This window comes from Idiotropiscis lumnitzeri, chromosome 5 (assembly GCF_059441095.1).
Source record: "Idiotropiscis lumnitzeri isolate Australia: NSW breed Sydney's pygmy pipehorse chromosome 5, RoL_Ilum_1.0, whole genome shotgun sequence".
NCBI classification, from domain to species: Eukaryota; Metazoa; Chordata; class Actinopteri; order Syngnathiformes; family Syngnathidae; genus Idiotropiscis; species Idiotropiscis lumnitzeri.
The window spans coordinates 3,455,036-3,563,998 of record NC_142395.1 but is presented as its reverse complement, the minus strand read 5'-3'; the positions used below and the strand labels follow the sequence as shown (position 1 = coordinate 3,563,998).

The following is a 108,963-nucleotide window of genomic DNA, read 5'->3' as shown; positions in this document are numbered from 1 at the left end:
GTAATCAATTCAAAGTCTGTGGAGACTTAGCGCTGGTGGGAGCACAAACAGTAAAGAAAAAAAAAGATTTACAGGAAGCAAGAAGGTGCCAGGTGGAAAATTTTCCATTATTAAGCAAGAGATTCCGGAGAGCGGCCTTTAAAAGTGACATCAGAAAACCACATTCAGGAGAGGTTCAACAGAGTGCTTTTTTTTTTGTGGGGGGGGGGTTGTAGTTGAAGATGATTTGGAAGCCCATTTATATATTCAGACAGGCAGATGTGCGAAGTAGCTGTCCCTCAGGTCAAGTTTCAGGTGAGCCTCAATCTGTTGTTCACTTAAAATTAGATTTTTACTTTTTCCATGTTCTTTTAATTTCTTTGTGCATTTCACAATTTATAACTTGTATCAAAGCTGGAAAAGCTCAATCAAACCCATCCGAGTTGGCCCCGTAATCAGTATATGGGACTATATGTATATGCACCATTATGTCATAAACATTGCCAGCAACCGAGCATTTGCATGGCTAAACTTGATTTTAAATAAAAACAGGTCTGCAAAAATAGATATTGTCATAAGACTGACAACATTACAAACGTTAGATACAGCGCATTGCATTGTTGCACTGAACTAGCCTTTTTTCATTTAGTGATACATTTTTTATTTATCAGTAGTGCAGGGGTCTCAAACTCCGGTCCTCGAGGGTTGCTTTCCTGCTTGTTTCCTCCTGCCACAAGACTGATTGAAATGATCGGGATCACTAATGGACCCCTGTGGAACTTGCTGATGGCAGATGTGACATATTATAATATAGCAAAAGGGTCAGGTGTTTCCTGTTTTTTGTTGACACTGAACTCGGGATGGAGCGTATGCGCAGAGAAACGACCCATGCACGTGGTTCCCAGCAGTTGTAACTGAAAGTGACTTCAAAATAAAGCTCAATATTAATTACAGTACTGTGCAATGTCTCGTATTATCAGAAATAACACAGTATCTATTTAGCTATATAATATAATACAATGCAACTTTATTTATACAGAACATTTCACAACAGCTGGAGCAGTAACAAAGCACTTTACAAAGAGTATAACATAAAATATCATAATTTAACAATATAGAGAGTGAAAGCAATAAATCAAAACAAATTAATTACACTAACGCACACATACTTAAAACCAGAAAACATCGTAACAGTGACTGTCTCATGGTACGTCAAAAGCCAAAGAATAAAAGAGCGGCTTCAAATGAGTTTTAAAAGTGGACAGAGAGGGGGCTTGACGAAAATTCAATGGGAGGTCATTCCATAGGGAAGGACCGGCAACAGAAAAGGCCCCCTGAGGCTGCGCTTAGTCCTCGACACTTCCACTAGCATTTGGCAGACCTGAGTCAGCAGGCAAGTGCGTAGGGGTGGAGGAGCTCAGAGAGGTACCCTGGGGCAAGGCCATTTAAAGATTTTAAAACAAATAGAAGTATCTTAAAATGAAATCTAAAATGAACTGGGAGCTAGTAAAGAGAAGCCAGAATTGGGGTTGTGTTCCCTCTTTTGAGCTCCGGTTAGGAGGTGAGCAGCACCATTTTACACCAACTGGCGTCAATTGAGGGAAGACTGGCTGAACCAAAATAAAGTACATTACAATCATGTAGCCAAAATGTAATAAACTATGACATGGATTACTGTTTCTAAGAGCAGCTGAGAAAGAAATGGCTTCTTTTTTGCCAGCTGCCTAAGATGAAAGAAGATGGATCTAATATCAATAGCTCTGATTGGCCAATCCAATTTAAAATCACTGTCCAATTTAAAAGTTAGAGACTGTTGACTTCAGATCAAACGCCGGGGGCCCAGGTCAACAGGGTGGGATCTAGAAGGGCCATTGGGGCCGAACACCATAACTTCAGTTTTCTTTTCATTGAAATTTAAGAATTTCAGTGACATCCAAGCTTTTATTTCCTTCAGACAAGTCAAATATGACAGAGGGACAGAGCGGGAGCCCACACAAAGCCGACACAAAAAGTCCTGACAGTATTTTCGCAGTGACATTTGTGTGAGTATAAAGAAATCTTCAAGGTCTCCTTATAATCCCGCAAATGTGCGGGTGAAAGCGTCCATATTGTACTGAGTGACCAAAGCATTGCTGCGTGGCACGTCTGCGACACGTCTGCAACACATATTGCGTACACATCAGAAATTGTTGCTGCGCATAGGATGCAACGTGCATGGTCTCTCATGATTGTTCCATTTAGTCTCATGCTGCGATGACAGACTCAGCTTTACCTTGCTAAATTCGACACACAGAGCCTCTTTAAGTATGATAGCATGATACGGTCATTTCAAGTGTTATTTTGGGGGTTTACTGATGTTTTAAAATGTTGCCACTGTCAAATGAAAGCTATTCGGTATTCCTATTGTATAGTTAGCGTATGTACAATTAGATGGGTGCTATTATGTTTGATGAAATACTTAACACTAACCAGTTGAGACACAGTTATCTTTTATTGCCATTTCACAATGTTGCAATAATGCATTAATAATACAAGAAGACCACAGGAGCAAGAAAATAATATCACAATCCTATTGGCTTACACCATGAATGTGTTAATAATATTACAATGAACATGTTTCAAAATATCACACATTGGAACAAATCAGGTCATTAGACTCAAGGGAATTTAAATCCAAGGTTTGTTTAAACCTCTTTTTGGATAATTTTCCTTGCCTTGTATCAGACTTGAGATATCGCTCCTTGTTGTGGATGACCTGAATGTACTGATCTGTACCGCTGTTCTGCTGATCACTGCTTGAGGCCAGGGAAGCGGAGTCAGATTCAGTAAGAGCATTCTCCAAATTTGGTCCCGTCTTTGATTTGAATTGCCTGCTCCTATTTGGGGACTGACCATGTCTTCCTGGAGAATTCATGTGGTGCCTGGTTCGGATCAGTAGAGGTTCTGCTCCCCTTATACTGTCCTGTGACCGGGAGTGGGACTTTAAACCTCTCCATCTGATATCTCCTTCCTCCTCCTCATCCTCTTCCTGGGATATATACCGTCCTCTACCTACCCGGCTTTCTTTAGCTACAGAAATGTGGCTCTCTACTCTGTCACCAATGTAGAAGTGTGCTGGCTGGTGGAGGTCAGATAGAGAACAGGGTCGATGAGCCTTCTCTAACAATACTCTTCGGCGTTTCCCCTCTTTCTCCTCATCTTCATTTAAATTTTGTTGGGATAGGTGTGATCTACGAGGGTGTGGTTGGTGGTGTGGGGTGCGAGAAGTATAGCGCTTGATGTTGCATGGGTAAAGTTCTAGGATTTCTGCAGGCTCCTCCTCCATTAAGTAATGGCGTGGTATACGTGTGGCCGAGCGAAGCAGCTTCTTCCTGGGTTCATGTTCATTGACAACCACGTAGCGAGTGGCATGACCATGACGATCCCCATAGCTCTGGGCAGTAATGATCCCCGCCGGTTCAACAGGATGAATCGCACGTAAGGTCTTCCTGTATAGCGGGTCAGATTGGATGTTGTCAGGATATCTGGGTTGGTGATTGCACGCCTTATGGTAGTAAGACTTAGAGCGACAGGAACCACTCGGGCCTCCAAGGAATGGTGTGTGCCTGATATGAGAAAGGACAACAGATCAGAATCAGACTATATAATCAGTTTCCGCAGAAATCAGACGGGCCTCCAAGGAATGGTGTGTGCCTGATATGAGAAAGGACAACAGATCAGAATCAGACTATATAATCAGTTTCCGCAGAAATCAGAAAATCAGGTAACTACGATATATATATATATATATATATATATATATATATATATATATATATATATATATATATATATATACATATATATATATATATATATATATATATTTGTTTTAGGGCCGTCAAAATTAAAGCGTTAACTCAGGTGATTAATCCCCAAAAATTTAACTCAGTTAAATATTTTAACTAAGTTAACTCAGTTTGATTCACTTAAAAAATAATTTGCATACTTTGCAAATATTGTGACGTTTTAGCTGTCTTTAGCACGTCTCAGAACAAAAAACTGTGTTTAAGTGACCACTGGGCCTTGCAAACCAACACTGCTGGAGTGTGGCACTTTGTGGGCAGTTTTGAGAAATGTTTCGAAAATAAATGTCTGTAAAGATGTCTCCATTTAGATCGTATTCAAGAATCCAAGAAAGCTATTAGAACAGTCTTTGAATTAAATATTCTTCATATTTGGTGATTTTGCATCAATTCCAAGATATTATTCAAGTAAATATCTGTTATAAGCTTCGCAAAAAATAGTAGTTGAAAAATGTGATTAATCACAATTAATCATGGGATTTTTTGTGATTAATTAGTTAAAAAAAATGTATCACTTGACAGCACTAATATATATATATATATATATATATATATATATATATATATATACAGTAAGTATTCCCACCCACCTACAGACCTCTGTCAAACGTAAATTCCCTCACCTGGAAAAAAAAGTATGCATTAAATTTTCTGCAACTATATTTCAATGACAATCGATTCCTTACAACCGAAATTCCGATATCCAGAACCCAGAAGCCATAGAGAAGCCCGCAGTAGCGCAAACTCAAGCAGTTCCCGCTCAATACAACGGAAAAACTTAGACAGCTCCCCCGTGATCGGATCCAAAACGGCGACATGTGTGACAAGGGTCATTTGACCCTTTGGCATGAGTTTAACTGAAATTGAGAAAGATTTAAAATTCATTCATTTACATTTATGTCTGTAGATTATGGCATCCAAATGAAGAACTGGACTGCTAATTGGAGAGAAGGCTAGCTCAATAGCGCAATCTATGGGCATAGAGAGTGAGTGAGTAGAAGAAAAAGCTCTTAAAAAAAAAGCAGTATTTTGTTTACATGCACGTTCATGCAGGAGTTGCGAGCATTGTGAGAAGCATGTGTGTGATTTTAAGTGTATTTTGATTCAAAGACTCTTCTAATAGCTTTCTTTTATCCTTCAATATGATCTAAACAGAGTAAACTTTACAGGCATTTTCCTTAGAAACAATTCTGAAAATTTTTACATTTAGTTCTGCCAACAAGCACCACACTCCAGCAGTGTTGATTTACAAGTCCCAGTGGTAACTTGAGCACAGTGTTTTGTTCTGCGATGATGTGCTTAAGATGTACAGCTATGGTACAGTGTTTGAATTTGGCTTTGCAAGATATGAAATTTATTTTTAAAAGTAAGTAAAACTGAGTTAACTGTGTTTACATTTTAACTGTGTTAAAAATGTTTCAAATTAGTCTTGTGGGCCCTTGCAATTGGAAGGCAAATTCAGGGTGTACCTCACCTGCTGCCCAATGACAGCTGGGATAGGCTTCAGAACACCTGGATAAGTGGTTCGGATTATGGATGGATGGATTGATGGTTATTAATATTCAGTGAACCCAAGCCATCATAGGGGATGAATTACAGAACCGCCCACTACAGGTGAAACGTTTTTATTTACGCAAACGGCAAGTAGATACCTTCCACCCCCCAAAAATAAAATCTGTGATGTAGCGGGGTCTCTGAGAACCGCAATATTTCGACAGTGCTGCACTTTTCAATACAGTCGAAATGTGTTCAAATTCACTCTCTTGACAAATCACAACAGTTATATTGGGTGGCTTTTTGTCAAAATATCTATTACTGAGACACCTGTTTGGTACATGCTCCAGCCTATGTTTGGGTATTGCGGCAGGACTTCTGGAGGATCCAGCCACAGCCCTGTTCAGTTCACCCCGAGATGCAGACTGAGTAATTGTGCGAATGCTGTTACTACGCCGCCCAGGTGCGTGGAGGTTTGTGATGGTGCCGTTCCGTTGTGGGGAGGGAGTTTGGATGGAGGGATCCTGGCTTGTGATGTCACTCTCCAGTTCTTCCGGCTTTTGGTTCTCCACTTCCTCCCCTGGAGCCTGATGTCTTGCTGAGAAATGGTTAAATATTACAGTGTCAGTGAGAATGAGCGCTCCAAAAATTCACAAATGCGCATTCAATACAGCAAATTCCTAAAAGCAATTAACACACCTGCAGCCATTTGGACAACTTTCTTTTTATCGTCAGTGCGCTCCTAAAAGGATTAGAAAGATAACATTATCTTTTTTCTCTTAACATTTCCTCAACCTCTTTCAAATACACAGTAGTATGTTAGTACCCATTATTCACTCCATGGCTTTAAACACAGATGGGCCAAGTTGATTTCATCCAGTTGGCCAAAGGAATATGGAGGCACATAGGCAGCAGGGCTGTGAGAGCTCCCCCGAAAGTATTAAAAAAATTGTGATTTATTAATACTGTAACTGACTGGGTAATTGAATGTGAGGTATTCGTCTTTTTGGAATGTGTCACATGCATCAAATTCAAAATGAGAGAATAATTGCCAACCCCCCCAAAGACTACCAAAAAAAACAAAAAAACAATTAACGTTCTGTTTGAACACTAAGTATCTTGTCGTGCACCCGAGCCGGAGTCACCTGCTTTTGAGCATCTGCCAATATCAAGTTCCAGATACATGGCCATTGGAGCAGTGATTTAAACCAAGTAAAACATTGAAATCATTTTTGGGGGGGCACATACATGTTTCACATGGTGTAGCTACTAACTTAGTTGTGTTAAACGCAGCGCTATCCTTTTCAACCATGCGAAATGCTCAATTTGCACACATTGCACAAGTTGCCATTAAACTTGTCTCCACTTTCCACATTAAAATACAGTAATCCCTCGTTTTTCGCAGTTAATGGCAACCTGAAACTAACTTTGGCTTAGCACAATAACATAAACAAGACCTTTGGATAAAAATCGACATGGGATTCAAGTTAAGGTAAGCTCTTTTAAGACAAACTTTAACAAACACTTCAACATTTAATTTGCCGATGCTTCATCCTCCTTGTCGAGCTGAGCGCGCCCCGCTCACAGCTTCTGAACATCCGCTTTTCTGGCTTGACTCTGACTGACCCAAAGGCAGATTGGAATAACGTTATGATTTAGCCAAACAGAACTTTGTTTAAAAGTGTCGTTTGTTTATAAAAGTGGATAAAATTGTCGAGCTAGAACAAGAGAAGATGCCAGGTCATCGCAGCCAATCAGCTCACGCGATGAAGCCACTTGTGCTCTCATTTATCAATTTCACACTGGGAACCAATCACGCACCTGCAAAGTACCGGTGGGTATGTACAAAGCCTCAGAGTCAACTCTTCTCTTTGAAACAACATGTCTTTCCGCAATATAACTCCCGATATCACTGTATTTTTTTCTTTGATGAATATTTTGGAAAACCCCACAAAGCACTGAAGCCGCAAAAGATGAAAGTGAAAGTGAAGTGGCGAGGGAACACAGTATTTCCATACTGCCGACATTATCATTGTTTCATAATGCTAGCTTCACCTTAATATCCCGCGATAACTACTCGAATGTTCCTTCACTGGCTGTTTATTTCCGCCGTTTTTTTTCTTTTGCCAATATCTGTATAGCCCTGGATTTATTTATTGATTTGCAGCCCTTGCATATGAGAAATAAGATATAATAAAAAAAATCATACATATATGTAAATACATATTTTTTTTAATAAAAAACGATCTATCCCTTTACAACCACCCACCCCCATCTGTCAATCAGTTTGTTAGACACTCACAGTCTGGAGCTGCATCATCAGCTGGTTGTTGGTGAATTTTAGAGATCTGGCAATGGCCTGTAGATAGTATATCAGCATGCTAAAACACAAACAGACGATGGAAGTCAGTGCACTAGTTGTATGTGTGTGCGTGCGTGTGTGTAGGCGTGTACGTGGGCGTGTGTGCGTGTGTGTGCGTGTGCGTGTATGGGCTTACAATAGAAGCAGTAGTGCTGGTAACACTACAACAGGGCTGGTGACATAACTCATCACTTTACTGAACCAGAGGGGAAAGTCACTGGCCACTGTTTCAGATATGATGTCATAGATTTTCTCTTGACCGCTGCAACATAGAGTTTTATTCTTGGATTATCACAGTGGGAAACAATATAGAGTGTTATCAGTTTTAAATTCCTTCTATAACGTGACACACAAGGCATATACTGTAGTTTTGAAATTAATTTCAGTGACTTAAATTTGGTGAAAATAGGACCAAATACTTTGTCAATTGTGACAAACACTGGTGGCAATAGCCATGTACAGTGTCTATTTACTGTATCCCCAAAGTACCGGTCAACTATGGGCAAGTGGTTTCGGACACTGCCGGCCACAGTCAGCATCCCAGTTGGCTCTGGTGCCTATGTTTTGTCACTGCATCGATGGGCCTAATGCAGTGGCACAATATTGTGAATTAAATTAACGACCATGAAGATGGTTCTTCTAACCTAAATGGTCCACAGTGCTGTGATGGTCGGTATCTTACAATGGCAAATATGGTGGGCAGCATACACAGAAAGAGCATAAAAAGCAGCATCGCCAAGTAGAAATTATTTGATCTACAAGAAACAGAGACAGACAGATTAATTATCATTGGATTTTGGGCACCAAGTTAATGTAACAACAACTCTTAAGTAGTCAACTACAAAGAGCTCTCGTAGTCCCTGCTACATTGGGGTACTGGCACATGAGGATTGTAATTTTTGAAAGATGAGGTAATTCTGATTAAAAACTAGTTTGATAAGATGTGGCCTTTATAAAAGGTTAAAATTAAGCAGAAATTGAAATGAAATTGAAAATGGGCAACTACCTGTTGAGTTTAGAGTAGGTCTGAGGTGTTAAAGATTCCTCCAACTTTTTGTAGCTCTTGTTTAAATATAAACCATACTTGTTTGTTAAAACTTTCTAGGGGGCATTAGTGAGCCAGATAGGAAAAATGCACAATTAACTAATGAAATATTGATTTTGCCAGTCGATGTGTAAGTAATAGGGATGTAAAGATTTATCGAAATTTGATTTAATATCGTTATAATCTGATCAAAATATGCATCGATATAAAATAATAAAAGAATCGATTCGCAACGCCGTTGTCTCATGTCTGTGCTGGAAACAAACTGCACACCTACGCTGCTTAATACGATTTTAACTTCCCTTTCAGAGCAACACAGCAGTGATAAACGAGCATTTATAAAGGAAAAATGGTTCGGCTGACGCCCGATTTAATTTACAATGACATAATTTCTGACATAGCCAGCTGTCATAAGCACGCTAAGGCAACCGTGCGCTTCTGATGGAACGTCGCACGTGATGTCCTGTTGTGGTACGCTAACATAATGTAGCGTCTCCTGTGGATTGTGGCGGCATTAGCCAGCGAACACACATGTATTAAAAACCAAAACATAATTTTTGCGTGATTGACATTGAAACAACAAGAGCACAAGTGGTAACTTGCGAACACGCACCACATGTTGCGTTTATGGGGACAGAAATTTCACGACCCAAAGTACAACATGACGCATTTGCCACAAGCCATTGATAGCAACACCAGACAATAAAACATAACATACCGGTACATACAAGTCGTTAGACAATAGTAATTCACAGTGCTAAAAAAATATTGGAAAAAAATGGGTTAACAATTGTGTTTTGCTGAGCTTTGCTACTTCCGAGTTTTATGATATACATCTATGCTCTAGATTTCGCTCTCACTCTCCCTCTCTCTCGTGTTTTATGGCACATACCACATTTTGAATGTGCAGATGATACCATGCGAACTAGATAAGCAAAACAAAACGTTTTGTATTCAGGTTAAATAATAACAAAATAAAAAATCAATTCAAGTGATGATTTTAGTTTTCTTTGGCACGGTGTATTTCCTCAATTTTATTCATATGATTTCAGTCCCTTCTACATTAAAAAATGGATTGGAGCTCAAGAAACATGAAATATGTTTACAAGTATTTCTTTTACGATATATAGGTAGTTTCACAATAACTCGGCATAGTGTATAGTTTTTGGTTCTATTCAAAATTCTCTTAACATTTAAACGTTTGCGCTACTCATCAATATGTATTTTGTTTGTGGATCGCTGCAGCATCATCATACAGAGACAAGCGTGGCAGCAATTTAAAAAAATAAATAATCGAATCAAATCGAAATTGGGAACTGAACATCGAAAATCTAATCGAATCGGGGCTTGAGTAAATCGTTAAATCCCTAGTAAGTAAATGTTCATGTTTTCACAAATGTTTAGACAATCCAAATATTTTTTCTTGGCAAACAGTGTGTTGCCAAGGCAACAATTGTCACGATCCGTCTGTTTGTGTTTCAGCCGAGTGGGCGTTCCCTCCGCGCTCGTCCCCGCCGCACATCACCTGGCAGGGAGAGACGCGCCCACGAGCCGCGCAGCTGAACCACATCGCGCTCTTGATTACTGACTATTTAAGACACCGTCGCGGACATACCCGCGTCGGATTATTATCCTGCGATGCTCACGCTCATGCTCCTTGCTCTAGCTTTTGCCCCCTCTTGTTCCGTGTATAGTTTACTGCGTTTACGTTTGTTTTTGCCACAGCTACTTCTCGGCTCGCCTTTCGTTCTCGTTTTTGCTGTTTGGATTTCCCTTATCCTTTGGTGGTAAGCCATTCTCGTTTTTTCGTATTCCTTGCTGTGCAAGCGCTTTAAGTTTACTCGTCGTTTTTCTTTCCTGGTGTGATTGTGTCCACCAGCGTTTTTCGTTCTCGTCCCTGCGACGGCTGTAATTATAGATACCTGGTTGCATTTATACTTCCTATTTATTCATATCTTTATATTGATGTGGATTGATTGTTTAGCTGACGGTCCCAATAAAAACCTTGTTAAAGCAACTTTCCGTTGTCAGCGATATAAGAGTCCACCCTCCGCTTTTCGGCCTCGTACGTGTGTGCGTGTGTGGTTATGTTTAATAGGGCTGTACGATGTGCGGTTTGAGCATCGCGATTGCGATGTGCGCATGCGCGATTGTCACATGGTCTTTTTTTTTTTTTCTTGGAGCACGCAAAATTTGTTTTGCTTCATAGAAACAGCAAGCTACTGTATGCGCGACACAGCCTGTCTCGATTACCCCTTCCCTCCTGACAGTCACTGGCCACTCCCCCACCCCCTCCATTCTCACAGCCACTACTGTGTGCGCTCTGAAAAAACTAACAGGGCGACATGGAAGAGATGACGACGGCAGTAGATTTAGTCCCCAAAAGAAAGCCAACATCCGAAATATGGAATTATTTCCGCCATAAAAAGTAATATACAACACACAAAAAAATACTCTGCCGACAGTGCCCCGCCGTTGTTGCTGCAAGACGAGGTAATCCAACAAACCCGTCCGACCATTTGAATCGCTATTACGAGCTGATAAGAAGTCCAAACAGCATCGACAAATCACGAATGCAATCATTCGAAAGCGAAAGCAACGCAACGTCGTCACGAAAGAGAGGTTTAAAAAAAATTATCCGCACGCTCGACAAAAGGTATAAAATGCTGTGGCGCATATGCATATATATATGTATATATATATATATATATATATATATATATATATAAACGGCCATAAAATTATGAATTATCTAATCAAATGATTGATGTTTTCATCAATTTGGGTAAATCTACTCGTATCTATCAATAAAAAAGGGGCGGCACGGTGGCCTCACAGTGAGAGACAGCATCAGGCGTGGGTTCGGTCCCGGCTCCGGCCATCCTGTGTGGAGTTTGCATGTTCTCCCCGTGCTTGCGTGGGTTTCCTCCGGGTACTCCGGTTTCCTCCCACATTCCAAAAACATGCATGGCAGGCCGATTGAACACTCTAAATTGCCCCTAGGTATGAGTGTGAGCGCGGATGGTTGTTCGTCTCTGTGTGCCCTGCAATTGGCTGGCAACCAGTTCAGGGTGTCCCTCACCTACTGCCTGAAGATAGCTGGGATAGGCTCCAGCGCCCCCCGCGACCCTAGTGTGGAGAAGCGGTATAGATAATGGATGGATGGATGTTTTGGATCACATCATGGCGGAGCGGTCCAAGTTTTTATGTTGGATTGAGCGGGAACTGCTTGATTTTGCGCTACTGTGGGCTTCGCTTTGGCGTCCAGGTTCCAGATGTCGAAATTTCCGTTGTGAGGAATTGATCGTTAATGTAATATAGTAGTAGCAAATTCCCTTGAATCAAATTCCCGCAACCCTAGTGAGGAGAAGCGGTACAGAAGAGGTACAGAAGATGGATGGATGGATGGATGGATATATATATATATATATATATATATATTAGAGAGAGAGAGCACACTCACATGCACACCCCCCCCCACACACACACACAGTACTCATCAATAAATAATTAAATACATAAATAATTAATTAAATATAAAAATAATTAATTAAATATAAAAATAATTAATTAAATGCAGAAATAATTATATAGATTTTTTTAGATATAATCATTGATAATTTCAGTAATGACATATTTATTTATTTTTTTAATTCCACATTTAATTAATAAATGAAACAGGTAATTAATTAATGACAATTTTAATTAACCATTTCATGGTGTATTTATTTATATTTTGGCACTTGCAGTCCTCCATGGAGTTTACTTCACACTTTCAAGTCCCGTTATTGCAATGTGCCACTGGTGCTCACCCCGTCCTGCACATGGACAACTTTTCAAGGAATCCAAACCAATTGTCCCAATGCCCACTGTCACCTCACAGTTAAGTCAAACGACCAGCAGTAAATGTACCCCCTAATGTTTTCTTCTGAAGCAGGTAACATTTCTCCATTTAAGAGCAGACTGTAAACTTATAATAATAAACAATAAGCCATGTGGCTCACTCAAACGTGTCCGTAATAGTGAAAGCAAACACCTGACCTGGATGCTTTGAAGACCTGCTGATGGGGAACATTACAGGTGAGGACCGCCCAGCTCCGGAGATACATTAGACCAATCAGCTTCAACACATTAAAGGCAGGAAGACAAGGGGAGAAAAAAGCTCCCATCCTGAGAGAAATAAAGAGTTATTTACACACCTACTGGGTGACATCGGTAAAGGACATCCATTATGTTCATTGTTGCAAGGTGACAGTTCTGAAATGAGATGATGAAATCTGATGGGCAAGACTTAGAGGGCTATTTTAACAGGGTCACGGATACTGAGCAGCACCTGACAGACTGTTAACATTGAAACAGAATGGCTATTGTAGTGAAGAAATGTTTCAACTTACCAGATCATACCTTGATTATAAATCAAGTGAAGGACATTCTCTGCTATTTTGAATTCCCCATATTCAGGCTGAAAACACACAAATGAATGATAGAATGCTTTTAAACAAATGATTGAATTTCCCGGCCATAAAATCTGAGCTCATGAATTATCTAATCAAATGATTGATGTTTTCATCAATTTGGGTAAATCTACTAGTATCTACCAATAAAAGAAGTGTGCTTAAACATCAAGCAGCTACCCACTTTTAACACAATTGCATTGTATTTCGGCAGCATACTAATCAATTCCAATAATGTGAAATCATTTATGCAGTAACCAATACATAATAAATAAACAGGGAATTAAGAGATATGGAGTGGTTATTTATTGTATGCATTTCATATTGTCTCTCTAGAAAAGGGCATTTTGGAGATTTTAAAAAGCAGTCACAATATTATACTGCAGCATATATTGCTAATAATGGACCATGCTTGATGTCATTATTTTTGTACACAATGCAGCTAAACACATTTAACAAATCTTTAGAGACTTCATTTAAAACAAATGTGAAATCCGTGTAGAATAAACAGGAGGTCAAGTTTTATTATTATTATTATTAAGTTTTATTACTTTATACATTGTACTGACTTTTAAAGACAACCAATTTAAATGGTAAAACCTTACACACATAGCTAAAAATATACTACCGCATTTAATTTCTAAGAGAAAATAAAATCATGAGTAAATGGTGTTAACTGTGCAACTTACAAACTTGCTCTCCAAATCCCAACAGCAACAGTCACTGAGGTAACGAACAACCAAGCCTCTGATGAAATCAATGAGCAGGATACTGGCCACTGTAAAGATCATGTCGATGATGGACAGCTTCAGCATTTCCTAGAGGTACAGCATATTGTTTAAAATAATGATAGAAATAGTACTTGTACACCTAACAAATCATCTCTTTCATGAAAATCACATCATGCAAATGATTATGATTCTAATGTCTTTAAAAAGTTTAATTTATCTGCCTTTAATCAATTCATTATCGATAGTAGACTACTTAACATACTGTAAACATGTCCTGTCTGAAACACCAAATCAGTCTTCTGTTAGGTCTTGGGGGTTCAGACGGTTACATACTATTTTAAATACACTTCAGAAATGTCCCCTCTAATTTTCATGTGTCTGAGCATTCACACAAACTCACAGATCATTCCTTCAACCATATTGAGCAACATCCACTGACTAATATGAACGGACTAACAATGTCGCTTACTTGGCATAGCAAAAAATGAAGCCACTGGTGGCCAACTTGAATTTGATTACGTTGATATCTTCATGGCGTTTTCACATTACTTTCTCTCACTTTGGTAAAAATGCCACAGTGTGTGGCGTACGATTGTACCGATAAATCTGGAAGAAGCATTACATGCACTTATCATTGGTAAGGATGCAATTCTAAACTCTTCTCTTCTTCTCATCTCTTGTAAAGTACATTATAAGTATTTGACAGAGCTACTCAAAGATTCATATGCATCGTGTTGTCAGAACCATCAACAATAAACAAAAGGTCCATCAGGACAAAATTCACCGCAAATTGTAAACCTCACCTGTGTTGGCCACGATTCATGATGCTGAGATAATATAGTGCAGTGTTTTTCAACCACTGTGCCGCGGCACACCAGGTGTGCCGTGGGAAATTATCCAATTTGTGTACCTGTGCGGTCTAGCGCCTGCAGTCAGTAGTGAAATGTAGTACTCTTCCATACCAGTAGGCGGCGGCAGCAGCAGCAGGTAGCAAATTGCCTTGCTTGGAGACAACCGAATTAGTGACGCGCGGATGCAGCAAGAAGTGGATAGCAGAATAAAAAAAGTGGATAACAGAACAACGGTGAAAGTAATGGATACGTTTTTGAAGAGAAAAAATGCTGACTCTGTGAACTGGACCCTGGACAAAACCCAGACCTAGATGAAGGCCCTAGTATGAGTTGAGGTGTAAAAAAAAATAAAAAATAAAATAAAAAAATAAAATGGCAAAGACAACCTGCAAAGTTTCTCCCGTGAGGCAATACAGCGAAAGCTGTCTTTCATTTGGATTTACTTTTTCCGGAGATGCAACGACACCGACTCCGTTGTGCTTGGTATGTGGTGAAAAGCTCTCCAACGGTGCTATGGTCCCAAGCACGCTTAAACGCCATCTCCAAACGAAACGCCCTTTACTTCAAAACAAAAATGTGGCGTATTTTGTTCGCCTGCGTGAACACACGAAGAAACAAACAACTTTCATGAGAAAAACCGCAAAGGTAAGGGAGAGAGACCTTAAAGCTCGCTACCACGTCGCTGAACTTGTGGCTAAATCAAAAAAGTCTAACTCGTGTCGGAGGAATTAATACTTGGATTCCTGCTAATATATCTTCTCTGTGTTCATCGAAACAGGCCCAGGTTTCACACTGAGTGAGTATAAATGTGAAAGATTATTAGATACTTTATTCTTTGTTTATTTGATTCATATTCAAGACTTTTAAGAAGTCTTTCTTCAGTGTTAAAAAACACTTTTTTTCACATTTTCAGCTGGTGGTGTGCCGCGGGATTTTTGCAATGAAAAAAATGTGCCTTGGCTCAAAAAAGGTTGAAAAACACTGATATAGTGAATGTAATTAATATGTGCTTTAATTTGTATTCTAATTTCCCTCTAATTTGTATTACACCTTATGGAAAGTGCTTTGTTACAGCTCTAGCTGTTGTCAAATGTGCAATATAAATACATTTGTATTGCATTGTATTAACATAAGGGCGGCACGGTGGACGACTGGTAAGCTGAGTGATTGGCTGGCAAGTTGAGGGTGTACCCCGGCTACTGCCCAAATATCCAACACCCCTGCAACCCTTGTGAGGAGAAGCAATACAGATAATGGATGGATGTATTAACCTAAGCGTGCACAAACTCTACACAAAAACGCTAGAGCAGAGATTTTAAACCCAAACCTCAGAACTATGAGACAAACATGGTAACCATTCTCACCATGTTGCCAGTAGGGTATCAAATTAACATATTATTTAGAATAGTAATTAAATCATGTAAGCCATGAGGAAAATCTCAACATGAGAGTATGTATTTTAACGACCAAAAGACGCATCGTATCAAACGGCACAGCATCAGTTGTGATTTCTAATGTATGCGCCACACAACGAGGCGCATGCTAGCTCGCACATGTTAGCTCACGCATGCAAGATCACGCATGCAAGCTCACGCATGCTAGGCAGGGCAGCTATACCAATTGCAGCGCCGCAGATGCCTCACAAGACACTAAAACACCACAGCAATGTCAGGGGAGGGATGTCACTAGTCACCACACTCCTTAGAGTCACAGTTTCAAATCTAAATCACAATTATCACTGAACAGCATACTAGCAAACAATGAAACAAAGAAATGAAATTAACACAAAACATGCATCTCTCATGCCATTCATATCCCAAAAAGAAATAAAAATAACACAAAAAGATTACAGCAATGGATTCTGGGAGCCAATCAGCCTCAGCCAATCAGATGGAGAAATGTGAGTGGTGTGCTTTGGGCAGTTTTTTTTTCTTGCAGAGTCTGTTGTCTATACCCGTGATGTTTCTTGCTTGCAATAACATGAATTATAAAACAGATTATGACATAGTGGACAGCTGCCCTTTTTGTCCAGCTTTCTCCTGCACGTACATACTGGTTTGTTCTAACTGACTGTCTCAAACCATCACTAAAAAACGTAATCACAGAATTTATTTGTCACAGTCAAAATGGCGAGCAGTAGTCTTAGACTTTAACCAACAGGATGTGCCAATATGCATGTTGAAATTCCATAATGGGCACCAGCCCGTTGGTCGAAAGGTTGGAAGTATATAGTTCTATGGGTCTCAGTCTGTACACAAGGCATTTCGCATTAGTGTTACAGGGTGCCTTGTCTTATTTGGAGAACATTTAGGACTTTGGGTGCACCTTATGGTGTTGAATGTGAGTCTTGGAAGGGCAAGTGCTCATGATTAGGGATGAAACATTTTACTGTTCCAACAGCCATACAAAAGTCAGGGTGGGATGGTTTTGTTCAAATGAAAAAAATATATATACAATTTGGATGCACTCTTTTTTTTCTCCTTAATACATTGCAGATATCGGATCAGACTCTGCATCAGCAGAACTTTGTCAAGCACACTCAGATTTAAATTTTCTGTTATTGCAAATGAATACCTAATTGCATATTTCATTACAATTATACTAGATTTGTCAGGATCGATCGCCGGTGGGCGAGGAGGAGGTGGACCCAGAATGCGAGGAAGCAGGGAAAAGGGTAAACTAAAGGGAATTTATTAAATTAATCAAACGAGGACAAACAACGTGGCGTGGACAAACAAACGTGGCAGGGTGCGAAATGACAAAGACAAACTAAACGTGACTAAACAGAACAAAAATGACAAGTAACGAGGACCGTGACAAATACTGGGGATCGTGGGCATGAGCGTGGGCATGAGCATGAGCGAGGGCGAGGGCAAGAATGAGAGTGGCCGTGACAGTCCGTAAAGGGAGTAGTGTTCCGACGCCGAGCTGTCGGGATGAGGTGTTCAAATAGTCCAGTCATTAAGTGAGCAGATGGGGATCAGGTGTGTGACGGTAACGGGGAACAGGTGCGTGGCTGGTGAGGAACGAGTGCTGAGGGGAAACGACCCACTCAGCTGACAAAACAAACACACATGGCATGGGAAAAGGAACGTGACAAAAAACAATAACAAAAACACCTGACATGACCGACACGGGTCATGACAAGATTTATATAACTCACCCAGATCACACTTTTAATTAATATATTCTCTACACTAATTTATCTTGTCCAAAGTAGCTGAAACCAAACCAATCCAATTAAGGTTGAGAGGTGTGGTACACCCTGAGCAGATCACAGCCAATCATGAGGACTGAGATATTAGATTTATGTATTTGTCATCCACACTAATTACTGTAACAAACAAAGTCACAAACATAACCTGCCCAACGTAGGTTTCCCAGCACTGGTCCTGCTGAGAGCGAGTGTTCTTTTCAAACTGTGCTGTCTGGTTGGAGAAGGTCTCAGAGCTGCTCCTGCTTCTGTTTGTCACATCCAGCATTGTGGCAATGGTGGCTATGGTGCTGTTGCGATGTGATATCTCAGATACCAGGGTAGACAGGCTGGACACAGCAGGCTGTGCGATTGTTGCCAAATAGGAGCTGGTGTTAGACCAGTTTGCTGGACTCACGGGAATCTGGGAAACATCCATATGCAGTCTTAATCACCACAATGTTTTAAGTGTGCACGTCAATGTTTGCATCTGAAATCATGCGAGCATGCCCAGTTTCATTCAATCCTCTTGTGATTGTTATATGGAGAAGAAAAAAAAAATCAATTCTGTAAATTGAAGCTTTCAAAATAAGCATTGCCATGATCTTATTATATCTACGAGAAGCAGTAAAAAAGTAATGAACCCTTTTCAATTTACCCGATTTATAGTTAATATTTTTATCCTTAATTTCACCTGTGTAAAATACTCGTTTAAATATAAACTGTTAAAAATTTTGGTTTGAATTTATCCACCTCCTGTCAGCAATTTTAGAAGTGACGTCACCATTGGATGTTTCGTCAAAGGCAAAGCGCTGTGATTGCATTCCTTGTTTTGGAAAGGAAACCACCAATAAACATTTTTAAAACAAAAAAGAGTCAAAAAGTGAGCATCCAGGATGAAAGGCGAAGAAGAAGATTAAAAAAGTCAAGAGACCAATTTCAGCAGTTAAGCCGGAAAACAGTGCTCAGGTCAAGAAACTCAGCAGAGAAGATTGCAGAATCACTATTGATGATGTTGCTGAACTTCTTGTTATTATAATTAATTAATAGTAAATAAATAAGCGCTGAAAATATTTTGAGGAAGCTAGTTATGCAACTGACTGATGCTCACAAGCAAGCCCGTCTCAAAGTGGAGCTCACCCATGGGTCTAAAACTAGAGTAGCACAGTAAATGAGCTGCAGACGGATTCAAGGCCATAATCTCTGGCTGGGAACTAATATTTAAGAACAGTTAAAGAAGCTGTGGCTGGACAGACACATGTGTTAGCAATAGAAGATAGAACACATTTGTACAAAGACACATTAAAGAAACATGCAACGACAAAGCATAAAACATTACAAGATGACATCTTTGGATGACCAAACAACAAACGTGTCCTACCAAAAATCTATACAAGTGGGCTGCTATATTGAGGCTTGATGTAACCCATTCCTCAACAGGAGGGATATATAGCTTTAATTCTTATAAAGAAAGTAATTCTTATTCCAAAAAAATTTTATAGGGCATGTTTGAAGACATAATCCACAAGGTAATTGGAGACCGTGTAGAGGACGCTACCCGATTCCTACACCTCAGTATCCGTTTCAAATTATCCATATAGACTTTATTGAATGAAACAAAAATGTTTAGTCAATCATAGATGACTTTTCAAAATAACTGAGCACGCATCTGTCCGTTTGTTCTCACAATTCTAAACACTCTTGTCTTCCTTTCTTATTTGTTGTTTTAAGAATTGTTCTAGTTTTTTTAGCCTGACATTATTGATGAGATTGTAAACATTCAATATGCGTTCGACTGCTCTAGCTCTTCGTCATGATGATGTCAGCCGTTTACGTGTTCCGGCCTGAGAGCGTCTACTAAACTGCTAATGTAGCCATCGTTTTATTTTATGTCTTGATACGTTTTCATTGTTCATATTGTTTTTATTTTTTTTTTCTTTGTTATTTATTTATTTTTTATTGATTGAAATACAAGATTTATATTCATAGCTGCTGGCTCTCAGCCCTAACGCAGTTCTGGCCAGACTTCTGTTAAAAGTCAACTGTACACCAAAACACTTATTTGGGGTCTTTCCCATCTCTGTATTTCTCTTTTGCAATTAGCACACTTAGCTATTCCTCATTCTGCTGCTTTGTTAAACTGCCACTTGTTAGTGGGGTAGTTTATTTGTCGTCATGGAGGAGGCTCCAGAGGACGGTCAAAACAGCGTAAAGGATTATTGGCTGCCCTCTCCCCTCACTGTCGGACATCTACACCGCCCGGTGCCTCAGCAGGGCTCTCAATATCGTCAAAGACAATACCCACCCAAACTCACACCTGTTCGACCTGATGCCCTCTGGCAGGCGCTACAGGTGCATCAAATCAAGGACCAATAGACTGAGAAACAGTTTCTTTCCAAGAGCCATCTCCATTCTAAACTCTCACACACACACACGACCACCCTTACCTTGCAGAACAGCAACGTGATGTGTTTTTATATATCCTATTCAGTATTATTTTTTATTGCACTAACCATTCTCTTATTTATCTAATTTATATATTTATCTGAATTATTGTTGCATTGCACTGGAGAGGGGAACTCTCTAATCTCGTTGCACACTTGAGTACAATGACAAAGGGATTTCTGATTCTGATTCTGATCTGCATCACGTTGCTCGTCGCTGCTGCTGTGCACTGACTTGCATATAGTACAAATAAAGTTTGGACTGCTGCGGCGCAAGATAGCTTGGCACCTAGCATACAAGCAGCGGCAAAATAAATGACTTTTTCCTTTTTTTTTTTAATCAGTACAGTGTTGGTTAGTATGACCTGCTTTGTGAGCGTGGGGCACATTATCCCTTTAAAGAAACGCAGCTTTGATGACCTCAAAATTGCGTTGTCTGAGATTGCAATTTCGGTTCCAAAACGATTCATTGTTCAGCTCTTCCATTCTGCATTTTTTATTTCAGAATCAGAATCGAGAATCGTTAGGGAACTGGAATCAAATTGAAGAACCAGGATCGTCCAAATTCAAATGATGCCTAACCATATCGGTAATAATGATGTCATTAAATCAACAGTAATTTGTTAACGAGCACTTTAAATAGAGCTTGCCTTGCAGAGATAACCATCGACACTGGTTTGTTCAGAGGATGGCAAGCTATAGTAACGGTTTGAAGCTCTAGACATTTCTTATTTCTCTAGACAACTTCCTGTTCCTTGTAATCACAGTCGAGCAAAATCTTCCTTAAATTCCTTAGTTTCAATGGGGCCCTACCTGACTTATTCGAGAGACAAGTAACACTGATCATGTATAAGTACCCAGCAACCAGAGCATATCAGATATGACCAGGATTAAAATCCTTCATGGTAAGGACGATGGTCGGCAGGTGGATGTTTTTATGAGTCTTGGGATGGGTGGGGTTGGATGATTGATGATATGGCTATTTGACGAGCCTTGTGCTAGGCGGGTTCTTACGAAGGTGAAGTTTAAGGGGCGAGAAAGGGGGATGGACAACATGTAAATTGGACCCCAATATCGACAAGTTTGTTCATGTTGTCAGTTAAATTTGGGAAAGAGTCATTTGGGGAAAATGATGGCAGCAAGAGTCTCAAGCGGTGCCATTTTTTTTTGTCAGCCGTCTCTTGTTGCCCTTCGCTTTTGCCTGTGTTTTCTGCACAGTTGCAGTTTCTCTTATTATGTTGAGTCAAAAGGTGAGACTCAATTTGCCCCACTATCTACATACCCTCACTCACCTATGATTATAAACTTTATGTGACGATCACAGATTGAAGGAAACTAAATTTGTTTCCTTGCTTGAGTGTCTGGGTGAGACACAGTAGGGAGATAGGATAGGGTACGTGTATAATCATCCAAGTGTAGTTCTGAGCTACTGTTCTTGCATGTCAAGTAATGCCGGTCAGGAATCTATTTTGTACATAAATGTGATTTTATAAATATACCGACCTACCTATAGATACTTGGATAAAATATTGCTGTTCATTTTCATATCAGGGTAAGAATAAAATAACAAAATGATTCAAATATGCTCCAGGTTGTTTAAAAAATATATTATAAATATTCCATCTGGTTCTGATACTTACTGCAGAGCTCATACTGTTGACCTTATCGAGGAGGGCAATAATAAGGCTGTAGAGATTTCCCAGATATAAAACAAGCACTCTGTGAACACATTATCATATAGTTAATATAAAGCAAGAGACAAATAATATTAGATTGTTTCTTCGGTTGAAATACCTGGCCAGCTGGAAACGCAGTGATGTTCTTGGATGGTACATCTCTAACTGAGCTACCAGTTCAAAGGCAGATGGAGCAATCATAGTGATGAGAGAAACCACAACACTCACCTCAAAGAAGGGAGATGATACATGTTAGACATTGTTAGACTGTCAAAGGGTTTGACATCCCAGCCCCTAATATTGGGAAAGCTTGAAAAATGGAGGATGAAAAACCAATGATTTGATTTTTATATTGTGACGTAAGTTATCAAATCAAAACGTGTACCAAGGCACGAGTGATCGACTCTTTTTCTCACACGCACAAAGACGCACGCACGCACACGCACGCACGCACACGCGCAGACACGCACACCCCACACACACGCACGCACACACACCCACGCGCACCCCCCCACACACACACACAAAACACAGACACATACGTGGCATGCACAAACATATTTCTAATTCATGTTTAATTTTCTGCATTACCTTGCAAGTTTTATGTAGGGCTGGGCGATAAACCGAAAATTTACCGTTACCGAAATGTATTACAATGGTCGACATAATTTTGCCCATGTTGGTAAATTTGGTGTCTAAAAAAAAAAAGAAAAATTAAAGTCTTTTCTGTCTGCGGCGATGTTCATGCCTCAGCGCTTCTAGTCACGTGACTCATGCGCTGTAGAAGAATGGAAACAGAAGACGCGTTCGTAGCTGGCGATTCAAATCCTGAAGCGGCTGACACGGCTGCTGACGAAGTAACATTAGTTGAAATTGTTCCTGTCGCGCTTGTCCCGAAAAGAAATTGGACATCTGTCGTTTGGAAATGTTTTGGGTTCCATAAAGACGATGTTTGGGCAAAAGAACATGAACTACAAAGTGCGTCGTAAGCACCTGAAACAGCGCGTCCAATCTTTTCTTTTTCACCACCCACAACACAACCATGCTGTTGACTTGGAGCTTGTACTGAAAGTTCAAAGTGAGAAGCAAGGTTCGACAAGTGACAACAGCCCATAACGGAGGCGACACCATACGAGAGAACGTCTCAGAGGTGGACGCGATAGCCTAGCACATTGCTAAAGATATAGCTCCTCTAGTTACAGTGGAGCGCACGGGATTTAAACTCCTCATGAACGTAGCCGACAAGAGGTATGAAAATATTTGTCGCAAACAGCACTTCCCGATATGGACAACATCGGGACGGGAGCGGAGACATGTCGAGCATTTTGCATCCACATCCGACTTGTGGTCGAGTCGCATGATGGATCCCTGTTTGAGCCTGAATCTGCAGTACATAGACGACAAGTGGCGACCGCGCACCAGCGTACTCGAGACGGCACATTTTCCTGATGAAGCACACTTGTTTATTTGGCATTGGCATTCCATTGACATTTTTTTCTTTCTATTTAGCATTTTGTTTACAGGCGACTAGCTCCTTTGCACATGGCATTATTTATATTGTTTACAAGATACCTTTACACAAATCTAGGCCTTTGCAAACGGCATTACAACATCTCGGCACAATATATGTGCAGAAAAAGATTTTGTGAGAGGTGCCCTTTTTCTCCTGTTCTTTGTGACATTGTTCAAGTCATGCAAAGCAAGCTGTCTTGAATGTTTATTCAAATGATTTTTGTACTTTTACTTTTCATTGAAAGTAATGTGTACCAGTTGGTCAATAAAAGGAAGACCACAAACAATTATGTTGGTAATTTATATCACAACATATGGAAAGCGCTTCGTTACAGCTCCAGATGTTGTGAAATGCACTACATAAATAAAGTTGTATAATACTGTATTGTACTGTATAGTTGACGAGTCACCAATAACATCTGCCCTCTAAAGTGAATCTCCTGCCATTCCCTTACCACTCCAGGTAATACTGTTTAGAACCGCTAATGGGTAGCATTAAGCTAGGATTTAATTGAATTTAGTATCTGGTTCCATTTAATATTTTGGTGGTGTTTAAATCTCATTTGTTTTATTTGTAAATTTTACAGGCAATCTTAATGGGGAGTGGCAAGCAGGGGCTAAAGAGTACTTTATGTTTAACAGTTTAAATTTGTTTGTGTATGGGTGGGGTAAAATGTTTTTTAAAAAAACACACACAAAAAAAACGACAAACGAATAAAGAAAATGTAAACGTTTCCTCTATCACAGGAGGGTTCAGAACATATAAATTGAAATTAACAGAAGTTCTCTAAACACATTTTCATCTCTTTAACTATTACAAATATTTCTACTTTTAGAGAACAGTGAGTAAAGACCTAAATGTTATACTTTAGTCATGTGGAAATTGTATTAAATTATAATCTGCAAAATTTCATTGTCAGTTGCCACATCCGTTGGATCAGTGGCAGGTCTCCACTTTGACTTATTCCTTGAAACTATTGTATGTTGGATAATCTAATCTAATGATGATGATGCCTGCTTTGCTTTTCTTTTCTGTACCTCATTCTTTTCCCATAGCGTCAGCTCCGGTTTCTCCTGCTCTAATTTCTGAGAACGGTCCACCACAAAGTAGATGATGTAGATGCTGCCAGCTAGAGACATCAGCACCAGGATATTGGCTAACAAGCGTAGACTTATCAGAACGGCCCTGAAAAAATACATAATATTTGTAAAACAGTTTCAGAAGTGATCATTTTGGAAATGAGAGCAACAATTCTAACAATTGACTAATGAGGTGCGATCAACTTGCATTGTATGTTTTATATTCCTTTATAATGACTGTTGCATCAAAATGTATCGCAGATGAAGCATTTTTTGATGTCAATATGAAAAACCAGGATACCTACAGACTGGTATCTTTCTTCTTTTCCTGTTCTTCAACGATGGCTTCCTATAAAGAAAGCACTGATTGTGAATGGTGTGTGTGTGTGGGGGGGGGGTATGCGCGTGTGTGTGTGTATATATATATATATATATATATATATATATATATATATATTAGTGCTGTCAAGTGATTACTTTTTTTAATTAATTAATCACAAAAATATTCAATGATTAAACTACTACTTTTCACGAAGCTTGTAATCGATATTTACTTGAATAATATCTTGGAATTGATGCAAATTCACCAAATATGAAGTACATTTAATTCAAAGACTGTTCTAATAGCTTTCTTTGATTCTTGAATACGATCAAAATGGACGTCTCTCCAGGCGTTTTTCTTTTAAATATTTTTCAAAACTGCCCACAAGCGCCACACTCCAGCAGTGTTGGTTTGCAAGGCCCAGTGGTAACTTGAATGCTGTGTTTTGTTCTGAGATGTGCTAAAGATGTACAGCTAATATGGCACAATATTGGCAAAGTATGCAAATTATTTTTGAAGTAAATCAAACTTAGTTAACTGAGTTAAAATATTTAACTGAGTTAAAAAATTGGGATTAATCACCTGAGTTAATGCTTTAATTTGGACAGCCCTAATATGTATATATATATATACACACACACACACACCCCCACACACACACATTATATATATATATATATATATATATATATATATATATATAGTAGAGTAGTTGGTATATTTTTAAATTCTATCTGTCACTGTATATATTGAGAGTAAATATTGGACAGTCTGACCCTGATGTTGTTGACGATCGCTGCTCCTTTGCTCTCTGCAGCCTCTGGATTTCCAATCAAGTAATCCCAAGCACAAAATACCCTCCAGCAGAATGTGAAGTTTTCATCAGAAGCACTGGCTAGACTTAGTCGGGAATTCTTGGCCATTCTAAATAAATATAATCACAGTTTAAAGGATCACTAAAAGGTAATGGAAAAATTCTGTAAATTACAGTTGAATTTGTCTTTCACAACACCATCAGACTACAAGTGACAAAGAACCATGGCTGGTGTAAGAGATAAAAAGGCCTTTGTTCAGATATACGACAGAACATCCAAAGTCAAGATTCATTCTCCAAATGAAAGTACTCTTTGCACAGCCATAATACAAAATCCCATTATGATCGCGAGACACCGATTGAATTCCAAGTTGTCTGAAAACTATATTCTAATAGGAAATAATGTAAATTTAATTAATTCATTCCAGCAGCAAATTGTGACATTAACAGTACATTAACAACTAACAGTTGTTAGAAAACTGTAGTCCAGGCATCACCAAATGGCGGACCGCGGTCTGGTTTGGTCCATGACCGATCTATGATGAATTTTTTTCAGGGCGCATTCGCAAACGTTTTGACGCTGCAATTCTAGTTAATACGGAAAAGGCGTCACTGATTTGAGCCAATCAAATCTTTTGTTTACGATCCACTGCCAATTGCGCCGCAGACCGGAAGAGAGTGCTGCTGACAGTATGCCTTGCTGAAACGTTAGCAAGGTCGATGCGTGTTGTTTTAAATGAATGGACGGAGAAATTTAGTTTCGTTCTGGCTGCAGCCAATTCAAAACCAGTGTGCATCATATGCTCCAAAACCGTCGCAACATTGCAAAGCGCCACTACGAAACAAAGCACCGCCCTTTTTTGCAAAGTTATCTGCTGACGTTTGAGGTGAGCGCAGGCAAAAACATCGAACTTCGAGTGCAGTACAACAGATTTTTACATTTTCGTTTACAGTCCAGCGCCTTGCAAATGAATGTTCACTAAAAGTATCATGGGTTTTGGGGAAACATAAAAAAAAAACATTCAGTGATGGGGAAGTTGTGAAGGAGTGCTTAAATGCGGTTGCACAAACATTATTTAAAGGAAAACACAAAGCCCAAATGTGTGAAATAATCTACCAAATCCCAATGGCCCTGACTCCGTTCCAACCCAGATCTAAGTCACTGGCAGGGCAGTCACAAACTAATTTTTCTCATTAAGATATGTTAAAAAATATTCAAAAGAAAAAGTGGTGTCAAAGCTCGTTTTGAATTAGTTTTTCATGAGGACAGCCATTTTTATTGATTGTGTACTGAACATGTTGACCTAGTTTACTCGGATAATTAGGCTTTCCGTTTTTTTTAGGCTGATAACTCTTTGATTTAAAAAAAAAGGTAAAAGATGTTAACTCAATGCTTAGCACTTGATATATTTCTGCAGGAGATATTTTACAGTTTTTTTCTGGAAGTGGCAAACTTAAGTTCCTGGAGCCACATTTTCTTGAATGTTAAATTAAACGCCTTATATTTGTTTGACTGGCAAAGGTGTTTAATGGGAACATTGCTAAATATTTAGTATATAAGTGCGCTCTGTTGAAAATGACTAAATATTGAAACTATGTATATAAAAATGTGAACATAGGCTAGACATTAAGGGAAGTTGGACTTTGGTTCGGACCTTTTAATTGAAAGACATTTTAGTCGCGGACCTCTATGACTTTTAATTGAATACCTCTGCTGTAGTTGTTTGTTCACATTCAAGGTTCAGATGCCGGTAGTGCAGCCAACATGAGTGACTGCAAATCGACCAGTGTCAAACGTTTGGGGGCAGACTTAAAATCACAATGTCGGAGTTGCATTAACACCACTCAGTAATAGAATAGTCTGTGTAGTTGAGGATATAACACTAATACATTGTTAAAGTTGGGTGTCACCTGGATTTGACCCTGATTGATCTATTGAGAATTTAAACCACATCCTACGCAATGATTGAAGTTCATTGATTCGAAACGCAACAATTTTCTTCAGCATCATTTTACTCCTTGCTTGCAAGACTGAATGAAATTTCCACAAAGCTCGAGGGTTTTCTCATTCGGCCATGTAGGCCTAGAGCAGTGTGTTGAGTGTTATTGTATGACTGCTTGTTACTGTAATGTGCTTATTTGCCACAAGGGGTGCTGTCGCTAACAGACGAAGCAATGTTAGGCCGGTGTTCAAGCCTTATTTCTCTCTCTCTACTTTTGGCTCTGCAGAAGAGCAGTTCGTGTGTGTTGCTGAAATAAACTATGCCAGTTGGCTAACGAGAGAAGTTGTCTACATATCAGAATTATTCTTCTGCTGCGACTGGGCATTAAGGGACAATCCTATGATGCCACATTACCGTGGATTTTATCACAGTGATTCTCAAATAGTGGGGCGCGACCCCCGGGGTGGGGGGGGGGGCGGTGCGATGCTGAGGTTGGGGCGTGGGACCCTGGGTAACATGTTTTTTTGCATAGTTTTAGGACCGAAAAAGTCGATCCCAGACAACGTGAGTTTGACCTCGTCAAAGCGGTTTGTGCATCTAGTTCCCGCAGTACTGGTTAAAAAAAAGTGTCGCCGTGTCACGCAGAACTGATTAAAAAAAGCGTTGCCCTGTCGCTCATTGACCCAGAAGTGATTTATTTCGCCGCTACTTAAATTCACCGCGCCAAGGTATCTTGCGCCACAGCAAAACGGAATTCATTTGAAATATATGTAAGTCCGCGCACAGCAGAGGCAACAAGCTACGTTGCAAATAAACGACTACGCAAACAAGTATCGTGCTAAACGAGGAAGCGAGCAAGGAGGCTAATCGCTAAAATGAATTGCTTCAATGTATGCTTGACTTTTAACAGAAGTCTGACTCGAATTGCGTTTGGGCGGAGAGCCACCAGCTATGAACAGAAATGTTGCATTGCAACCATTACGTATCTAAACATAAAATAAGAGGACGGCTACGTTAGCAATTAAGCAGACGCTCTCAGGCTGGAACTCGGAAATGGCTGACGTCATCACAACGAAGAGGTTTGACGTCAAACGTATTGTAAACATAAAAAAAAGTATAGTAAACATATTAAAACTGTTACTTTATGTTATTTATATAGAAATTTTGTTTAAAATCCCCCTGGATCTTTTTGTCTTTTCTATATTATGTACGTTTTAATAACTGTTTGGTTTGTTCAAGTTAATAAATTAAAAAAAAAAAAAACGTCTCGTAAATATTTATCATCTCATCAATATAAAATTTGTGGCGATACAGCCAGTTGTCAAAGTGTCAAAATGAAGGCGACATTCACATACAAAGAGATGCTACAGTGTCCATACCAGGTGTCAGAGGGTTTCCAAATATCTGTTTAATGTTTACTCTTGGGTGAAAAACCATGGAACTGAATGCCAGAATTGAATGACTTTAACTTTGTGCAAAAATTAATTCCCGACTTTTGGGAAAATTGTTGGCATCTTAAAGACAATAAGGCTTTTCTTTTGTTCGCCAATATTATTAGTATGGGCTTTGATGATTAGCGGAATGCATTTAGAATTGAGGAGGATTTGTTCCGTTATTGGTGTGGCTGACCTGAGTTTATTATTGGCATGATGGCCTTTTTTCACATGAAAATGATGAATGATCAAAACTGTTCCCTACTCCTGTTTTGTATGAGCTGTCTGAAAAGGATTTAATCAAAGTAAATTGTTATGAAATTGAAATCTTTTTTTTTTTCTTTTGCTTAAAAGTAGTGAGGCAAGTGGTATTTTTTTCCTTCATGTGTGGAGTTGGCATGTTCTCCCTCTGGGTTTTCTCTGGGTACTCACATTACAAAAGCAAGCTTGCTTTCTTAATTGAACACTCTGAATTGTCCTTAGATGTGATTGTGAGTATTAATTATTTTTCTTCTATGAGTGCACTGCGATTGGCTGGCAACCAGTTCGGGGTGTACCCATGCTTTCTACCCTAAGACAGCTGGGATAGTCTCCTGCACGCCCACGACTCTCATGAGGATAAGCGGTTCAGCTAAAAGATAGATGGTGTTGGCGTGAACACTCATCAGTGTTAATCCAAACTTTCCTTCGAGACATATTTTTCCAGAAAATGATAGTTGAAATCCAAACTCTACACTCTTTGGGGTATTTGACTGGAGAGGTATTGGTCTAACTACTTTCATATTGCACAGTACAAATGCAATTGAAATTACTGTTTTTATTTATTGATGAATGAGCAGTCTTGTCATTTCTTGGCTTGACTAAGATAAAAAGCCTTCAATTAAGAAAATTGTCCTATTTTTATTTGAAGCTGTTGAATTTCACCAAAGAGGATTAAAAGAGGATTCAAAACGAATCACAATAGCAAAACATCTGTTTGAATTACAATGATTTTACTATTACTTTCTTAATAGAATGATGAAACTGTAGGCAAAGACCGCCATCCCAACCAAGAAGTAGGCAAGGGGCAACCGGTATCCTGCGCTGCCGATTTTCCTCACCCTCCCGTAATATCCATAAAATAACACGGAGTACTGTAGATAACCCTGTGGAGGGTTAGACACACAAAGACACACACACACGTGCAAGATTTGACACAGGAACAAATTGTCATATAGAATTACAAGGGTAGGTTAAATTAGCATTGATATACAGGTCAGGAACACATTAAATAATGCTTTACTAATTGGGCATAGTCTCTATGTAATGTGCTATTAAACTATTGACTAAACATAACAAGAGAGAGAAGCTTGCCCCAAGGGACCAGATGGTGTCCAGGTCCTGAGCAGATGACAGGTGTTCCTTGGGAATAGTTTTACTCCTCGTGGTTCCAAATGGGGCTCCAGCAAGCAGCTAGCACAGACAAATAAGAACATATTCAATAAATGATCAGGATAGTTGATCATGAATATGATGGTGAATATAAAGTCAAATGTAGAATGTATTGTGGTATAAAAAGGGTGAAAATTTGAATTTATTGTGAAAAAATGCTTTAACAATATTGTGTTAGCAACCAGTTGCATCACGATCAAGCTTAAATAATCAATTTAAAGAATTTCATGGTCTATAAATATCTCTTCATTCTTTTTCCACAATGCTTGTCTTTGTTTTAGCTCATCTGAGTTTGGGCCATGGGTGGGACACACCCTGGTCTGGTTCCAAACTGATCACATGGGCACGGCACATAGAGGCAAACAACCATTCACACTCACTATCACACCAATGGACAATTAAGTTTCTTAATTAACTCTACATGTTTGTGTTGGGGATGTGGGAGAAAGACTGCGTACCCAGAGGAAAACATACATAAGCCCATGGAAAGCAACCCCCACACACGAAGGTCGGTGTCAAAAGTCAAACGGAAACCTCTGAAATGTGTGGCAGAGATGCTAACACTAGATCACCAGCAGCCCATCTATAACTATGGCCATCTGATTTTAAGGGCTCTATATTGAACTTAGTTCAGACCAAATCTAACTTTTGATTGTCAGCTGTAATTGCAAATATTTTAAGAGGCTTTATTACACTGAATTTCAAGAGAAACTGCGTATGTTATGTAGTCTTCAGCTATTTATTTTAGATACTCTCTGTCAGGGCATGTAGTTTCTGACCAATAGACTCCACACTGTGTTGCCCAGCCCCTACACGTCCTCCACCCGAACGCTGGGCACTGGTTCCCCTCAAGGTTGCGTGCTGAGCCCTCTCCTATACGCCCTCTACACCTATGACTGCAGCCCGGCCCACGGTAACAACTCCATTGTCAAATTTGCTGACAATACGACAGTGGTCGGTCTGATCTCGAAAGGTGACGAGGCAGCCTACAGGGAGGAGGTCCAGAGACTAACGGCTTGGTGTGACAACAGACCTCAACTCAACAATGCAACACATTGCAACATTTTCCGGTTCCGGCGCCGCGCGAGTGGCTGCCTGTTTACAACAGCGTGGCTCACTATTGAGCCTTTTTCGTGTGTTTTTTCCCTTCACCCTGTTTTATTTTATTTTTACCTCATCTCAGCAATGGACATACAACTTGCGGTGGTTTTACTGCTGTTGGGGGCTGTTTTTTGCGCGATCGTGTCCGGAGACGAAACTCGGAGCTACGGATCGATCGTGTACTCAAGAGATCAGCTGTTAGCACTCCGTGCTAACCCCGCGTCGGCTCCCGGAGCGAGACCCGATATACCCCGCGAGCTGAGGAGGAAGAGACGGGGGATGTCCTGCGGGGGCTAAACGCCAGGCAAGGAGGAGACGATACCACCCCGTCCTCCCGTCCGTTATTATGGGGAATGTTAGATCCCTCCCCAATAAAATGGACGAGCTAACAGTGCTAACCCGGCACGAGAGGATTGTCCGGGAGGCTAGCTTGCTGGTGTTCACGGAGTCGTGGCTAACAGAGCTAACGCCGGACGCCGTCGTGGAATTGGACGGCTTCCAAATACTACGCGCGGACAGGACACTGGAGAGCGGTAAGAGGAAAGGGGGAGGGCTGGCTGTGTTTGTTAATGATAGATGGTGTAACCCTGGGCACATAACTGTTAAGGATCAACTTTGCAGTCGGGACATTGAGCTGATAGCTGTTAGCATGCGTCCGTTCTATTTACCGCGAGAGTTCAGTCATGTGATCGCGGTGGCGGCGTACGTGCCACCCTCTGCTAACAGTGAGACAGCCTGTGACATACTGACTGCAGCTGTGAGCAGGCTACAAACACAGCACCCAAATGCCCTGCTCCTTATCTCTGGTGACTTCAATCATGCTTCTCCTTCCTCCTCTCTGCCTTCATTCACACAATATGTAACCTGCCACACCAGAGACAATAAAATATTGGACCTTTTCTATGCCAACACCAAGGAGGCGTACACATCACTGCCCCTCCCCCCGCTGGGAAAAGCTGACCACAACTTGGTTGCTCTCCTGCCTGTGTACAAACCTCTGGTCCGCAGGCAGCCAGCTGTGACACGCAGAGTTCAGCAATGGTCCGGAGAAGCCGAGGAGGCCTTAAAGGACTGTTTCAACACAACCGTGTGGGAGGTATTCAGTGGGCAAATGAGTTGAACCTATTTTTCAATAGGTTTGATCAAATGCCCGACCCCGCTCAGGCTCCCCTGCTGCAGCCCCCACCAACCCCTCCTGCCACTGCGAACGAGACCCTCTCTCCCCCTCTCTCTCTCCACAGGCTCCAGTTCCCAGCCTCATCAGACAACCACCACTTCCTCCTGCTCAGCCTTGTTCCTCACAACATCTCAGGTGAAGAACCAGCTGAAGAAGATGAAGGCGAGGAAGGCAGCAGGCCCAGATGGGATTAGCTCCCAGCTCCTCAAATCCTGCGCAGACTAGCTGTATGGAATCGTCCAGCACATGTTCAACCTGAGCCTGAAGCTGGGCAGAGTCCCCCAGCTGTGGAAAACATCCTGCCTGGTTCCGGTTCCAAAAACACCCCATCCGAAGGAGCTCAACAACTTCAGACCAGTGGCGCTGACGTCTCATCTGATGAAGACCCTGGAGAGACTGGTCCTCGTCCATCTGCGCCCCCTGGTCAGCTCCTCAATGGACCCACTCCAGTTCGCATACCAGCCTGGCATCAGTGTGGATGATGCCATCATCTACCTGCTCCACACTTCACTCTCCCACCTGGAGAAGGCGGGGGGCACGGTGAGGATCATGTTCTTTGATTTCTCAAGTGCTTTCAACACCATCCAGCCCGCCTTATTGGGAGACAAGCTGGAGCAGGCGGGAGTGGCCCACCACCTCATCACATGGATCCACGACTACCTCACAAACCGGCCACAGTACGTGAGGACACAGGACTGTGTGTCTGACGTGCTCCTCTGCAGCACGGCAGCGCCGCAGGGAACTGTTCTGACTCCCTTCCTGTTCACCCTCTACACCTCGGACTACAAATACAATTCCACAACCTGTCACCTGCAGAAGTTCTCTGATGACTCTGCGATTGTCGGCCTCATCACTTACGGTGACGATCGGGAGTACAGAGGGGTTACGCAGGGGTTCGTGGACTGGTGTCAGCAGAACCGCCTCCAAATCAACGCGGGGAAATCCAAAGAGCTGGTGGTGGATTTCCGCAAGCGTCGGCACTCTCCACCTGCACCAGTGAATATCCAGGGAACAGACGTTGAGAGGGTTTCAACTTACAAGTACCTGGGTGTTCATCTGAACAATAAACTGGACTGGAGCGACAACACAGATGCTCTCTATAGGAAAGGTCAGAGCAGACTCTTCCTACTCAGGAGGCTGAGGTCCTTTGGCGTTCGGGGAACACTCCTCAGGAACTTCTATGACTCGGTGGTTTCATCAGTCATCTTCTATGGAGTGGTCTCCTGGGCAGGAGGCATCTCGGGCCGGGACAAAAAGAGACTGGACAAACTAGTGAGGAGGGCCAGCTCTGTCCTGGGCTGCTCCCTGGACTCTGTGGACTCAGTGGGGGGCAGGAGGATGACGGCAAAACTGTCATCAATGCTGGACAACCCAGCCCACCCACTCAATGACACTCTGAGAACACTCCATAGCTCCTTCAGTGATAGACTGTTATACCCTCGCTGTACCAAAGAGAGATTTCGCCGCTCCTTCCTGCCGACTGCTGTCAGACTTTTTAACAAGAACATTGGGTCAGGCCTACAAACGGGAGGGCATTAGTGCAATTGTGCAGTCCTAGGATGCAACATACACTACTACTGTACTTTCAGCCAATGGTGTACTTAAATATTGACCAATGATGTATTTTGTTTACCATTACAGTATTCTTATTACAGTACTTCTATCACTGCAGTATTTCTACAATTGCAGGAAGTTCACTATTACAGTACTTTTATCATTGCAGTACTTTTATCATTGCAGTATTTCCTATCATTGCGGTACTTTTACTATGACAGTACTTTTATCATTGCAGTATTTTTCTATCGTTGCAGTACTTTTACTATTACAGTACTTTTACCATTGCAGTATATTTTTTCATTGCAGTCAATGTTCCCTCTAATTTTTCATGTGTCTGAGCAGACACACAAGCTCCCTGAGCACACGCTCCCTGAGCAACATCAGATGTGCACGCTGTGGCCACACACCAGTATCACGCCTGCAAATGAATTACATGTCGTGGAAACCTTGCCCATAAATTATCTAATCGTAACAGCATTTAATGATTAATATATGTCACTAGAATATGCACAAATCTGATTTAAATTTTACCTTATTGTCCCCGTCTGTCCTTCTTGCTTCTCCAATGCTTGTACACATTTCTGCTGAATGTGACGCTGAAGGTAGTCCAACTTCCATTCAGTCCACATTTTTCCCTCGGAAAACTCATTTGCTACTTTGGCTTCGCAACATGTTTTGCAGAGTAAACCTTTCTCACTCGAAAAGGAAAAAATCTCACTCAGTTTCACCGCTTGTTCTTCTATTTTCACATACTCCGACAGCCATTCCATCTTAAAAGAACCACATTTCTTTTTTACTTTGGCTTGATGAGTGGATGCGTCACTGACTGTTCGTTTCGCCATGATAAGGGGTTAGCATCTGCGTCTCTTAACTCCGCTGCACTGTTGTTAGCTAGCTAACCTGCACGGCGCATATGGGCAGGGCACATTCGCGACGTTCTGCTCCGATTGGCTGCGTAGCCGTACACGAACTGTACGGCATTATTGGCTGGACACCTGTCACTCATTAAGTTACATTGCAAAATGGTACAAAATATATATATATAACTGGTCTAATTAACTAGATTATATCAGTTCTAAAATTAGATATTAAGTAATGCGTTTCTGTTTTATTTTATTTTGTGCGCTGCATAGACGTTCTTGTGCGCTGAGTGTGTGCAAGCAGTGCGCGATTGCGCACGCGCGCAGCTTAGAGGGAACATTGATTGCAGTATGTCAGGGTTCGCCGGTCGGCGAGGAGGAGGTGGACCCAGAATGCGAGGAAGCGGGGCAAAGGGTAAACTAAAGGGAATTTATTAAATTAATCAGACGAGGACAAACAACGTGGCGTGGACAAACAAACGTGGCAGGGTGCAAAATAACAAAGACAAACTAAACATGACTAAACAGAAGAAAAATGACAAATAACGAGGACCGTGACAAACACTAGGGATCGTGGGCATGAGCGTGGGCATGAGCATGGGTATGAGCATGGGCATGAGCATGGGCATGAGCATGGGCATGAGCATGGGCATGAGCATGGGCATGAGCATGGGCATGAGCGAGAAGGAGGGTGGTCGTGAAAAGTCCATAACAGGGCGTAGTAGGAGAAATGTTCCGACGCTGAGCTGTCGGCAAGGGGTGCTTAAATAGTCCATGATTAGGGGAGCAGATGGGAGTCAGGTGTGCGCGGCTAATGGGGAACAGGTGCGTGGCTGGTGGAGACGGAGTGCTGAGGGGAAACGCCCCTACTCAGCTGACAAACATAAACAAAGTGCACATGGCAGGGAGGTGACAAAAACAATAACAAAAAACACTGACATGACCGACACGGGTCATGACACAGTACTTTTTACCATTACAGTACTTTTATCATTGCAGTATATTTTATCATTGCAGTACTTTTTACCATTACAGTACTTGTATCATTGCAGTATTTTCTATCATTGCAGTACTTTCCTATCATTTCAGTACTCTTACCATTACAGTACTTTTATCATTGCAATATTTTTATCATTGCAGTATTTTCAATCATTCAGTAGTTTTTATCGTTTCCCCCTCTGTATAATGGACAGGCATTAGGAATGTTTCCTTACACTAGATACGTTTATACTGTGTATATTTGCATGCTTTTTATGAATGTCTGCTGCTAATGTTATACATTAACGGCTACATTACGCCGCCGACTCTGTGTGATCTATATCTTTGCTGCTGTAACACCTCAAATTTCCCCATTGTGGGACTAATAAAGGACATCTTTATCTTTAAAAACAAAGGAGATCGTCATCGACTTTAGGAGGACAAGACAGCGCCAACACCCCTCTACATCAAAGGCGTGTGTGTGGAGAGAGTCCACACATTCAAGTTCCTGGGAGTACAGGTCTCCGATGACCTCTCTTGGACACACAACACCACAGCAGTGGTAAAGAAGGTCCACCAGCGTCTGCACTTCCTGAGGTCCTCAGGAAATTCAACCTGGACAGGAAGCTGCTGCTGGCCTTCTACCACTCGGCCATCGAGAGCCTGCTGACCTACTGTGTCTCCACCTGGTACAGCAGCTGCATTGAGGCAGACCGAGTGAGGCTCCAGAGGACAGTCAAAACGGCGCAGAGGATTATAGGCTGCCCTCCCCTCTCCCTGTCGGACATCTACACTACCCGGTGCCTCAGCAGAGCTCTCAATATCGACAAAGACCATACTCACCCGAACTCACACTTGTTCGACCTGTTGCCCTCTGGCAGGCGCTACAGGTGCATTAAATCAAAGACTAATAGACTGAAAAACAGTTTCTTTCCGAGTGCCATCTCCATTCTGAACTCTCACACACACACACACACAACCACCCCTACCTTGCAGAACAGCGACATAATGTGTTTTTATTTATCCAATTTAGTATTATTTTCCATCTCATTATTTATTCTTTTATTAATCTAATTTATATATTTAATTAAATTATTATTGTATCGCACTGGAGAGGGGAGCTCTCTAATCTCGTTGCACACTGTACAATGACAATAAAGGGATTTCTGATTCTGATTCCACCCCACCCCTCTAGAAACACAGCATAACCTTTAATATTTCAATAATCATAATTTACTACCAGCATTTTCACATTCATAGCCATTGGCCATCATTTGACAAATTTTGGACTTTGCTCCTTGGCCACTTTATTTATAAAAAAAAAAAAAAAAAAAAGGGAGTGACACTGATAAAAACTGACTGAGCATTTCATGTTTGATGCTGGATGTTACGACTCAATGCATAGCTCAGACAAGGGTGTAGACAGAGAGGACATTTTGTCCTAACCAATGGAGCGGCAAAACCGTGGCACTGTGGAATCACAGAGAAGATAACTCGTGTTGGGAATTTGCTCGTGTGTCTACGTCAGTGACCATAAATTTACCATGCCCTTTGTTCTTATATGCTCTCTCCAAAGACTCTCCTAAATTAATAGGCCTAATCTGAATCTGCCAACACTTAATTGGTATTGTGATTTCTAAAATATAGAAATGTATATTTACTCTATATCAGATATATTTTGTTTAAAGCAATGTTGTGAGAGCATCAATAGGATGAACAAACAAAAAACTCATTCCAAAAGCTATAAATGCATTTTTTGTTATTTGAGGGGTGAAATTATGTGGATTTGCCCACACCTGAATTTTTTTAACAGACAATTTTATCCTCCTTAAACAAATTGACAAACAATACAGTATATTGTAGCCTGGACACCATTTAATTTTTAAGCAGAGGTTGCATTACAGCATGTTTAAAATGTTGGGGATGCCACCAGAAGACAGACTGTTGTTGATAATGGCCAAAACCGATTCACCAATACTAGGAAGAACCTCCTTCAAGAAGTGAGGAGGAACGGATGACTTAATTTGGCAAATTGCCAACAAATGACAGGGAACCTGCTTCAAAGAACTTTAACACCGCAGAACAAGTGACTTGGACAGAGGGCTCCAATGTGGCATTTAAAACCAAAGCCCTGGCGGTTGCAACCTTGTTGATGAAAAACTGCAAAAATGTATTGCATATTTCTGGGGACGAGTCTGTGCAAATTGGCTGTCAAGGCTTAAGTGCAGAATCAATAGTTTTAAATAGAGTATGTGGATTGTGCTGATTTGTGTGAAGAAGACTTGACAAAGTGTTCCCTTTTGGCCTCTTCAACTTCGCTTTGGTAACAACTCATGCTGTCCATTAGGATTTAATAAGAGAACTGCAGTCTGTTTTTTTCTACCTGTGTGCATCTTTGTGGGATTCTTGTTATGCTGCGCAAGGTCTCTCATAAAATATTGGCTCAGCTCTTACTTTTGACTGTGCAGTATTAAAATGTAGCCAGTGCCACAGAATCCAATATATTAAAGAAGGATGAGTGAAACCAAGAGCCGAGTTCCTCTGTGTTTGGAGAGGAAACACAGAGCTGATCAAAGGCATCAGCGAACCAGCTTGCCGTACTTAGTAGCAACAGATTTAAAGACTACATCAAAGAGAATATGAACAGAAATCTTGTTGGCAATTTGAGTCCAGTAGACCATGAGCAAGAACAAGGTCTCAAGTATGTCCTTGTTCATGCGTGGGCCCACGCACTGGCCTAAATTAAAAGATTCAATAAGAGCCAATGTTTTTTTGGTCCAGCTCACATAAATATTAACACAACCCATAAAAAGGATGTGATTGTATATCAGCATGATTTTGGCAAGAAGATTTGAAAAGTTACTCAATAAATCCTTATTGTATACATCATATGTCCAGGAAATCAAGTAGAAAGGCATACGACTCGAAGCTCAGGTGCAGGATTCAAATTGTTTTACCATGGTGAAAATGGAAAGAGAAATGGAGTAGGAGTTATATTCAAGGAAAAGTCAGTTAAGAATGTTCTAGCGGTGAAAATAGTGATGAGGGTGAAACTGGAAATTGAAAACAGGTGTTTTGTTGAATGTAATTAGAAATAGTATTTTTCCCCTCTCTCTCTCTGCCAATATGGTCCAGCGTCAGCCACAAATGGGCGTGTCCGTTTATTAACAACAGGAACGTCACCTCACATCAAGGGCCACGTCTGGAGTCGGCTGTTCTCTATGGCGTTAGATTTATGCCACAATTACAAGTGTAATATCAAATACCGCAAACACAGTCGCATTCAAACATGCTGTTCTTATTGTTATAGTAATAATTCCCAAGAATTTTTTTCATATATCTTTGATTGGCTTAATGTTATTGTCCCTTTAGTTCTATGTGCTTCTATAAAGGTTTTTCTGTTCTTGTTATTTATTTATTTTTTAATAATAAAAAAATCACCCTTCTGAGTTGTGCATTTGCGTCTTCATCATTAGATGTCGCCATGGTAGTTGTTTTGCAATAGCACCACGCCTTTCTATTCCTATTTATATTACACCATATGGAAAGCGCTTTGTTACAGCTCCACCTGTTGTGAACTATACAAATAAGATTGTATTGTATTTTTTTTACCCTGCCTCTGAGTTATGATTGGCCTGAAACAGCCAATTAGAAACAGCCCTAGTGTCCGACTCCTGATTGGTTAAGAATTGTGGCACACAACAAGCGTGAATCAGTGTTTTGTATGCGTAGAGGAAAGGGAAGCCGTAAGAGTAAAATCTATTTTGTGCGTACACTAGAAGGGTCTTTTACACGCGAAACATTTTTGTACGCACAAAACATGTTTTCGTACGCGTGTCCTAACAGTAACGCCCCGGCTCCTCTCTGCCACTGTCCCCCTTCTCACCCACTTCTTCCTTCATAACCCTGCCTTGATTATGTTCGAGGTTTTTTTCTTCAGAGGGAGTTTTTCTATGCCTTTGTCGCCGCAATGCTCGGCTCAGGGCCATTTCAATGTGTGAGGAGTGAGGCTCTGGACTTGTTACCCAAGAGCCTTCAAATAACATGTGACTTAGCGATATAGTGTATGACACAGAATTGACTTGACTTAAGCACACTTGGTGGCATACGTATGACTGACGCAGACTTTGTTAGAATGAATGTCCCAAAGTTATCCCATATTTAGGCCCACTCCCAAAACCTCCTCTTAAGTCTCATCTTGTCCCTTCCCCCTTGAAATGCACGTTCACAAGAACCAAAAATTGCCCCAATTCTCCTTAAACTGTCGGGGTAGGCTCGCAGGCAAGAGGCATATGGCCCTGCAACATGAAGACAGACCCCGACCTCCCTGGACGACAAGAGTCCGGCTCCTCTGCATCATGCGACAACAATGGCATGCGAAAAGAAAAGAAAAATGCATACATGTAAGTAATATTGATTGATTTTCAATGTAGTTTGCACTCATGGTTAGATGTTCCATACTTTGGTACAATTAATTAATTACAATACATCTTTAATTACCGTATATAAATCAAAAAAGTGTTCTGAGTTACTGGAAAACGCTCGCTATTTGAAGGACCCAAATAGCAACACCAACGCTCGTGACAAATTATTTTCCTAATGAAATTTGAGATTTTTTTAGAATTAGAATTAGAAATCCCTTTATTGTCATTGTACTCAAGAGTGCAACGAGATTAGAGGATTTTATTAGCTGTATTTGTTTGTATTTGTTTTTAATTTTTTTGAAAGTATACAGGGACAGTGCATATTAATAAAACAGTTTCCTGTAAATATGCCAGATTATAGCCAATGGCTAATTTGCATCCGTTGTCCCTGTAGCAGGTTGATGTTAGACTGTACAATAGAAAACATATAACTTTAAAATACAGTACAGTTTCAAGAAACACACTAATGGACATATAAATACATTGAATGCAACCAAGTATGAGTATGAGTTGTAAATTGCTGCAGTGCTAGCTTTCATGCTTGTTAAAGTGTTGTAGTGCAAAAGTGCTTGACTGTTAAAATGCTACAAGTCAGACGATGTCTCAAGTAGTAAAAACCAAAAACAGATAACAGCGCGACAGACAATTCCAAAAAACATATTCACAAACATAAATTACAAACAAAGGGTTTCCTACTCAATGGTAATCATGTAAACTGAGAAGAAATATGATTACAGACTTGATTCTCTAAAAGCCAGGTTTTTAGGTGTTTACCAAAGGAAGTGAGAGTGGGTAAGTCTCGTACGGCATTTGGTATTGTGTTCCAGGTGTGAGATGCTCTGTATGAGAACACTGACTGGCCAAAGGTACTTTTTCTGAATGGAACTATACAGTCACCTCTAGACCCTGCTCTGGTTGACCTGTTCATATTATTCTGCACATATTTATTTAGTGGAGGTGGAGCCAAACCATTGAGACTTTTATACATAAGAATACAATCAGAATATTTTTGTATGTTTTCCCAGCTCAGGGAGTTCATATTTCTTTAGAATTTGACAGTGGTGGTATGTGTTCGGCTTTTTAGCCAAGATTTTCAAGGACTGTTTGTATGCAATTTCAACAGGCTTTAGTGTGGTTTTACATGCCATTGCCCAACTAGTTAGACAATAAGTCATATGTGACATTATTATGGCATTTAAAAATAGTTTTGATGAATCGAGAGTTAAATTATTCCTAATATATCTAAAGTTAGAGAGATTAAGTTTCATGTGATTCATTAATCTTTCTATTTGTTGCCTAAACTGTAACTGCGAGTCCAACATGATTCCTAGATATTTAAACTCTTGTACAACCTCAATTTTCGTTCCTTGCACATATACGTTAGGATTTGTATCAGCACACCTCCTAATTGAAAAGAACATACAGACAGTCTTTGATACATTAAGATGTAAGTGAGAACGTTCTAGCCAATTTGACACATCAGACACGGCTGCTGATAGATATTGTGCAGCTTGATATTTTGTTTTTGCATGTACATAAATAACTGCATCGTCAGCGTACATCTGACAAGTAACATAAGATGGACAATGTTGTACTAATAGCTGTGGTTTTAAGTTGCCGGTAAATGTTTGCTATAACGCTTGCTTAAACGGCTAGGGAGTAAATTAGCTACACAGATGTTGTTTCATTTGCATACTAATGATATGATGATAATGATAGTCCAACCAACACACTCGAAGTTGGAAGATGCGGGAAAAAAAAGAAATAATTTTTGTCGCATCAGTAACCCAAAAACTATTTATGAAATGTATTAGGTGATGTATGCATTGTGTACAATACTGACCTCTGGTAACACTATGAATGCTCCAGTCATAATGGTGAGGACAATGTTGATCCCAAATAACCAGCGAAGAAATATGAAGTAGGAGGCGACGCCCGACCCAAAATGACCTCACAACAGAGGAGAAAACATTTATATGAGAATGTTTTTAATAATTTGTGTCATTTTGATAAGGTTAATAAGTAGGCAATGGTGCAGGGTCAAGCTGCTTGCACATGTTTGTCTACAAGTGTAAATGCAAACGTGTGGGGGGAAAAAAATATTAAAAACTAACCTGAAGGATGTAAAGAATGAACGTTTGTTTGTTTGCACGTGTTTTTTTTTTTCACAGGGAACAGAACAAAATCTTACTTTCAATTTTCTTAATCCTCACTTCCCAAGGAATGAACACAACCACAATGTTATAGAGCACTCGGGACATTTTCTTCAGCATCTGCAGGATGGAAATAAAAAACATGGTTGGAGACAAAATCAAACAAAAAACATCCTTTCAATGGCTTTTAATTGCATATTCATCTACATTTATATTCATGGTTCATGCAAACTAGTTATAATTAAATAATAGAAAACATCATGAAATTTTATCTGGTGGCAGACCATATTTATTTATGTGCATCTTACCGAGTGCGATGATGAATATCCCAGTCACATTGTTGTTGGCCTAATAGTAGTATATAATAATAGTAGCCTTTGCTCCTTTTGATACACCAGCCATTGAAAACCACAAAGGGCAAATCTAACTAGTGTGTTTATTGCTGTTGTTTTTTGCAATTCTATAGAACAGCAAAACACAGTTGTGATGCATTACTCAATGTCTGATTTTAGCAGGAATCTAATCCACATATGACTGCATCAATTGAAAATTAAGATTGAAGGTCACATCAGATGAAATGCTGACTTTTCACTCAACCAGAGGCCAAACAGAAAATTAATTATTTATCATCAGACTGCTCACTTAAAGACAATTTATTCTAATGGAGCCTGAGCTGCCTTGACACTGTAATTAAACAGCGCTATAACAACAGGACATAAATTTTCTATGACTGCCTTACACAACATAGCTTCCTTATGCCTGAGTTGATCTGAGTCAAACAGAAACGGTTAAAGGAGCTCTAGAAATTCTGAAAGCCGAGCAAAGGTAATCCTGCATCTTTTAATCAAGTCTGTGATCATCAGATTATATTGCAGCAGAGTGGAAATTATTGAAAAAGAGCATCTCTCAGCAAATATTCTGCCGTTCTGCAAGGTGCATATTTACTGCTCTTCCCAGACACGTTCATATTAAATTGATGGTGAATGGTGACTACATTAGAAATGAAATGTAAACATGACATAAATAATGTACAATATCATCAGTGTCAACAGTGTGTCAACGGTGTCAGGATCAGGACCCAAATCCTCTTGTCTTGAGAAATATCTCAGGCCTGTATTATGAAGAAACTCAATTATTAAACAAAAAAGAAAGAAATTAGGCTCTACAAACACACATGACATGAAAACAAAGAGAGAAAAAAAAAAAAAAAAAAAAAATATATATATATATATATATATATATATATATATATATATACAGTGAACCCTCGCTACTTCGCGCTTCACCTTTCGCGGCTTCAGTGCTTCGCGGGTCTAAAAAATATTCGGGGGCATTGTAGTTTCGCCGAGCGGCACGAGGGGGCGCTGGAGCGGTTAGACGGCCAGCGTGTGCCTTAGAGGAGTGTGGACGAAGAAGAGAGTGGACGAAGAAGAGCACGTTCCCCCGGACATGATTTGGGGCGACGTTTCGCGCGGTTCGGACCGTACCAGAGCTCCGGAGGAGGCCGGCGTGCGTGGCAGTTAAGCCGAAGAGGAACAACTTCCGCCCGGGCACTAGCGGGGCGACATTTCGCTCCGTGCGAGAGCTCCGGAGGAGACCGGCTGGCGTGCGTGCGTGGCAGTTAAGCCGAAGAGGAACAACTTCCGCCCGGGCACTCGCGCGGCACCATTTCGTTTCGTGCGAGAGCTCCGGAGGAGACCGGCCGGCGTGCGTGGTAGTTAAGCCGAAGAGGAACACCTTCCGCCCGGGCATGAGGGGAGCGCGAGGCTGTCAGTTATGAATGAATAAATAAATAAATGAAAAATGCCACCTTTCATTTCACAGGGCACACCGGACGGCGTACCAGTAGGTAAAAGTCGAAGTAAATAAATAAGTACAAAAAGAGGTAATTGAATAAATACAAAAATAATGGCTGGGGAATAAAAAAATAATAAGTTTTAATAATATTTTTTTTTTTTTGTTATAACATGAATTTCACTCTCTCTCTCTCTCTACCCGTATATATATATATATATATATATATATACATACATATATATATATATATGTATATATATATGTATATATATATATTTTTTTTTTTTAAGCATTTTTGGTTTAAAGGAGCGCCACTGCTTCGCACCTATATATATATATATATATATATATATATATATACATATATATATATATATATATACATATATATATATATATATATACATATATATATATATATATATATATATATATACATATATATACATATATATATACATATATATATATATATATACATATACATATATATATACATATACATATACATATATATATATACATATATATATATACATATACATATACATATATACATATATATATATATACATATATATATATACATATACATATATACATATATATATATATACATATATATATATATATATACATATATATATATATACATATATATATATATATATATACATATATATATATACATATATATATATATATATATACATATATATATATACATATATATATATATATATATACATATACATATATATATATATATACATACATATATATATACATATATATATATATATACATACATATATACATACATATATATATACATATATATATATATATACATACATATATATATATATATATATATATATATATATATATATATATATATATATATATATATACATATATATATATATATATATACATATATATATATATATATATATATATATACATATATATATATATATATATATATATACATATATATATACATATATATATATATATATATATATATATATATATATATATATATATATACATATATATATATATACATATATATATACATATATATATATACATATATATATATATACATATATATATATATATATATATATACATATATATATATATATATATATATACATATATATATATATATATATATATACATATATATATACATATATATATACATATATATATATATATATATATATATATATATATATATATATATATAGGTGCGAAGTATATAAAAGTATTTATTTATTTATTTTTTTTTGGAAGGTGCGCCGCTACTTCGCGGATTTTCAGTTTTCCCGGGTGGTCTCGGTCCCCATTAACCCAGTGTGATTGTACAGTTGCAATATTGTCAACTCATTTGGTATACATACATCAGCTCCTGCTGTTTGATAGCCTCTGGTTCGTGTTAGGCGTCCTTCATACTTCAGTACTATTTCTCTGGCATGCCTGGAAAATACAACAAAATGGTCATTCAGCCTTTTTAAAATAAAAATGCTACATCTATTAACAATAGTGGGAATAATCTATAAATTCCTATACCAGTAATTGCCAAATGTTTTTACAGTACTTAAGTATATAAAATATGTTAGTGTGTTTGCACAATGATAGTGAGACAACGATGATGGTTCTGTGGAAAAGCAAAGAATAAGGTGCAGTCCCCTCTTTCACGATACCTCATGTAAATTAATGTACCCATTGTAGGATGATTGAGTGATTAAAGTACTTTAATACTATAAATGTTACATTTATGGAGATTTATATTTATGTTTACTTATTTTGAAAGCAACTCGAGAGGGCACAAGTCAGTGCAAAATGTAGGCGGGTCGCAAACCTGGGTAAATGCAGAGGGTTGCGTCAGGAAGTAAGACTTTGCCAAACAATAATTAGCATTCATCCACAAATTCCCATAACAGATGGGTTGCGACTAAGTTAACAACCACCAACATCTGTGTCGTTAAGCTACACGACGCCAGTGGAAATTCAATTCAATTCTCTGCATTGAAGACAAAGGAGATGCATAAAGTGGGTTCTCAGGAAGATATAGAAGCGGAAAGCACAAAGCATAGACCTGAAAATGAATATTGCGATTATGATAGAAAAAGCTCAAGAGTTGGTTGATTTGAGATGATGATTAGGAGCGAGGTTTACTGTATATAATATATGTCCAGGAGCTCAAGTAGAAAGGCATAAGGCTCGAAGCTTTGGTGCTAGATTCAAAATGTTTTACCATGGTGAAAGTGGAAAGAGTAATGGAGTAGGAGTTATCTTCAAGGAAAAGTCAGTTAAGAATGTTCTAGAGGTGAAAACAGTGTTGAAGTTGAAACTGGAAATTGAAAAGGGGCGTCTTGTTTAATGTAATTAGTGGTTATGCCCCTCAGGTAGGATGAATTAAAAGATAGAAGTGAAGAAAATGTTATCTGAAGGAGGTTACTGACTGTAAGACAGTGGTAGACGGGAGTCCAGCTAGATAGCATAGGATGGTGGTGAATACAACTCAGCTCAGATGGTGTATATGAGGGACAGGAGGATTAAGAAGAAGAAGGTAGAGCAGAGGACCGTCTGGTGGATGCTGGGAAATGAAAGCGTGTCATGCAGCTTTTCAAGACGAGGAGCAGAATAGTGCTGACTTGTGATGGAGGTGAGAAGGAGGAGTTTGAGGTGGAGTTGGGACTGCATCTCAGGGAGCAGCTCTCTCTGCTTTGCAAGGGGCCATATATATATATATATACATGTTGTTGTAATGCTTTAGTTCACTTTCATTTAAAATTAAATGTTTTTTTTTTTTGGCTGATGAGGTGCGGTGACCAAAACACTCCATCCATCTGCTCCTGGTCCGACCCCTCTGTCAAATTTTAAAACCCATTGTGACCCGCCAATCAAAAAGTTTGCCCACCGCTGGGTTAGACTGTGTCATGATCCGTTCTGTCATGCCATGCTATTTGTTTTGTTTTCTCAGCTGACGTGGGGCGTTTCCTCCAGCACTCGTTCCTGGTTCATGTCGCCATGGCTGGAGAGACGCGCCCGCCAGCCGCGCACCTGACTCTCGTCAACCCAATGATTAAGACACTACATAAGCCTCCTACGCTGACTACTCAGCGTCGGAATATTCTCCTGCATCGCTCACATTCATGATCCCAAATGTTGCCACGCCCTGCACTTTGCAGTTGACGTTTTTGTGTTTCCCCGTTTTCAGCTAAGGCTCTGCTCGTTTTTGTTCTCGCTCGCTCGAATTGGTTTCTCTTGCCCTTCCGCGGTAAGCAATTTATGTTCGCTGTATTCCTTGCCTTTTGCAAGCGCCTTTTGTTCCGTCGTCAGTTTCCCCTTCCTGATGTGAGTTTGTCCACCAGCGGTTTTTGTTTGGTCGTTGTCGGTGTTACATTTGATAATTGATTGACTTGTGTTTTCTCCATTTGTAGTAATAATAAATACCTTTGTTAAATTATATCTTGCTGTGTCTGCGCTTTAAGAGTCCAGATAATATTTCCCAGTGGTCGCTGGGAAGATCCTAACAGACTGACAATGTTCGCAGATTACATTGGCCCTCATCTACTAATACATGTGTAGGAATGCACACAAGTTGACCTTATATGGATTCACGACATGTGTAATGTTGATGAATCAGAATGACGGCACATGCCTGCAGTGCTCTAATTTGCACAAGTCACAGCCATATTTTCCCCAAAAAGGGCATCTCCGCCAATGTGTTGAGGTTTAAAGTTGTGAGACATTAAACAAAAATAATAACTTTCTAAATCTCTGTCCTATTTTCAAAAAGAGACATACACAATAAAATCAATACAACTTTATTAATATAGCATCATCGGAAACTTGCTCAACTCAAAACCTGAAAACATATAATAATGACGTAGATAATTTGTAATTAATTCTGAACTAAAAGTGGAGAATGATATATACAAAACTTGCAAAGAAATTTCAATATTAGACAATCAATAAACAAACACTACAGAATTTGTTAAAACGGATAGCAAAGAATAAATATAACACGGCAAAGAGGCATTTGAACAAGAGAAGGTTGATTGATGGAGTGAGGGAAGACATGAGGGTTGCTGGTGATAGAAAGGAGGATGCAGTAGGTAAACTGAGATTATGGAATAGAAAATTCTGCACTTCACCGACCCTGAACAGGATAAACTGAGAGGAAAAAATTTAATTTTATATTTCAACATCACAACGTCCAAGTATATTACAGCGATAATTAGAGAAATATTAGGCCCAGTGTACTGTCAATTTTGTTACAAGTTCCCTAAGAAGGTGGTTTTCCACAATCACAACGCAATACTTGTATGTACAGTATAGTCTATGATGTTCGATTACAAAAGTCTACAAAAGGACAATGCAGACCTCGTGATCAAATCTAAACACTCAACAATAAAGTGCCCTTTTTTTTCCGAAGGAACACAGATGCAGGGAAATTGCAGAGATGGCAGACGCTCAGTTTGAGATATCTACAACACCAGTTTGACTCGCCATAATTCCAGTCACAAATATCTAGAAAGTCACTTTGGCTCCTTAAACCTTAATTGAAGGGATGTTTCTTATTCCTCCAATAGCTACATACAAAAAAAATCAAACAATGCAGCGGTCTCTTTTAAATTAGTTGCCTTTATTGAACACACTAAAATTGATCCATCCAGCCATCTTCCACCGATGTGTTGTCTGGTCAATTGTTTCAATGTGGATTAGCATCAGCTCGAGTCCGAGCCCCTTCTGGATAACCAAGCTTCTCACCTTGTCTTTAATGCTACGTTCAGACCAAATCCATTGTGAACGTTTCTTGCGGTGCAATTGAATTAAAGTCAATGTAGTTCATGCAAGGCAGCGCGGATGATGCGTTTGGATAATGACACTCGAAGTGAGTCAGCGTTGGACCACATTCTGAGAACCACCCATATCTTAGGCTTCAAATTTAAATATATAAAATTAGATTATTTTGTGATGAAGTAACACCAGTGAACAATGTGAAGTGAAATGAAATTCATAGGATATTTTAAACTTTTTTTAAATAAAATACTGAAAATTTATCCGACTCCCTGACTTTGTAGAAACACTTATTTTTTTGTTTTGTTTTTTGCTGTGATTACTGCTGCAAGTCATTTGGGTCAGTTTTGCACATCAAGAGACGGAAGTTTTGGTGAGTGTTCTTGGAGAGCATTTGAGAACAGCAGTTGGCAGATTGTTGAACAAATTCTCAATTGGACTCAGGTATGGACTTTGACTTGACTATTTTAACACCTGGATATGTTTCTTTGTGAACCATCCCATTGTAAAATATGCTTTATGTTCAGGATCATTGTCTTGTTGGAAATATAACTTCCGTCCCAGTCTCAGGTCTTTTGCAGACTCCAACCGATTTTTATCCAAATGGCCCTGTATTTTGCTCCATCCATCTTCCCATCAATTCTATCTTTCTCATCTGTCCCAGCTGAAGCAAAGCCATCTCAGACCATGATTCTGCCACCATCATGTTTGCCAGAGGGGATAGTATTTGCAAGTGTTTTTTTTTTTAAGGTCGTCCTTGAGAAATGGGTTTCTTCTTTCCATTCTTCCATAATGGCCAGATTTGTGCAAAATGTGTCTTTTTGACCAGGTAAAACTGAATTACAGATTTCTACATAATAGTATAGATCCAATCTAGCTGCTAGATTTTAAAAAGGGTTGCCAAAGGCAATAGGCTTGTATATGTTGTTTTGTAATTTGCATTCCTGGACGTTATACAATGTATGTACACTAAATGTTATGTTACATTCAGTTTCTTTTTACATCTTCATCAATGGTGCCATTTAAAATCATTGGCTGTGCATAAAATTCCAACTGATTCGTTCCATTCTTTTTTTTCTTTTTTTTAATGTACTAGGCTTGGCGTTTCCCACAAGGTGCCAGTGTAAGGGTACCCATTCACACAATAATGACCGAACACTGAGAAGGCTGTAAACTAGATATTGATCGCTGATATCAAAATAATTATTTCACACATTTTCCCTATGGCACATAAGAAGAAGGCTGCAGGTTAATGCACACATTTTCAAAATAAGTGTGTTTAAAGGAATGCTGATGGAAATGTGGCTTAAATCTGGGACTTGTGGAATAATATATGAGTTATTATTGCAGTGGAAGTGATCCCACACATTCAGCCTGTGATTAAGGGGGGTGTAAAATTGCAGAATTGCCTCCCATACTGGATGGGGGTAATAAACTTCTGCAGTAATAACAAACTGCCCATATAAAAGCTCCTATCAATGGCACATACTCAGCACATCTGAGAAGCTCCCCAACTTATCAAGCTCCTTCTATTCATACTGTGTGCTATACAGCGTGCTGCTCACATTTAGTGGTATTTTACAGTGAAACTGTTTCCACTTATCTCTTAAAGGGACAGTGTGTAGAATGTTTGGATTCTTCAAAGTTCATTCATTGCAAAAATCCACTATTATTTTCAATAATATTAAGTTCAATATTATGTTCAAATATTATGTCAACATAAATATATTTTTGTAATATATAATAGCCTGTATAGTAGCTATAGAGATCCAAAGTGAACAATCACACAATGACAAAATTGCTGTATCGATGACTACGGCATGTGTAACAAATGCAATGCACTTATTTAGTCGCTTGACTTTATACTAGATGTTTCTCATGATGACATTTTGATTGCAAATATGCTGAAAAAATTGGTGGTAGGTTTTTGAAGTGTGGTCTCTCTGAGGCACTGTAGTACACGTGCTGCAAAATATACGCGCTTTGCATTCAGGTCAATGCATTTCATTAGTTCACCACTAGATGGCACTAGTTTTCACATACGGTCTTTTTTCTTTTTGTTTCATTCCTTGATAAATCACTTCATTACTACATGTGTATCATGTATCATCTTCAACACCACGTATCCTTTTCAGGATACAGGGTGCGTGCTGGAACCTATCCCAGCTGACTTCGGGCAAAAGGCGGACTACACCCTCAACCGGTCGCCAGCCAGTCACAGGCCACACACATTCACTGCCACTGAGTGCCAAACCGCTCCCACGCTGCCTACACTCAAATCAGGCAAGCGCACACACAAACGCAAACTATATTGTTGGACTTTAAATTGTGCAATTTAAATACTACTACTAATAATAATTATAGATCTTATAGGGCGCCACGGTGGATGACTAGTTAGCAAGTCCGCCTCAAAGTACAGTGGTTTGATTCTGGTACTAGCCTTCCTGTGTGGAGTTTGCATGTTTTCCCTCTGCTCGCAAGTTTTTTTTCCACGTTCTCTGGTTTTCGCCCGCATTCCAAAAACATGGTAAAAATTTAATTACGGTTTTTTCACTCGCACATTCGAAATACATTTTACAAGACTTTTGAGTAAATTTTACTAGTTTATTGACTTTAAAAAAGCCACACAAGAGACTTTTTCACTTTGCTCATTTCATACACAAGGTTACTCAATGAGGTTGAGGATTGAACCGACAACTTCTAGATTTGGAAACGGCTGCCCTACACCTGCGTAAAGGGTCGGCAACATGGGTTGTTTATATTGCTGGTATCTCCAAAATGAGGCCAAAAAGCATCGCTTTGGAGGTAGGATCAAGGGGATTGCACTTGACACCAATAATATGCAAACTGACCGTAGCAGTGGGACGGCTCACGTGTGGAGTTGCTGACCCCCGACGTTGAGGAGGGTTCGATCCTCTACCGCATTGAGCTCCTTTGTGTATGGAATGTGTACAAAACCGCAAAGTGTGTTCAAACTTGGGGTGACTTTTTATATTTAATGAACCTGTAAAATGTACTCAAAAACTCCTCTTGTAAAATTTACTATTACAATTTCTGAGTGAAAAAAACTTTGCTCGGGTTTTTCAAGAAAATAATAGTCCCCATTTTTTACAGTGTATGTTAGGTTGATTGGTCACTCTGAATTGCCCTGAGGTGTGTTTGTGAGTGCCGATGGTTGTTCGTCTTTGTGTGCCTAGTGTTTGACTGGCAACCAGTCCAGTGTGTACCACTGACCGAAGACAGCTGGGATAGGGTCCAGCACGCCCGCGACACTCGTGGGGAGAAGCGGCTTGAATACTGGATGGATGGATGGATGGATAATAATAATTATGAAAGACATTGTGTACAGTATTGCCATCATCAACTAAAAGTAAATATCATTGGCGAAGCCATTTCTTGCATTTTGAGGTGATTTATGTGGTTATCTTGCCAAACAATGTATGCACTTTATCTGCGACTGGGAAATAAATGTATTATATTTTTATATTTTATGTACTATATATATATATATATATATATATATATATATATATATATATATATATATATACATATATATATATATATACATATATATATATGCTTCTTTAAAATTTTATAAGTATACTAAGCTATTTTGGGGAAATCGCTCAATAAACTAATAAATATTTACCTGATGTGTGTGTAATAGTTTCACAATTTTTTGTGCATATTAAGACCCTCTAAGTCAGCGCTGTTTTATTGGCGAACCGTCGCCGCAGTCAAAAACTTTGTGTTTTAACATCATGTAATTATCAACACTCTTCCAAGCAAATATGAGGTATACCTTGTTAACCCACTAGGAGTAAAACATTAACTAAGACAACATGTATTTCCTTTACTCTGTCGGTGGCAGAACCACATTGACAAAAAATACGTTCACAGATGTCTTCGGTCTGCATTGTCATCAAATGATGTAAGTTTTGACAAGATATAATCACGAGCGTCAAGGTACAGCAGCTTTTGTAGTCACAGTGATGCCAAAATTGAAAGTATTTTCAAAATGGCAGACTTCAGGTTTGGTTCAGCATGACTCCAAGAGACTTTTTTTGAGTCTTAGGCTCGTACATACACCACCATATTTGGTGAAACGGGCTGTTTCGTTGAAAGTTTGTAGTCGCACAATAAACTAATAGAATATTGATAATTTTGCCAGGGCTGACGTGTGTACAGTGTTTGAGTGCATGAGGATCTCCCTCAAAGTCAGCCTTGTTTTATGGGTGAACTGCACGTTGCCGCCGGCAATAGCTTTTTGCAAAAAATCACAAATTTCATGTGTTATCATGAAAGTCTAAACACTCTTCCAAGCAAATATGAGGTTAGCCTGATGTCACCAACACGAGAAAAACATCAGAGATTAAAAAAACGTTATTAAGATTATAATGTAACTGTCAAAAAATAACATTCAAAAACAAGATGTACTTAAAACATTCTTGATTGTTAACTCTCATAATGAGAGGTAATATTCATCACAAACAGTTATTAAAAAAAAAAAAAAGGACTTTACTTCAAGACTTTGAGCTTGCGTCTCATTGGCCAGGGTCTTGTCCGAATGTTGGCGATGATCTCCTTCTGGTACTGAATGTTCTGGAACATTTCCTCCGGATCATCACTGTCCACCCGTTCATTCCCTTTGTCTTCTTCATCAGAGGAACTGCAGAGTAGGAGTTATACCCAGTAGTTCCCTCGTTAACATTTTGTGAACAATCCATAAAAAAATATCACTTTGATGTCTTCAGGGAGTGCACAACTAAAATTAGAAGACCTTGACCATCCAAACCTTACAAAAAAGTGGATTGTGTCCCCAGTTTGAACAAAATTACATTTATTAGTTCACATATAATCCATCTAAATGACACCAAAGCTTTGCTGTTGCTGTATTATAGACGACTGTCTTTCTATGTAGTCTTGTTGGCAAATAGTTGCATATGATGTTGTTTTATTGTTTGGTTCATTAGTGAGCAGGATTAGAGAACAACTCTACAACCTTGAACCCTCTTTGTTATGTGTATTACAGTACCACAATTTATGTGTCTGTCTTCTGCCTTCTTCATGTTATTAATGTTGAGACAAGGAAGAAGCCAGCATTCGCTGCTGATACAAAATGTAATCAGATGGATTTTGGGCGCTCAAAATCAAATGAACAACCAATTTTACACAGCCTTGTTTGACAGTAAATCACTTCAGTTATACCTCACGCTCTGCATTAGTGGAGAACAAGAAATAAGATTGAAATATATTACACCAGATCAGTCATATAATCCTATTTTTTATGCACATAAAATGAGTTTATTTTCACACACCTCTTTCAGAATGCTACAAATTAATGTTGATGATCCTGACTTGCAAATATTACAAACATTCTTTTTCTACCATTAAATCAATGATTTGGTTCAGCAAAAACTAAATCTTCATATATATAAGGCTGAATGACACTTTTTTTATGTCATCCTTAATCAATAGAGTAGCATTTTCATTTTGTAAGCATTTCATAAGAAGTGGACAGCACCACACGTGTGTAATGTGCAAGGCAAATCCGAGTAAATATGTCATCTCTATTTTTAGTAATTGCTTTCCATCACCAAGGTATAATTCGATGGGACAGACCCGAGATGGAGTCTATGACAATGGTGACAAATGTGTTTAGAAATTTAAACAATAAACAGAATGTCAGAATGCCGTTGTAGTAGCTAAATTTGGTATAATGTATGTCTAATTGTGCACTCTTCGATCGGAGGACTATTAGGTGCGCGCTCACCCCTTGTCGTGATCCTGGTAGGCTGAATAAATCCTCCTGGAATTCTTCCTGACACTCTTGTGTCTCTTGGCTGCAGAAAGAGATCTGCTACTTCCAACCAAAGATTCTGAAACTGTGCTCATGTTGTCTCTTTTTAGAGTGTGTGTGCGTGTTGGACTGTGGTCAGGCTACTGATCTGAACCCACACCAAAGCATAAGCGCCCGGGTGGAAGTCTCTAAATGCACTTAAACATCAGGCCAATCGGTGACATTCTGAACATTTAAAGGGCCAGTGCCAGCTATGCTATGGTGGCAGTTTTTTTTTTTCAAGATTATTATTTTTATTATTATTACAAGTAGTAGTTGTAGTAGCCGTAGTAGTAGTATCACTATTATCATTATTATTATTATTTTAAGCTAGTTCAGTTATTATTTCATTCCCAGCAAGAACATAAAAGTGTAAAAATACCAGAGGAATTTGCTTTCCCATTGAATAGACTGGGTAATTCATCATTCAAATTCATGCATCAAAACAACTGAATCATTGTACGCATTATATTTTTTAAATCTTCCCACTGGGTAGCACAGTTATGAGGGGGGCACACAAACTATAGGGGGGGGGGGGCGCAGATGTGCTTCCACCATGTCAAAGACGCAAGTGCACGACTACGGAGGTGCATTGAAAGAGGGAATGTAAGGAGCCAATTTCATTGGCCATGATTGAAGTGAGCTGGAGGCACTCTAACACCGGCAAACCTCCTAGTCTTAGATCAGCCTCAATACACGTCCGCACAGTTACACCATGCAGGATTTACGCTGGTAATGATAATAGAGCCCTATAAGTTATTGGTTGGAAGTTGTATTTTTTCTGGAATGTACAATCCATCAAAAACAAAACAAGAAGTGAGGAACTTATTTGTCTTGCATACATTTTGCTACCAATGTTGCCTCTAAATGCTCAGTTGCCTGGGGTCCCCTTTTCTGCTTCTTTTTGCTGGTCTTATGCTCAGTTTTTAGCAAATGAAAGGTGAGCATGTTTTGATGCCTTCTGTCTCTGATTGGTTGTTCTTCCTTGGGCGCAGTAGTTTCTTAAAAATCAAATGAGATGTACAAGATGGGGGAAAGAGAGGGATCCTTACAAAAGAAGACAAATCCAGAAAGAGAGAAGTAGGAATCTTTTTAAAACCAACAATGATTACAGAAAGTGTTTTCATTTGAGTGAACAATTTAGAAAATTACACTTTTAGAAAATGTAATTCTGAATGAATCGAATAGAAGCATTTTTCCCCAAAAAACGTCATTTTTCTAATAATTAATGAACAAATATTTGACTGGAAAATAATTTTGCTACTTCACGACAATCGAAAAGCAAAAAAAAAAAAAGAAATTCAGTTGTGCTTCATTTCACTGCAATGCAGTGATTCTAAATTATTTTCTGTTACGGCCCCCTAGTAAGAAGAAAACAATTTGAGCGCCCCCTCCACCACCTACTGTCCTCCGCATTTTCGTTGTAAAACAAACCTACATCGTAGAGTCAATACTCGCTGCGCACAATGGGCAAGAAGAGCACCACTGCTAACTACTGGTGTGGATGTGCAATTACACTTTATTGTAGTACGCCGGAAAAAAAGCACGTTTCCAAGGGTCACACACGCCCCCATCAGCATCGCACCGCACCCCCTCAGGCAGCCCACCCCACCATTTGAGAAGCACTGCTCTAATGAAAGTTGCACTACATTTTTAAGTAACTAGACCAATTTGGCGTAGAACATATGGCCATAAACACGAATCAGTGGTTTAATGCATCTTTACTTGAACCGCCAGTAACCTTTTAGCCATATGAGAAGGATAAAAGGAAACACCTCTGAGATTGTAGTAAAATGAGTAACGTATTGTAAGATCATTAAAACAGTATCAGGTGAAACTGTACTTGTTTCTTACATTTTATGTAGTTGCTAACTGGATTTCATTGTTCGGTGTTTATTTCTATATAGCCACTTTGATTCATTTTGTTCTGTGTTTCGTGAGCCTTTGTTCCAGTAACATATTTATAATGACGGGCAGAAGGATGGCGCTAAAACGAGACAGTGGAGGCTGGACAGATGTCCCTTATTTAATTGTTGACTGGATGATTGGACTCAGTGGAGCACTGATGCAATGATGGTGTAAAACTTCTGATAAAAAGCTGCCCATGTGAATAAGGGAATTCAGCAGAGAATTCTACTAAAATGCGTTCATGCTCTATGTAAAAAAACCTATTTGGAAAAGTACAGGTGAATATGTATGCAAGCAATTTGCAACATATATTTCAAAGTCAATATTTGACCCGTGTGCCTGTCTGTGCCAACTCCCATATGGATGTGACTTTTGATGCGGAATTCAATTTCGCACATGTAAAAGGTCTGCTTGTACACGTTCAGTATACATTCTGATGTACTTACGCTGAAAACATTTTAGAACAATAAAATGTCCCTATGTACTGTTGGTGCAAGACAGTCCCTGTACAGTATGTGCGAATTGTTCAGCATCGGTTGCCACAAATCCCTATGAGGCAACAATCCAGGTGAAAATTAATTTGACTGACTTGTATTGTGTTTCAGGCTTTTAGTGCTCTAAACATAGAAAAGAACATCAAATAGAAAAACGGGCTCATATTGGTAATTCCTATATAATTTTATTTCGCATCACTTCAGTGAATCAATAACTCGCCGAAGCCCTCAGTGGAGAAAACAAAATGGAAGCCTGACAAAGGTATTACAGTATAACATTCTTTTGCTACTGTCTAAAAACAATATACATTAAATATTGTGTGTATTTTATGCATCTAGCATAAGTTATTTCCCAGCCAACATTTCCATCTGGGCGCCATGTGGGTTTTAACATGGGCGTATGGGCATGGGTTCCATCCGGTTTTGCTCCTGGGTTCCGCCAGGGGCACATTTGTGTCAGCCCACGTGGGCTTACATGGGTTTTTGATGGGTTCCAAGTGGGCAATTTTATGTGGGGCCCAGGTGTGTTCCACCTGTGTTTGCTAATACAGGCTTGAACTGGGATCCAATTGAGCCTTAAGTGGGTACCAGCTGGGTGAAAAATATGGGACCCATGTCGGCCAAACTTGTGTTTCCCCTTTTAGGGTTCCATCTGGTTTTGCTCCTGGGTTCCACCAAGGGCACATCTGTGTTAATAATAATAATAATAATTTGCCCTTTATTAGTCCCACAATGGGGAAATTCGAGATTCGAACCCAGGACTCCTGGGGAGACTGGGTCCTGAACGCGGCGCCTTAGACCACTCGGCCATCCTGGCAGCCAACATTGGCTTACATGGGTTATTTGACTGGGCCTTAGGTGGGCTCCAAATGGGCAATTTTATGTCTGAACCATCTGTGGCCCATGTGTATTTGCCTATATGGGCAAGAACTGGGGATTTGAATCGTCGCTATGTGGGTTCCAGCAGGGCAAATTATATGCAACCCATGTAGGCCAAAGTTGTGTTTGCCCATTTCGGGCCCCAAGTGGTTTTGGTGGGTCACATGTATCACAAGTAGAAAGTAAAAGTACACCTATTTTACATACTACTAACTATTAACTGTCAACATTATGTGAAACATTTTTGGTAAAACATATTTATGCATTGTCCACACATCCAAGTATTTTACACTTTTTTTAATTTATTGTTTTTGCCAAAGATTGTGTAATAGTCAAGATCTCAACGTAATAATTTTAATATAATTTCAAGAAATTAAAGGGTCTCACACTTTTACAAATCTTAATTTAACCAGGGTAAATAAAAAAACAGTATCACATGGTTTATCTCTTGACAAAGTTTATTACACGTTGCTTTGAGCTTCAATATAAATAAATAAATTGTACACACTATGTATTTTATGCTGTCACTATCGGTGTAACAAGAATAAAAATGAATCTAAGTGTAACATAAAACGACAAAAAAAATATTGTCCCTTGACAGAGGGCGCATAAAGTGGCATGAGCGGCAACATCGGTGAAAATCCCATAACCCCCCACCACCACCATCACCATCACCACCACAGCCCACACCTAAAGCAAAGTCTCGTCATCACGCATAATTGAAAAGTATGTGTCTGTAATATACCAAAGCAGAGGTAAATGACACTCGGCCTACTGTGCCTCATTGTCCTGTGTGTTGCCTTGTGATCTCTGAGCTCTAATTGCCCTATTCCCACCTCGATCACGAGCTCCCGTGAACCACATGGTCAGGGTCACCTATGTCCTTCTCATTGATGTCCTTTGTGGCTCCATTCCTTTTCAGTGCTCCTAAAACAAAAAAGACAAGAAGCCAACTTAGTAAAGCTATTTTAAGATTGTGAAACCTTGTGGGACGTGCTGAAATGTCTTCACCACACACCCTTAAAAAAATAAATAAATAAATAACTATATTACCATATAGAACATCAGAAAAAGGCAGGTCTCGGCGCTTGTTCTTGCTACGATGTCCAAAGAGATTGTACTTCAAAGACAGAGGATTTGTCATGATGAACGCCATCATTGTTCTGACACTATCATCCAATGACATTCCACCAATACCTGCAACCATTATAACATGGGTGTCACTCCCTCCAGATAATCATCACACTTAAAAATATTTTGGCAGTTAAACTGGGTATGATAAACGTCACAGGAAAGAAATTGTCTATTAAGTGAACAGCTTCGGTAACGCCACATACACTCAAAGGGCAAGAGCCCAACATTCTACCAAAAAGATTATGAAATCATTAGGGAGGTAACGATTCACTCAAGGCCCGATTCGATTTTTGATTTTCAGTTCCCGATTTCGATTAGATATTTTATTTTTTTTTTTTTAAGTTGCTATCATGTTTGTCTCTGTGCGCTCGTGTGATGCTGCAGCGATCCACCAACGAAATATGTCTATATATTTTGTGCATTTTGAATGGAACCAAAAAACAATACACTATGCCGAATTGCACTATTATTATGAAACTGCCTATGAGTAGTAAAAGAAATACTTGTAAAAATATTTCACATTTCTAGAGCACCAATACATTTTTTTAAATATAGAAGGGTCTGAAATCATATGAAAATTGAGTCTTTTTCTCCGTTTCCGACTTGGGGTGAACACATTCGGCTTATCATAGTTGCAGTTGGCCATCTTGAACTCTGAAGTCTTTCAACTCGGCCTTCCAAATCAGGGTTTTAGAGGTGGGGCTATAGGGATACAGTAGGATAGTTTGATCTCTGTCGCTCCAGAAACAGGAATGCACCAGACGTGGCGCTGGGCTGGGTTCCTACTTGGATTTAGGGTACCTAATTTAATATTTCAAGAAATTAAATGATTAATTATTTATAATTTTGAAGATAATACATTAAAATTCCATCATTTTCATACCTGCATTAGATCCGGCAGTAGACTCATAGACTCAACACGTTGGACGTACTCAAGGGCCTTCTGCAGCTCCTCTGTCTCTTGGTTAGGAAGCTTTTTATCTGAGACAGTCCACGGGGAGGTGTAGATGGTACTTCGTCATCACAGGCTTCAGACTCGTCACTTGAGAAAACATCCCTGCAATGGATGCATGGACATTTGGGCATGAATGTCATTTAACAACAAAAGCTAGAACAAAAAGCTTTGCATTTAAAAGAATACATCTGTGATGGGGAAACCAGGTTATAAGTGTTAATTTTATAATTATGTAATTGGCTGCAGGTTAGTCTAGTGAAGGTGTAATCACTTTTATTTTAGAGAATAGCTTTTGCTCTGTCCAATCATTGCCTCACCTGCTAAAACCCACATTTGGGTATTTTACAAACCAAAACTTAAATACCTTTACAGCTCTTCATTTTTAACATATTTTCTCTAACCTTTACCCACAAACGTTGAATATTCAGAATAAAAGTACACAAAGAAGGCACAATTTTTCCACATTTGTTACTTACGTAGTTCCTCTCAAATGCAGCTCAACACTGCATTGAATTAGAGCTTGATAAACCTACACACAAAACATACAAAGCACATTGTGGCATAATTCTGAATGAGCCAATCTAGCATTTCAACATCTGCTCAACTTTCATCTTGAATTTCTATTATTTAAATAACAGGTAACATTCAACATTTAATGTGGTTTGCTATACTTACCCATATCAAACACATCACAAAAAAACTTAAATGAGCTAGTGGAGTAGATTGTATTAATTTGAGTGAAAGCTGAAGTTTTTAGGAGAATTTTGGAGGGAGATCGAGGGACACTGTGTTTAGCGTAGTAGGCCCAATGCTAACAATATGTAGCTCGTTGTAAAGGTCCTCATAAAAATAAACACACAACGCTTATCAGTATTATTAAAAGGGTGATTATAATATACTTGAGTTTTCCCCCAAAAAATTCGAGTACGTAGGTTGTTAATATACCCTTTGTTTTTTCGTCACTTATCATTTTTGCATGATATGTTTTAGCTAACGCACCAAGCAGTTTTCCAACACAGGCAACCTTGAAAAATTGCAAAACACATTGTAAAGTAAGTTTAAAAAATAAGAGCCAGACATTTACCCGAGATTAATTAGTTAATTCAATAATCGTTCAGGACTCACCGAGTTTTCAGCTCTTCTGCCACACCCCAAAGACCGCGTAGCTTGCATTCGCTCCTTTTCTCACAGTTTGAATATGCTGCTCAAAAGACTGTAATTTTGACAACTACAACTTGAATCGACAAAAATCAAGCAATAGGGTAGAAATAACTTCAAATATACTTTGAATAAAGATATTTCACAACATACAGAATTAATAAAATAACATTAATTAATAATGTTGACTTTGTTTATTAAAAAAAGTAACTGTGTTGACTCGAGACAGATATATTGCAGTGAACATTACACTGTATGTTCAAGCGTTCTAACAATTGTGTGAAAAAGGCTGTGTTTAATCCAAATCATTTTCCCATACATAATTGAGAACATGCATTTTAGTCATTAGACTTCCTTTACACACACGTTATTCTCGTTTTGATTTTTGCATGTGGGTAACGGGACTGTGTTGTTCGTGGAACCAACGATTCTCATTCATCTGTTGTGGCTCTCTATGACTTTGACATGAATAATTAACTAATAACATAATTTTAAAGTACTTAGTTAATTTTTCAAATGTAATTCTAATTTTGAAGATTATGGTGCTCTTGTTATTGGGATAAATTACTAATACCATAAATTATGTTATTATACATAAATATGTAAATTAGACATCAAATATCACTCTGAAATTAAAGAAAATGTTTCACAAACCTACAAGCCATTTAAAATGTCTGAAATGTAATGAGTTTAGGTAGGGAAAAAGCATAAAGCCATTTATAGTATTCATCTTAAAATGTGGAATGCATTATTGGCTCACAAAATTGGGTTTTATATTTGAGGAAAAACGGTAAATTAGGGTGCTTTACTTTCTTGAACTACTTTGGCCACTTCTGGCTCATATCCGCATCACCTGTTAGCTTGGCCATATTTTAAGACAAAACTACCCCAAATATGTTTAGCAAAGTTGGGCCATGCGTTGTATGAGTTGGCTACTTTACGCTCACACCCGTATCACCAAGAATGGCCATGGTGAATAAAGTGAAATGGTAAATTATGGGAAATAGGTGAAGACATGAAAAGTAGAAGCCCGCTTCGCATGAATATTTGGAATAGATTGAAGTGGTGAAAATCGGATGAAATATGTGGAAGTAGTTGCACGCAAAAGAAGTGCAATCGGGAATGGATGAATTTTTGAAGGGTGAATGAGGTGAAGGTGTGAGAGGAATGTGAAATGAATGACTTGAATTTGTTAAATATCAAATATAAAGCATTTAATAGTGAAATGTTGAATGTCCCATTAGGAATGAATGGAATTTTTGGGGGTGAAAAAAGTGAAATGGTTAATTTTGTGTAATAGGTGAAGGCATGAAAAATGGAAGCCTGAAAGGCATGAATATTTTGAATAGATTGAAGTTGGAATGGTGAAAATCGGATGAAATATGTGGAAGTAGTTGCACGCCGAAGAAGTGCAATTGGGAATGGATGAATTTTTGAAGGGTGAGTGAGGTGAAGGTGTGAGAGGGAATACAGGAACGTGAAATGAATGACTTGAATGTGTTAAATATCAAATATGAAGCATTTAATAGTGAAATGTTGAACCTACCATTGGAAATGAATGGAATTTTTGGGGGTGAATAAAGTGAAATGGTGAATAATGGGAAAACATTGAAGCGCGCAAGGCGTGAATATTTGGAACAGTTTGAAGTTGGAATGGTGAAAATTGAATGAAATATGTGGAAGTAGTTGCACGCCGAAGAAGTGCAATTGGGAATGGATGAATGGATGTATTTATGAAGCGTGAATGAGGTGAAAGTGTGAAAGGGGATACTGGATTGTGAAATGAATGACCTGAATGGGTTAATTTTTAATTTTGAAGCATTTAATAGTGAAATGTTGAACCTACCATTGGAAATGAATGGGGTTTTTGGGAGTGAATAAAGTGAAATGGTGCATTATGGGAAATAGGTGAAGACATGAAAAATGGAAGCCTGCGAGGCGTGAATTTTCCTCAGCCATCACACAATTACTTAAGAAGAGTTTGACCAATGATGAAATTAAGCTCTTGGATTTTGAATGCCCCAATAAGATTTTAAACATAATTTTCCAGAGAAACTGACTAAAATGTTATGTCTGTCATAATCTAAAAACATGACTTATAGGCAAATTAAATTTTAATTGTAATTGTTCAAATTATCAGAATTCTGTGTCTATATACAGTTTTTTAGTCACGGAAAAACAACACCCGTGAACGAGGGAAAGGAAGTCATGATTATGCCACACCGCAGCATATACGGCTGTGTTAAGGAGTTCACAAAACATTCAAATCTGCAAAGTGCGGATTTCCTGAGAGTGCGGTATAGTAAAATGCTTTCCCCCATTACAAGACAATGGCATGGGCGATGAAAGAAGAATTGCCCTGAGAGATGTTTTTGAAACTAAACTATGTCCAATTGTCAGGCATGAGCGAATGTTCTTACTCCTTAGATAAGGACAAGGATTCTAGGGGCCCATGATCGACAGAGGCCCAGAAGAGCCCCTAATAAAAATAGAATCCTGCCAAAATAATATGACATTCAGTAATAAACATACAACAACGTATACATTTAATTTATAATGCATTGGTGGAAACAGTAAGTGTATTTGAGAAACTTTCTCAACACCTTCCCCTCTCCATTTCCATCAAATGTTTCAGTCCACCCGCTCGAGGCCTGCAGACACTGACAGCTTTTCACGTTGTCAGACAGTGAGTGGAGGCAGAGATGACAAGATGCCCTTGAAGTCCGGTAGCTAAAATCAGAAAGCAAAGAAGGTTAGGCAGCAGAAAGAAGCCAAGGGTCGACAAAATGTTACCCAGTTCTTTTATAGGTAAGGCGGGTTAGTGGTTATGGAAAGTTCTGGAGCAACAGCTCGTTGTCTTTTCCTAACTTTGTACATAATTCACAAGAGTTCACTCCCCATATGAACTCAGGCAAAGGTTTAAATTCTGCAATTTTTTTTATGTGAGCCTACTTAATTAAACATCTGCTGCTGATTTTATTTATTCATTAAAAATCTTTTTTGTTTTGTTTTGTAGATTATGTTCAAATTACAATAAATAAGAAAAGGCAATCGGCCATTTTGTTTTTGGTGGTGTTTGCAGAGATATTGCTTCTCCACAGATTATAATTGGATTTAATTTTGATGGAAGAGGTTATTTAGTTTTTAAAATGTGAATTTTCTGGTAATTAATTTTGAGGATTTCATGTTCAGTTATTTAAAGCAAGAGATGGATTTGGGAAAGAGTTATCCTCATGAGGGTCGTGGGCTAGCTGGAGCCTATCCCAGTTATCTTCAGGCAGTAGGCGGGGTACACCCTGGACTGGTTGCTAGCCAATCACAGGGCACACAAAGACAAACAACCATCCACATCCTTTAATGAAACAGACACACTAAGGAACACAAGGAAAAACATGAAAGTAAAGTCACAAACCTAAAACAACAAAGACAGAACAGTTTGGGAACATTTTGATTTGCTCATTTCGAAAAAGATAAGGCAAAAATACAGTTGGAATTGAATTTGTCATGGTCCGTTTCCGTTATGTCTTGTTTTTATTTACGTTTGCTCAGCGGGCGTGGGGGCGTTCCCTTCCAGCGCGTGTCGTGTTGGCTCGAGAGACGCGCCCACCAGCCACGCACCTGTTACTCGTTGACTCCTTGATCACCTGCCGCTGGAGAGACGTGCCACCTGCCCCGCACCTGTTACTCGTTGACTCATTTAATTGCCACTACTTAAACGCCCCGGGCTGACGACTCGGCGTCGGTGCATTGCCCTTTTTTGGATGCCCTTTTCTTCAATGTCACTGTTGCTCTTTGTTCCTCGTCACGCTCATAGCTCATGGTTATTTGTCACTGTCCCTGTTTCCTAGTCAAGTTTAGTTCTGTCCAGTTGCGTTTTGTTCATCCAAATTTTTCTGCACCTTGTCACCTTCGTTTGTTCCTAGTACCTTGTTTCTCGTATTATTTGGTTTATTAAATTCCCTTAAGTTACCCTTGCCTGGCTTCCCTGCATTTTGGGTCCTCCTCTACCTCCACCCCCCCGAGCGTAACAGAATTGTATTTTGACCCAATGAAATCTTACTTTTTAGCCTATGTTTTCATTGTAAGGTGAAGTCCTGCTATGTTCCAAAAGAGCTTGTAACTTGTGGAATTAGTTAAAGCAATAATTGACTCAGATAAATTAATGACATACGGTTATTTTACGTAAAACAAAAGAAACCAAAACAATTGGGGGAAAAACTCGATATTCGAATAAAAGGACAAAGAGATAAAAAAAAATTGTGTGGGTAAAATATTTTATCCACAACAATAAAAACTCAATTACAGTATTTTCTCCACCCTTCGTATGCCAATGTCATGTCATAAGTGGAATACTAATCAAAACATGGCACAAGAAAACCTCTTCTATGCATGCCAACATACGTTATGTCCACTTGGTGGTGCTAGAAGAGATTGAACCATTTTTGAGGCTTTTACACATGAGTCAACCAATTGCTTGGAAACTCTCAACGCTTCAAGGAGCGTCGTCCCACTATCACAAGATTTGAGGGAGAGGTTGTGGACCCAAATGCAGGGAAGTGTGCTGGGAATAACTTAGAGGGGTATTTAATAACGAAACAAAAATGCAAACAAGACACTGGGAAAATCAAAAATACTGAAGTTAAAAATATCAGGGATCATAGTAAAACACAATGATGCACGAAGACTTGAATTGTAAAACTATTAGATAGACGCAGGACACGCGACAGTGAAAGGAACCGGGCAACTAAATACAAACAGATTGACGAGACAACGAGGAACACCTGAACAAGACACAAAGGGTTGGAGGGAGCAGATTTTATGGCAACCCGTTTGAGCATTTATTCCATATCCTTGATATCAGACATTTTTGTATTTCACTAGTTGCGGTCTTTTCCAGCACTAGTTATACATTCAGCCACACTACTGATGCCCTTTGTCGTACTAGTTGCACAGAAACTCTGACATGTGACTCATTTTCAGCAACATGTTAACTTGTAAAACGTGGATTATTCCAACATGTTAACTAGTGACATATGATTTCCTACACTAGTTAACTATTGAGAGCGAAAATACCCACTAGTTAACTAGTAACGACTAAAATACTTATTAGTTAAGTTGTGAAAGCCCTTTAAGCCTTGCTATTTAACTAGTAACTTTCAAAAATGTTACTTGTCGACTAGTGATGCCCCAAATGTCCATTAGTTACACTAGTGAGAAATTTTGAGTGAACTAGTTCAACTAGTGAGGTCCAAAATGTTTACTAGTAGAACTAGTGTATGCCAAACTGCTCACTAGTCAACTAGTTACACAAAAAACTAATGAGAAGGTGGGGCAGATGTGTGCATCCAGGATTCCGATTGGCTCTACAGTTAAATACACTAATCAGAATTCAGCCTTTGTCATTGTCCCACCCACTTTATTTGCACATGTTTTACACTAGTTGACAAGTGGTCCTGTGGAACTACAACTAGTTAACTTGCAGCTGCCTCTTATGGTTACATGTTGACTGGTGAATGCATAAAGCCAAACTACTTAAATACTTGCAATCTATTTTGGCCTTACAAGTTAACTAGAGAGGCTCAAAATATTAACTAGTGAACCAGTACATGCTGAGATATCCACTAGTTACACCAGTTGTGCTCATTTTGACCTCTCTTGTTAACTAGTAAACCACATGTATTCTAACTAGTAAAGTATTTGGGTTCAAAGTGAGTCACTAGCAAACTAGTGACAATTATTTTCACATCACTAGTTCGCATGTGGATGACATTTTGTCTCACTTGTCAGGCTCAATTCTGAACTTGTACAGACTTTGAGCATGTTTGACAAAATTGCACTCTAGGTGACATCTGCACACAACAAGTTAACTAGTGAAATCATCAAATTTGAGTAGTTGATTTGTTTCCCAATTACAACACTATACAAGTTCACACATGTCAAGTAGTAAGCAATTTTGGTTAACTAGTATGATATAAATGCCAGCTAGTATGCAAAAAACATAAGCTAGTACACCAAAAATCCCCACTTGTTAGATATTTAATCTAATCTCGTTGCACACTTGAGTTCAATGACAATAAAGGGATTTCTGATTCTGATTCTGATATTTGTTGTACGAGTTGTGCACAGTGCCTCACTCGTGATGCATAACCTTTAACAAGTAAAAATAAAAGGCCAACAAGTAGGAGAAAATTCAAAAATGTTCAGTCAAATCTTGCACAAGTTCTTTTCTGTGTCTGACAAGTGAGATAAAATTCCTTCTACTTGTTAGCTAGTTAAATAAACATCAGTGTCACTCGTTAACTAGTGACTCATTGTGGACTCAACTAGTTCACTAGAATGAAAACATGTTTCACAAGTAAAAATTAGACCAACTAGTGTAACTAGTGGCTATCTTTGCATATACTAGTAAACTAGTTGACATTTTGAACCTCACTAGTCAGCTAGTAAGGTTGGCAAGATCTCAACCAGTGTGACTAGTGGACATGTTACCTTACTAGTGAACTAGTGAGCAATTTGAGAATCTGACAAGTCAGCGAGTGAGGCCAGGAAAAAGCTTAACTAGTGTCACTAGTGGACATTTGACAACATTTAAAATGAAATATGTGACCATTGTTGTCTCGAAAGTGACTCATACACCAACATGTTCACTAGTGAACTGCATTCAAATGAAGCAGGCGGGAGAAGTGCTTTGATTGGTCAATATCTAGATGAGATTCCTTGACGCTTTAACCCTTAAGAGCCCAGCCCATAATACCTGTTATGAAAAGAGCGATTGTATAAAAACATTTCATACTTATGATTAATCTTACTCTCTCTCCCTCTCCACATACAGGCTGGTGTAAAAATACATATGTAGTTATATAAAAGAGAGTACAATACTTTCTGTGTAGTAAATATTAAGTTATTAAATATTACATAATATAAAATACAATCATCATATGTCACTAATTTCAGACTACCGTATACCAAAATCATGAGCAGTGACTGGTTAGATTATATTATTTTGAAATGGACCGCCAATAGGAAACCATCGCATTCTTTCCTAAAATGCGCACTAGTTCACTAGTAAGCTTATTTTAGAGCTTACTAGTTAACATCCATCCATCCATCCATCATCTGTACCGCTTCTCCTCACGAGGGTCGCGGGGGATGCTGGAGCCTATCCCAGCTATCTTCGGGCAGTAGGCGGGGGACACCCTGAACTGGTTGCCAGCCAATTGCAGGGCACACAGAGACGAACAACCATCCGCACTCACACGCATACCTAGGGGCAATTTACAGTGTTCAATCGGCCTGCCATTCATGTTTTTGGAATGTGGGAGGAAACCGGAGTACCCGGAGGAAACCCACGCAGGCACGGTGAGAACATGCAAACTCCACACAGGATGACCGGAGCTGGGATTGAACCCACGCCCGATGCTGTCTCTCACTGTGAGGCCATCGTGCTAACCAGTCGACCACCGTGCCGCCTACTAGTTAACATGTAAACTAAAAAAATGGCCATTACATGTTACGAGTAACCTAGTAACAAGTGGGCATTTTTTAGCTTACAGGTGAACTAGTGTGCATTTTTTGAGCGCACTAGTTCACTAGTAAGCTCATTTTTGTATCTTACTAATTAACATGTAAGATAAAAATGCCCACCAGTTCACAAGTAATCTTATTTTTGTATCTTACTAGTTAACATGTAAGATAAAAATGCCCACTAGTAAGCTCATTTTTTAGCTTACTAGTTAACATGTGATGGGCATTTCTGAGCTTACGTGTGAACTAGTAAGCGGAAATATCTTACTAGTGAATGAGTGGGCTTTTTCTTTATCTTACATGTTAGTCTGAATAAGAGGAGATTATCTGCCTAGCAGAGGCAGGACACTCCCCGCTTGGCATTCTCGAATGTCACAACATAAAAGTCCAAAACATAGATCTTACTATTTCTTGTCAGCAGCAAGTAGGAGAATTGTCTCTGTGACAGGACGTTGGTAGAGTTTAGTCCCGTCTCCCCTGGAGACCTTGACCTCGACTTTACGTACCTTGCCGTCTTTACTGGGAAACACTTGAGTAATCAATCCCAGGGGCCACTCATTTCTGTCAAACTGACTGTCCTTGAGAAGGACAATGCTTCCAGGCTGAAGGTCTGGGATGGGAGCCTGCCACTTCCGTCGTGGCTGAAGTGATGCGAGATATTGCTTCCTCCATTTATCCCAAAAAGTCTGAGCCAGATGTTGGACTTGGCGCCATTGGGACCTGTGGAGGTCCTTAATCCAGTCTCCCACTGGAGCTAAAGGAAGACTCACTTTCTGGGTCAGGAGAGTTGCTGGTGGAAGAATGAGAGGATCATTTGGGTCAGTAGACACCGGAATCAGAGGTCTGCCATCAATGTGGTGAGTGCCTCGTGGCTGAGTTTTGAAGTTCCTAGCTGGAGGAACATGGAGTCCAGGATCTTACGTGCCACTCCAATCATCCTCTCCCATGATCCGCCCATGTGAGAGGCCTGTTGAACGTTAAATTCCCATGCACATCCTTGGTCCAGGAGGAACTTCTCGACTGAAGAGTGATCGATATTCGAGGGAATCTTTAGCTCCTTACAAGCGCTGACGAAGTTGGTTCCTCGATCAGAACGGATGAGCTTTACAGGACCTCTCAGAGCGAGAAAATGCCTGAGAGCATTTATGGAGCATGAGGTGTCAAGCGATTCAATCACCTCTATGTGGACAGCTCGTACATTCATGCAGGTAAATAACACCGCCCACCGCTTACTCTGGGCGAGGCCACCCCTTGTGCGGCGTGAAGACACAGTCCATGGGCCGAACGTGTCTAAGCCAACGTTTGTGAATGGAGGATCAGTAGACAGACGGTCTGCCGGAAGATCAGCCATCTTTTGTGTTTGTGGGTTGCCACGCAGTTTACGGCACGTGACACACCCATGGATCACACTGCTCACACGCCTTTTCCCACCAACGATCCAGAAACCGGCAGCTCGAATGGCTCCCTCAGTGAACAGTCGTCCCTGATGTAGAATTTTCTCATGGTGGTGTCTGACCAAGAGTGTTGCAATGTGATGTTTGCCCAGGGATAATAAGAGGATTTTTTTCTTCGTGGTGGAGTTGTGCTTCTCTGACACGACCTCCGACTCGCAGTAGGCCATCAGCATCGATGAAGGGATCTAGGGTTCTGAGATGGCTGTCTTTTCGAAGATTTTCCTTCTTTTGCAGACAGGTGTACTCGAGTCCGTAGAACTCTTCTTGAACAACGTGGATGATGGTTTTTTCAGACTGTGAAAGTTTTTTGATGGAGATTGTAAGGTGACAATGATGCCAGCCTTTACAACTACTCAGTTTGGTTAAAGGACTCTTCTGAAAGAGGCGAGCAATGTGAGTGAGGCGAGCAAGCTTGAAAACTTAGAGAAGCGCTGCGAGTAGAAGTGTTTGGTCGACATGGTTGTGCTCATTGTGGACACCAGGGGCCGAATATCTGGGTCTGTTGAAGGGTTCACCAGGTCGAAGGTGTCTTCTTCAGGCTGGACTTTCATGGGTTGTTTTAGAAACACTCAGCCAGCTGGTTTCTGGGAGACGCGCGTCAGTAACTGACCTTGTGGCAATATCTGCAGGATTCTGTTCCGTGGGCACATACTGCCACTGCTCAGGGCGAGAGGACCTCCTCATCCGCAGGACTTGGTTACTGACGTACACATAGAAGCCTCTAGTCTCATTCTTGATGTATCCCAAAACTACCTTACTGTCACTGTAGAAGGTAGTGTCGTCCAACTCTATGTCAATTTCTGAGGAGATGAGCTCAGCAAGTTCCACTGCAAGGACGGCTGCACAGAGCTCAAGCCTCGGCACTCTGTGTTCAGGGAGAGGAGCCAGCTTCGCCTTTCCCATGACGAAACCCACATGGATTACGCTTTCTCATCTGTTAGCCTGAGATAGGCTACAGCACCAATTGCCATAGTTGAGGCATCACAAAAGATGCATAACTTCTCTGTGTGACATTTCTGAGAGGGATGTTCCTGCATAAGTACGAGGTATCCGGAGACTGACAAGGTTGTCTAAAGAGGATCGCCATGTGATCCACATCTCTTTAATCTCATGAGGGAGGGGAGAGTCCCAATCGCTGTGGTTGTCTGTCAGCTCTCTAAGTATGGCTTTGCCCTGAATAGTGACTGGGGCGATGAATCCGAGAGGATCATAGATGCTATTCACAGTCGACAGGACGCCTCGGCGTGTAAAAAGTTTTTCTTCATCACTTAATTTAAAGGTGAAGGTGTCAAACATTGGTCCAAGTTGAGGCCCATACTTCTCTGCATGGGAAGATCATCAGAACCGAGATCTAGGTCTTTGAAGTCGGTCGCATGGTCTCGGGATGGGAAGGCCTCCATCAATTCTCTTTTGTTTGAGGTGGTTTTATGTAGTCACAAATTTGATTTTGAGAGAGTGTCTTAGTAGTAGTAGTTTCGTGTGGTTTTTAGAGAGTGTCTTGTGCTCTCTTGAGCAGGTCCACTGCTGCTTTCACTGTAGGGAATGACTTCAAGCCGTTGTCTACGTAGTAGTCCCGGTTAACGAATTGTTTGACATCTGCATCGCCTTCTTCTGCACTCTGCCGAAGACAGTAGACGGCCAGGAGAGGGACTGTTCCCAAATACCATGTACCCTCATGCGGTACTCAATGATGTCCTGGGATGGGTCATTGTCTCTGAACCACAGGAACCGAAGGAAGTTGCGGTCCTCTTCTATGACGACAAAAGCAGTGGAACATTTGTTCGATATCCACCGTCACTGCTACGGGTTCCTTCCGGAACCTGAGGAGGACCCCGAGCAGGGTATTGTTGAGGTCTGGTCCGGTGTACATCACGTTGTTTAATGAGACTCCTCCATGCTGGGCGCTTGAGTCAAACACCACACGGATCTTTTACGGTTTCTTTGGATGGTACACACCGAAGGTCGGAAAGTACCAGTGCTCTTCTCCTTCCTTCAGAGACGGTGCGGCTTCTGCGTGTTTATTCTGGAAGACTCTCTGCATGAAGGTGAAGAAATGCTCTTTCATCACTGGCTTTCTGTTGAGACTCTGTAATAGCAATGACAGTCTGTTTAAAGCTTGGACTTTGTTGTCGGGAAGACGACGCCTTGGTGACTTGAATGGCAGCGGAGCTACCCAGCTGTTGTCTTTATCTTTCCTTAGGTTCTTTTCCATAATTTCCAGGAACGAAATATCATCAATAGATGGGGCCACCTTGTTATCGTCCTTTGTTTGTTGAAACAGAGTGGAGCCCAACTGCTCGTTTTCTCTACTGCAGGTAAGTTTCTCTGTTGACTGTAGTTTAGGATGACTGAAACCCTGAAGCTGACTGTATCGCTCTTTCACCTGGAAGACGTTTGGGCAAGGTTCAAAGATGGAGGGGCGTTTCCGTTCTATTGTCCTTGTATGAAGGGCATTTACTGTCTCAGGTTTGTGAACACCTCCCAAGCAAACATTTCCGACAATCACCCATCCCAGGTCGAATTTTTGGGCGTAAGGAGGGCCGTTTATCTGCTTGCGGACCTTGTGGGCCTTAATAATGTCTTGCCCGAGAAGAAGCATAATGAGCGCACTCTGGTCTAGTGTTGGGATGAGATGAGCGATTTATTTGAGGTGGGGTTGGTTGGATGCAGCATTGGGTTTTGGGATCTCGGATCTGTTGTTGGGAATTTCGTTTCATTCCACGAGACACGGTAGCGGTAGATTGACCTTACTATCCATAGGTTTGATTTGGTAGCCTGAAGCTCTTCTCCCCATGGTCTCTGTCACCCCAGAACAGGTGCGGAGGGAGTACGGAGAGCAGGGCCCTTGTATGTTGAAAGTGTCAAAGAACTCTGAACGAGCCAAGGATCTGTTACTGTGTTCGTTGAGGATTGCATAGACAGTTGACAGGGTAGATCTTGACGAGACAGATTTTTGATCATGACCTGGCACTTTGATCTCAACCACAGACATGAGTGCAGCTACTTGTGACCTCGGAAGGCTCTGTAGAAGCTGGCTCCCCGCCATGCTGTATAGAGGGAAGTGGCTCCTCGGTCTGCGGCGCTAGTCCAGGATGAAGGGCAGAATTATGTTTCTCACTCCCACATTCGGCGCATGTGGCTGTGTACTAGTCTTTAGCCATATGTTTTGTTGACGTGCAACATTTATAGCAAATCTTGTTCTCTTTGAGGAATGCTTTCCTTTCCTCTATGGGTTTCTCGCGACAAGCCCGACATTTACGTAGTAGGTGGGGCTTTTGTGGATGGGGCACTGGCGATCAGGGTTCTCCTCTCCAGTTCTGTTCTCAGTAGTAGAGACGTCTGTCTTGTGAACTGAGATTTCTCTTTGTTTATTTGCTTTGAAAGACTTGACAGCTTTTGAGGTGTCCACTTGACTAACAAAGTTGAAGCTGGGATCATTCCTAATTTTAGCTTGGCGAAATATGAAGTCAACAAAGGTGCAAAAGGGAGTGAACGAAACTTGATAGCATTGCTTGTAGTTGGATCCAATCGACAGCCACTTCTCTTGCAGATTATAGGGCAGCTTTTGGACCACTGGATTTATTCCTCTCGCCGTGTCAAGGTAGTGAAGGCCAGGGAGGGTTCCATCCGCCTTCGCAGCTTGCAGTTCCATCAGTAGGTCACTGAACTCGTGAAGTTTCATATAATCTTTGTTGGTGATTTTTGGGAAGTTGGTGATGCTTCCACCATTTCAGGAGCACCATAGCACGCATCCAGTCTGTCCCAAATCATTTGCAGTCCCTGTTGGGGATGATCAATATTAACGGCCCTAATACGTTTTGAATGCTCTGCTGAATCTTTCCCAAGCCACTTTACCAGTAGATCTATTTCCTCGCTGAATGTTAGGTCGAGTCCTGCCACTGCGTTTTGAAAGGACCGCTTCCAAGCTCTGTAGCTCTCCGGCTGGTCGTTAAATTGGGTCATACCTGTGATAACCAGCGCACGCCGGGTGACGAATCTGACAAACTCGTTTATGCCTGATTGGTCGAGATTGGCGTTTTGTGGTAGATGGCTTGGCACGATGGGATGTGGAGGAACTTTGTTGCTGGCCGCTTGGTAAACGTTGTGATAGCTATGTGCACGATTGGGCGTCGAATGCATGCCTGGAGTGCGTTGGGACTGCTGAGCTGCTACTCTGCTTGGTGATGTATGGGTGAGGAGTCTAGCACCGGCTGGAGTGTTCTCTGTATTGAGACCTTGAGCTTGGATAGAGTTTCGTGGCAATGACTCCACACATAGTTGATTGCTCTTGTCCTGAGAGTGTAGATGTTGTGCCATTGTTGGATCTCTGTATAGCTGTCCAGTCGTATCTAAAGAGAACAGGGACTCTGCGTCTAGCTCACCCGGTTCATTCTGAGCATGTTCTTGTAGTAATGTGATTGAATGTTGTCTTGATTTTTCCACAACATATTGTTTGGTCCGTTCTACAGGGTTAAGGGGACTTTCTCCAAATTGGAGCTTTCTGCTGGATTGCTCCCTCTCTTCCACAGCAGCTTCAAGAGTCTCTGCTTCGGCAACAGCAGCAGCTGCTTCTTTCTCCAGCGACAGCTTCTCCATTTCTGCCTCTAGTTGCGCCTTTTCCATTTTAAGGACGATTTCCCCTTCACCGAAAGCAAGGCGTGCTTTCGCTGCCTCAGCCTTTGCACGTGCCCGGACTGCAGCACTCCCAGTAGATGCTATCGATGAACATGGGCCGTGGGATTTACTTTTTAATGACTCTTCTTTGTGGTCCATTTTCTGTGTCCAACGTATAACTGATACTATCTTCAGCAATGAGGCCGTCGTTTCACTGTCCTGCCTTCCTAAAGTTCCCTGAACACGAAGGCAGTAAGTTCAACACCTTCCACGCATCAAGACTCTGGACACCAGCTTGACCACTCGACTCCAGGTTTATTGACAATTGAAAGGGTGAAAGGAACTAGTAAAAAGAGAAATCATTGCACCCGTGAAACAAAGTACAGACTGTATTAGTAGCATGGTTTCATTGAGAAAAACCGAGTGGGAAATTGAGGATCTGCATTGACCCCAAACTGTTGAATCGAGCACTTAAACTGAGCCATTTTCCACTCCCAACAATAGATGACATCTTACCAGAACTTGCAAATGCAAAAGTATTCACCGTTTGTGATGTAAAACATGGATTTTGGCACATTAAACTTGAGGAGTCAAGTTACCTCACAACCTTCTCAACCCCAGTTGGACGCTTTAGGTTGCTCAGGATGCCAATGGGCATAAGCCCAGCGCCAGAGATCCTTCAAAGGAAACTCACACATGCACTGGAAAACCTACCTGGAACATACATCATTGCTGATGATTTATTAATTACAGGAGAATGGACAACCCAGGAGGAAGCTATCCGAGACCATGATGTGAAACTGAGACGCTTCTTACAGAGATGCGCAGAGAAAAACATAAAACTAAATTCAAGCTGCGACAAACAAAAGTACCTTATATAGGACACTTACTGACCGCTGAGGGACTGTGTGTAGACCCAGAGAAAGTGCGAGCCATCCGGGAGATGCCGATACCTTCTGATGTGAAAGGAGTACAGCGACTAGTGGGTATGGTTAATTACCTATCAAAATTCTATGAACACTTGTCAGATGACTGTGAAGTTTTGAGACAACTGACACAAAGAAAACATGTGGGAATGGTCAGAGGTCCAGGAAGGGGCGTTTGAGCGACTGAAAGAAAAGATAGCCAACGCTTCAGTCCTGAAATACTATGACCAGCGAGAAGCTATGACGCTGAAGAGTGATGCTTCAGAGACAGGACTGGGAGCTGCCCTCATGCAGGATGGAAAGCCAGTGGCATATGGTAGCAGAGCCCTGACACCAACAGAGAGGGGATATGCTCAAATAGAGAAGGAATGCCTCGCAATTGTATTTGGAATGGAGAAATTTCATCAGTACACCTATGGAAGAGAGGTGGCCGTCCAAAGTGATCACAAGCCCTTGGAAAACGTACACAAAAACTTTTGCTCAGTGCACCAAAGAGGCTAGAACGAATGTTGCTCAAGCGACAGAAGTACAATATACATGTGACTTATATACCAGACCGGGACATGTTGGTAGCTGATACTTTGAGCAGAGCATATTTACCGGACTGTCAGGAAGTGGACATGGAGTCAGGGGTGGAAACTGTTAATATGATTGAGCACCTGCCCATCTCGACTGAAAGACTCACCTTAATTCGATTAGCGACAAAAGAGGATAAAAAATTACAATAGCTGATAAATCTGATCCGAAAAGGGTGGCCAAAGAACAAAAAAGACATCCCAGCGGATATCCATATTTCTACTCATTTTCAGGATGAGTTAAGTCATCAGGAACGAATTGTTTTCAAAGGCGAGAGAGCAGTGATTCCTGATGCACTCTGGAGGGATACGACTTGTCGCATCCACTCTTCTCATCTCGGTTTGAAGGATGTCTCAGACGTGCGAGAGACTGTGTATACTGGCCGGGAATGAATCAATAAATAAAAAACTAGACTAGACTAGATTGGCTAACACTAGCGAGTGAGATGACAAGCACAGGTGGACACAATAAACTGAATGAGTCAGTTACACGAAGCAACACAGGGAAAAACATGAAAGTAAAGTTGAAAATCGAAAACAACAAAGTAAAACCATGTCAGTTAGATTCAATAACTAGAAATGTTAACATCACCGGGATCTTTGTATTGCGGATCTTCATCAATGTTTCTCGCCCCGTTTTTGAGGGAGCTGAAGCACACCTATTATTAATCCCACCCCTCAAACTGAATATGAAGAAGAAAAAAACAAGTTGATATTCTATGTCCGTTTTAAACAACCAGAAAAAGTGTAAACCCATACAGTTCTTGATTAAAAAGTAATATTTTAACAACAAAATACAGCCCCCCTCCAACATTGCTTCGAAAAAGTTTTGCTCCACCCAAGCCTTAATTCGCACCTGTCCCGACTGGGCTCTTGGTGCTCTATCTGCACAGAGCCTTCAGGGACAGGGCATAAATACTCACTTAAATTATGCTAAATTTGTTTTTGCAGGACCACCATTAAATGTGTGGACCTTTGTGTATGCATGCAACATGTATTGGCGTGAATCCACAAATGGTCTGCAGACGCACAATGCAGACACTCTGGAAGAGCTCTAAGTTGTCTTGTGTGCTTTTTTTATTATATTATTTTTATTATTATTATTATTCGCCACAGACACGATTCAGTATTCAAGGTGAGTCTGTCATTTTACATAATCAAGCTGCCATCTGCCTCACAGTTCAAAGGTGTGTTCGGCTCCGGCCTTCCTGTGCGGAGTTTGCATGTTCTCCCCGTGCCTGCGTAGGTTTTCGGATCAAATTATTTACAGTAATACCCCGGTTATCGCAGTTAATGGGGACCGAGACCACCCGTGAAAACTGAAAATCCGCGAAGTAGCGGCGCCCCTTCAAAAATGCTTAAAAAAACCTATACAGGTATACAGTATACCCCCCTGTATACAGTACACCATATAGAATACGGGTAGAGAGAGAGAGAGAGAGTGAAATTCATGTTATAACAAAAAAAAAACTAATTATTAAAACTTTCAATTACTTCTTTTTGTATTTATTTAATTACTTCGACTTTTACCTGCTGGTACGCCATCCGGTGTGCCCTGTGAAATGAAAGGTGGCATTCTTCATTTATTTATTCATTCATTCATAACTGACAGCCTCGCGCTCCGCTTGTGCCCGGGCGGAAGAGGTGCTCCTCTTCGGCTTAATTGTCACGCACGCCGGACCTGCTCCCCCGAAGCGTGTCTCCGTTCGGTTGAACTCGGTTTCATTTCGCCCCGCTCGTGCCCGGGCGGAAGGTGCTCCTCTTCGGCGTAATTGCCACGCACGCCGGCCGACCTCCTCCGGAGCTCTCGCACGGTCCCGAATGGAGCGAAATGTCGCCCCGCTCGTGCCCGGGCGGAAGGTGCTCCTCTTCGGCTTAACTGCCACGCACGCCGGCCGGAGCTCTGGTACGGTCCGAACCGCACGAAACGTCGCCCCCGATCGTGCCCGGGGGAACGTGCTCTTCTTCGTCCACTCTCCTCTTCGCCCACGCTCTTCTTCGGCGCACGCCGGCCGTCTAACCGCTCCGGCGCCCCGTCGGGCCGCTCGGCGAAACTACAATGCCCCCGCGGAGCAGAGCGGATGGAGAGCCCCGATCGTGCCCGGGCAAAAAAGTTTTTAATTTTTGAATATTTTTTAGACCCGCGAAGCACTGAACCCGCGAAAGGTGAACCGCGAAGTAGCGGGGTATTACTGTATTTATTTTTTTACAGGCTCAGGTTCAGGCTTCTTCTCCTCTTTTTTGTTTTCTGTCTTCTCCTGAGGCTTGGGTGCCTCTTTTGTAACCTTCTGTTTCTTTCTTCAACCTTCACACCTGTTTCTTCCCACATTCCAAAAACATGCACGCTAGATTGATTGCATACACCAAATCAAAAACAAGGCCCAGGGGCCAGATATGGCCCGCGACCTCATTTTATGTGGCCCGCAAAGGGCAAATCATGTGTCAACTTTCTGTTTCAACCACATTTACTTCACTTTTAATAACATTGATATGAATTATTGCAATTTATTTGTTACCAATCCTCCCCCTTTAAAATAAATAGAACATTTGTCGAACAAAGAATTACTTACTGGCTTCTAATTTCAAAATTGACTATCAATTTGTTTTGTGTATGTGGTAATGTCATAACGGCCCTCTGAGGGAAACCGTAACTACGGCCCGTCCACAAAAAAAAGTTTGAGATCCCTGCTCTAAATCGTTCCTAGGAGTGAGTGTGAGCGACAAAGGTTGTTTGTCTTTGTGTGCCCTGCAATTGGCTGGCAAACAGTTCAGGGTGGACAAAGCCGGCAGACGGGGCACTTGTGTTTGGCAGGGGGTGAGGGGGGTGGTCCCGTTCTCAGAATGAGGTGAGTCCATTAAAAACGGGAACATCCATTTATGCCTGGACCTGGATCATATTGGGGCTGGGATAGGTTCCAGCAAGCCTGCGACCCTCGTAAGGAGAAGCAGATCGGATCATAGATGGATGGATGTAATTTATCACAACACCCAACATTTTATTTTGTGATGCTCCACAAAAAGCTAATTTGCATTGTCATCGTTATAATGCTAAATGGCATTGTTTTTATGTCTTAATTTAAGACAGTTCATTAATGATGTCTTGATGGACTTGCAGTGGCAAGTCTAATCTGTAAGAGCCCTGGGGGAAAAAATAAATGGAGGTCCATTGATCCAGTGTTAATCCCCATTATATGAGCATCTTGACACCAATAAAATTGTGAAATGCATGGCTGTTTTTTACTTTCAGAGGTTTATATGGATCAAATATCAAATCAAATTCAAATAACATTAAAAATCAACATTTACAGTTTTTCTTCTTAAGATTGAATTTGTTATCTTTAATTGTAACTAGAGGGGCGACTCTTGTTTATTTTGTGAATTCGCATTGTAACAGAGAAATAATCTTCCACACAGAAAACTTCACTCAATTTTTGCTGAATTTATTACATCATATCTGTGAATGATTCACATATATGCACATAGGATCCTATATCAAATAAGAGTTGTTCCTAATAATGTTATGTAAGGCGGCAGAATGAACGACAGGTTAGCACGATGGCCTCATAGCGTAGAGGTCCTGGGTTCGATTACGGCTCCGGCCTTCCTGTGTGGAGTTTGCATGTTCTGCATGCATTGCAGGTTGATTGGACACTCTAAATTGCCCCAAGGTATGAGTGTGTGCGCAGATGGATGGTTGTCTGTACGTGTGTGTGCGTGTGTGTGGGGGGTGTGTGTGTGTGGGGGGGGGGGGGTGTATGTATGTATGTATGTATGTATATATATATATATATATGTATATGTATATATATATATATATATATATATATATACATATATATATATATATATATATATATATATATATATATATAGGCTCCTGCGACCCTCGTGAGGAGAAGCGGTTCAGATAATGGATGGATGGATATTATTTAAATATATATGTTTTTCATTTAAATCAACATTAGGCTACTTTCCAAACATAGGATATTTTTACATATTCCTCCTGGAAAAAAAGATTTGATTTTACAAAATGTTTAACAGTTTTATACTGTAAATTAAAACAGACATCAGCAAAACCTTTAATGTAGAGACGTTACTTTGGATAATTCAATGATTAACGGTAATTCTACGTATTTAGTATAATGACTTGCAATTTTAGATTTTATGGGTTTTTGACCGTTGATATTTGACCGTTTTTAAAACCGTAATTTCTACTTTCTTTTTTTTATTAAAAAATATAATTTATTAAAAAAAAAATCAGTTTTAGCGGCCATTGGCTCAGTACGATCCGAGGAGTGCAGTCGTCAGGATTGTGCAGAGGACTGACAAATCAGGGAGTCGATTTGTGCATCAGGGGCGGCACGGTGGACGACTGGTTAGCACGATGGCCTAACAGTGAGAGACAGCAGCGGTCGTGGGTTCAATCCCGGCTCCGGCCATCATGTGTCTGTGTGGGTTTCCTCGGGGTACTCCGGTTTCCTCCCACATTCCAAAAACATGCATGGCAAGCCGATTGAACACTCTATATTGCCCCTAGGTATGAGTGTGAGCGTGGATGGTTGTTCGTCTCTGTGTGCCCTGTGATTGGGTGGCAACCAGTTCAGGGTGTCCTCCGCCTACTGCCCGAAGATAGCTGGGATAGGCTCCAGCACCCCCTGCGACCCTAGTGAGGCGAAGCGGTATTGAAAATGGATAGATGGATTTGTACATCAAACAAGAGATGTCGCTGTTTGTCTTTCTATCGCCAATAAATATGTTTTATCACACGTCTTCAACAGTCTGTGGACATTTTTTCATGAAAAGGCTGCGTGTGCCAAGCAAGCGATTGAAGTACTTTGTCAGTTCTGTTGTCTAAAATGGTAACCGATTGCCACCAAAATTCATTACTACTCTTGTCCACTTCAACCTGTGGAAGTAAGTAAGCATAATAGTTTGGAATTATTGACATCAAACGCGAGCTCATGTGATCACCTCCTCAAAATCAAAAATACAGTGCAAATCTCTTCTCCACTTACACAGGCTGACGCGGACAAGAGCGTGAAAGCGCACACGAACGTTGACTGGTTATATTTCAGACAATTAGCTACGCTAAAGTTGTGTCAACTCTCAGGAGGCAGACGGCGGCTGACAGCGGCCAGCGGGCGGGCATGGATCTTTAACATCATCTGACATCACTAGCATCCACCAGCTTCGGCATGAGAGTGAGTGGGCGTCAATTTCAGATAAAGAGCTCATCGAACACCGGGGCCGTCTTCTTGAACGGTGCGCATCGCGGAGCGACATGTGCTTTTTACTCTGGGCCGCTTCCGGAGCGTCAATGTTCAGTGGACAAAAAGTTTCAATGGGGAGGCCAACTCCAAAGCTAAGTGTGGCCACATTGGAACTATATTTCGTCTGTTTCGTTTCAAATTGGATGACATGTTGAAGGCTGAAACACTGGGGTCAATCCTCATCCAAATAAATGTGCACATCTACTCATTCCCCCTTCAGTCTCTGTAAATATCCCAACTGGCATTTTATGCACGTCCTCCCAGCCTCATATTTGTAACTGTGCAGGTACCTTATGCTCACTTCCATATTTCCTCATTATCATATAAATCGGCCACGGAGAGGTTAATCCTTATATGTTGAAGTGGTCATAGGGAGGGATGTCCACATGAATTTTGGTGCCAATTGATCACGTTTTTGGACATTATAAGCAATGAAAGTACAATGATTTCCAATGGAGAGTTTGTAATCGTTCCCTTCAGTGACTCTCGCAGTGAAATAGGGAGAGCAGAGGGGGAATGGCCATATTCTTCATTAAAAGTATGTGTTTTTGAAGTCGTCAACAAGGTTATCGTTAACGAAAATGAACAAAATAACGAAAACTAATAAATAAATAAACTTTTCTTTTACGGAATAAAATAAAAACGGGATGGCTTTGTGACAATAAACTAAAACGACATTGTCTGCTCACAAAATTAAAAAAACAATAACAGTGAAGAAAATATCCTTCCTTTTCATATTTGTAATCTTTTTGTGATAATTTAAAACGTAAATCATGGTGCCGCTGGATTTACGACGGTTGTTTAACCGTATGGCACCAGGACGTCCTAAGTTAGGTAATGCGTTGATAATGAGTCTCTCTCTCTCTCTCTCTCGTTTTTCTTTTGCTAAGACTGGAACCAATTCGAAAGAAGGCTATATACCAAATAAAACTGCGTTCACACAGGCACAGACAGTCATAAAACTGTTTTTGCTGCCCTTCTCAAAAGGTTTGACTTTTTTTCAATTGAGTTGCACGGGTTATAGGGAGAGGAATAATAGAGGAGTAACTTTTGAAAGTTTTGCAAAATTTAGAGCAGCATTAATGCATTGCACTTTTCTTGGACTTATTGCACATGGGATTAAGTTTTATTTGCAATGGTTATTCAGCATTGTTGTCAGTAAATTAAGAACATTTTCAAGTGTTATCTTTTTCGGCACGGTGGCCGACTGGTTTGCACGATGGCCTCACAGTGAGAGACAGCATCGGGCGTGGGTTCGATCCCGGCTCCGGCCATCCTGTGTGGAGTTTGCATGTTCTCCCCGTGCCTGCGTGGGTTTCCTCCCATATTCCCCAAAAAAACATGCATGGCAGGTTGATTGGACACTCGAAATTGCCCCTAGGTATGAGTGAGCGCGATTGGCTGGCAACCAGTTCAGGGTGTCCCCCGCCTACTGCCCGAAGATAGCTGGGATAGGCTCTAGCACCCCCCGCGACCCTAGTGAGGAGAAGCGGCATAGATAATGGATGGATAGATAGTGGATGGATCGTTTTTTAAAATTTTTTTATGAGCAATACTTGTTACCTTTAAAAAAATGCACCTGACAAATACACCACGTTACTAAAAACTAAAATTAATAAAAACTAAACTAAAATTAATATAAACTAATAAATCAATACTAAAAATGAGTTAAAACTAACTGACATAGAAATAAAAAGTCAAAACAAAATAAAAACTAAACTAAAATGAAAAATCCCAAACTATAATAACTGTTCATCACTTATTTCCTAATCTCTCCAAAATGGATAAAAAAAGATAATAATTTCAGTTTCTTGATCACAAAATCTGGGCTTGTTCGTGAAAAACGGGCCGTCTTGGCTGATGAAAATTATACTATTACATTTTTTATACTTAACTTCAGCTCCTATTCAAATACGCTACACTAATGTGTGGCTAGGTTGCTGCATAACAGGAGCAATGACAATGAAAAAAAAATCAATAAATAAATGTGGTCTATTTTATTTTACCAAAATTAAAGCCCAATTTGGAATTTGTGCAATATTTTTAAAAACAAGTTCCGGTAAGGTGGAACAGCGGACTACTGGTTAGCCCAATGGCTTAGCAGTTCAGAAGTGCGGGATTCGGTTCAGGCTCCGGCCCTCCCGTGTGGAGTTTGATTCTTCTCCCCATGCCTGCGTGGGTTTTCTCCAGGTACTCCAATTTCCTCCCACATTCCAAAAACACTCATAGTCGGTAGATGTAACACTCCAAATTGGCCCCATGTGTCTGCATGTGCCATGATGTGTTTTTGTTTTTGTGTGCCCTGCGATTGACTGGCAGGCAGTTTGGGGTTTACCCCGTCTACTGCCTGAAGACAGCTGGGATAGGCTCCCGCAAGAATTTGACAACTTTGACAATTATTTGCGACCACAATGGTCAATGTGACGTTGCCTGCTCTGAACAGCAGAAAACAATCTGAGTCTAAAATAACTGCCACGCTTCAAATGTACCATTCTTTTATTTGGCTTGTATAGAAATAGAAATACTTACAAAATAAAATTAAGTGGCACCATTACTTGTATAACTTTTAATTTCAGAAAAATAAAAACTCTTGATGCATCTTAAAATATTGTCTCAGGAAATATAAAATTTGTATTTGACCATGAGGATCCAGGTCCTTTATCATTAAATAAAATATTTGTTCTTAAAATAAAGTACATTTACGCTAATAATAACAAATACATGAACGAGTGGTAAACGATGTATCAAAATAGAAATACGAAAACTAGTGGTGCAAAAGAATCCTGTATTTCCCACCAAAATCCAATACATACACATTTAAGAAAGCATAAAATGTTTCTTTGTGTTCACCTCGCTAAGTTTTCCACATATCAATGTTTCATAAAATAAAATATGCTTTATAATACTGAATAAAAATATGCTAAGTCAAGCAGATTTAAAATGTTGCTGAACCTATTAAAATTTCATTTCATCAGAATATTGTAAAAAGCAATACATATTTTTGTGGGCTTTTGTGGGCACACGCGTAGGATATTAAAATGATGTGTAGAGTGATCATTGCCATTAAGCCATACTAAAAAATAAACAATATTTCAACCAAGCTACAAAAGGTTCATTGAACTAAAAATGTGTGTAAACATCTGCAATTGAAAATATACTTTCTCAAGTCAAAAAAGGAAAAAATACTTCAGTCTGTTGTCATTTAAAATTTCAAGAAAATGTATTCTATACATACTGTTAATGTGTCGGATATTTCTTCGAACAGTGTCTTTGTGTGTCAACACTAATGTTTAGTTCCCCAGTTATCGTCAACCGTCTTTATTACCGTTCATTCCTTTAGGCTAGGCATGTCCAGCTCCAGTCTTCGAGGACCACTGTCCTTCCCGTTTTTGATGTGTCCCTCCTACAACACGCCTGATTCAAGTGATCAGTGAGAGGAAAAAACCTGAAAAGGATCCTGACCATTTCAACCAGGTGTGTTGCAGGAGGGATGCATCCAAAAGATGTAGGACAGCTGCTCTTGAGGCCAGAGTTTAGACAACCCTGCTTTTGGCAATCGGGATGGCTCATCCAGTAACACACCTACCTGTATCATAACTCTAATGAGCTTAGTCACATACATATTAAGTACATTTGACTAGAGCAATTGATAACTATTTTCAGAAAGTCTAGATGCTGAAAATATTTCCCCAAGTCACAGTACATTCTTTTACGTGATCCAACAATTCTGTTCCTTTTCGTCCCACAGCCTCTAATATACATGCATGTAATCCTATGTACATATTACAAATCGATGACGATTATTGATTCTATGAAACCAATATGAAGAGTTCCATTTTTATGAAAATATGCGTATAGCCTGAGTAACGCTAGTGTGGCAAACAGGGCATTTAGGCTTTCTTCGTTCACAGATACGATTGGCACAGTCCATACAGAAGAGGTTGTGTCCACAGGGGACCAGTGCTGCAATGACCTCGCTGTCAAAGCACACTGAACAATCGCGGCTGCCTTTGCGGCTGGTGGATGAGGAAGAGGAGGAAGAAGGGGAGACAGAGGAATCACATGGAACGCAGGGAAGGTGAGGGTTTGTCAGGGAGGCAACTGTGTTGACATAGCCAGGGAAACTGTGCAAGTCTTCACTTGGGTCAGTGCAGACCCTTCGTGGTAACTGGTTGACGTTGGTACCAGTGATGAGGGGCGGTGACATCCTAGACTGGGATGTGTTTCCATTCATTCGTCTCTGATTCACCATCACACCATTAGAATTGGCGGGAAAAATATCCGGTGTGGAGACGGGAGAGCTGCCTCCAGTCAAATAGGGGTGAATTTGATTTTCGAACTGGGACCAGAAAATGGATGGTTGGGTTGGCGAAGGTTGAAACCCCGGTGTGGAATCAAAAGTCTGATCAGTACAGTCAAGAGAGATTGCCTCACTTCCACAAACAAACCCATTGTCCTTTGTGCTGAAACTGATATTGTTGTTATTGTTGCAATTAATGTTGGTCGTGTAACTCAGTGCAGGGCTGGGCGGGCTGTAGTCTGCCATGCGGGAATTAATACTAAAGTAGGAGTCAGTGGAGGCGCTTCCGAGGGAGGACGACGAGTCATTGCGGGACTTGAAGAACGGCTTGCATACGGAGGTAAGTGTCATCCCGACGCTGTGCTTCGACCACACAGTGGAGTGCCCATTGAGATCAAACCCCACATCTGTTCCATTGGCATGGAAGTCGTTTTCATCTTGGACCTCAATAAGACCCCCTGTTCTCACTGCAATATGAGCTTCAATCTCTTCACGGGCTCGGTCCACATTTTCAGGCATCCCTGCCACCTCAAACACAGGCTCCTTGTCCCGACTAGGAGTCACAATGTAAGTGTGGGTCTGTTGCTGGATGTGTTTAATTGTAGCACCCTTGGGGCCTACAACAAGTCCCACTACACGGAAAGGTACTCGCACCTGGATGGTAGTTTGTCCAGGTAGGTTAGGAGTGCCAGGGACTGAAGTACCGCTGCTATTTGTGCCGGCATTTTTGTTTCTGGAAGCTCGAATCATGGAGAAATGCTCTGCTGCTGAGATGATCTCTCTCCTGGCCATTGCCACATCCTCCCTTCTACCCGTCACTACAAACACTGGCTCCTCACCTCGTACTGGAGTCTTAATATATGTGTTGGTCTTTGCTCGCAGTGCTTTAATCTTGCAACCTGAGCAAAGGAACAGAAGGTGAAAGTCAAGGTAGGTTCTAAAACAACATTGGGTTCAAATTTTTGTATATGATATATTATAATCATAAAATTGTTACTTCTTGTTTAATATTAGTCTCTCAAATGGTTGATGGCCTTAGAAATCTGGTGAAAACTATTTTATTTAAGAGGGTCAAATTGAAATCACACAGTGTCTGAATATGCAACAGTGCAAAAGTATCATCATTTAGTCGTTTTTTCTGGGGGGGGGCATCACTGCTAATCTAATGGAAAGAAAAAAGCTTCATGATAATGTCATAATTTAGTACTAATGCAGTAAATGTCTCATTTATTATCGAAATGGGACCAGCTGAGGACACGGTCTTGGAAGATTGAAATAATCAGATGAGGGTGATGTCAATCTGAATGAGGGACAGCCCACTTCAAGAGTGGTTGGGGGCGGGAGGCGGGCTGGGGCATATTTTTCACTCAATATTTAACAGAGTTTATCAAAATGCCGACGGACACATGAGAAAATGTCTCTTGCATGCAGTGAATAATAACTGTCATGTGTTTTTTCATTTGATTTCTGGAATCACCTCCAAAAGAGATCTGTCTGACGGGGAAATATCTGCCTTCCAATGCATATCGTGTAGTGAAGGGAGGTGGTTCTTTGCAGTCCCTTTGTTTTTCTGAGAACAACAACAGCAGCAGTGACGGTGGCTAAGTTGTAGAGTGGATTCCGCATATGTAACCTAGCACTAGTACCGCCCCGCAGCTGGAAAAGAGCTCAGCTGTGTGGTGAGGTAAGACCATGACCGTTGTCCCAATTTGATCTTGCAGAATCGTCATTGTAAGACTGAGATCGATCTACGAGCCTTTGGGCAACTATATCGTGAGTAAATAAAGAGACAGCTGCAATCGGTGACCTACATATGTCAAAACACACTATCACTGAGAGCAGTGCACTTCAAGCTAAGAATGGCCATTAATCAACCTTTATACAATGTGGCACTATTTTTTCACAAGCTTTTTAGAAATATATTTCATATGGGTGGCTAATTCTGAGGCTACACACACTTGTAGAAAAGACAATAACTACAATTAATAGTGTTTAATCTCATTACAATTTGGAACTCCGGTTCGTGGTGCATTGACTCAGCACAAATACTTTAATGTAGGTTAAACGCGATCTTCCTTAAATGATTATGCCCCAGCGCCCTGACAGATTTCGCTAGACAGTCACGAGAGTTCAAGAGTCATTGAACTAGTTGTCTGGGGTATTAGAGGCGTCCAGCATGCATCAAGAGTGGTGCTATAATTCTCATGCAAATGTGGTACAGTAATACCCCGCTACTTCGCGGTTCACCTTTCGCGGCTTCAGTGCTTCGCGGGTCGAGCGGCACGAGGGGGCGCTGGAGCGGTTAGACGGCCGGCGTGCGCCGAAGAGGAGAGTGGACGAAGAAGAGAGTGGACGAAGAAGAGCACGTTCCCCCGGACACGATTGGTGGCGACGTTTCGCGCGGTTCGGATCGTACCAGAGCTCCGGCCGGCGTGCGTGGCAGTTAAGCTGTAGAGGAGCACCTTCCCCGGGCACGGGCGGTTCCAAGCGGCCCCTAAGTTTAACCGAATGGAAGCTCCGGAGGAGGAGCGCATGCTCGCGTCACAGTAAGCCGAAGAGGAGCACCTTCCCCGGGTACGGGCGGTTCCAAGCGGCCCCTAAGTTTAACCGAATGGAAGCTCCGGAGGAGGAGGGCGGGCGTGTGTCACAGTTAAGCCGAATAGGAGCACCTCTTCCGCCCGGGCACGAGCGTAGCGTGAGGCTGTCAGTTATGAATGAATAAATAAATAAATGAAGAATGTCACCTTTCATTTCACTGTCATGATCCGTGCCTGTCATGCCGCGTGTGTTTTTGTTTTTTCAGCTGTGTGGGCGTTCCTCCAGCGATCGTCTCGCGCCATGCCGTCAGCTGCTGCGAGACGCGCTGATTACACTGACTATATTGTGATTATAATAAATATCTTTGTATCACCACCTTTTTTCCCCGTGTCTGCGTTTGGAGAGTCCTGCTCAATCCTCCAGCTCTGCTGGAGGATCATAACATTCACAGGGCACACCGGACGGCGTACCAGCAGGTAAAAGTCGAAGTAATTAAATAAATACAAAAAGAAGTAATTGAATAAATACGAAAATAATGGCTGGGGAATTAAAAAATAAGTTTTAATAATAATTTGGTTTTTTTTGTTATAACATGAATTTCACTCTCTCTCTCTCTACCCATATATATATATATATATATATATATATATATATTTTTTTTTTTTTTTTTTAATTATTTATTTAAGCATTTTTGAAGGTGCGCCGCTATTTCGCGGATTTTCAGTTTTCGCGGGTGGTTAACCGCGATAACCGGGGTATTACTGTATTTGCAATTCTTTGGCTGTTGTCCCATCCTGCTGCTGTTGAGGTGGTTCTACACAACACAATACTAACCCAATACAGCATTTGAGGGTCCGATTTAAACAGGACAATAAGCTGTGGAGGTGCTACTCAACACAGTGTCCTGACATGCAACGAGCCGGCTTGCCCAATAGACAATACAGGGAAATGCAGCACGTGGTGGAGCTTACAGGGGTGCCACAAAAATTGGGAAAATTCAACTTTACTAAAATTATAATTAAAACTAGTTATTACCATGGTTGGCAATAATCAGTGGCAGGGTGGGGTTGGGGCCTAGTGTGGGGATGGGAAGACTTACTTAGTGCAGCAAACATGAGAATCTGGGTGGAAGGTGGTCCCCAAGTGTGAACTTCATAGATCTGTGATCTCACGATAGCCAATTTTACATAATCTGTCCATGGAGGTTTATTTGCAGGTCCTTAAAACGTACTTTGCGCATCACAATCTGCCGCAGGCAACCAAATCAATCAGCATTTAATGGGAATAAGAAAATCCACTTTGATTAGCTAAAAAACAAGTGAGCTGTGTTAACACCCACAACGGCACAATATTGAATTTATTATTATTTTTTTTAATAAATGTGCCACACTGCAACGTCTTGCACGGGTCTGCAAAAATTCCACAACTTAGTCTAGCCTGCCACTGTGCATACTTGCACCGCGCAGAGTGCCAAACTTGTTCTGGGCATGAAAACAGAGCCCTTTATGTAAATTCAAACTGTTTCTGCTGAGATAAAAGGAGTGATGAGAAAATTACCCAAATAATTTGAAAGTACAAGTTAGCAAGGATAGAGTTGGACAAAGAGGTTTCATAAAAGAAAGACTGCAACAGAACAGATTGTGCAGGACTGAATCATCCACACGAGTCCAAAGACACAGTCGGAAAGACACTGCTTTATGACTAAGACACTGGTTAACTGTGGGAGTCCGGAGATTATTCACTATCGGTGGCTGTGTTTCGCAGGCAGAGCTGTGGATCATTGAGTTAACACTCTAAAGGATAATGTAAATGGCAGTCAGCCTGAAACAGAACAAGGGGTAGACTGCTAGGAGTCACTTTTGTGATCCTGGCATGGAAGTCCATTGTTTCAGAGGGGTCTCGTTCACACCTTCTGTGGTGCAGCTGTGATCCAATCTTCATGCATTCCTCTCATGAGGGTCTGGTCATTAGCATGGTCTAAACTTCGGTTACACTTAAAGGATTTCATACTTTTGACTATTAAAGGAATATAAGAGTTTGAGCTTAACATAGTTCATTAGATGTTGGTGCATCCAATGTATGAAAATGTGATATTGTAAAATGCTGAGAGTGTGATTGGTGGAGCGAAACTGGTTGCGGGGGTTGTGCAAGAATGGAATGTTTTAGAAGCAGAAGGTGCTGAGCGAGACGAGATGACTCCGGGAGCATTGGCTGAAGGAGCGGCCATCGGGGATCGCACGCAGGAGGAGCCACGGGATTCGGCGGGAGGAGAAAGACCAATGAGAGCGAGCTAAAGTTAACTGCAATACACATAGCCAATAGAATCATGCCAGGATGCCTTTGTCTGTGCCATTTGCATGTTGTATAGTATGAATTACTGGGCAACTCGGAGGTAGAACACATTCGCTGGTGGCAAGAGAGGTGTAGAGTTGTATTGAGAGGGACCCGAGAACCAGGTGCCATGTAGAAATTCTGTATTGGGTATAAATCCACTTTGTGCGTGAAAATGCCGGCTTCCTGATACCTTTCTATTGCAGAACGAGCGCGCATATTGTTGGATGAGTGAGAGTTGGGTAAGGTCGCAAATTGGAGTCAGATTACTTATTTGAGTTTACATTGGGTTAAAGTTAAATTCTAACATTGATATAAAGATAAATTCCAACAATTTATGGTGAATGAATAGAATACTTAAGAATTGAAAAATCTATTTGAATGACTAACGTTCAATAAAATATTCCGAAACATGTGAAAACATTATTCATTTAATCTCATGTTTAAACTGCAGTGACACGTTTCTTTATATTTATTCTGGATAAATCGCAAACATGAGTACATTTAAGAGTGAACCCCAGTTGAAAATATTCTGTGGATGAATCAGTCTGTTTTAAGTGGAGGGAAGTTGCACATTTAAAATAAATTGACACTTGTGACAAAATGAAACAGTTACTATACTGTAGGTTTAAATGTAAACTAATGACGAACCAATATTACTTTAGATCAGGGGTGGACAATTAATTTTGCAAAGAGGCCGCAAGAAACTGGGCCGCTTGCTGAGGGCAGAGCCAGCCTGCTAACCTCGACTTTAAAGTATCTGGCCAGCCAAGATGGCCCATTTTTCAAGTACAAATTCAGGTTATATATTTTTTGATCAGGAAACTGAAATTAGTTATCAGTTTCTTTTTTGTCCATTCATTTTGGAGAAATTAGGAAATAAGAGACAACTTCGAAAACGCCTACTTTTATTTTTAATGAGGAATATAGCCCCTCCCGCCTCCAGTCTTCCCATGTATTCCGTGAGAGTCACTGAAGGGACCGATTAAAAACTCTCCAATGGAAATCATTGTACTTTCATTGCTTATAATGCCCCAAAACAGCGATCATTGGGCACCAGAATTCATTTGGACATCCCTACCTATGACCACTTTAACATATCAAAAGGATTAACCTCTCTGTGGCTGATTTATTACTGTGGAAGTAAGCAGATGCACTGGCAGGGATACATATATGAGACAGAAGCGCCCCGACTAAAAGCACACAAGATGCTCCGCGGTGTGCAACGTACAAGACAGCTCCGGTGTTCAATGAGGTCATTAACTGAATTCGACGACCACTCAATCTCACGCCGAAGCTGGCGGCTGCAAGCAGTGTTGGACAACGCATGCACCTGTTTGGGAGGCAACACTGCACCATGAAGAGGCAAGCTGGACAGTTAGACGCTAATTTTGTTGTGCTAACGCCTTTTGTTTTAACGGCCTGAAGCTGATTGTTATTGGCCATGCCATTATTCTAAGATCCATGCCCGCCTGCTGTCCACTATCAATGGCTGTCTGCCTCCTGAGAGTTGACACAACTTTAGTGTAGCTAAATGTCCCAAATATAACCAGTCTGTGTTCATGTGCACGTTCTAGCTCTTGTATTGTATTGTCCGCTTCAGCCAGTGTAAGTGGAGATCGATTTTTCACCAGCAATACAGCGCCTTAACCACGTTCCAAATAAACAGTTTTTTGGAGCAAGGACAGCATAGTGGTCATCGGGTCGCAGTTTTCGCAACAGAACTGACAATTTGAGCAATATTACCTCCCTGCTATGACGTACACGGTGAAACCGGAAAAAAAAACAAGGCGAGCTCCAAAAGGGGGCATGACAATTTCGCGTAAATATCATCACCAAAAAAAATTAAATCACTAATCTTTTGGGGGGCATTTAGGCCCTGATGTCATTTTGTACATGCAATCCTAATATAAGTCCCAATGTTAACGTTGTTAATGTATTTAGAGAAAACAACCTTAATATGGGAACCTTGGAAGTATGATATTCCTTACAGTGATGTATAACGATATAGCAATAACTTATACCTATAAATACATAGTATAATTACATTAAACATTACACGTACTACATACAGTATATGAAACTGTAGATTTGTCTACAGAAATATAACACCAAATCATCTTTGTCACTGCTTCCCTCCACTGTTAAGGAAATAAGACATTGCAAAAAAAAAATTAAATAAATAGCACCAATTTTGTCATTTTTCTACTCTCGCTGTTGTTGAAATGCGCAATATAAAAAGTTGTATTACTTTGCATTACATTTTATTGTATTGTATTAAAATAGTTGCTGGATGAGTCGAAAAAGTTGCTAAAAACAGCGAAAATGTCGCCAAGTTGGCAACACTGAAGACACAAGTCATATACATCTCTTGGGTGATACCTTGCTTGAAGTAGAGTCCATACTTGTGCACATATAATTTGTCGCCTCGGGCGCCACATCCGGCAGGGACGGACACTCACTCACCTTGTCTGCCCACAATCTCGGCCACATGCTCGGAGCTGGCTACTGGAACGCACTCAGTCATGTTGACACTCTTTTTCGGAGGCTGCTCGCTGTCGTCGAACAGCCAGTTGTCGTCGTTACCCAACCCAAGTAGAGAGAGCTGGTCCAGGGCGAGCTGCAGGGCTCTCTGGTCGTCCAGTGCATCTCCCTGCACGGTGCAATCCGCGAACAGTGAGCTAGGCATTTTGGGAACCGAAGAAAAAAGGAGTGTGCAAAAGGAGAGACCGGGTAAAGAGGAAAGGGAAGGAGGCGGGGGAAGGCAACTGAGCCAGTTTTCAAGAGACAGCCGGTCAGTGCAAGTAAATCAGTGCGGCTGAAGACGTGGACAACAGTGGAAGGGAACAAAAACAGCTGCCCACTTTGTCTTCTCAAATACCAAAAAAGTCCCGATCCAATCCCAATCCAATAATAATGACAGGAAAAAGGCACGTGGAGTCCAGGAATATAAAAGCATTAATCCTTCCTGACAAGGGTCCTCCTTGTCCTTAGTTTCCCTATTGCTTTTTTATAATAAATCCTTCTGCAGCCAGACAGTGTCGTGTGCATGACGTCATTGGCTGGGCAGGAACGATGCGGCGCGCTGGGGTTTTGTTCGCCTATCTGCAAGCTTGATTGGCTGTTTACGCTTGGAGTGGGCGTGGTCGCTTCATTCTTTGACGCCCATTCTTCCTTATGTCCCATTGTTTCATAAAGATTGCATCTTTTTGTACACTGTTAGTTGTTGTTTAATTTTGTATTCTTTCACTTTTATTCTTTTTCACCTTAAATTATTTAAAAGGACAGTTGCTTGGCCCAAACATGGACACTGATATAATAAGTATGAGTAAAAATTATGTCAGCACGAAAATCGACCCCCTTAATAAATTCAGTCGTGATTTTAAGCCAGTGTCTCACTGAGCGGCTAAGGATCGCAATTGTGTGCGCACGTACTAAAAGTTTTTCTTTTTTTTGCTGGGGGGTGCAATGCTGAAGGGGGCGCGTGTGACACTGGGGAACATGCTTTTTTTCCACCGTACTACAATAAAGTGTAATTGCACATCCATTCCAGTAGTGGGCAATGGCGCTCTTCTTGCCCATTGTGCGCAGCGTGTATTAACTCTACAGTTTAGGTTTGATTTGCAACAAAAATGCTATTATTTATAGTTGCGGGGGAGAGTGGGTGGTGGTGGGGGACGCAAACTTTTCTTGCTAGGGGGGCGTAGCAGAAAATAATTGAGAAGCACTGCGTCATGTCAAGTCTCAAGAGGCAGACGGCAGCTGGCAGCAGAAAGCCTACAGGCATGGATCTAGTGGCCATCCCCTCCCAGGCTAAGAGTGGGACAACGGCACAGCGAAGAGGAACAATTAGCTTCAGGCCGCTAAAACTAAAGACGTTAGCACAAATAAATTAGCTACTTACTGTGCACCCTGTGGCTCCATGTCGCAGAGGACTTCAAGCAATCGAGTATGTTCATGCCCAATACCGCTTGCAGCCACCAGCTTAGCTGAATGTTGATTTCAGATAAAGACCTCATCAAACAACGGGTGTGGTCTTCTGGAACAGTCCACATCGTGGAGCGACATGTGCTTTTAGCCGGGGCCGCTTCAGGAGTCAATGTCAGATAACGAGCCTCACGACCACACTAGTGGTCGTGCCTTGGTGAAAAGTTGGACTTTGAAAACATCCAGCATGTCCGCACGCAACCGTATTGAGTATATACAGTGCAGAAATGCATGGATTGATGGATAGATAGTCATATGAAAAATTCAGAGCACAAATGTTCCAGCGAGGAGGCAGACTCCACAGCCGAGTGTGGCCGCATTGGACAAATAATTTGAAAATGAGTGTACGAGCAGCCTGGAGCGTGCTTATTTTAAAAAAGTAAGTCCAGCTAACGCTTATTGCTGGAATTGTGATATAAAATCACCCATGACGTACTTTGTCATCTGAAGAATCGCGATACAAAATCACACTCAGAAATACTGTCAAAGCTGTTATGTTCCAAAGAAGACATGGTTTCTAGTTGACGGTGTGTTCTTGGTATTGTTGCCTACAGTCAAAAAAACGGGGCCATACCTCATCCAAATAAATGTGCACGTCTACTCATTCCCACATCAGTCTCTGTAAATATCACGACTGGTGCTTGATGCCCTGCACGTCCTCACTGTGATCAGCAAAGAAGCAGTGTGCACAACTGCACATCCACAAAGCCTCATATATGAACTGTGCTGGTGACTTTTGCTCGCTTTCACGTTTCCTCATTCCTCGATTGTGGCTATGTAAAGCCCTTTGAGACTGTCTGTGATTAAGGGCTATACAAATAAAATTGACTTGACTTGACTCATTCTCATATAAATCAGCCACAGAGAAGTTAATCCTTTTGATATGTTGAAGTGGTCATAGGTAGGGATGTCCACATGACCTATTTTGGGCGTTATAAGCAATGAAATTACAACGATTTCCAATGGAGACTTTGTTGTCGGTCCCTTTCGTGACTCCCATCGACACATGGAGAGAGCAGAGTGGGGAATGGCTATATTCTTCATTAAGGGTATGCATTTTTTAAGTCATCACTTATTTCCCAATTTCTCAAAAATTAATGCATAAAAAAGAACATGACTAAAAATGTAAAAACTGAGCTTGTTAGTGAAAAATGGGCCATCTTTGGCTGGATAATTTCCTTTAATGGCATCCGCCAAACAGGTATGCTGATGATATTGCTGGAGCTGAGCTGATTTGCTCAGAGAATGTAGAAGCTACAAAAGAAAATAGTTGATTATTTGATCACAAGTATGCATTGGAAACGGGTCATTGAATCCTGCTGCAGTGCGACCAGACTCCTTATTGGAACAGTCACTGACCCAGACCAAAATATTGACAAAGCATAATCTCAGGGGAGCAACTACCTACTTTCTGCTGCGGTGTATGCAGACACATTACAGGCGCCCGCCGCCCTCTCCACAAAAATGTAAATAAATAATTAAATTTTTTATATGTAGCCTATAAATTAATTTTTTTGGGGAGCACAACACTTTTATTTCAAACTTTTATTGAACATTTCATTTTTCAGCAGGTGATTGGCTTAATGAAAAACCCAAGAATATGTACAATAACTATTAATGTCCAAAAACAAATGTAGCTAACTTCATTATTTGCTCGCCAATTGTGGCTCTTACTACGCTGACACATCACAACTTACCTACTGTCTTTTAAACACTTTGAAAAGATGGTTTTCATCTTTCTCCCTTTTTCTTTTTCGGTTTTGTGCCCCTGAGCACTTTCTTTTTTGCTTCTCCATCGTTACTATTTTCAGACGTTTGAATTGTGAACACTGGCCGCTCGCGTACTCGAGTGCACGCGCACTAGACTATTAGTATTAGTGATTAGATCAAACCATTACCACACCCGTGAACAAACGGCTGTTTAATGTTGTGCAATGTTAAGCATGTTTGTCCCTCATGACTTGCAGTAGTTGGTCCATATACAGCTAGGAAGGTACGTGAGTGAGGAAGGTATTATGTCTTCTTAAATGAGCATCCAAGTTAATCCAATAAGCGTCATTATTGAACCAAATGAGGAACATTACTCGTCGGACCGGACGCTTCTGAGAAGTGCTAAAGATCGATACATCAAGTGTGCCGACGCCACAGATGGAATGGAATTCGGCAAACCTTCCCGACGCGTGGCGGAGATTCGTGTAGCACATCAAGCTCATGTTCTCTGGGCTGCTCGAGTGAAAGGAGGAAGCAACCCAGTGCAGCTATTTGCTTTTGTGGGTAGGAGAAAGAGGCCGCGACATTTTCAATACATGGACATTGACAAATGATGAAGCTAAGAAGCTTGACGCTTATTATGCATGTTTCAAAGAATATGTCATGCCCAAATCAAACACCATATTTGCAAGATACAAGTTTAATGAGAGACTGTAAGGTGAGGGGGAGTCCTTCGAACATTTCGTTACAGAGCTAAAGCTACTTGTGAAACAATGTGGCTACGCTAATAGTGACGAGATGGTGGGCGACAGGATTGTATTCGCCACAAACTCACATCACGTGAGTGCTAATGTCATTACAGCCCGACTTTTCAACAGACTCTTCACGCATGTCAAACTGAATCCAGCCACACGCCTTCTGTCAGGATATGGGGGAGAAAGACTAGACATTAAAGGCACATGTGAACTGAAATGCATTTCAGTAGAAAAGGCAGTCATCACTCACTCACATTTGACATTGTGAACACAGTAGCCCCTCCATTCTTAGGGTTGAGAGCATGCCTTGACCTCAACCTAGTCAAGTTGGTTATGTCAGTAGAGCCAATGAGCATCATGGAGGAATTTGCCGACGTAATTAAAGGGATAGGTAAATGCCGACTGCATGTAGACCCCTCAGCTGTGCCTGTTGTACACCCACCACGAAGAATACCCTTCATGCTACGAGATCAATTAAAACAGAAGTTGGATGACATGGAAAGAATTGGCATCATCACCAAGGTCGACCAGCCCACAGACGGGGTAAATGGACTTGTCGTTGCAGAGAAACTAAACAAGAAAAAACTCAGTTAAAGTTAAGTTTAAACAAGGCAATCAAAAGACCACACTACCCTCTTCCCACCTTGGATGACATCACTCCAAAGCTGGCCAAAACTCAATTCTTCAGCGTGATGGATGGCCGATCAGGTTACTGGAACATTAAACTGACGCATGAGTCATCCCTGCTGACGACTTTCAACATTATCTTCGGCAGATACTGTTTTCTCCGCCTGCCCTTTTGAATCATATCAGCTCAGGACATTTTTCAGAAAAAAATCGGTGGGACATATAGTGGGCTGAATGGTGTTGTAGCTATAGTCGATGACATTTTGGTGTTTGGCAGGGTGAGAGAAGAACACGATTCCAACATTCGCGCCATGCTGGAACGTACGAGGGAGCATGGTGTGCGTCTCAACCCAGAGAAAAGTGTCGTATGTGCAACCAAGGTGAGCTACTTTTGGGAAAAACTGACGAGATGGTATCCTGCCGGACCCTAAGAAGGTACGACCCATCAAAGAACTACAGACGCCTGAAAACAAAAATTAACTTGAAACTGTCCTTGGAATGGCATATTACCTGTCCAGGTTTGCTCCAGGTCTGTCCGACGTGAACGCCCCACTGCTAAAACAGGACACAGAATTTGTCTGGGACCAAAACCACGACAGAGCATTTCAACAAATGAAAGAGCTCATTACCAGAGAACCAGGCCCAATACTGTGTTACTATGACGCCACAAAGGAAGTGCGTCTGCAAGTGGATGCGTCAAAACACAGCTTGGGAGCAGTGTTACTACAAGAAGGTAGACCAATAGCATATGCCTCTAAGTCGTTCACGCAGACAGAGGTTAATTATGCTCAAATAGAAAAAGAACTCTTTGTTGTGCTGTTTGGGTGCAAGAGATTTCACACCTACATCTATGGCAGAAAAGTTACTGACCATAAACCCCTGGAGTCGATAGTGAAGAAGCCCATCTCTTGCGCGCATACTCACCTTCAACGAATGCTCTTACAGCTACAAAGATACGACATTGAAATCGTGCAGAGACATCCCTGTGGCCGACGCGCTGTCCCGTAAGCCGCTACAAGACTATGACGATAGTCTCAGTGAAGGCATGGACGAACAGGTTCACTCAGTGATAGAAAGCTTGCCAGTCAGTGACAAAAAGCTCTCGGAAATTCGTACAGCTAAGAGAATGACCCACATCTTAAAATACTGAAGCGAACTGTATTATCAGGCTGGCCGGAGAGAAGAGATTAATGCCCTACATCACTCCTTGATTTCTGGAACTATAGAGCTGAAATCTCACACTACGAAGATATCCTGTTCAAAGGTGACAAATCATCATACCTGCCATCCTCAGACAAAATATGTTGGAGAAAATTCACACGGGACACATGGGAATCAAGAGGAGCAAACAGAGAGCCAGGGACGCCCTCTTCTGGCCAGGAATGGGGAACGTGATAACTGCCAAGGCGGAAAGCTGCTCCATATGCCAGGAAAGGCGTTCATCAAACACCAAAGAACCTCTTATCTCTCACCAAATTCCAGAAAGGCCCTGGCAAATTGTCGCCTCAGATATTTTAACTTTGAAGGAAGAAGAGTTCATGATCATTGTGGAGTATTACAGCCGCTATTTCGACCTAGATAGGCTCCATTCCACCACTTCAGGCTCAGTCATAAAAAAAATGAAAGCTGTGTTTGCCCGACACGAAACTTATCTCCGACAACAGCCCCCAGTAGAGCTCAGAGGACTTCAAAGCATTTGTTGCCACTTGGGACTTTGAGCATGTTACATCGAGCCCCCAATATCCACAGACTAATGGGCTTGCAGAGAGAACTGTCAGAAGCGCCAGAATCCGTACTGGATAAAGCTGTCGCTCAGAAAACTGACCCATTACCTGTCCATTTTAGAGCACCGCAACACACCTGTCGACGGATTCAAGTCTCCTGCGCAGCTTCTCATGAGCCGACATCTACGCTCAGTGCTCCCTGTTACTGACCAACATCTAAAGCCCAGTGTCACTAGCTGGAGAACTGTCAAAACAATAAGGAAAAGCAAACAAGCTACTCAAAAGCTACACTACGACTGCAGTGCCAAGCCGTTACCCGTCCTTCAACCTGGAGACAACATAAGATATCAGCAGAAGACCGGCATGTGGAAACCAGCTGTCATCATCCGACCAGCAGAGACAGAACGCTCCGACATCATCCTACATCAACCGCCGACACCTAACAAGCACCAAGACCCAACCACCAACCACTGAACCAGTGTGTGACCAACCCACAAGCAATTTGGATCGGAACAAGCTGTAAAAGGGACCAGCACACCACACAACGACGAAAGCATGTTGCCAACTACTCGTTCAGGTCGTGTCATAAAACCAATACATATTCTTGACCTGTGATTTGAAAAGATTGTAGGCAGATCACTGCCATCTGTGCCTTTATTACATTCCTTGTTTGTTCATCGGTTCCCATATTTTTTTCACAATTGTTTATAATTAAGAACTGTTGACATACAATATGTTACATAGAAAAAAAATCTGTTGCACTCTATTGGTTATTGCACACTAGTGTTTTAAATATGTTTATTGCGCAGGCACCCATTTGACAGCAGTGAGGTTTTGCATGAACAAATGTGTATTGTAATATGAAAAAAAAGGGAGATGTGCAATGTTAAGCATGCTTGTCCCGCATGACTTGCCGTAGTTGATCCATATACAGCTAGGAATGGTACGTGAGTGAGAACGGTATTATGGCTTATTATACAAGCATCCAAATTAATCCAACGAGTGTCATTATTGAACCAAACGAGGAACATTACATTTAATACATAAAACGGCCACTCAAAAATTATTTTCCTCCTATCGCTTTGGTGCCCCCTCTAGCGTGGCGCCCCTATGCGCCGCATATGCCTCATACATACCTTTTGCGCCACTGCATAATCTGATAATCTGATGAATATAAAACAGACAGTGACATTTCATACCCTTTCTAGATTTCTATTATCCCTTCTCCACACAACCAAGTTATATGCATGTATATACAACACACTACTTCATTAAAAAAAATACTCCTGCCGACAATCCTTATACTGCACTTGCGAGTAATTAACATTTCTACCACAAAATCCTGAGGACGATGATGCTCTCGGTCAACAAAGTATGTTTAGAAGACAGTAAACCTTACTCCTTTCAACATAACACAATTGGACTGATCATGTCCTGTACTTACATACAGCTCGCATCATCTGAAGACGGCCAGTTTGTTGGGCCAGTGATGTCTGGACTCCTGCTTAAAAAAGCTTTTAGGGTAAATTTTCCACTGTCCCTTACATTTTAAGCCTTTTCTCTATAGTAAGCTTCTCTCGGGAAGAAAAAGCTTCATGCCCATTAAATCCAAAATATTGTGGTTATTGTTTTTCTATTTTCGGAGGTTGAAGAGGGCAACAGTTGAATTTTGGTGATGCTTAGTTGTAGCTTTCCAACATTAAGCTTTTTCTCTCTAGTGAATGTCCGGTCCTCAAAAGTCCTGAAGGATTGTATTACGATTACTGGCATTATTTTAAACACATTGAAGAAACAAGAAGCATTTATCAAATGAAACTAGAAGCACGGGTCACAAGAATGACTGGGATTGTAGTCCTGATGTTTACTGATTTATTATATTATTGTCATGTGCTAAATTTATAGTACTTAGTTTAAATGTGTCAACTTTATTGAAATTCTCAGTAGTGGGAACAGATTTGCACACATAGCATTTCCATGAGCTGCCCTCACATTCACAGCACTTCATGGACAAAGACGACGAATTCTCCACATTGGCTGTAGAGATGCAAACATACCAAATTGGGCACTGGAGGACTCACACAGACGCTATCGCAAAAAACACATTCCGAAAGACATAACAATTGGAGATCGGAGCACACGCACCTACACACTTGCACATACACAAATGCATACATACACCTGCACATACAAAAGCACATACACGTATACCTGCATATACATGCACACCGACAAGATTACAGAGGAATGCCAGCGGGGAGAGAGACGAAGAGACTGCCCGCCGGAGAAGGCCAGCCTTGGCGTGCCAGTCTTGGGGACCAGACGGGAATCAACTATCCAGACGATGACTAACCTGGGGAGGACCTTCCCTTGGACGTGGACCCGTGCCGTGGGAGGGAGCGAGGACGACCGATTCAACCGATTCAACCTACATTACCCTTGACATTATAAAAAAAAAGTTTCTATAAAAACTGGAGCTGGGCTGAAAGATGGCGCACATTTTTCGACTGTGCTCGCCCGAGTGCAGTTTCTCGTGAGATTAAGAAAAAGCCGCCCAGATATCGGTCTTTGTACTATTTCCTGAACTCCAGAAATTGAAGAAACTAAATATCGGAACTCTAATCAGTTGTTGAGTCTTTATTTGACCCATTTCTTCTTGAGTACAAAAAAATGAACACGCATTGGAGTAAGTTTGGCTTTTAAAGGCTGATTTACTAACTACTTCTCATTTCCACGGTGACTCCACTCCAACAGTCCCTAACCAGCCTGTTTTAGGTGTATCCCTAGTCCAACACTCCTCATTCATATTATCAGCTCATTAGTAAGGCTCGCAAAGCCTGACAATGATCCTAATGATTTGAATCAGGTGTGTTTGATTTGATTTGATTTGAAGTGTTTATTTTCACACACACATAATGTTGTATGCAAACAAAATACTGCGTTTACAATGTGAAAAATGGACTCCCTCTGAAGCTAAAAGCTTATGAACAGGGATCCAGCACACCACCACCGAACAAAAGATTTATCTTGTACTGACGTAATCAATTTGATATAAATGTCATTTATAAGATGTTTACAGTGCTGGGCAACGGCTCATAGTTTATAAAAAAGAAAAAAAAACAAAAAAAAAAACATGCAAATCAAGATTTCTGTGTGGTGCTAAAACAGATATGATGGAGCAATTCATGTACATTTCAACTTAAATGATAACCAATGATAACTCAGTAATCCATGTAAAAGAGAAAAGTTTAACTCTGAGTCATTTGGCTGCAAAATCTTTAGATACATATTTCTCCAGTAGCTTGTGTTTCAGATTTTTTTTTAAATATAGAAAGCGTAGCAGATTGTTTTATTTCATTATCCAATTCATTCCATATTTGTGGGCCCCTATAACATATACTGAATCGAGTGGATTTTAATTTTCCTATATTTCCCTTTCAAGTGCAACCTGTTCCGAGTACTATGTAGGTGAGAGGAAGAGTACAGTGGAATGAGTTCACACCATTTAGTATTCAGCCTGTTAACCACATTATACATTGTACATAGGTTATGAAAGATGTTACATTCAGGTAGCTTTTGGAGACCATACTTTTGGAAGAGGGCATTTGTAGGAGAATTATATTTAGAGTCAGATATTGCCCTTATGGCTTTTTTTTGTAATATGAGTAATTTGGCAGTGTATGTAGGGTAAGTATTATTCCAAATAATATTTCAATAGTTCAGATGAGGCTCAAACAGTGATCGATACAAAGTTAATAATGCCTCGAATGGGAGCAATTGTTTTAGTTTATAAAATAATCCTACTATTTTTGATAGTTTTTTAACCAACTCATCAATATGCTTTTTAAAATTTATAGACTGGTCAATATGGATTCCCAAGAATTTAGTGGACTCAACTTTGTTAATAAGTCTGCCATCAATAGTTATGTTCAATTCACGATCTCTGTATTTATGTTTATTCATGCTGAAGACAATATAATTTGTTTTGGTGATGTTCAGGGATAACTTGTTACATTTGAACCAAGTATTTACGTTTGATGACTTCTCATTAAAGAGTAGTACAAGCTGATCAATATCTTTATGTGATATAAACAGATTTGTGTCATCTGCAAAAAGAATTTCATGAATATTGTGCAAACAGAAACCAAAATCATTAATATACACAATAAATAAAAGGGGGCCCAGAATGGATCCCTGGGGAACTCCAAATGTGATGTTTTCCAGTCCTGAGTTTTCCCCATTTACATTTACATATTGTAGTCCATCCTGAAGATAGTCCTTGAACCACTGTAGTGCTATATGCCTGACACCATAATGCTCCAACTTCCCAAGTAAAGTAGAGTGATCAATCGTATCAAATGCCTTTGTGAGATCGGGAAAAACGCCAATACCAATTTCTCCCTTCTCAAAAGCATCGTTTACTTTCTCAAGCAAATCCAAAATGGCCATGCATGTATTGCTCTGTTCCCTGAAGCCATACTGTGAAGAAACCAGTATATTTTGTTTTTTTAAGTAGGCTACCTGTGGCGGTTCGGTGAACCGAGTGGAGAGGAGAGGAGGTTTTATTGGTATGATAGGAGGGGAAGCAGCGAGTTCGGGAGCCGGGGAAAGGTGGCTGGTGGAGGAGCGGCGCGACAGGGCAGACGAGCCTGCAGCAGCGGGAGAAGGCGGGCCGGTGACGGCGCAGCGGGAGCGGCGAGCGGGAGGCAGACAGGCACTGTGGCGGGAGGAGCGCGGGCGAGGAGATCGGCGAGGCGGGGAAGATGCCGGCGAGGAGGCGGAAGCGGTGAACGGCAGGCAGGCAGCGTAGGGGCGGCCAAGGTGCAGGCGGCGGTCAGGAACTCGACGGTAGGCAGCAGAGGAGCGGGCTCGGACGGGCACTGGGCGGCTGGAGGGAGAACGAGGACATTCAGAGGTTAACGACTAAAGGATAATGTAATCATGGCAGTCAATCTAAACAGAACAAAGGGTAGACTACTAGGAGCCACTTTTGTGATCCCGGCATGGAAGTCCATTGTTTCAGAGGGGTCTCGTTCACACCTCCTGTGGTGCAGCTGTGATCCAATCTTCCTGCATTCCTCTCCTGAGGGTCTTGTCATTAGCATGGTCTAAACTTCGGTTACACTTAAAGGATTTCATACATTTGACTATTAAAGGAATATAAGAGTTTGAGCTTAACATAGTTCATTAGATGTTGGTGCATCCAGTGTATGAAAATGTGATACTGTAAAATGCTGAGAGTGTGACTGGTGGAGTGAAACTGGTTGCGGGGGTTGTGCAGGAATGGAATGTTTTAGAAGCAGACGGTGCTGAGCGAGACGAGATGACTCCGGGAGCAGTGGACGAAGGAGCGGCCATCGGGGGATAGCACGACCAAGAGGAGTCGCCACGGGATTCGGCGGGAGAAGAAAGACCAATGAGAGCAAGCTAAAGTTAACTGCAGGATACACATAGCCAATAGAATCATGCCAGGATGCCTTTGTCTCTGTTCCATTTGCGTATTGTATAGTATGAATCATTACTGGGCAACTCGGAGGTAGAGTACATTCGCTGGTGGCAAGAGAGGTGTAGAGTTGTATTGAGAGGGACCCGAGACCCAGGTGCCATGTAGAAATCTGTGTATTGGGAATAAACCCACTTGTGCGTGAAAATGCCGGCTTCCTGATACCTTTCTATTGCAGAACGAGCGCGCATATTGTTGGATGAGTGAGAGTTGGGTAAGGTCGCAAATTGGAGTCAGATTACTAATTTGAGTTTACATTGGGTTAAAGTTAAATTCTAACATTGATATAAAGTTAAATTCCAACACGACGAATGCATGTTTCGGCAACCAGGCGAGAGCAAGGTGAACGACAACAAGAGCCAGGTACCACGGTTGGTCACGGGATAATCCGGCGTCTGGCTCCTGGCAGCGCTGAGCTTTAACCCCGCGGTGATTGCTGTTGATGAGCTGCAGGTGCGCAGGAGCCGACGCCCTCTCAAGCCGCAGGCGTGCCTGGCTGGAAACTGCCGGAGACCTGAAAACAACAATAACCTCGCCAGGCCCCCCAAACCCGAACCCCCACACTACCAGTCGCAAGTGGATTGCTCTTTCTAGTACTTTGGAAAGGGTTGGTAATATTGATATGGGCCTATAATTTTGCATTTCATTTATGTTCCCAGACTTATATACAGGTATTATTTTTGACACCTTCATTTGCTTTGGAACAACGCCGAGCTGGAGAGATAAATTTATTATATGAGCAAGTGGCTCAGCTATCACATGCACAATAGTTTTAAGAATCTTACTACTAATACCATCAGCACCAGTTGTGTGTGAACATTTCATCTTGTTTATAATATTGGTTATTTCTATTTGTCAAGTAGGAGTAAAATAGCATGAGTTGGGGTAATTCTTTTTTAGATAATATTTGTAATGTGAGCCTCCTGTTGTAGAAATTTGTTTTGATAGATTTTTTCCAACAGAGGCAAAAAAAATGTTAAAATTGTCTGGTAAATTATCTGCCTTAGTCGTTTTATTTGATTGGGTCTGCATTACGGCTTCAGGAAAAACTGGTGATTTTGCATTTCGGCCAATTACCTCATTCAGCACCTTCCAAGATTTCTTCTGATCGCCAGAAGCATTTTTAAATCGGTCAGAAAAATAGTTTTGCTTACTAACTCGTATTAGATTTGTTAATTTATTTTTATATCTTGTGTATTTGTATTTATTTATAATATTTGGACTTTTTTTATACTGTTTATAAAGTTTAGTCTTCTTTTCAATAGACTGTAGAATTCCTTTTGTAATCCAGGGATTTTTTAATTTCACTTTGTTTTATTATCCTTTCTGGAATAGTTTCATTAAAAGAAGCTCTTATTTCATGAGTTAGGTAGTCAAATGCCTTGTTTGGATCATTAGAACAATAAATAGCATCCCAGTTTTTTGTTTGGAGATGTTGAGTTAGGTTTTTAAGGGTTTTGTCAGTTAGAATCTGGACTTTTCTCTTGGTACATGGGACAAATGGCCTTTTGGTCCAGTTCATAAAAAACACAATGGGATAATGCTCTGTTATATCTGAATATAATACACCAGATTTACCTCCAGAGTTTTGTATATTGGTTATAATGTTGTCAATAATGGACCCACTTTTCTCTGTAACTCGGGTATATTTATCAATAGTTGCATAAAAGGATGAGGAGAAGAGAATATTTTGAAAGTCCATTCCTATTGTATCCCTATTTGATATGTTGATATTAAAGTCTCCCATAATAATGCAGTTTTTATTTGTCTGATTTAGAAGATGGAGAAGACTTTCAAGGTGAGCTCTAAATGAGCCATAGTCAGAATTGGGTGGCCGGTATATTGCTCCGATAATGAGACTTTTCCCCTTTGCCATTTTTATTTCGAGAAATAATGAATCAGAGTAACCATCATCAATAGTCACATCATTTCGCACTTTTACTAAGTAATTTGAATTTACACAAAGACAAACCCCCCCACCTATTTTACCAATTCTATTCTTGTAATGCAATATGTATCCATCTAAGTTATAAATATCTATATATGTTTGGTCATTCATCCAAGTTTCGCTACATGCAATAACATCAAGAATTGTGGCTGTACTAGCAAGCAACGAAACCAGCTCATCATGTTGTTTTTTAAGACTTCGCATATTTAGGTGCATGACTGAAAATGAAAAATCATTTTGTTTTAGATCTTCAGGGTTATAGTTGTAATTTGTAGTGTCATGATGGTACTGTTCAAATTTATCATACTCTCTACTACAATTAATATCAATTAATCCCATACCTTATATATATATATATATATATATATATATTTATTTATTTTTTAACCTATTCAGAACATTACAATTAATTGAGCCTAGGACCTTACTATTGTTTACCCTGCCCAACTTGATATGTTTGTATCTTCTATGGCCTATGTGGAGAATGTGTTTTGTCATATTTGTCCATGAAGTGCAATCTGGTTTGTCATCAGTTTGACCTGAGCAGACTGAATCTGTTTGTTTTGAATGAGAGTGTGGGTCATGAAAATATTATGTGTGCAAGTTTGAGGACTTACATTCAAACTAAGTAATGTAAATTTAGCATATGAGAATAATATAATGAATCAGTAAACACCATGACTACAATCCCAGTCAATCCTATCTATGCACAGTACTTCTACTTTCGTTTGATAAATGCTTTTTGTTTAATCAATGTTTTGTGGCAGACATTAGGACCATGCCTCTCACCCAGCAGGCATACTTTTTGGGGGCGTGTTCATGAAAATGTTTTTGGCGCAAATTTATGATTGTGCATTATTCCCTTGTTGGCAGTCTTCAAATAAAGACGTGTTTCCAGTCAGACGTGTGTGCATTCCGACTGCCACATTGGTGACCCCGACGCTGAATATGTTTCAAGTAGCTGATGAAGAGGTGTCTTCCTTGGCCATGTCGCCCCAACTCCCGCATCTTGCAGCCATAACAGCTACCGTTAGGCTACCGGAGTTCTGGCAGAGCGATCCGGCTTCGTGGTTACAGCACGTGGAAGCGCTTTTCCACCTTCGTGGAATCACCACCGATGACCCGAAGTACTACATGGTCGTGGCGTCGACCAACTGATTACACGTCGTGTTATCCAGCTATTGCGTGCACCCCCACAAAGCGGGAAATACGACGTGCTCAAGCAGCTTCTCCTTCGAAGGTTCGGTTTATCGGCCTCAGAGAGGGCGGACAGGCTCCTTTCCCTGCCCGGTTTGGGCGATGGCACGGCAGTGGATCTCATGGTCAA

General features: G+C 40.7%; 2 protein-coding genes across 4 annotated transcripts; both read right to left on the bottom strand.

Moving 5' to 3' along the window:
* Positions 1 to 2,451: 2,451 nt before the first annotated feature.
* Positions 2,452 to 87,417, bottom strand: tmc3 (transmembrane channel like 3). 3 transcript variants are annotated; one of them, XM_088295540.1, is made up of 23 exons: positions 87,356 to 87,417; positions 64,457 to 64,583; positions 54,009 to 54,155; positions 46,075 to 46,150; positions 42,898 to 42,979; positions 42,550 to 42,656; positions 30,532 to 30,630; positions 30,181 to 30,323; positions 25,765 to 25,912; positions 24,972 to 25,015; positions 24,625 to 24,772; positions 22,193 to 22,302; positions 22,039 to 22,117; positions 18,124 to 18,378; positions 13,869 to 13,997; positions 13,120 to 13,187; positions 12,767 to 12,895; positions 8,325 to 8,435; positions 7,817 to 7,942; positions 7,621 to 7,699; positions 6,018 to 6,060; positions 5,649 to 5,916; positions 2,452 to 3,584 (listed from the first exon to the last, which is right to left on the bottom strand). In XM_088295540.1, exons 2-23 carry the CDS (start codon positions 64,474 to 64,476, stop codon positions 2,606 to 2,608), a joined length of 3,390 nt encoding a protein of 1,129 aa, XP_088151666.1. In that variant the 5' UTR covers positions 64,477 to 64,583; positions 87,356 to 87,417; the 3' UTR covers positions 2,452 to 2,605. The 3 variants fall into 3 exon arrangements, with proteins under 3 accessions (XP_088151666.1, XP_088151665.1, XP_088151667.1); XM_088295539.1 differs by lacking the exons at positions 64,457 to 64,583; positions 87,356 to 87,417 and adding an exon at positions 55,260 to 55,477; XM_088295541.1 differs by lacking the exons at positions 5,649 to 5,916; positions 6,018 to 6,060; positions 7,621 to 7,699; ... (2 more) ...; positions 64,457 to 64,583; positions 87,356 to 87,417 and adding an exon at positions 55,260 to 55,477.
* mex3b (mex-3 RNA binding family member B) lies at positions 84,640 to 94,436 on the bottom strand. Its single transcript, XM_088295543.1, has 2 exons — positions 93,852 to 94,436; positions 84,640 to 87,415 (listed from the first exon to the last, which is right to left on the bottom strand). The coding sequence occupies exons 1-2, from the start codon at positions 94,072 to 94,074 to the stop codon at positions 86,055 to 86,057; spliced, it is 1,584 nt and encodes a 527-aa protein (XP_088151669.1). The 5' UTR covers positions 94,075 to 94,436; the 3' UTR covers positions 84,640 to 86,054.
* Between the last annotated feature and the right edge of the window lie 14,527 nt (positions 94,437 to 108,963).

Excerpts from the sequence above, each read along its gene's own strand:
- mex3b (XM_088295543.1), bottom strand. The coding sequence starts at position 94,074 with ATGCCTAGCTCACTGTTCGCGGATTGCACCGTGCAGGGAGATGCACTG. Across the intron at positions 87,416-93,851 it reads CGAGATTGTGGGCAGACAAG|GTTGCAAGATTAAAGCACTG; the intron begins GTGAGTGAGTGT and ends TCCTTTGCTCAG.
- tmc3 (XM_088295539.1), bottom strand. The coding sequence starts at position 55,381 with ATGAGCACAGTTTCAGAATCTTTGGTTGGAAGTAGCAGATCTCTTTCT. Across the intron at positions 30,324-30,531 it reads ACACCATCTGGTCCCTTGGG|GGTTATCTACAGTACTCCGT; the intron begins GCAAGCTTCTCT and ends AACCCTCCACAG. Across the intron at positions 6,061-7,620 it reads TGATGATGCAGCTCCAGACT|GAGCGCACTGACGATAAAAA; the intron begins GTGAGTGTCTAA and ends TAATCCTTTTAG.